Below are 144,179 nucleotides of genomic sequence, written 5' to 3' on the forward strand. Positions count from 1 at the left end.
GAGTCTCTGTTGTGCCCGTGAGTGCAGCCATAAACTTGCGGAGGGGAGGGGAGGGGAAAGGAGGGGCGACACAGAATTGCTAGACTTCTTCTGCCCTGAGTTTAAGATCTCATCAGATAGCCCGCATCGTATGGGAGCACCCTGAGAACTTCTGCTCCCACTTCAACGTGTTAGAGTCACCTGGCTATAAATTATCGCGGAGAGGTTCACGTGGCCATGCAGCACCGCCTGATTCTGAGTGAAATTTACTACTCCTCGCTCATGACCTTGGATAGATCTCGCTGATATCCTGCTACCACCGTCCCTCCCCGGCAGTAAATATTTTACTGTCCTGGCTTGTATCTGGCTGTCAATCATTACAACCTCGATTTGAAACAATCGTCTATGCAGGGGTTCCCTTTTTTTTTTTCTTTTTTTTTTTCTTTTTGGCCAGTTTCCTCAGTTCCTCCTCTTGTCTCCTTTGTCCTCTCTGTCTACAGAGACGGTGAAAATGGTGACGTCTTTAACATTCGATTAAGCAGATCGGCTCTAAGTGTTCGTTGAGAAGCTGGACAGCTGACAAAGCAGCATCTCACCCTGAGATCCAGAACCAGAGGTCATTTCAGTCTGCTAAGACGGCTGAGCCTCATATGGTGGCCATCATTTTCCTTAAAAATCATCAAGAAAGTGTTGAAGAAATGTTTCTTCAAGAATCTTTTTCTGTACTTATTAAGATCTCTTGTGAGACACATATTAAAAGGACCTTATTGTTGTCCACTTTGTGTTGAGATTTTCTTGTAGGCGAACATTGTTCTTGATTTTACAGAATTACATTGTTTTTGAGTATTTTAGTCTTTAAATGATGAAACAATTAAGAACCATGCCTATCATATAAAGAAGAAAATATTTATTTTATTTTTTATTTTATAGAAAACAATTATTTATAATCACCTTAATCGTCAGTTTAGTACTTAAGTTAATCGACTGCAAGTTTCATCACCGCAACCCAGGTGTTCACCTATTTATACCTATTAAAAAAACTACAGGTGGATCTAGCCTGTGAGGTTTTACATGTCACTCATGGTACACTTTACAACATTACAAATTAGACTCGCAAATACTGATGAAACATAACAACAATAAATCACAGCGCTTGAATGACAGAGCACAGCAAAGAGGATGAACTGGCTTGGTCACCAGTTTTATTCCGGCTTTACTTGGAAAGAACTACTCAGAGTGCTGCCTCTTCTTGTGAAGCACGGAGTATGTATTCAAGTTGCATAAGACACACTTGTCGTGACAGCATTTTGAACTAGAGCATGTATTGATCAGCAAACAAAGACTGACAGGAAAAAAAAAGGAGCATGAATGGACATACGGGTAAAGTGATTGGCATCGCCTCCTCCTCCATGAACCTGTTGTGTGATGATGTATCTATATATTATAGCTGTTTTTAAGGTTTTCTTCAGTGTCACAAGTGACGGGGACACATGAGTAATCCTTCATGTCAACATATAACTGACACATGTATAAAGTCATTCTGACATATTTAATGCTTATAATATCTTATCGGATTAGTTGTAACTGAGGGACTGGTATGTTAGAAAACCTTGAGACTAGAATCCCCTTTGATGACATGTCTGAGTTTCACCCTTGACAGTTTTGAATGTGAGGACATTTTGTCCTGTTCTCACTTCCTGTTGAGTCCTCACATGTGTACAGACCGCTGTGTGTGAGTGTGTGTGTGTGATGGTAGCAGAACTAGCACAGCATCTGTTCAAAACGAAATAAATCACTGACTGTATCACTCGAGATATTGATCAGCTTTTTCTCTCGGCCTGACGTCCAGTAGCAGATTCCTCCATCATGGTTGTTGGTGTGTTACCTCATGCGCTGATGTGTGTGTGTGTGTGTGTGTGTGTGTGTGTGTGCAGTCCCCCCCCCCAACCCCGCCACCCACCCATGCGCAAGCGTGGACATTCGTATTGCTCTCACTTACATACATCCAATTACTGAGACCGAGATATGGTTGGCATAACATAATGAGCAGCCATTTTTCACCTGCCTAACTGGTGCCGCACTGTTCACACTGTCTCAGCCCACATCCTCATTCATCCTCATGTGGAGACAGTGGAGGATACGCGTTTTTTTTTATCTTTAACCTTTACCTGTAGAATGAACAGTTTTTACGAAAATGATAACCGATAAGGGATATTTGACGAACGCTTCAGCCTCTCTTTAAAGTTAATGCTCACAATTCTTTTCTATGACAGATTAACAATAGATGGGGAAGAAGAAGAATAAACTTTGATTTGCAGCAAAGATTAAAGTGAACTTGATAAAAAAAAGTATAATATATTAAAAATATGCAGTTTTTCTTTCTTCCTGTCCTGTCAATCATCTTTTGGCCCCTTAGAAATATCTCAGGACATTCAAAAGGGTGGAAAACACGGTTCCAAAGGGAAGAGCATTTTGTAATCTGGGTGAACTGATTCATTCATTAAAATGAAGCAGTAAAAGATTTATTGATAATCATATATGCGACGCCAGCGGTGACCAGAGAGGTGAGAAAGAGGCGGACTCAGTTCTTGAAGAGTCAGAGTTGTGTCTGATGTACAGGATATCCCGATGGATTCCTGAGCTCACTGTCACCTCTCATTTGAACCAGCCAGTCATAAGAAACTAGACCTGTCCTCTCTGTCACTAAAGACATTTTCACATCCAATTCTCATTCCGAATACTCTGAGTTGTAGACTATTCCATAATTTTTCACGGATGAATTCCTCCCTATGTGTTGAGCCCCCAGTGCTGACAGCTTCTTGACACTTTGTAATGAGGAAACATATTTCCGATAAACAGCTGCTTCTGCAAGTTATTACATTTTTGCGGCTGATGGCTGAGGTGACTTTCCGGCATTCTTTCAAGTATTTCTCCCCTTAACTCACATCACTTTTATGAAGCCTTTAATTCTGTGCAAAGTTTTGTCCTTCATTCTAAATGTCAGTGAATGACACCTGACTCATTCCTATAATCTCGCACGGAAGTGAGCCTCAACTTTATCAATTCACGTCCTATTCTTGTGCCTTTAAAAAGAAACTGCTCTGTATTCACTGAGCCAGAAGTGCCATAACCAATCCCTCAGTAATTACAGGAGCCCCTCATTTTCTCGCGTCCCGAAAAGTCACTCTTCGGTGGCAGTCCAATTTCCCTTGCAGCGGCAACAGCGGTATCTCAGGTCCGGCGGGCAGGTATCAAAGCCCCTCTCAGCTGCGTGAACTGTTTACAATGACGCATCGATCCACTCGGCTTGGCGAGTTAAAGCAACAGTTACAGCCACCACACGCACCTACAACAGGCACAAAAGCCAAGCACAGCGTGCTGTCTGATCCCCCCCTGACAAGGATTCTGTCGAGTCCTGCTTTTGATCTGATCCTCTGCGCTCTGATAATTCCTCTATTGGCACATAGAAGAGTGGAGGGGGAAGAGGAAGGGGACACTACTTAAAAAACTACAACACACCTCCAAACAGAGTAAGAAAAAAGCATTTTTTACACTTAACCAGACTCAGCTTTAAAGTATGGATTTGAGAGGGTACCATAAACAGGCAGATAAATGAAGTGATGAATGACACATGTCAGTGCAGTGTGAAGTGGTAGGTGAAGGTGATCTTTTACCTGTGTTGGCAATCCACATCCAGCCCTGGCTCGTCACCACTCATCCCGTGTCTGCAGCTTCAGCTGTCCTGTTCCCGTTTTTTTCTTTTTTCTTTTTTCCCCCCTCCTCTCCTTTCTCTTCCTTCTTTCTCTCCCCTTTGGCCCTCTTCTTCTCTTCCTCTCCCTCCTTCGTCCTCTCCCTCCCCCCTTTCCTCTTCCTCTCCCTGCACTTGTTTGAGTCTATTTCAGTAGCAGCAACAGAGGAGCCCGCTGCGACGGTGGCATGGTTTCCAGCACTTTGGCAGAAGGTCACATTATCACTCGCTGGTAAAAAAAAAAAAAAAAAAAAGAGGGGAGGGAAGAAGAGGAGCAGGAAGAGGAGGAGGAGGATGATGGCGTGATGGAGGGATATCGAGGTGAGCAGGTGCCAGAGGAGTTGGAGGAAAAGGGAAAACAAAGCAAATTAGCAAATCGCGTCTGCCCACAGTTGTGCTCGTGGCTAAAGGTTCCAGGTTAGAGTTAAAGTTAAGACTTCCTCTTTGGAAGAGGGCTTTCAGGTAAGATGTCCAGCAACGCCGCGAGGAGAAACTTGCGAGCGTGCATATTTTTGCGCGAGGCGGTTTTCTTTTTAATGTCTTCACCAGCTGCTCACCTCTGGGGAAATGATAATTCCTGTCTTGGCTGGAGAACGGGACTTGAGAAAAACTCAGAAAGCTGCCAGAAACTTACACCCTGTTATGCATATCCTCAACACTCAGCTCTTGTCGTGTCCTTGTTCCTCACTGCCCAGTTCATTGAGACACAGATGTACTCCATCTTTGGCTGAGACACCTGTCCGCATGTCGTGTCCCATCTATCACGGATTCTGCAGGGTGACCCTTGTCTCTGATTCCCAGCCTCCCTCCTTCGCTCTCCTCTTGTGCGAGCAGCACTCTTTCGACCACTCCATCAAAATAAGACTCTGATAAATGATCCAGCAGCCCGGCACGAGGCTGTCAGCGGCCGGCGACAGATGGCCTGAGCGGGGCTGCAGATGTGAGTAAGCTGCTGGAGTTTGGGAAATCTTGGATCTTCCTCTGGCCTCCTTTGTAACACACCTTGTTTGCTTGCTCTAGTCGTCAGTTAGCTACACCTTTTTTTTTTTTTTTTTCTCTTTTCCTACCTGTGCCCCTCCTTCCTCCATCAGCAGAGCTTTCACTCTGGCTTCACTGGCCGGCTGTAATCCTGACTCCTACACTCCATGTCACAGGAAGGGCTTGTGAGCTCTAATCATTATGTAGTAAGGATTTATCCTCCGCTCTCCCTCCCTCCTCCCTGCCACCCTCCCTTCACCGCTCCTGTTTATTTCCCTCCCTCTGCTGTTGGAGAGCCGGCCGCCCAACAACTATCAACATACTACAGCCCCTTTTTCAACCATGCATTATCTCTCCTCACTCTTCACTGAGACCTATTAATTTGTCAACTCGTTTGGTTGTTGTTTTTCTCTCCGTGGCTTCTTCTCTGTCTTGTCTGTCTCGCTGCAGCTCACATCAACAGGTTCGTCCTTGAAATATTCGCTGGGACAGACGGTCAGTGCTCAGCTTCCCATCCTCCATCCTGTCTTGCTTCTAGTGTTTCTAGTGTTTCCATCCCATCCTTGAGCTGTGTCTTTTTTACATACCATGAAAACGAATGCATGCATGTTCAGTATTCCATTCTGTATGTGTGTATTACACATACAGAGTGGCCCATTTTAGTTTGTCTGAAATGCAATTTATGCCTAAATGTCCACAGTGTCATACAGACATTTTCATTAGTTTGAAGTCATTTAGAAACAGTGTTGCCTTAACACAGTTTATCCACCAGAGAGCAGTCACACATTTGTCCTAATCAGCATAATTAATACTGCTGAATGTATGCGAACACCCCGACACGAATGGGAATCCTAGGAAATGATTGGCAGCTTATGCTTTGGTACCTGGCTGCAGGGATTTGCCTCCATTCCAGGTCCAATATTAATGTTGTGTGATTTGCATTCAAGTTCACCCTAGAGATGTTAGACGGTGAAGAAAACCCAGACTTTATGGCCACTGGCTTTTTCGTGCAAACAAGAAAGGGTCCTCAGCTAGCTGTCACAAAGCTGGAAGCGCACTATTGTAGTTGTCACTGTACACTATGACCATTAAATCTACTGTTAAGTTTAAATGCCCTATACTTCACCTACATGTCAGTATTTTGAGTATAGAGATCTGGCAGGAAAGCACGCTTTTCGAATTATTATTCGGTTGACAACTGCGAGCAACCAACTAACTAACTTGTCCTCGTACCAGTTCCATCCAAAAATGGACAGCTGTTGTGCCCCAGGATGACAGAATAGTCGGGGACAAGCAAAGGGGAAATCGTTTTATAGGATTCCCAAAGATCCCACAAGACGGCAGATGTGGATTACTGCAATAAAACACGCAACAAGCAGGCACGATAAAACGGAGCGGTGGGATCCCTCAAGAAACGGATTTCGCTTGTGTAGCGATCACTTTATATCAGGTACAGAGTCCAGCATTTTCCAGGTGTAATGTGTTGTTCATTTAGCATGTTTTTATCACGATGTGCAACAGATTTCTTTTCATAAAGGCTAATAAGTTAGACCACTGTTTGTAACATCGATTACAAAGGGGTGTTGCTTAATTCAGCACTAAAACTAATCACAATGAGAAAGAAATTCGGGATTAAACAGTTACTTGTTATTGTAGTTACGGTACTATCATGCTGGGTTCTGCTCAAGGTTTCTTCCTGTTAAAAGGGAGTTTTTCCTTGCCACCGTCGCCTTCAGGCGTGCTCCAGGGGTTTCAGGTTTTGTAAAGCATCTTGAGACGATTTGTATTGTTGTTGACGCTATATAAATAAAATTGAATTGAATTGAACCTCCTCAGAAAACTTCTTCAATGTATGCTTTCAGTGACTCTCCGGAGTAGGATGAAGGAAAGTTAATGAGGTAGTTATACAGATGTGACGCCCGGAGCTCTATACTATCTAAAGCAATTTAAAAAATCTTGATGACTCATCCTGCACTCGGGGGTGTGTACAAATTCCAATGAAACATTTTCTTGAATTTTCACATCTCAAAAGCAACTTGGCCAGCTCAGCTATCGGCTATAACATGAGTAGGGTGGAGCATGCTCAGACCACTGGAGCGGGCCAATCAGAGCATTGTGTCAGGAAAATGTAATGATGCATTTTAGTATAAACTGTTATATACTCTGTACAACAGGGAGCTGTCAGAAGATACTAAAATGTCCCAATCAATATGTACATACCTGTAACTATCTCAGAATTGTTTCACAACTAAAGCTAAGGGAATATTAGCAAGAATGTGTGTTCCAGTTCCATCCGTCTTGAGTCTGCAGGATTACAGATTGGGAAACTTTTCCATTCATATGTGGACTCAAGTGAATTACCCTCTCACCTTAACATTACAGATGGCATAGTGCCACTTTTTAATGAAAACTCTCAAACACTGCCCCAAAAAGATTATTTAAAGATAATCACTAAAGTACACGCTTGTTGCTCTCATGTTTTTAATAAAAATTGAGTCTTAAGAACCCTCACATGCTTTGAAATGTATGACTGCTTGTGTAAAATTGTCACTGCACACTTCATCTTCTGGCTCAAATAAAACTGCAGCTTTGACCTTGGTTGACCTTGCACATCATCCTACCAACGCTCTCTTCCCTGCTTTTTTCAGCTTCCCCTCGCTCGGAGCACAGGACCTCAGTGTTGTTGGATCGAGTGTGCAGGATGTGTAAAGCGGAAATCGTTGAAAGGTCGCGCTGGTATTGAGGGCATGAAACTGCACCTAGACAAACTTGACTTTAACAGACCAGTGCAGGCTGTCTGCAGGTGACTCATGCTCGTCTCAAACTCACCACAAACTCACTGCCTGCAGCTGTTTTAGCTCCACTTCCCTATTTGAGTCAAGACATGATCCCCCCCTGGAGTTCAGAAAAGAGAAATGCAGCCGCTCATTTGCACATCAAATTGTTGCTCAGAAACACCCTTACTTCTAATTTCTGATCCACTTTGCCCTGAATCTCACTATTTTACTAGCACTTCACTTCAGCGCTGACTTTCAATAAGCACAAAGTCCTTTTGGTAGCATTCATTTATTCACCTCCAGGTTAAATTTGCATATATCACATTGCCAAGTTGCAAACAATCTCCCTCACAGAGGCGCCTGCAAACTGTAGCAGCACACACAAGCCATTAATCTTAATTTCTTCCCGTGTGGATGAATCCCTCGAAAAATGAATCCTTTCTCTCAGGCAGGAGGACATCAGCGGGATTTTATGAGCCTGTCAGAGCTGCACTGAGAGATGTGTCAGCGAGGCCATATTTGTTTCTCTGTGTCTGTAGGCGGAGGCTGAGCCTCCTGACCCCGATCGATCTCTGGACCATAATAAATGTCCGCGAATCCTGTGCTTGTGATCAACAGCTTATAGAGTTGGCTTTCTTCAATCCATAGGTGATCGATAAGACAAACAGACAGGACTGTAAAGCAATGGATAATTACTCGTTGGCTTGTGTTGACGTGTTTGGTGTTTGTAGTAGAACATAACAAGAATAGCTGCCTGCAGACTTTCCCTTTTTTTCAACCAGTGCGTTTAAAATTTTGCAGCACAAATATAAATACAGATCATAGATCACATTAACTATTAAAAGGACATATGCATCCCTCGGACCTTTTTAAAATCCACTGTAAAAAGCCACTATAGTAGTATTTTATGTTTAATTTCATTGATTAACACAGTTTTAAGTGATTTGATGCTTAAAAAATCAGCTCAGTGTGTATTAATACCTTCCACAGAGTGTCTTCATTAAATCGCCAATGAGCCGAGCCAAAGTAAAAAACCTCTATGTGCTGCATGCAGTGCCTTGAAATACACCTCAGATTGTTTTATTATTGTGAGACCATTGTGAGGCGTAGACAGACTGTGGAATCAACATAATTTGTACTGCAAAATTACACTGAAGTGCTTAAAAGATCAAATTCACTTGTCCTGTGGTGATAAAGGGTTCTGTGTAACCTGAATTCTAGACACTGAGAAGCTGCTCAGACTGTGAATAATCCACAGTGATCATTGCAGACTGTTTGATGAATGCTTAACATATCTAGACCTTCTATTTGGTGTGAGGCTACTTTCTGCAGTTAGTTGCTCCCATTAGTTGTCACATTAAAATTGAGATCAGTTCAACTTGGTACCGGCCCACTAAAGTTTTTTTTTTTTTTTGCATGTCCTCGCCACAACTTGATGAACTACATTAAACATCCAAGGTTCCTTGTCTCTTTCTGTTCATGCCCCTTTAGAGTCCTTGATACGACTTAATCCCTTCAGATTTACAGATTCTGCACTGTTACTATAGGCTGGCATATTCAGCTCTAAGGCTTTAGCCGAGCAGGTGGCTTGAGCGAGGAGGAAGTAACACACGTCAGGAGCATCAGCAGAGAGAAAGGCCGGCATATGCTCTCTTTCCGTGGCCTGGCCTTCTTGCTTCATCGGACAATATGGCAGAAAAGCACATCTGACCCCAAATAATATCCTCACAGACGGCGAACCAAACGTCATCTCGGCTGCTGCCGTGCCTCAAACTCTTGGCATTTCCAAGCACACTCTCCTATTTTCTATCTGGGATTGCTTTGAGCTATTTTCAGATGAGTCCTTTTGACTGAGGCGGGGGGAAACAGCAAGGCAAAAGGCCAAACTTGGCTGTTGTAGATCCCAAGAGGTGGGGCCAAATTTATCCCAGTCGTCTCCAAGTATTGACCAATGCCATCTCAGCTTACACCCAGAACCCTGGCTTCTCTGTTGTAATGCGAGGCTCTCAGTGGTTTCCATCGCTCTTAATCCAGCACTGCTGCATCTAATAGCAGAGTATAAACAAATATTAATAAATTGTAATCACATATCCAAGTAGGTATCATATGTGTGGATTATACAGGAGGATGTAGTTTAATATCTTCCCAGTAGGTATTGATTTGGCTTTTTTTAGGTTTAAAAGAACCTGTAGTTTTCATGGCTGTTTCGATGTGAAGCAGCAGTAGGAACTTTTGGGTTTCCTTCCACTTTGCAGACGCTAAATAAAATGATTTTCAGATGTATGCAACAATCACTATAGAATGTTTTTGACAAAGTCGCTGAGCCCACTCTGGAGTTGCTTGCTGTCCACATTCATCTTTTCAAACAACTGGTTGTTTTGCTACCTCAATGTTTCTGTCTGCACTGGAAACTCGTCACCTGACGTTTACCCCACGCGGGACAAAAAAATTGATTTATTTCAACCAGAGAGAAACGATCGGATCAAGTGTTTCATTACATGTTGATCCTGTTTCCTGTGTCTGGCAGCGACAAATCTGCTACTTAGTAAAGCCATTACCTTTGAAATATTGAATACTGTAGCTGTTCACATTTGCTGTCAGAAGTAAACTCTAGTTTTGGAGATGAGCTAAAGGAACAAATGCTTTCCATTCTCTGAGTTAAATCTCATAAAGACTTAAATTGTCCAGCTTTAAGAGCCCGAAAAGGATGTGCAGGAATTCATCTGACAAAAGTCATTCCTCTGGATTAAATGTTCAGTCTGCTAGTTGTCAGATAAACATTTCAGATTTATATTCCCAAATATGGTTGCCTGTCTCTTGCCGTGGAGATACTTGAGTACCATGTCATTTTGTGGCTTGCAGTCATCTAGAGGCTGTGCTGTGTGCTGTCACTCAGATCTTCAGATACAGATGAGCACGATGAGCCGCTCCGAATGTCCACTGGGTGTCCTGAGGCTGTTTGCCGTCTCTGTCCAGCAGCTAACGGCATTTCAGACGGGACCTGAGAGCCGGGACACAGCCTGTCAAGCCATTAAGCATCTGTGCTCTCTGGGAACCCGTGCCAAGCCGAGACCTGTTGCCTGATGGATGATGCAGTCACTGTAAACAATTCAACATCACGGCTCAGGCCTCTGGTCCATTTTCTCCATTTGCCGCCATATGTCACCTAAAAACGGCAAAACAGAAACGATGAGATACACGAAAAATGAGTCTGCAGCATTTCTGTTAGGCAGGCAAGTTCATACCCTCACACATCTATCCCCTGCAGCTGAGCTTAGATTGGCTTTAACATTCGCAAATGAGTGTACAGAGGTGGCGTATCAGTGTCTTGCAATCTGTTTCTGGTAAACCTCTGTCTTTGTCAAAGACATGTCCTGGCGGGGGACGCGCGCCGGTGTTCCTATCTAACTCACTGAATTAAAAACCACAGGGGAGAGATGTATGCTGTCCAAAGCCATTAACTGGACTGACGCAGACTGATAGTGAACCACTGTGTCACCACAACTGATATTTGTGTTTGAAAATTTAAAGAAGTTAAATAGCCTCACTGCAGGGAGAGTCTGCTTCCTGTGAAATATCAAAGCAAAAAAAGTTTCAGGTACAGTTTATCAGAATCAGAATCAGAATCAGAATCAGCTTTAATGGCCAAGTATGTACACATACAAGGAATTTGACTCCGGCAACTTTTCTCTCTAGTACAGAAACAAATAAGTGACATAAAATAAAATAAAAATACAATAAATCTCAATCTGTACACATAAAATATAGGATAATATATACACCAAACCAGGGTTTTGTACAGTGAGTATATACAACAGTGCAGAGTTATTGATTATTGTTCATGTGTATGGTCTCACACTCTGTGACTGCTCAGAGTTCATCAGAGCGACAGCCCGGGGGAAGAAACTGTCCTTGTGACGGGTGGTTTTGGCGTACAGTGCTCTGTAACGCCGGCCTATTGATAGAGCGATGGACAGAAGAGACAGTAGAAAAAAAAAATGTGAAGACATGAATAAGAAGATCGTGTCAGACTGATTTCAGACTGAGCAGCCTCTACTGACACACTCAGAAGTCTGACTGAGGACTTTCTCTGCAGGCGAGCTTCACTGGTTAACACCAACCCCGGGACTTCACACACATGCTGCGGCTGAGAAGTGCGTTCTCAGCACCTGTCCAGACCGTGCAGTCTCGGGTCCAGACAGCTGCTCTCATCCCCTGTGCGTCAGCGCCATCCGAAGGTGTCTCACAGCATAAGCCTCACACCATTTAAACAATGTCTGTTTAGATTTTACACCATTTGGCATAAAACTGCGAAAACCAGAAGGATAAAATTTGGTTTTCCACTACTTTCCGTGCTCTACATTCAGGGCATTCACCTGCATGGGGCCTCTTTTGGCTTTGGCGAGATGAGGGCAGCCTTGCCAAGCAGTCATATAATCCACAGGGTGAATAAAAATGGATTTGGCTGGAACAGGCGCCCAGTAAGCTGCCTTACACCAACAGGCAGGATTGTCCACAGATTCTCTCATGTACATCCTCATTTTTCACAGTTTTCACCTGTTCCTGTTGATAGGACTAGCCTGCAACATTTTTATCCCATAAAATGTCATCTGAACTGAGATCATCATGCAAACAAAGCGGCTAGAAATTGTCTTACGAACCAAAATCCTCAGTAGCGCTAAGAGCAAAAGCAACACTGAACTGTTCATTGTACTGATCTTAGTGAGCTCCATGAATCCTTTACCCGTTCTGAACATTTTAGCATCTTAACTGCGCACGTTTGTGGAGAACAGAGCCGGTCAGAGTGAGCGAACGTTTCCTGGCACGACGCCCTCTCCTCCCTCCGTCTCCAGAGGCCTCGGGACAACAGACGGGTCACAGCGAAGCCACATTTTAAATCCGGTGTGCAGATGGACACCAGTGGTGGTTCTAAATCCTGAGCGCCTTGGCAGCGGGCAAACGCTGAGAGAGGAGAGAGAGAGAGCAGGGTTAGACTGATACATCATCAGGTCGATAGTACCTTTAATATGAATCATATGTCGGCGTGGCGCAACTGTTTAGCTCGGATATCTGAGCTTTCAGATGGAGAGAGTTACGAGAGGAGATTAGAAGATCAATCAGGGATGCTCTGATTGGATGTATGTACTTGCTGAAGTTGTTATTTAAAAAAAAAACTGAATTCACTGCTGAAGAAGTTAAACGTTTGGAAGAATAAGAGCATTTGTGGTCAACAGTGATCTAAATGTTGTTTTCAGATGCGTCTTTCCCAACGTCCAGAAAGTTGTGATACCTCAGGCTTGTTCTTCTTGCAGTGCAGTTCTTCTTCTTCTTCTTTTTTCAGCTCCGTAACAGATTGAGTTAAATTTGGCAGAAAAAAATAATCAGAACAGGAGACAAAATTAAGGAAACCCACTTCTCTTTGTAGCCTCCTAATGAAGAGCGCACCAAAGAGAAGAATTGGTTCCACCATGTTGAGAGCTGAAAGTCCTGTTCCTTGTCCTGACTATTGATTCTGTTTTTGGAACGCTTCCCGTGTTCCCTGGCCATGTTATGAGGTATATTTGTCCCTGATAGACAATGAAATACTTTCTGAGACGCAACCAAATATTGTGTTCGGACACATATATCTAAGTCATCCTGTTCCTTTACAGTTTTTTTTTTTTTTTTTAATTACTTTATTTATAGATTTTCAAATAGTAAACAACAGGGACATAAACATAAGTGTAAAAGTACAGAAATAACTCCCAGCCCACCCACCCTAAGAAAAAAAAAGAAAAGAAAAACTAAAATCAAATAGTGTAAGATTAATATTAATAGCAGTAGTAATAATAGACAAAACAAACAAACAAAACACACCTGCTCTTAAAAAATACAAGGTGAAAATGAAAACAGTGCCAGCCACAAAATAAATGTTTCTAGGACATTGTTGACAGATAAAACAGGAAAGGTTGCCACATTTGGTCAAAGGATGATGAGGTTAAGGAGACACTATGTCGTATCCTCTCCAGGTGCAATAAGCTAGTTACTTCAGCCAGCCAGGTCTTAAAAGAAGGTACGTCCTCACTTTTCCAGAGGGATAAAATGTTCCTTTTTGCGATGACCATGCAGTATTGTATTGTCTTTTGTTGGTGATGGGTTAGAAATGAGAGTTGTTGAGACCCGCCCAGTATTGCAGTACATGGGTCTGGAGAGATGTCACAATTGTGTATTGTAGTTAGGCATTTAAAGATATCTGTCCAAAATGAGTGTAGTTTGGGGCAAGACCAAAAAAGGTGCCCTAGGGTGCCTTCGGACAATTTGCATTTTGAGCAGATCGGAGAGACAGAGGGGTAGAGAGAATGCAGTTTGGTACAGGAGTAATGGAGTCTGTGAAGTACTTTGAATTGTATAAGTTGGTGTCTAGAGTTTATAGAGCAGCCATGGATAGCAGTGAGGCAGTTTTCCCAGTCATCATCATTGATTACAACACCAAGATCTACCTCCCAGGCTTCCTTTAAATGTTGCGTAGAAGCAGAGTTGTGGGCTGCAAAAAAATTAACAAAGCAAGAGACTAATTTTCTAGAGCCGGGGGCCCGCTTCATAATGGTGTAAAGGTCAGAGGGGGTATGAAAAGATTCAAAGTTTGGTATGTTAGTACGGATGTAATTTCTAATCTGGAGAAAGCGGAAGAGATGTGAAGGAGGAAGTGTGTACTTTTCCTGTAGCTGTGCGAAGCTGGCAAGAGTGTTGTCAATATACAGGTCTGCAATGGTGACAAGACCTTTAGTTTTCCAGAGCAAAAAGGTATTGTCGGTAAGTGAAGGGGGGAAGTTGTGATTATAGCAGATTGGCGCGTACACTGAGGTGTCTGGAAGGTTAAAATTCTTCTTTATTTGCCGCCAAATTTTCAAAGAACTGGAAACCATGAAGTTGTTACCTATGACAGATTTAGGGGAGATGGTTGGTGTGAGGAGAAGGGCAGGAAGCGAAGTTTTGGGGAGATCCTGTTCGATCGCAAGCCATGCAGGGGTAGAATCTGTGACTGTATATGGGTACGCACCTTGCCAGTACATCAGCGCTCTAGTGTTCGCGGCCCAGTAATAATGTTGGAAATTAGGCAGACTGAGGCCTCCTGCGGATTTAGGCTTGGTCAGATGTTTTTTGGCGATGCGGTGTGTTTTGAAACCCCATACAAAGGCAAGAATGATGGAGTCCAACAGTTTAAAAAATGACATGGGTATAAATATGGGTAAACTTTGGAAGAGGTAAAGAAACCTGGGGAGTGCCATCATTTTTATCGCATTCACACGTCCTATCATAGACAATGGTAACAGTCTCCAGTTTTCAATGTTAGATTTAAGTTTTTCTATCATGCTCAAAAAGTTCAGTTTGAAAATCAGTTTGGGATTTTTGGGGACAGCCACTCCTAGATAATTAATTTTGTCTGTGACGACGCGGAAGGGCAAATTATTAATAAAGTTTGGGTCCAGTACTCCTTTTAGAGGCATAAATTCACTCTTATCCCAATTTATAGTGTAACCAGATAGTTCACCAAATTTATTTATAAGATTTAATACGTGAGGTAGGGATTCTTCGGGGCGGGAAAGAAACAAGACCACGTCATCTGCGTAAAGCGAGATACGATGATCAACTTTACCTAAAATCAATGGAGCAATGGAGGGATGATTTCTTACAGCGATAGCGAAAGGCTCCATTGCAATAGCAAAAAGCAGCGGGCTCAGAGGGCAGCCCTGACGACAGGAGCGCTGTAAAGGAAAAGTGGGCGATTTGTTATAGTTGGTGATGACTGAAGCAGATGGACAAGCGTATAGCATTTCAACCCAGGAAGCAAAGTTGTCGCCCATCTCAAATTCCTTTATTACTGCTAGGATGTACTTCCATTCAACTTGGTCGAAAGCTTTCCTTGCATCAAGGGCTAGAATGGAAATTTTGGAATCTTTGTCGTATCTGGAATACATTACATTCATCAGACGCCTGACATTGAAAAAGGAGAATCTTCCTGGAATAAATCCAGTTTGGTCATGATGGATTATGCTTGTTATGCATTTATTAAGTCTATTGGCAAGTATTTTGGTAAACACCTTGAGGTCACATCCGAGGAGGGCAATGGGACGATATGAGGCTGGGTCAGTCTTGTCTTTGTCTTTTTTCAATAACAGAGAGATGTTGGCTGAATATAGAGAGTCGGGGAGTCTACCGGTAGTAATAGAGTGGTTGAACATCCTTAGCATTAAAGGGGTGATTTTGTCCAGATATGCTTTGTAAAACTCAATGTTGAACCCGTCCGGGCCAGCAGCCTTCCCGTTGGGGAAAGAACGTATTGCTCCCGCCACTTCCTCCGGTGTTATATTTGCATTTAACTCCACTTGGTCAGAGGGGTTCAATTTAGGAAGATGAAGGGCTTGGAGGAATTCAGAAATTAGTGTCGGATCTGCAGTAGTCTTTGATGTATAAAGGTCTTCGTAGAATTTGCGAAAACATTCATTAATTTCTTTAGGGTCAGTGGAGATGGCGCCTGATTTGGTTCTAATTTTATGAATCGCTCTGCTAGCCCGGATGCTCCTGAGCTGACGGGCTAAAAGTTTGTCTGGCTTGTCAGCCAGTTCAAAGTGTTTTTGTCTCACTTTTAATAGCATTGTGCTCACCTGATTGGAAAGAATAGTGTTATATTTAAATTTAAGTTGCATTATTTCATTCAGCTTAGAGGGTGAGAGAGACGCTCTGTAGTCTTTTTCAAGGGTAGACAGCCGTGCTGTGATTTCTAACAGTTCCTTTTGTCTGTCTTTTTTCACTTTGGTCTCATAGGCTATGATGTGGCCACGCATTACAGCTTTAAAAGCTTCCCAAAGGGTAGAGTCAGAGACATCTTGGGTGTCATTGTGGGACAGGTAGTCTGTGATCCAGTTGGCTGCTTGCTGGCGAAAGTGTGAGTCGTTGAGTAATAATGGGTTGAAACGCCAATCGAATATAGGTTTTGCACTGCCAAAGTCTATACTGAGTTCAACTGGGCTGTGATCGGAAATTAGGATATTGTGGTATTTGGTAGAAATTATATCAGTAGTCAATTTGGCATCTGTTAGAAAATAGTCAATTCGTGAGTACGATTTGTGCACATGAGAAAAGAAAGAAAAGTCTCTGTCGGTAGGATGATGTAACCTCCAGATATCGACAAGATTCATAGATCCAATTAGATTGTTTAGAGTGATGGTGGAATTAGAAGCAACAGTTGAGCGAGTGGAAAGCTTATCAGTGAAACAGTCTAATACCGCATTAAAATCTCCCCCAGCGATGAGGTGGGTAGTGGAAAGGTCTGGGATGAGGTTGAAAACTTTCCTGAAAAAAGCCGGATCATCAAAGTTGGGTGCATATATATTTAAAAAAGTCACATGACGTGACAAAATGTGGCCTGTTACAATTAGATAGCGACCATTTGGGTCGGAGATGGTTGAAATATGCTGAAATGGGATGTTCCGACGAAATAAAATTGCCACACCTCTAGCCTTAGAAGAAAATGTAGACTGATAAATTTGTGATATCCAATTGCATTTTAGCCTCCATTGCTCCATATGCTTTATATGCGTTTCTTGCAGAAAGATAATATCACCATGTAGAGACTTCAAATGGGAGAATACCTTGCCTCTCTTTAAATTGGTCCTCAAACCTCTGACATTCCAGCTTAACAATGTTAACCTGCCGCCTGTTGGCGAAATAAGGGAACAACTAGCAGCCATGAAAAAACATAATCAAAATACTGTGGTGTGCTGGCAGTGATAAAAACGCTGGCAATGAGTACAAGAGCAGGTGAAAGAAATAAGGGGGAAGAAAAAAAAAACAAACAAACAAACAAAAAAAAAACAGTAGAAATATACATTAAACCCTCCCCCCATCTACTTCCCCAAACGAAGCAGAACATCAATACCCTCATAAACATTGGGAAGCAGCTTAACACTACAAGGAAATGTCTATATAGACTAACTTTGTAGGTCCGTGAAGCAAACATGTCGTAACGTTACCCCAACGGAGGCCTCGCTGACTAACCCGATCCACCCTCCTATAACAGTGACATTTGCTTATACGGGTAAAGTCGAGCAGAGATCAACACAAAGGTGTGGAAAAATAGGACAGCAAGCGGACGTATACTATCAACAAAGGGTCAACGAGGAGATGCGACTCGCAGCAGGTCAGGCTCATCAGGGAGCCGTGGTTGCAGGTGTAACAAACCTGTCTATGAATGCTTCGGCGTCAGGAGGGTTTTGAAATATTTTCCGTTCAGCGCCGAAGGTGAAGATCAGGCGCGCCGGGAAGAGGAGACCATGTCTGATTCCCGCTTCTCGCAATTTCTTCTTTACTCCATCGTAAGCTCGGCGTTGCTCCGATATCTCCAGAGGGAAGTCAGGATATATGCTGATCCGGGCTCCGTCGAAAGACAGGGGAGACTGCAGGCGTGCAAGTTTGAGGATTTTCTCCTTCTCAGAGAAGTGGTGGATTTTGGCGATCATGGTGCGGGGTCGTACCGATGAGAGTTGTGCGCCTATCCGGTGCGCGCGATCCACCCTGAGGCCGCTGGGGAAACTGTCGGACCCGAGGAGCCGCGGCAGAAACTCGGCCGTAAACTGCGTCGGATTCCCTTTCTCCACATTTTCGGGTAAGCCGGTGATTTTAATGTTTGAGCGTCTTGAGCGGCTCTCGAGGTCAATCAGCTTACGTTTCGTGGCTTTGTTGGCATCCATCAGCTCCTGGCAGCGCTGTTCCAAGGCTGAGATGCGAGCCTCATGATCGGTAGCCGACCCTTCTAGGTCGGCGATACGCGTTGCATGGTCAGCCAGGGAGGTCTGGAGGAGGTGTAACTTTGAGTCAAGGGTGTTGAATCTGGTGGTCATGTCGTCCTTCACCTCTCCGATAGCCGCCAGGATGCTGGCTAGCGTGGGTTGTTGATTTGGGGCCGCGTTGGTCGTGGTGGTAGCACCTGTTGTTAGCTCAGTGCGGATGTTAGCTTCGTCGCCTTCTTCAGCGGTGAAAGTAGCTTCGCTGTCCTTTTTGGTGGGTACTTTTGGGTTAATAGTTTTCCCCCTATGATGAGATCTGCTGGAGTTGCTCATGGTTAAACTAATGTGATGCAAATGTTGATTTTAAATATAATTTTAGCGAGGGTGTTCAGGAGCCTCTCAAGGAAGCGTCTGATCCATGCGGTGCTCACTAGCGCCCCCCCTGTTCCTTTACAGTTTGTACTTGACTAGCTAGCCACATTTCCCTCCAAATAACTGTCCCATAAAAATTAATTTCTTTACTCTCCTTCCTGTCTTTGTCCTTTCCTTTGTTCTCTGCCTCATCTTTCCATTTCCCTCTCCCTGCTGTTGATGAGTGTGCTGGCTCTTGCCAACAAAGTGGGTTTTCTAACTTCCGTCCCTCACGTTCCCCCGGCTGACATTGCATTACCCACAATGCTGCGGGTCACCAACCGCGTGCTCACCTAATCCCACAAATTGTGGCTGGTGCCTGCGTTCTGTCGAGCCCAGCACTTTTGTTTCCATTTATAGCCGGATCCTTATCATTTAAAGAAGGGAAGGTGAGCTACGTCCCGACTGAATCGCTAATGACAGCACCTCCGCAGTGTTGTAATGGGTATTAAAGCACAATCGTATTAAAGCGCCCGGAGTGGAGTGAGTGTCACACAGGCCAGTGTTTCGTCTTGCCTTTGTGCTGCGTGTTGAGAATGGGAGCGCCCTGCGGATGAGGGTGAACACAGCTTATTTAAAGGTGGTCTGCAGCATGAGGCAGCAGGCTAAGGCCCAGTCAAAGGCTACAGGACGTTTGGTTGTTTATATGCAAGCTGCTGGTCAAATGTGATCACTGAACCTCAGAGACGTTTTCCTCTTTTCTAGATTGTTACGCAAGCTTGCTATATTCTATTTTATATTATGTCATTTTTGGCCCTTTTTTGCACAGTTTTGCCATCTTTGAACAACTTTACAACAACAACAGTGCTTACCGTCAGACAAGGACTCAACAAAGACTCTAGAGCAGATACTAATAGCTTGTGTGTATTCTGTATCAGATATTTCTGCAGACTTATAAAGCTAAACAACGAAGATTTCCATCAATGTTAAACTCTGTATAATACACATTTCGAAATTACAATGAGCACAAATCATTGAAGACACTATGTATGCTAATTAATAGAGAAATATGCATCGATCAGCCATTTAACATTAAAACCACCGACAGGAGAAGTGAATACCATTGACCATCTTGTGACAATTCAGTGTTCTGCTGGGAAACTGGCATTCGTGTGGATGTTACTTAGACATGTAGCACCCACCTAGACCAGATCAGGCACCCCCACCCCATAGTAATGACACTCCTTGATGGCAGCAGCCATCCCCAGCAGGATGCAACCTGACACAGGCACACACACAAAAACATGAAGAACATCACAATGTGTGGACCTGGCCTCCAAATTTACTAGATCCCAAATCCCAAATCCATCGAGGCCCCTCCCCTCAGCCCATAGGACCCAAAGGCCCCCACGAACAGGACACCCTCAGAAGGCCCATGCCTATTCTCTGATGAGTCACAACTGTTTTGGAGGAACAAGGGAGACCTACACAATATTAGGAAGGTGGTCATTATGTCTGATCAGTATATTTCAAGATAAAATGTGAGATTGTAAGCAAATTATTAAGGAAAAGCATAAATGTTTAATGGTAAGAGTGTTTTATTTATTGGTGAATTAGCCAAAAGATAAATCTTCTACCCAGAGAACTATGTCTCGATAAATAGGGTGAAAAATAATAGTTTATTGCAGCCATAAGTGGGGCCTGTGGGACCTAAGTTCTACACATGATAAATACTTTATAGCAGTTAAGTTTATAACATGATCCAAACTAATAGCATAGAATTTAATTATTGTCTCCTTCCAAAGTATTATCTTTGAAGTAACCGCTATGAATGACTTTAATGTTGATCATCTAAGTGTGTATACTGCCTCTGCTGAAATCCTCCTAAAATATTCTTGTGTTTTGTCTCACCATCCTGGAGAGTCACATTTTCAGCCACCAGGTGATTCCACATGTACGGAAGCGTATTGCTGCCACACACACACACAAAAAAAGGCTTACTATTACGTAATCACGTGAAAGTTTCTTGTTATAACGATATATTTTTCACGTTTTAACAAGATAAGTATCACGTTATTACATGAAATTATCACGTTATTTATTTCATGATAATATTTTCACGTTATAACGTGAAAATATGTTATTTCAAGATATGATATTTTCACGTTATTACAGGAAATTATCACGTTATTTCATGATAATGTTCACGTTATAACGTGAAAATATCATTATCATGAAATAACGTGATAATTTCATGTAAAAACGTGAAAATATCATATCTTGAAATAACATGATACTTTCACGTTATAACATGAAAATATCATTATCATGAAATAACGTGATAATTTCATGAAATAACGTGATAATTTCATGAAATAACATGATAATTTCATGTAATAACATGATACTTATCTTGTTAAAACGTGAAAAATATATTGTTATAACAAGAAACTTTCACGTAATTACATAATATTGAGCCTTTTTTTTCCTAAAGTGTGGCAGCAATACGCTTCTGTACACATGTTTGAATCAGTCCAGAATAAAAGTTTGCTTTGTTTACACTTTGCCCTCCCTGGATGTGATTTTAAGGCATTTGTCTCCCTCATCTGGGCGGAAATTATAATTACAGCCAAGTCACATCACTATGAATTGGAGACAAATGCACAAATTAAGTTCTTAATATTTTACACAAGAGGATATAATTGATCGTCTTATGTAAAAAAAACAAAAAAAAAAACATGATTAATGCTGCAGAAGGAGAATGTAATATGCAGCTTTTATTTATTTTGCAGCAGTTTTCTTCTTAATTGACAAATCCGATCACCGCTGCCTAATGAAGTAACCCCAGCATCACTCAGCACTTGTGAGTCCAAAGTAGAACTTCTCAGAGCGATGTGAGCGAAGCTGGCCGCAGATGGCTCTTAGCTGGGCCGAGCGCTGCAGTGTTAGCAGCAGATGGTGGAGCGCTGCGCTGATGGATGCTCTGTCGAAAACTCCAGACAAGGAACCTGCTGCTCTGAGAAACTCACAGAGGCTGAGGAGGACGAGCTTCTGTAGCCCTGCAACACCCTGACAACAGGCACATGCAGGAGATCGGTGATAAATGCTGCGTTGGTTGATTTATTAGAGCCATATTGTGGTTTGTATTCTACCCCGTTGATACTTGTTGTGTGTGATTGGGAGCAGTCTTCGGAGGACTGCAAATGGTTACTGCTTTTGGACTGGATAGAAATGCATAGACTTTTTTGTATTATTAGTTTGTCGATAAAAACTATTAATTAAAAACTTTAAGTATTATTTTACTACCACAGTTGGTTCCTCAAAGGGAGGCGTTGTATAGTCTTATGGCCTGGGCTACAAACGACCTCCTCAACCTGTCCTGAGCAGGACAGAGACAGCAGCCTGTCACTGAACCAGGTTCTCTTCCTGACTATGGTGTCCTGTAGAGGGTGGTGGACATTGTTCATGATGGACCAGGTTGTGTTCAAGGTCCTTGCCTCTGCCACCGATGTCAGGGACTCCAGCTCTGCCCCTACCACAGAGCTTGTCCAGCCACGAGGTGCCTTTCTTCTTAGTGCTGCATCCCCAGCACACCACAGCGTAGAAGAGGGCCCTAGCAGCGATAGTCTGGTAGAACATAATATTAAACAACTGTGTCCTCCTGAGGAAAATGGTTGCACAACAACCAATTGGTATAATTCTAAAGATCATGTGCAGAACTTTTCAAATTCCAAAAGAAATCAAATATGTTATGACTTTAGGAACAAATATGCATTTTATGACACGTTTGTTGCGTAAAAACTGTAGTTTTAAGTTTTAAGTTTCACACTCAATAAACAACTGGAACAAAATAATACAGAATATACTCTGATCAGCCACAGTCACAACTGTTTTGGAGGCACGAGGCACATACATATAATGTATATACACCCAGGTCATGGTGTACTTATCCAGCTAAAATCAAAAAATAAAAACATATTCATGTACCAGATTTGATAGTACAATTATGAATATAGACATTAAAGCAAAGCTAATGGAAAGATAATTAAGGGTGTTGTGCACAGTCTTTGTTGAGACTGTTTTCATAATGTACATTTTTACACCGTGTTCCTAAAATGTGGCCTAACGCCACTGATACAGAGGGAGCAGGCAAGGTTATAAGATTATAATCTTAACTAAGATGCACCATATGACAGTGTATGTAAGGGCATGATCTATATGCATAGAAACAGTATGAGTTAAACCCAACCTGTTCTGTCGTCTGAGATGAGTAAGTGTGATATAAAGTCTCAAACAGATGGAAGACCAAATTGCGTTACAAGCTGGTATGGCTCATGAATCATCTTTGTTTAATTGTATTCTATAATTACATGAGGAAATCCTGCATCTTTAAAACCGATGTCACCTACAAATGCGCGAGACGTGTTTTTCGTTTTTTTTTCCGACACCAGCAGATTCACCGTTTTGTCAGCCGCTCCGCGCTCCCCTCTGCTAGATGTGCCGTGACGTGATATATTGGCTCTTTTAGCCCCTTCTTTGGCTCAAATCCAAAGCCCATTTGTACAGATGGGGTTTTACGTGGGCCATTTTAGCAAAGCACCCTCCCCATAAAGCCAAAGTGTCTCATCGCTTCATAATTGTGTGATTATGGTCAATTGCTGTGGTTGGGGTGACAGATTCTATTTGAGCCCAACAGATGCTTTTATCATATTTTAGATCCCCATTTGACCTTAATCAAGCGTTGCATGTATGAATAAAACGAGGAGATGATATTTCACTGATGAGCGGGATCAGGTGTCTGAGCGGAGACGGTGAAGCTGCAAGGAAAGATGAAACACTCCACCGCTGGCAAAGCTGAAAACTGGGGAATCGTGCAGAAACTGAGGCCTCCAGTAGAAATGAAGTAAACAGATGGATGGTGCCACCAAGTGGGACTTAGATGACATTACAGTTACTACATGACAACTGGAATTGTCATGTAAAGCATGAGCAAAAACAAAACAATAGTAGTAGAATATAAATATTCAGTATATTGGATATTGAACATGAAACACATACACCGATCTGGCATAACATTATGACCACCTTCCTAATATTGTGTAGGTCTCCCTTGTGCCTCCAAAACAGTTGTGACGCATCAGAGAATGGACATGGGCCTTCTGAGGGTGTCTTGTGTTAGTGGGGGCCTTTGAGTCCTATGGGCTGAGGGGAGGGGCCTCTATGGATTTGGGATTTGGGATCTAGTAAATTTAGAGGCCAGGTCAACACCTTGTGCTGTTTTTCATGTTTTTTGAGTTGTTCCTAAACCGTTGTGGTGTGTGTGCCTGTGTCAGGCTGCATCCTGCTGCCATCAAGGAGTGTCATTGCTATGGGGTGAGGGTGCCTGGTCTGGTCCAGGTGGGTGCTACATGTCTAAGTAACATCCACATGAATGAATGCCAGGTTCAAAAGATTCCCAGCAGAACATTGTATTGTATTGCCACACGATGGTCAATGTTATTTACTTTACCTGTCAGTGGTTTTAATATTGTGGCTAATCGCTGCAAGAGAACCCAGCTCCAGTGTCTCCTTTAGAATATGCAACTACTTAGGCAAACACTAGCTGTAATGTTCACGCCGTGTTCAAGTGCAACTTTCTGGTCCAGACACAGGTGACCTGAGGCAACGTTCTTTGAAGACGGATTGGTGCGTCCGGGCCTTTAAGCATAGCTCTGGGGGACTTTGGCTGCTAGCATCGTTAGCATGTAACCTTTCTAAGTTCTTGGAGAGATTTGTTGTTTCCATCAGCGGATAATTGTTTCTGACCTCTGCAGTGTTTGCACTTCACTGTCACATTCTTTAAAGCGATACGCCCTCTGCCAATGTTGTCCTTTCTTGTCCGTGCACTAGGGTCAGCTGATTGTCGTACAAGCATGTATTAAAAGTTGTGTTTGGTCTACCAGTTATGCTGATAATTCATAATTAAAAAACATATGTAGCACAAGCATCAGTTTCCTTGCATTAGTAATCATGTGACTACTGAATGTAGGTACGGTGGCATGGTCCGTCATGGAATTAGACTAATGTACAGTGATTTCAGCATTAGGCTAATAGAATTATTTTTTTTTTTTTTGAAGGAATCGTATTCACCTACTGAAAGACAGCACTAAGGCTACACTGCACATTCTGATGAGGCATAGCAGTGACACAAATAACAGTGTTTTCTGAATTTTCAATTTCTTTCTTGTTGTGACACACACACACACAAAAAAAAATCCCATCTCCCATTGTTTGTAGAGGCTCAAAGGATTACATAAAGTCAACATTGATGGAGAGGCACTGATCTTTTGAAGTATTTACATTTGTGTTTTTTGCTTCTCCTTCTTCCCCCTGAAGGCGTGCGTCTATATTTTTCTACTCGTCTCAGAGTTTGTCTTTCTCGTGTTGGGTAAATGGCGGCCTCTGCGACAGACAGGTGCTCTCCATCTTGCAGCCCCAGAGGGGCTTTGGCATAAGACAAATGGGTCTGCGAAGGTGGCTCCACCCCCTTCCACCTGGCTCGCCGCACGCGCCGTCGCAGTGGTGTTGTATCGTGGGATTTGTAGTGCTACCACCGGTCCCAGTCCACCCTGAGAACTCATCACTCACCACAAAGCAGCACAGAGACTCCGGAGCTGAAGTAGACAAGTTTATTAATGATAATAATGAGGATGATGAGGATGATGATAATATTAATAATTAGTCATAATTATAATAACGTTAATGTCATAATAAATAGAACTCTTCATCTGAAGCACGTAAAGAGAAGCATACAGAAAGAGAAAAAACAAAAACACAAAGTTCAGAGTACAGAGCCAGAGGAAGGGGGCGGGGACTTCTAGAGACATTTTTTAACTTTTCAATATATCCATTTAATTTTTTAACATTTTTAAACTTTATTTAACTGGAACATTTACAAAAAGGAGAAAGAGATAGATTTTAAAAAATCCTTATAAATAAATTTTGTCATTATTAGAACAAAATACAAGATTTCGGGGAGTCAGAGGATGTGTTTTTTTTCTTCGTTTTTTTTTTTCTTTTTTCTTTTTCCCCCTGAAAGGACTGCTGGGGGAGGAAGGGAAGGGCAAGGGAGGGGTGAGGCTTATTATGTACAGAACACCAGGAATACAAAAGGGGCCAGTCGACTCACATACTAGAAGGCTAAAGGGGAGTTGGGGAAAGTATTAAGGAGGTGTTTAATGGGGCGGGTATGTTGGAGTTGGGGGGGGAAGCGGGGGACTCTCAGAGGGGACATCCTGCTAGTGTCACAGCTCAAGCAGTTGTGCTCAGGAAGATCAGGACCAGTTCATTATACTGAAGGCATCTGAAGGAAGGGAGGAAGGAAGGGTGACTTTAACCCCGTCCCCCCCGCTCCATCCCACTGCTACGGTGCAGGCTGGAGTTTCAGACTGAGCGGTGTTTCCTTTTCAGAGGCAGAGCTCGCCTGGATGCAGCCACAGACTCAGCGCACCAGCGAAGAGAGACAAACAACCACAGCGGAGGGGAAAATAAATAAATAAATAAAACCACAAAAACAATTATCTTAATCCATTCTGGAACACCTAACTATTTAGAGCGCGTCAATTAAAATGTAATCAATATTAGAGGACGCTGAAAAGACTGATGAACCTGAAGAAAATTCTAATGCGTTTTTTTTCGGTACTCAACTACAACTCCCATGAGGCTTAGTGAGTGAACTATCAAAGGGAGCTGTGTTCACAGGAGCTGTAGTTCCATGAAAATATGTGACTACATGCAATGGAAGCTACTAGAACTGAAGCTAACCTGTTAGCATGATAACACAAAGGATGCTAATTACCGCAGCTTTAATGTGGCTAGACTTATTTTTAGTATTTTCATTTTTTATCAAAACACCTACATACTGTAAAGGTAGCTATATATAAGAAGAGGAAGTGATGTACTTAGTAATATGTGTCTTTTCTTGCATTTTTAGTGTTGTATTTTTACATTGTGAACTGCAGGTAAACATTAGCTCCAAGCTCCCTTACAACTACTCCTACAACTAATAAAACCGCTAATAACAACAGTAATACCTTTTCCTGAACCGCCGTGCCACGGATGTTGCAGCTGTATCCCAATTAGCAGTTTCAAAAAATTTCTAAAACTGTGGTAGCCTAAAACCCTACACGCGATCCTGGATCACCGTCCCATAAGAAAAGCTACCGTTGACATCAAACACAATAAAACGACGCAGCTCAAATCCCACAAGCAGACCAAAAACAAAGCTATTGTTATTGTGCATCATTGTGCCATAGAGCTCTATTGTTGTCCAAAAACTGTTAACCCGCCGCTGAGAATAGCTCCTAAACCTATAGCGGTCTGCTGTATTTAAAGCCTTCGATGTGAGCCAGAGTCAGGTTAAAGAACTTGTTTTTTTTGCCTTTTCATGAGATTTGTTGACTTAATTAAAATATATAATAACACCAGTCTTTTACTAGCTGATACTAGAATAACTAAGAAGAGTGCTTTCTTCCCAAAATGTGCCTATCACACATGACATCAAGTGTTTTAGTTGCTAAATGCATAGATATTTCAGTGGACGAAATCCGACCTTAATGTTCATCAAACAAAAAAATAAATAAAAAAAACTGTGGCTGTTTATCTCTGCCCATGAAGGAAGTCCAAACTAAAACTCCAACCTGCCCCTGAGTAGTTTGTGACCCAGCACAAGTCTGTCGTACTGTTAAGTAGGCCAGAGGAATCATGTGACTCTCAGAAACGAACCTACAGGTATGAAGATGCTTAGCCTGCATATGATCGCTGCATGGGAGAACAAATGACCGACTTTACCCCAATTAGACGTCACAACAGTTAGTTGCCATGATATAGATACTCTTTGTAATATATGAGAAGCTGTCTACAGATGAACAGAGGTCGCGTGGGTAGGAGCCCTGATTCAGAACAAGTATGTTTTTTTTTTTTTAGAACCTGAAATAAGATGAAGTTAGTAAAGAAGTGTGAGGTGAGATTTACTGTACAGGATATTAACAGTACACACTGTAGTTTTGTACAGGAAGTCCGGAGCTTAACCAAGTCGTACCCTTTTGGAATAATTCACACAAAACCACTACCAAGTAAGTGGTGTACCCTGAACTCTCAAACAAAGTTGTGCTTCACCCGAACCTGCTCGCCTCTGATTAAAAAAAGAAAAGAAAAAAAGTTTCTCCTCAGGGCCAGCAGGTTGTTTCCAATATGCAATAAAACCGCCCGCCCACCAGGGTCAGCATGAGAACAGCGGTTCATAAACCAAGGCTGCTGCAGGAAGCCGCGAGCCGGGGCTCGTTACAGTAGCAGAAGAGCGAGCTCTTCCTCAGCAGTGATGAGTGAATAAAATCTGGGTCACGTCAATACACATCCGGGCTCCGCCATCATCACCGAGTCCCGCTGTCTCCTGATCAAAGAGCACTGAGACTGTGTGTTCAAATCATACTTTGGTTCAAGTAAGACAAGAAAAATCAATATTCATAAACTTTTTATCTGACACCCACAACACCTTGCGCTAATTAGCTCCAACGAAGGACCTGAATTACTGCAGTTGTCTGACGTGTCTGCCGGGTGAATGTAGGATGTGATGCTTTGCTCTGAACGGGGCAGAAATGTTGCGTGTGTGTGTGTGTTATCCTGCGTGTGTTGTTAATGTGTGAGTATCTGCACAGTGTGTGTTTGTTTGTGTGGTAAAAGTGGGTTTCGGGGGGAGATCAGTTCACACTATCACCATCACACTTTCAATCATATAACACATGATCACATGTTACAGTAAATATCAGGGACATATTTAGTTGGAGGGGGTCTGATATCTATGTTCGGGGGCCAGAGGCTTTTGCTGCCCACCCCCTCTATTCCCTGACATCACCACAGCCCATATAATAGATATGTATATATATTTATATACAGAAAAAGAATACATACTTATTGGACACCCTAGACATTAAAGTACATTCAAAAACTGAACCAACATTCTTGATTAAACACGTTTACAGTGACTCTCCTGATATAAAGAATTAAGGTTTCGCTTCCACCAAATTAAAACTTTTTTTTCCTGTTTAAAATTTTCAGTGCTGCAAAAAAATAAAAATAAAAAAACAACGAAAAAAACACACAAATAAATATTCTCGGAATACATTGACAAAGAAAATTGACATATTTCAGCCCTCGTTCCTTGATACCATTGGATGGGCACTACTGTATTTCTATAATGTTTTGTCTAGCGACATAGTCTATATGCCTCAGGCTTGTGTTTTGGTTATGCACCTGCTGATGTAGTACAATGGGATTATTCGATTATAATTCAATTTGTTACATGGACGTTGATGAGTTATTCTCGTCAGGTGGAAACGTGCATCCTTGGTAGTTGTACGCACCTTATCATCGCGTTGGTCTGATAGTTTGTCCGTCGGTGCGGCGTGACACAAAGGCTTGGGCTCGGAGTCTGGCAGGTGAGTAAAGTCGGCGACTTCTGCGCCATTTTCTCGAACTAGTTCTTAGTCAGTGACCTCTGCTGGGGCGTGGAGAGGGGCAGACGGGGAGGCCCGGCTTAGTACCGTCTCACCGTCCCGCCGTGGCTCAACCCCCCCACTCCCCAACGCTGTAAACCAGTGATGCTGCCCATTGGGGAGGGCGGGGATGCCCAATGGTGCTGCCAGAAGGAAGTGACATCACGACAGTATCCACGGGGGACGCTGCTAACAGTAGGCGCTGCAGGCCAGTGACACCACAAAGGAGAAAAGAGCGTCATCACCGGCCCGAAAAGGAAGGAAGGAAGTGAGGAAGGAGGTCAGGGAGGTTGGAAGGAAGAAGGCGGAGCAGTGAGACCAGGAGGCTGACCTTTGACTCCACCAACAGGAAGTACAGCGTAGAAAGTGCTTCTGCCTGGATGCCGAGCTCCCTGCCACCTTTCTGTTATGTTTTTTTTTCATTTTTTTTTTTTTACATGACCTCGGCGACAGAGCAGTGTGCCATAGAGAGAGGAGGGGGGGCTCCTCCCTCCTCCCTCCTGCATACCACAGAATCAGCATCAAGGGCCAACTGTTCATCTCCCTTACCAAAAAACATAAAAACAGATTTGTACATATATACTGCTTTATACACACTTTTTTTTTACCATTGTAAATCACAAAAGTATAGAAAAATAAAACGTTTTATAATGACGGGACACTTTTCATTCTCTCTCTGTCTTTTTCTACCCGGCAAAAAAAGGTGGTCCCTGGTGGAAACTGGCTCACTCCGTCTGTCAAGTTTGTGGCTGGTTTGACACCGCTGCCGCGGCGCCACTTTGTTCGCCTCCCGTCTTCCCTCGCCAGCCTCAGTAGAGGGACTCCTTCTCGTCTTCTTCTTCTTGTGTTATTTTCTTAAAGCTAGTTCTCCTCTCTTCGTTGTTTTCATCTGTGATGTCCATCAATACTGAGTACAGCTCTTCATTTTGTATTTACTGGAAACAGGGAGAGAAGTGGGGAGACTGGTAAATATGCAGAATGTGATGTTTCTGATACACAATGAGAGGTGCTGTAGAAAAGTGAGTGTGGAGCAGCTGATTGCAAGTTTCTTTCTGAATAAGTTTCTAGGGGTGAGGACCATGTCACAGAAAGTATAGTGTTTTAGAGAGACAAATACAAGTAAACATATGGGGTAATCTATGGAATAAACAACACACTTTCTTTGAAGGCCTCCCGCCCCAACCTTTCCCCCCGTATCTATAGAGTGTACACTGTTACAAGAGGAAAAGTTCACAATGTAAGCCTGAGACACAGAGACAGAGTCAAAACAACCTACAGAAGAACTGCGAAAAGTTTGAAAGCTGAGAGACAACGGCTTCATTGAGTTTCCATCCCGCTCTTGTAGTGTGGCATAAAAGAAGCGAGAGCAGAGGCCTTCCGCCTGCCAAAACTAGTGCTACTGCTCTCCCCAGAATAAAGATCAGAGTGAGCTGTAATCATACAAGGGGAGATCGGCGGTTTGGCAGCGCAACGTGATCGACGTCTCAGTGCAAAGGGGCTGGATGGAGGCGGAGGACGGGGGGGTGGAGGGGAGCGGGTGTCAGGGGCAAGCAAGGCAAAGCGAATGTCCCAGGTCCCTCGTCATGACAGATGCTCGCTAATTCGGGGTGATCTTCAGTAGCTCCGTGGAGCTTCTGATGAAAAAATAAATAAGTGGGGGGAAAAAGAAAAGAGGAGGCTTTAATTTCAAAACGGCTTTGTAGTGCGTTACCCCGCCTCCCTGCATTCCAGCCCAGAGAGACAAACAGTCAAACAAGTGGCGCGCTCAATCAGCATCCGCCCTGCCTTCCCCCCCGCTGTCTTCCTCTTCTCATAGAAGAGCTGGCCCAAGCTTTTCCACAGCCTCTATCTGTTCTGTACGTCAGATTCACTGAGCTTCCGCTAGGGACTTGCCATACAAAAATATCCGCATGCAGTCTTAGAGCTCAGCAGGGAGGGAGCACAATAGCGCTGTAGCTACATATAGTCCTCACTGACAGGCAGCCTAGAACTGGAAGGACTGCAGACACAAATATATTAATCACCCACAGATGTAGAGGACTCAGAGCAGGGTTAGCTCAGGTATTACGGCCTGCACTGCTTTCAGTCACAGTTTGTGTGCTTGTACCTGGCAGCAGAGAGCCATGCAGACATTTGCTCAGGATTTAAGACAGGGATATCGATACACTGGTGGTGAAATATTTCCATTTTGTTGTCACTTCACTTTCGACATTGTGCTCATGTCGGCTAATCCAGATAATTTTCCCATTACTGATTGGTGCTGAGTAATTAGTTTGTTCTGTTGATGTCATTTCCGTAGGCAAGAAGCTACAGTAGTGCAATCAACTGGATTTATAACCAATAGCATGTTTTTTTTCTTCCAGCACTAACTCATGCACAGTTGCATCATACTTATCCATGCTTATTTACATATTTGCAGCCATTTTTATGTCACAGTCTTCTGAGGCTGCAGCTACTCGATCGGCACAAATCCACCGATCCGACCGGCGACAGAGCCATACATGAGCACAACGCAAGCCTGGAACAATTGGGAGATGCATGCAGAGAAAGAAAATATCTAAGGGCAAAAACAATTATGTAAAAGGCTCAATTTACAGAGCTTTCCAATTAGATAGTAATATGGAACTATCTGCATGACCAGGCACTAAAAAAAAAACAAAAAAAAAAAACACTAATCAAGCACATATTAAAAAGAAATCTAATGTAAAATCGACACCATCAACAGCCACGTGTAAAGGCAGACATTCTGTTCTTATAACTGCTTTATTCTGACACTCAGAAAACAATCAGAGATTACTTATATGTCACATGTCGACAGCAAAAATAATTCATAAATAAAGAAAAGGGTCATAAGAGTATACTTTTACCTATGAAATGAACCCAAACAGAAAAGTACTTCACACCTTTCAGACAATATATTCTCATTATAGAAATTACATAGAATTCAAGAACAAGTTCAGCTGAATTGAAAATACACAGATAACCCCACTTCATATAGGAATACATATAAAACAGTTACTCAGAGAATCGTGATATAGCGCGTGTGTGTGTGTGTGTGTATATATACATTTAAATGTATTTACAAGTACTTTTTTGCTCGGTTTTCTTTTGTACAAATACTCTAGGTGGATAAATAAATTCACCTGCCAGCTTATCAGGGCTTAGCGAACACTATAAATGATGGATGAGGAGGTTTTTCTATTTTTTTTTTATTTCTGCTGATATGTATCTCAACACTACTATCAATAAGTACGAACAAATGTTTGGATCAGATAGAGGTCTGGTTGCATATTAAGCTGGTTGTGGAATACAACGAAAGCAAACGAAAACCAAAAAGGAGTGTTATAAATTCACATTTAAATTGCTTTTGACTGACGGTAAGCATAATAAAAACGGCTCAGACCTCTACAATAGTGACCGCCAGGTATGTGTGTGTACATCTTTAACATTTAAGCCTTGATAAGCTGACACTGGGACAGTTAAACAACGCTAATTTAATGTTTTTTTTTTCTGTAAACTGTAGACAGACCCGTGCAGGCTGATAGATGACGACACTCGCCCCAGTAATAACATCACAGTTAAAGAAAGTGCCTCAGTCATGTCGTAAAAGGTAAGAAGGCATGAGCTTCTACAATGTGCTGTCACAAACCTATCTCAATTTGTCTTAATTGCATATTCTAATACATTAATCTTATAATTACCCAACACTAATTAGAGCATTACCACTCAGACGATAATAAAGAATTAAAAAACAAGACTATTTATGCGGTTAAAATATCATTCAGTCCAACAAATTAACTGCTGCGTCCTAAATCACTTTTAATACGTACCACCGCTGCCATCACAAAGTCACATCACATGAGGGAGGCGTGCAATTTGGACACATCCCGTCAAATAACTGCACCTTTAGTTTTAACCCCGCTGCTCTCACACACGTCACAGTCAGTATTGTTGCCAATGTGGTTGCCGCTTCATCTCTCAACTTGGAGATGAATAACGACATTCGCCAAGCTTGCCAGGGACGTGCGCGGTGTCAGAGGTCAACCCAGAAACCTGCTGTTATTTTGTAAAGTTGTATTGTTGATGCTCTCTCTGCAACTCGCTCATGTATGTTCTGCCCTGCTGAGAGCTGGGGTCAGAATAGTCAGGAACTGACTTGCATAATGCCAGTAGTAGTTCGGGATGTAGTAAGTAGAGGATTGTGGTACTTTTTTTTTTTTTATTGGAAATAGTGTTGCCTGTAAATGGGGTTGTGTTTACAGTGTTCACAATGAATATCCATATGAACGGCGCCCACTTGTGGCGTTCACAACCTTGTAAATGGCAATTTTTAGATCTGAGAGCTTGAGGTGAATGGAAAATAAATATATTAAAATCTCATATATATTATATTCTTTGTAATTTTATAATATACAGCCTCATCCTGTTGTTACGCCTTTACATTTCCAACATTAAGCTGTTAGCTTGCTCAACTCTAGGCGCCAGCAGTTGCCTAGCAGCGGCGTTCTCACGCCTCATGGCTGATGTTAGCACTTGAACTTGTCCTAATGCACGAGTTCCATTTGAAGGCAGCATATGTTTTCACATGTTTTGATTATAATTTGATTAATAGCATCGGTATTAATGCGCTCACTATCTGAAAGATTCACTTTGAATTTTTCCTTTTGAAAAATTATATGTTTCTAATTTAAAGTTACATGCTCCTAATTTTTGAGAGATTCTAAATTTAAGAGAACAAATTAATATTTAATATTGGTTTTGTAACATGTGATGTTAAAATATGTATTCAGATACGGGCTATGTTCATGAATGCTTGATGGACGATGTAAATGATTTATAGTCAGTCCTGCCATAAATTCAACCATCATGTTTGAGTTCACAGATTGCGGTGATGTCGGTTCGGACCGAATGATGCTTTAAGATGTATTGTATTATTTTGACCCGTCTGCTTAACGTCAATAGGCGGACAAAAACAGCAACACCATTTTTTTGGTCTCGATTGCAACTTGGTCAGCTTTGTATTAATTAGAATGATGCTGACATTGCATCTTTTGGACAATGGGCCTCAAAAAACATCAGCCTGTGCAAGTTTTCTGCTCGGGGGAGTGGTTAAGTAGAAAGGTTTTTCTTTAACTTGCTAAAAGCTGAAACATTATCACTTAACACGAAGAAATGCTTAGTTTTAGAACATGTTGAGGTTAGTTTTTCATTGCCACTGATGTCTCTACATGAGATACGCCTGGATGCTGTGATGTTATTACAGGGACTTTGAGTGAAGTCATGCAAAGCTTACTGCGAACTACAGTACGTTAGCAAACTGCATTCACGCCCTCCCCTCACTCTCTCTCCTCCCTCACACACTCAAACATTCTAATGCATATATATGTATATATAGCACGGAGGCACACACACATTCAAAAAAAATAAAATAAATAAATCTATTTCATTCCAGTCTAGCTTACTAATAGTGGCCACTAACTGAACACCCACACATGTACTCTGCTGCAGAGCTTTTATGAGAATCTGAAAATGGTAGAAATAATATTAAAGTTAGTTTTGACTCTTATAAAAACCCCAAACGGTGCGCTGCGTACGTACTAGCATATAAAAGGAAGAACAATGTTTGTTTACCCACATAAAGATTTTCTCATGAGATAATGGGTTCATTTTCTTTTCTTTCTGTTTTTTTTTTTTGATATACAACATTACTCTATATCATTTTAACATCTCGACTAAACATAACTAGCTGTATATGATACTTTTTTATAAATATGTTACATCTCAGAAAGGATTGAAAAAAAAAAAGAAAAAACAAATAAAATGCAACAAACATTTCTTTTGAGACCACAAACACTTCTGTGAGTACATATAAATTAAATATTATTGGCGATAGCTTTTGAGTCGCATTTCCATAGCTGCGCTGGGGTCTTGACAGCCTACGGGAGCTACTCACAGATTTTCTTTTTAAACCCACCTCACGTAGCACAACGCTTTAATAGAAGCCAATGCAGCGGCTGTATGTCGACAAAGAGGCGAGCACGCCTGCACTCTACACACATTTACATTGTGTCTCCTAACTCCTGGGTGCTTTTAGATAATATCTTCCTGTACTTGTGTGTGTATACAGTGTAAAATGTGTTATACAGTATATGTCTACATACATATATATATAATACAGAAGTTTTAATAAAGGACAACAGTACAGTCTTGTGTTATCATCCTCTCTCGGGGTCTCTGCTTAAACAAAGCTCTTTGTAGAAAGCTGTGTTGCAAAGACGACAAACCTGCTGGTTGTGTGTTTGGAAACGAAACTGTCCTGCCTGCTGAGAAGTGAATAGCACTGTATCCTAGTTTGTGAGTTTCAGTTAGCATATCCTGAGGTAAACCATTTTGTGCAATGCTTAAAAAAGAGACTGGTGACTCGGAGAAGAACAGCCCTCTATCAGGTTCACCCACCTCAGTGCTGTGTCATTACTGTGTGTGTGAGTTACAGTACACGTTGTGTACACGTTTATCTGTGATGTGTTAGTGAGGATGTGCAACCGTGCCTTCTGCAAATTCAGTTCATGTGCAACTATTTTGTTTCGGGGATCTCTGTACACTGCAATGCAACTTTTGGGGTTGGTGAAGTTCAATGGAAAATGTTAAACTAAAGAGAGACATTAACAAATCTGCTTGTCTGTTAATCCACCTATCAGTTATTGAAGTGCACTAATCCATTACATCGTTCACAAATGTCACCTACAAAACTGACCATAGAACTACGTCTAAGCCAATAATACTGACAGATAGAAAATACAGAACACAGACAGAATGATAATCCTACAAGTGCCAACTTTTAGAACCAATTATTTTCCAATGAAGATAGCAACTTTCAAGTTTTTGCTGCCAAATTGTATGTAATCAAGAGAACTACTTAGCCAGTTCAAATGTTGTTTAAGGTTTTCTGTGGTTATGGAGGAGCCGTTAGGAGCGTACACCCTGGAACAAACTAGCAGTGATGTTGCGTTAAAAGACAATGGAATATTAATGAAATTCTGTGAGTTTTCATGATGATGTGAGGTGGGAAAGTACCAAGCTGAACTACAACACTGAAGCAAAAACCAGTGGGAGTGAAACTCATCATGCTGATAGAGCGTTTGGAACGCTGGGTGAACCCAGAATAAGCGTCGGCGTCATTGATGGTATTTTCTTTTCAAAAACAGAGCAGTGACGGCGAGAAGAGCTAGCCCCGTCTATACGATAGCAATTTCTTTATGTTCTGCTTGGAACGTCTTCTAGAGACCAGCTGTCAGCTACAAAGAAATGGGCGACGAGCAAAATGCTTGATATGTGAAAGAATAAGAATAATTGAATTCTTTGTGGTTATCTCAGCTTAGAAAAAAAAAGACCAAGCAGGATCTAATAAAAGACGAGTAACCGGTAGAGTGATTTTAGGCAGCTTGAAACATTTGTTCCGTTTGGTCTGTATTCACTTTCACTTTGTCCTAGAAAATATTTTTGCATATATATATATATATATATAACACCACCAAAACATAACAGTGGCACATGAACGTAGAGTGATTTGCAGGAGCCTGGGCTGGCATATGAGTAGTGTGAGAGACAAATCTGGCCTTTATGACCCTTTTACTCTGCATGCTGTCATAGCACATAGTACAGCTTGTAAGGCTCCACTGCAGGTGCACAACAGTAGGACACTCCAACGTTTAAATAAAAACAAAAAACCAAAAGCAATCAGAGCAGTGCTGTCTTTGAACTAAGAATTACCGAGGCATGTTAGTCAGCGTTCTTTCTCTCAGCGTGTTAAAAGTTAGAAAAGTAATTAAATGGGATGCATCAGCAATCAGCATCAACCTGATTCCTGTTTGTTGTGAATATAATGATAGAAATGCCCCAGTATATTCTTAGCCAGATGACAGCGGCTGCATACACACACCTCTGAGCATGCACCATGCGTGCTGCAGTAGGCTCACATTGGTTATGGTGACACAGCACCCATATACAGCAATCGAGATAATGCACATGTGCATAAAACTTTCCAAAGGAAAACCAAAAGCACAAAATGAATACAAAACAAGAGCAGACCAATGATGACATCAAAAAGGGTTGTTGTAGAAATATCTGGTAGAGAGGGTGTCAGGGGAGGGGCTTGGCATGTGGACCTGGAAGCTTTTAGTTTGATTTAGTCTCCACCAAGGACCGGGTGTTCGCTTGTTTTGTGTGTTTTTTTTCTTTTTCTTTTCTTAAAGATAGTTTTTTTTTTTTTGTTTTTGTTTGTTGGGGTAATGTCTCTGTCTTTTCTCGCTTTTTTTCTTTCTTTTAGTAGGGAGTGAAGCGACTGTACCCTCCTCTGTAAAGGCTAGCCTGCAACATCAAAGATGAAAAAGTACCAATCAGTATTCAGGTGACAGCTTTAGTCGGTTTCTCTTTCTCCACAAATTTCCTTCCTTTGACGTTATCGGGTCTTCAGATTACAAGGGCTGATCGTGGATCAGATTGAGAGTTAGCCAATAATTGCATACACTCTGAGTGTGTGTTAGGAACAGGGTCATCAGGAGTTAAAGAGGATTTTATTTTCAACAGCTGAGAATCAGAGAGGAAATAATTTTTATTTAAGCAGTAGCACAGCAAAAAAATAAAAAATAAAAATCTGAGAAACCCTGGACATGGGCTTACTTCTTTTCAGTAATTACATTTTAAAATAAATTAAATTATATATTTTTCCTTTTTTTTTTAGTTAAAGAAAACTTCCTTTTAGTGTCCTTACAGAATCAACCAAAGTAGAAAAGTTCAGAGAGGTTTAATCACAGCTCCTTTTCAAGTCGAGCCGAGGTGTCTGCACCTTTCTAGAGGGGCTAACCACCACAGGATATTAGCCCTCAGATTTAGCACCATGCTCAACATATCTAGGGCAGACGCACACATAGCATGCAAGTGGGCCTACGCATGCACACCTGCACATGCACACACAGCCCCTACTCTCATCTTTTGGTGGCTCTGCTGCAATTAGGAACTCCAAAGGCTACTGCATGTCTTCAAAGGCTAATTTTGCCTAATTTCGGGGAGCCCTCTTGCTTCTACAAAACTTTCATCCATATGAGATGCTTCTGCAAGCTGGAAATGAGTAAAGAATATTCCCAACCTCAACCTCAGAGGAACTAATTATTGTATAGCTTTTAAATGCAAAAATGTCTCCTCTCTGCCGGAGAACCATTAATCAAATATGATTAAAGAATTAGCAACCGAACTGGTCTTTTCTCTTTAGCTCAGGAGTTTATTAGATGTTGGCCTCAGCACAGCCTGTCTCCCAGCAGCCTTGCCATTTGTTCAGCACCACACAAACCCACACGCACACACCCTCTCGAGTCTTTGTTAGCTCCCTGAGCTCCCAACACACACAACATTAGCCCTGTTATTTTTAGGGGCCAGATCCTGTCTTCTATTTTCATTGAAAGGACGATTAAAGTGTCAGAGAAATGGAAGGAAATTTGGAGGGAAAAGAAGAAAGAATAAAAAACATTCAAGCACATTTTTTAATTAAGTAAATGAAGAGGGAAAAGAAATGTCTTAATTAATGAAAGCTTTTAGCTAGCAGCTGCACCGGGGAACTGTACGCTTTTTTTCTAAAATGTTGTTGAAAAATTGCATGCATGCCGGAATGGTAAATTTGAGTCATTTCTCAAGCAGAGAGCACGCCTCCGATCAAGCTTGTGGGCGGGAGAGGGGGCCGAGACAACTCCCTCCCTCTGTCTTGCTCTCTCTTTTATGTCCCACGGCACGCTGCTGCATGCATTTGATGGTCCTTAATCTCTAGGTTTGGTCTGTGAGCCCGGTCCCATCCCCTCGTCATCGTAAAACCAAAAAACCAAAGAAAAGAAAAGAAAAAAAAGATGCTCTTTTATTTATCGTCGCTTTTCATCTTTGATGTTACAGTAGCTGCAAAAGCTAGCTAAAAACAGACATTAAGAATTCAACTTCATCCCTTCAAGTTTGGTTTGGCTGAATGGGAAAGAAAAACAGAAAGATGATCCGACTCACTCTGTAGAGAGTTGAGCGGTGCAGAATGAAAAGAAAGCTTGAAGATGTACTTGTTATGTAGGATGCAAAGTTTTTGTGAAACAGAAAAAAAAAGAAACACTGCACTGATCACTCATTCTCATGTCAGGAAGAACTGGTGTCAAATCATTATAGCATGAGGTGATAATAAACATATGTTTATAGCACTAAATGTCTGAGCCAGTCTCCGCATGCCGGGGTTTCATAGTACTGCTCAGCTCCACTAGAGTGTGCCAGATAGCATGACAAAAACTAAATCAGTTCATGAAAAATACATGAATAAAAACCAGTGACCACTACAGTCTCTGGTCTTTATTTTGGAGTGTGAGTCCTGTGTGTGTATGTGTGTGTCTGTGCCAGCTCGTGTCATGATGTTTGAGACAGGGTTCAGACTGAAACGGGCAGAGTCTCATTGACTTACCATGGTCCCCACACTGTATGTGGCGGCAGGGCCAATCGTGTGGTGGTAGGGGTCTGCTGTTGCATAGACTCTGCCATAGCTGCACAACGGGAGGCACAGAGAACACAGTCATTGATCTATCATTGACGAGGAGAGCAGAACATTTATGCATGCTTGTTTAATGCTCAACCCCTCAAGTCAACTCTTTCAAGTCTCTAACACAATCAATTATTCCCCTCCTCGGCCTCCTGGGCTTCCTACATTATACAAGGTGGTTCAAAAAGGGGAGTTCAAAGGTTGGTGAATTATACTTGTCTTTTCATTGTCATCTTGATTAGGTGGACGGAATAGGTAATGAGCAGAGAGACACAGAAGGAGAAAGATGAAGAGAAGGAAACCCAGTTGGAGCTGGAGGGCTTGGTCTCTCACCCTGTTCTTGTTTACCCAGGCTGCACACTGGGCTCACGCCCCTGTCTTTTCATTGTTGCTGGTTTGGAACTAATCCCTCCAATTTCCTTCTGAGACAGGACAAGATGTGTCTGCCTTATTTATTTATTTATTCTACTTCACATATTCCTCTATTTACTTTGCTTTTTTTTTTTTCCAGCGCTTGCTTGCAAATGAGGGTCTGCACGGAGCAGATAAGGCACACCCAGCCAAGGACTGAGGGCACCAAATCAACCAGGAATAAAAAAGTGGAGAGAGGAGGAAATTCTCCTAAAGGAGACAACAAGACATACAGCATTCATGCCTCTCGCATGAGCTACATTGACTTATATAAGATCTAAATATGGCTCGGCCCATTTAAGTCCGGCAGCACCCAAGGTCAGTGAGCAGGACGTGAAATCTGAAGGGCTTTCTCAGCTCCTTGGGGAGGAGGCCGGTGCCATGAGATGGTCAGGGGAAGTCTCCGTGGTCCTCTTATCTTCAGTGAGCACCGAACCCCACAGGCCCTCTAAGGCTAATATATCTACAAAATGACTCTCACCAGAGTGGCACTGCTGACGACCGGCAGGTCAAACCACCCCGTACAATGTCACAGAGCTGATTGGAAGCCAGCAGGGTCTCTACAATGTGACTGGCTCCTCACAAGGCCTCTTTGATACATCAGACTCTCTGGTATGAACTCTGTTTAGTTACTTATAGGGCTTTGGTAATGCAGCCTGTGAGCACTGTAGGCTTTTCGGATAATAAATGTTTCATATTTTACAGGGGTTTCACACGCCTTCCACAATCCTGGTGACCTCTTTTTTATGATTGGCTGACTGCTGCGGGTAAGTCTGATAAGGCATTGCTGAGACAATACCGACAAACCCCTATTGATCCAATGGGCATGACCGCTTATTCAAAAGGAAACAAACAGACAAAGCAAAACAAACAACTTGGGGGCGAATTATATTAAATCTCAGAGAAAAGTATAGGCAAGAGAAACAGGAATTAAATCACTCCTGGAGAAAAAAAAGCCGCTGTCCAATTTCTGCTCTCGCCGAGCACGGCTGCTCATAATTCGAGCCGCGCCGAGGCCTGATAAATCTTACATTATCGATATGATCTTCAGGCTCTCAGGCAGGGTGTACGTTATCACAAGTGACATGCTCAATCCTTCCCAGATTAGATTCCCAAACCAGCCCACATCCCGGCTGACAACGGCTTTCAGGGGCCGAAATGAATCAGCGACGCCTCCTCAAACGGAGCACACCTGAACCAGAGTGACATCACTCAGAAGTGATAGAGTTCCTGCCGGTCCATCTCCCCCTCTCTCTGTCTCCCTGCCTCCCTTCCACAGACCTGAGGCCATTCATAAATACGGCAGTGATATACCCACTCTCCCATCACAAGCACAGAGTCACGACATATATCACTGCTTTTCTCATCGAGTCCAACAAGGTTAGTCTTTTTTTTTTTGGTGTTCTTTAGCTCCCAGCTATAAAGAATATGGAGGTTTGCCTAATAGATAAGATAACGTGAGAGAAAGAAAACCTCGGGAAAGCCAAAATAACCTGCGTAGAATATTATAAAATACCGCCGCCATTCATCATATACTATCACCATGTCTATATTTGGCCTGTAGATGTTACTTTTTGGAAGGGAAACTCTAATTATTTAAAGAAAGAAAAAAAACATTTGGCGACAAGATGTATTGAGACTAATATTTCCTCTTATTTGACAGCCTGCAGGATCAACTTGATGCTTTAAATCACACGGGCAAAGACAGCTTGTCGAACCCAGGATAGATGTGCTTCATGTATTTTACTGTAGATGCGTTTTATCAGTATTACATCCAATTTCCGCTGTCTGCTTCCTTTAGAACAAATCTGTAGCATAAGAAGCTGCTGGTAAAGATATTTCCATTTCTTAAAATTGGTCTATGAAATTGCATAGACGGAATTGTCTCCAGAAATAATAAAAAAAAAATCTAAAAGTAGCAAGATGGACCCAGGATTTTAAGATATATCAGACGTATTTATTAAACAACAGTTCATATATTCATACTTTAAGTTTCTTAATTAAAACTCAATGAAGAGGTTCTCACCTGTCACTGTAAGCAGCGGTGGTGGTGGGCTGGGCAAATCTGTACGCTGCATAGCCACCCTGCAAAAATACCACAGCATTAATCAATGATTAAGCACAACCTGCGCAGAGAAAGGTTAGATCTCAGAGAACACACGAGAAAATACAACAATACAGTCAGGGAGCTCCAAATTGACTTAATAGTTAAATGTCACCGCGCAGTGTTTTGGTCACCGGACCTCGTTCACCTAGTGCAGGTTCCCTTTGAGACAGCAGAGGGTGCTGTTTGATATATGGTGTGTTAGGCAGGTGGTGGCAACTAGGGGGAATGAATGATGTTCTGAGAAGTGGTGCGTTTGGGGGAGCGAGCTATTGTCAGACTAGAGGCTCATCCGAGTAGCAGCAGCAGCAGCAGCACAACAGAGGCCACGTGAGCCAACTCCCCAAATTCAGCCCATTTTTAGATTGAGGAGGCTTTGCTGCTACATTATTGAAGATCCCCTTTTTCCTTTACACGACCCCCCTGGCTCACAAATGAAGTAAGAAGGCAGAAGACGGTCGGACCATTGGGGAGTCAGGACTGCTGTATTCATTTGCCAGAGTGGGGAAGGAATTAAAGACCTCATTGTTGAGTGCTGCTATTACTCTCTTTGAAAAATGAAGCTGTTCCCCCACTGTTTTTCTATTAGTGCCAGTGGAGTGTGTGCCCATCTGTGTCCATACGGTGGATAGGTGGCTTTTAATAATGCATGTTTTCATTCATTTTTAAACTCAAGGGGGAAGACGTCCGATGAAGAGCAGTGCCGAGAGGCAACCGTGCGATGGTCGCGGCCACGGCTGCACGCGAAATCAGAGCAGGGGCCAGGGCGTTTGGATCCCGCTTCCCCCGCTCTCCTTAGAGTTTTCCGTGGGGACAGGAAGTCACAGCACTTGAGGCAGATGACTTCCTGTGGGACGGGCATGCCTTGGGACTGGCTGATTACGGCAACAGCCTGAACAAACACGGACCAATAAATCACTCTCACACATTGTCAAATCCTGCACACAGCAGTGCAGCACATTTGTTATTTTGTCGTGGAGGGTGTGTGTTTGTGCATTCGCGTATGTGTGCGCTCATGTGTTTCTACATGGAGGTGCATGCATGCATATGTATTAGCACATGCAATGTATGTAGTGTATATTTATAGCCATACAGTCTCCCTTTCTGCTAATGTATTAGCAGGTCATCTATTTTAAAAAAGGGAAGCTATGACTGGTTTTGACAGCAAGCCAGTGTCCACTGAATGATTGTATAGGACACTGAGGGCTAAGGGACAGCTCCCTGTTGGTCATTCGAGACCTTCACGCACACTCAGCCAGTCTGAAGCAGTGCAGTGGTCATTGCCAAAACTAATGGCAGTGAAGCACGAGGGGCTGGCCTGACGGGATGATTGATGGTGCAACCTGGCCAGGCCTTGGTCAAGGGACATCTGTGTGCAGGACTTAGCTGGAGGTGGCTGAACGAATGTGAGAGACAAACAACATCACTCAGAGCACAGCCCGGGCCTCTTCTCTGGTGGTGGGTGTCGCTACAATAAAAGCCAGTGAAATACAGTCCTATCATGTAGGCTGGTGTGTAAGTCATATATCACTTGGGTTTAGCATTTCATTCGCAGACACCGGTCTTCGTCGGGGTGAAAGTGAGAAGCAACTGTCATTGCTGCCGTGCCCACTGTCATCACGCTATCACGGCAGACGGCGGCAGAGAAAAAAAAAAGACCCCAGCAGAATCAAAGGGACAAATTACATCCCCCGCAAACGTTTGGACTGATGTCAAAGTGGGGCAGCGTGGTAATTTCGGCATTATCTCCACAGAGTCCACGGTTTTCTCTGTCAAGGGCGACGCGCAGCAGGGCCAGCCCCTGATGTGACCCTGCCTGCACGGACAGCTCCAGAGGGACGGCTAATCCCTTTATCTGGTGCTCCTCTTATCTCCCACATGGTGATGGCTGGGAGGAACTGGCTCCACTCAGGCCTGCACGGACCCCTTGGGGCAGGCAGGGATATCCCAGCCAAACCCCTCTGAGTGAACACAAACAGGAAACAGGAGAGAGGGGCGAAGAGAAGGAGGGGGGCACCTCAAAAACCCAGACAAATCTAACGGAAGGAATGACCTAACTTGACATGGGACACTGAGTCAGGATCTGCCTCTTGCCAAAGTCTGAGATCATAGGAAGAGAGGAGAGAGAGAGGAGGGAGGAGCTGAGGGGGTTTTAAATTTTGTTGTTGGGTTTCTTGGCACAGTAGACAGAGGCCTAATCGACGCCGGCTTGGCAGCAAGGCTGGGTGAAAGCTGGGGGCTGAGCAGATCACGTTTTTGTCTCCAGGGTTGCTTTACTTTTGTTTCATCTTAGCAGGCAAGAAGAAAAGCCAACTGTACTTACATAGATCTCTGCACCATAGAAGCCATCTTGGTACACCACCCTGTGAAATTATAGAACAGGAAAAGACAGTCAGTTGATTAAATCTACGTAGGTCTATCATACTCAATCGCAGCCATTCTTCCTATTTTGACCATTTGTGAGTCTATGAGGGTCAGCTCTCTTTAGTGCACTGTACCACAAATAATGACTGACACATTAAACTGAAAAGGTGCAGGCCTCTCACATCCTTGTCCAATTTTCTGCTCTGGTAAAATTGTTTGTCTTTGCAGTTGCTGCAGTTGTTGTCAGGAGGGCTGGCTGGCGGTGGAGAGAGGAGGGGCGGGCAAAAGAAAGCAGTGAAGGAGCCCCGTCACATGACTTCGCTATATAAATCAACCAGCTGCCATCGGTAGCAAAGGGCCCAGAGTGGGAGGGAGGGGAATGGGGACATGGGATTTCCAGTGCGGGCTTCAGCGGCAAGTCCCTCAGCAGTAAGACGGATCCTGATCTAATCACAGATAGACGGCTATACCGGGCCCTCGGCCGGCCTCCGTCAGACCTCTCCCACGGCCACACAGAACACTGCTGATAAGAGACGAGTGTGAGGCAGGGCTGCACAAAGCCAGGAGATCAGCATAGGCCCTGGTCACACTCCAGTGAGATCTGCCCAGTAATACGCTATCTTGGCTTTTTACAGCTTTCATTGTGGCTTTGTTAGTTCCTCCTTTGTTAATACATAATGTACAAATATAAGGATGAGCAGACTTCAGGTACATAAACATATATATAACCCCCACACCCATACCATAGATTTCTTCATTGGAATTGTTAAATTATTACCACCACACCAAAATATAATTCTAATATCGTGTAGGGCTCCATCATGTTAATAGTAACACATAATTGGAGCAGCCTTGTATAAAAATTCATGTACACTAGTTGGGCATAATCTTCTTCACTGGGGATGGTTGCTGCCATCAAGGAGTGTCATTGCTATGGGGTTGGCGTGCCTGGCTTGGTCTAGGTGGGTGGTGCATGTCTAAGTAACATCTACACGAATGCCAGGTCCATAAGTTTCCCAGTAGAACACTGTATTGTCACAAGATGGCAAATGTTATCCACTTCTCCTGACAATGGTTTTAATGTTGTGGCACAAGATCCCCAGTGTTTTTCCTTAGGCTAGAGATTGAGTACTCACGCTCCGTAAGCTGGGATTGGTGGTGGCGGCGGAGCTGTGCGGAATGTGTTGTACACAGCCCGTCCCCGTCCCCGCAAGTGGGCACCCCTATAGGCCACCGTGGCGCCTGTGGCAGGGTAGGGAAACCCTGTTACTATGAAAAAACAACAGCACACACACACACAAGAGAAGAGGAAATGACTTTCAGAGAACATCCTCGACTTGGCATTGCTTACCTTATGACAGAATACATTAGAGAGAGACATGTGGCACTGCTTTCCCTATGACAGAATGCATTATGGGGAAGACAAGGAAACAATAGATTTAATCTTTTCTAGGTGCGCCTCATCGAGCACTCTCCCCTTTCCCAGCTCGCTGCTTTGTGCCGTACTCAGCAAGGATCCACATTTGCTGTACGCATCCTTTCCTGATGCCTGGTGAGGGGCAGCCTTGAAGCCTAGGCAGGTAATGGATGCAATACCACTAGTTTCGCACCACAGCTTTTGCATAGTTTAGACACAAAAGGCCTAGCAGCAAAGAGAGCAGTGGGAGGGTGGACGGGGTAGAGGTAGAGGGCGTTTCTAGGTGTTGGCTAGAGACAAATGGGAGGTGAAGGTTGTTGAACAACCTGACTAGATGTTCAGAACTTCCCCAAGGGGAAGTGGAGCAGATGGGCTGGACAGCCGAAGCCCAAACCTCAGCATGACCCCCATCTCCAAACCCATCTGGGACCATCTTTAGCCAATCACACAGCCACATATGTCCTCTGCTGATGGCTAACAGCGAATGAGAAAAGGGTCTGTTGGGGTGAAAGGCTTAAGGGTGAGTAGAAGGGGTTGGTGTGATGGTGCAAAAAAAAAATAAAAAATGGCCGCGGTCACAGATTAGAGGACAGCCCATGTGATCGTCAGCTCTCTACTTAACCTTCAATCAGTCCAGTGGCTGTGTGATTACAGGCTGTGGAGGTGCATACAAACACACTGATCTCTAGACGTGATTATGTTGGCCTCCACTTTTCCAGCGATTGTAATTCCCTCACAGCCCCTTTCCCTCTGATCTTCAGCCACTCTCCCTCCCCCTACGCCTAGTCCATCACAACACAGCCAGCCCCATTATTCTTCATCTCCAGCAACGCCCCTTTGTCACCCTCCCCTCACCTTATTCTTCTTTATTCATTTCTATGACATGTTTTGGGTGAATTCATCACGGACCACTTCACTTTCTCCAATCAGGCATCGCTCCGTGATGGGTAGCGGTAGAGCTCATGTCTGATCTTGTCGGGAGGGGTGAGACCGTGCCTCGGTTGGGGTGAATAACGCAGGTTAATAACATGTATCCAATGAGTTTCAGATGAACCCACTGTGGAGATGGCAGACGGTCCTTCGCAATCTCCAATAAACTAGATGGCAATGAAGATCCATGGTAGCTCACATGCATTAGGTGGTGTAAAGGTTTGTGCCTGGGGAATGATGGCCTGGTGTTGCTGTGCCGTGTGCAGCGTTAACCCTGCAGTTGGCTGAGACCAGTGAGCACCCTAATGAACGATGCACACCCTGGCCCCGCTGCTTCAATAAAGCTGACAGGGAGACAGATTAGTGGTGCTTTTAAAAACACAGAGAGCCAGGTTTAATGTCTTCCGCCATTAACATCACGCTCCATTAGTGGGTCCGCGCACATATTCAAACTTTGCGTCTCATTTGGCCAGGTGACGCCCACGTACCCCCCCCCCCCCCCCCCCCCCCACCTCTCTTCACCCACCCACCAACACACAGGACACTTTGTTTGTTGCCAACGCACCAATAGACTGCCTGGACTCGCACGGTGCCCACTTTTCCCCCCAAGTGATTTATAATGCTGACCTTGACATTTAAATTAGTCTCTCTTTTTGGAGCACTGGACATCTGAGCGCAGTTGCTAAAGGGCAAAAACAATCCTCTTTGATAGTCTCTGAGGTGTTTTTTTTTTTTTTTTAAACAAATCGCTACTGTTTCTGGGGCCCCAGAAAGTCCAATTGCTTCTTTCCGTCTTCTCTTTTTTCTTCTTTAAATTTGTATGCAATATGCATGCAGTGATGTATGTGAATGTAAACTCATAATGAGTTGGCGATAGGCTACACTGCTTCAATAATAACCCATAAATCAAAGGCACTGTCACACCTTGGTAAGCCTGTGAAAAGCAACAACAGCCACGGTGTATGAGAGCACAAACCTGGTCTAGCCACCAAAGTCAAACATCTTTTCCGGGAGGGGGGCTGGAGAAAATATGAGTTATGTGCTCGAGGGCGGCAGGGTCACGCTGCACCTCATATGTCATATGTGTCAACTTGAGAGAAGCTCAATACCTGCAGAGCCAGTTGGACCTGAGGTAATCCAGCTCTGTGCCAATGATGGGGTCATAACCAGCTCCCATAAAGAAAGATCTGATTTTCCACAAGGTTGATCTCTCTAATACTTCCTGCTCAAATACATCGGGCAATGAGCACTTAATCCACGCACTGGGGACCAAAAACAGCTTAATCTAATCAAGAGTCTGGAGCTTAATTATCTCCCTAAAGTACACTCCAACAATGAGAGGATCTGTCTACATATATTAAGATGGCAATTAGCCTTTCTTTTCTGTCATTTACACAGCTGGTGGCTTTTCACGAGTCCTCAAGAAAACTTCACCTTAGTAGCAGAAAATATGGACTGCTGAATGAAAAGCCACTCCTGCCTCCCTAGGAATTAGCTGCAGAGAAGAGTCTCTCTCCGCCTCTCTCTCTCTGTTAGCCTGAGGGGGGATTGCCATATGAAGGGATTTCTAAGTGACAGCTGTCCATGGTGCTGAAAACATTCAACACGAGGAACCAAGAAAGGCTTGCCAATTATTGTAGCGTGAGCTTAACTGTGTACTGCATACAAATCTGCCTCTGAATGGTTGTCTCCATTTTTGCCATGAATGCAATATTTCAACATTTTTATTTATTTATTTTGGAATTTAGATGATAAAAATGTATGCGTGTGATTACAGCAATCCACAATTGTTCTTATATTAATAATAACATGAATCTTATCTACACTTCCACATTTGTACTACTTAGCTACACCCCCACTCACTACATACAGCCCAATCAAACAAACTCTAGAAAGACAGCCAGATTTTAATCATATTATCTCCGAATAGATCAGTATGGATGAGGCAGCGGAGCACATATTCTGGGGTCTGTTCTACAAAAGATTTCATGTAAACCACATAATTGCACATTGAACAGGACGTGGTTAGCACAGGCACTGGATGCCTACCAGCTACTGCACTCCATGACTTGTGCCACGTCCAATTTGACTAGGGTCTCAAATCACCAAATCTGCCTCTTTCTTGGACCAAGAGTCCGTCCGGTGCGACCCCACCGTCTCCCGTCAGTTGTGCTCTGCGGGGGGTTTTCTGTGTTAGGTGGCAATAGAGGACACAGACCCGTGGCTGGCGCCGACTGCCAGCATCCTACCAAGTATCCCCCCCCCACCCCTCTCCACCCCCATCAGGAGGAGGAGCCAATCTACCCTGGAAGAGGTTAAGAGCGGGGAGCCGGCATGAGGCTCTCATCCGTCATTCTCTTGAATGGGTTTTGAGGACAATAAACCTGTAGCGCCAGGACGAATGGAGACGAAGTGTGCTGTCACCGAGCCAGGATTTATGGCTCCCAATTTCACTGATCTCCTGCACAGAAACGAGGACTGATAAACAGTGATTAATCGCCTTTATATCCCATTTTACTCCCACCAAAAGTATATTAACTGTAGCTATGATGATTTTGGAATTTGTTCTGAATGCTGCAGTATTTTTCTTTTTTTTTTTTTCTTTTTCTTAAGGTAACCGAGGAACGTAACAGTTAAAGGCGTGTTCAGGTGTTTCTGCTGGAGTTAAAGCTGCCTTTTTCTGCTCATTAGGGAGGTTTTGTTTCAAAAATGTATCTCTTATTTATGTTTCTCATCTCCCCAGCTGGCAAGCATATGTTGTCGTTTAGGCTTGGCAAACTCCAGCGCCATGTCAAGACGACTTGAAAAATTAGCAGCCAATAAATCACCCAACCCCTCCTGCTTCCCCTGCCTGGAGTGGTGGACCACACTCCCTCTGATTTATGAGATGATTTGGGAAGAGTGTGTGTGTGAGTGTAAAAGGGAGAAAGTGTGCATGGAAGAAGGGACATGTATTAGTGTCTGTGTTCTACATAGGTTATCTATTTCTGTATGCTGGAATGCTTTGGTCTAAGTTAAAAAAAAAAAAAAACGGGCCAGGTGAAAGTGTTGTGTTGTGTATATAGGGCAGTAAAACAATTCTTAATGCAAGTTAAGACTTAGTTAATGTTCAGATTTTTAATTTAATGAAGATTCCACCTCACCGTGTCTTGATGCGTATGTTTGAGCGGCTACACGGGGATGTGTGTATGTTTGTGTGCGTGAATAATTATCAGGGGAAGATGTCGAAACCAAAGGAGTGCTGGGGGGAGGAGGAGGAGGTGAGTGGGAGGCAGGGGAGGAAGCTTGGAGGGGGCGAGGGGTTGGGGATGAAATAAAAATGATAGATGACTGCTTTCTGTCATGGACAGTTATTTAGAGGTTCGCCGTAAAGCTGTCCGGGGAATGAACAGATTTTAGTCTAATGAGCAGAAAGGAAAGCCGTTAAAGTGGCGCGATGTGCTCAGCACTTCTTCCAAATGAAATAGTACCATTTCCCCCTCATTAAAATGCAAAGGGTTCATATAACATACAGCAATAAAGCTGGCATGTCGAGGCAGGGAGAGATAGGGAAAACCCCACTGAGCTCATCTCATTCCTCCATTACTGAGACCAGAAGGAATAGCGGCCTTCGACAGGGTAGGTGCCAACAATATCGCTCACTCAATCTCCCTTATTCGGTTAGCTCTGTAAAAGTCAATCTGGCGCACTTGGCAAATCCATCCACAGCAGCAGCCTCCACAATCTGATAACAGTTGCAGGGGCGCTTGCTCTTGAAATCATTTTTTTCAGCTTTACAGTTGCACACCGCGCAAACAATGGCTCAGGCTCCCTCAGCCACTCAGAGAAGCTTGGATCATCCACTGCTTATCTGAGCCGCTCTCAGATTCACTTTGATTCGAGGGGAATTTCATGTTCAGTCGGTTCAGGATGAACCCGATTGTAGAAATTCTGGGGTCAGATTGGGATTGGCTGCGGCTGATAGTGCGCTCAGGTAGGCTGGCATGCATGTGGTGGAGGGCAGAGAGGAAAAACACTGACAACACTCTGTTAGCTCTTACCGGCATACAGTTCAGGACCATAGACAGCTCCTACTACTGGATTCAGCTTCCAGCCTGGGGAACAAAGAAAGTCAACTCACGGTGGGAACTATACGGAAACTGTACGATTGTTTAGGCGTCCTGAGACAGCTCGGAACTTACCATTCGTGTAGGGGTTGGCCACTTTTTTGTTTGTCATCACTCGTGCTGTTGCATTATTCACCTGTTAAAGCCAGCAAACACATTGTAATTACTGACCTTCATTTTCACTATGCACACATCCAGGGTGGGCCATAAGCAAGCAGCAAACCAAGGTGAAAAAAGGCAAATTCACAAAGTAATCAATAAATAAATGATTATGTAAATATGTCTGAAACTTGGTTCGCCCAATTTCCCAACAGATTATTATATTACGGTAAAGAGGAGGAAAGCATGCACCAATTACCCACAGGTATGAATAAAAATGAACATCCTCCAAATTCAGTAATTGGTCGGATAAACAAATGGATTCCAAAAGAAAAACACAGACGGGGCTTTGATTTCCTTCTATTGACCTGATGAGAATGACTGAGTGGGGGCCCGGGCCGTCGTAAACAAAAGCAGAATTAGAGCAGGCAACACTAAACGATGGTGATAGGGGAATGCAGGTCTTCTCAGATCTGACTGGAGCCCAGAGGATGATGGCATGCATTCATTCTGCGTTGTCAGGTAATGACGGACAGCTGGCGTGTCCAGGTTGACATGTATGGATTCGGCATTCTACTGAGGGCAAGTTATACGCACCATTATGCATGCATGCAACCAGGCACACATACACTTAGAGATGCACACACACACACAGCAGCCATATGCTTATGCATGGCTTTATTGGTAAGTTGAGAAGGCAGCAGGCAAGAAGGAGAAAAAACATGAAAGCACCTCTATTTTGCGTCCCTCTACGATTGTACCGTTTAGTTTCTCCCGTGCACGATCGGCATCTGTGCTTGTTTCAAAAGTTACAAACCCAAAGCCCTGAAAGCGCCGCGTTAGCCACCGGTAGAGAAAAAGGAGAAGGGAAAAGATGGACACACACACATTAACACACACACACATACACACAGAGGGAAAAGAAAGGGGAAGGGAGGAGAAAAGGGAGAGAGAGAGGTGAGAAGACAGGAGTAGGTGAGCAGCAGTGGCGGCAGAGTCTAGTTGTAAGCAGCCAGATTAATTAGAGGCAGTTAGTGAGGCGTCAGGAAACAGCAAACAGAGAGATCCGAGGAGAAGAGGATAACGGTGACATGACCTCACACAACAACACCAACAAACCTGCCTGCTTTACCCAATTAAACAGCACAGCGTCGGTGCCATGGGTGAATGTCAGGAAGCAGCAGATGCAAAACACTGTGTTAGCTGCCATAATGGTCGTATAATTATCTACACAGCTTCAGAAGCGCGGCCGCACTCCCTTTGAAGGCGTGGGCAACGGGAGAAGGAGTGAGGATGAATTTTCTCAAGATAGACGTTAACTTGATCTCTGACTATCTCTAATTCACTGCACTAATAGGTGGGATATTTTCACGGAGGCAAAATTGCGCCGGCTCATTGATGCAAAAAACTGAATGGCGTCATTGCAAGCGCGCTCCTCTTGTAATAGAGAAGATATTGACTATAAACCCTGACCAAAATATACCCAACCTCTCATTTCCATCCCCCTACCCCTTCAACTCTCTCTGCCTCGCTCCCCTGGGGGGTTTGTCACTTCCTTGAGTTATGTGGACTGGGATACTGGACCTGGGCTCTATAGCTGGAGCATTAAGATATTCTGGCCAAACAAGTCCCATTCCTTTGGTTTCTATATATACGTATAGAGGTATGGGCAGGGGAAGAGGGAGCATGGCCGGCGCTGCCTGATAATTGCTTGAGGATGTAATACATGTGAGAGATGGCGAGCAGCGTGATCGTGTATGCATACACAGGATCTCCGGGCCGCTATTTCTAGCATAAATAACACGGGACCTGTCCTTGGGGAAAGAGAGATAAAGAAATAAATTCAAAAACGGAATTGAGGGCAAAATTAATCCTTTGGACATTCACCCGACTGTGGTTAGCCCCTCTATCTTTTTTTTTTATCATGCACAAATAATTAGCTTACAAGAGGAGAGAGTGGAGCCACCATTTTTCAAAGGAGACAAACATATTGAATGCAAATTGCCAAAGCTTCATAGGAAATAGATTGTTTATTAATGGCCTGGTAGGTTCATTATATAGCACACTGTGTGTGTGAGAGGGAGAGAGAGAGAGAGAGCGCGAGAGGCATCATGGGTAATGGCTTTGCAGGGCACAAACAATAAATGCTTGTTACGGCGGAGGAGGCAGGTTTATCCGGTGCTCAATCTTGTCTGGCAGAAGGGGCTGAGTGCAGCAGTGTCGCCTGGTTCCAGGGCTCCCTGCATGCCGCTATATGAGCCCAAAGTACTCCTAGGTATGAATGGGAATCAATAGTATTCATGCCTCAACACCCAGCCAGGGAGCCTGTCGCCTTTATGAATGGAAAGCTGTGGAGCTTAGTACACTCTATTAAATGAACAGCTGGATGAGTAGCACTCGGCTGTTCACACCTCTGCAGGCTTCACCTGTCCTGCTACGTGGTCGGGAGACTGATACTGCAGTCACGCACCGACGCTGCGGCCATTTGTCTGAGGGCTGGTTGGTATTCTTGGTTTAGAAGTTCAAATTATCTTTGAGATAAACGATTCAAGGTGTGTAAATATTATACAGACTTGAAGAGATGAGAATTACATCCAGTACTTCTAGTTTTCTGTACAGCTGACCTTTAAGCTAAATTTCCTTTATGTCAAAAAAAATAAATAAAAAAATCCCTCTGCACAAGCCACCACACCAAATGTGTATTAATCTGCTGCTGAAAATAGTTCCCAGCAGTGGTACTATTTTTCCAAGTGTCTGCTTGCTTTTTGGTCATTTCATTGGATTTGTTCACAAAAAGAAGAAATATCACCTGCCTCCTTGAAATTAATGTCTGTAAGCGTCCACATGGCCAACAGATGAAGCCACGCTTGTCCCAAAGTAGTATGAGCCTTTAGATTCATTTGAACTAAACCACGTTTATTTGCAATTTATCACAAAGAACATAATCTGATTTAGGATAAAAAAGATAAACCTGAATAATGTAGGGCCTTTTCAATCAATGCTCAGGCTTCAAAGAGGACTAGGTCCCTAAACAAGCAGTTTCAAGTCCATATGCTTGAGGACCTGCAACCTGTTGGTGGATTAAGTGAAATGTGAAACAGCTCAATAATGAATTGATTGACAGGGCTAATGATTCACAACTTGGGTGAGAGCTGCAGCAAACAACAAAAACAATAGGGAGGGAGGGAGAAGGAGAAAAGAGAGGCATGGCGGATGCAGCTCTCCAGGACCAGGCTTAGAGACCACTACTCTCCGCCAATGTACACACCACACTAATGCCATCATTAGGAAACAGAAGAAGTACATGGTAATGAAGCAGCTGGCGTTCTAGTTCACTTACCTTGGATCCTCGCTCATTAAAGATAATCTCCACATCTAAAATCTTTCCAAATTGCTGCGGAGAGAAAAGAGAAAGAGAAGAGAGGAGATGGAGTTAGAAAGCCTCACTGACTGTGAATTCATGAGAAGGAAGACCGGAGAAAGAAAAACCATTAAGGCAATATGGAAATGTTACTTTTGTAAGGAGATGGTGGTCAATTTGCATTTGTTAGCCGGGCAAACAGCTCTCGTGTCTCGCTGGCACGGCTGGAAAAAGAGAAGTTGTAGCCGCTGCTTTAATGCCTCTCTGTATTTCTATCAATACTATAAAAAATGAGATCACAGTTTTTTAAAAAAAAACAAAAAAAACTTTATCTGTGATTACATTACGGCACTTCTGACGTTCTTTTGTTTTAACTCAAAGAGAATAGAAGAAGCTTCAAATGATAGTTTGATGTTGTCTTGAGACATGGACCCCCCTCCTCCACTCCCTTCCACCTCCACGATCACCTGGGGAAAACTCACTTCTTCAAGTCTCCCGAGCAGATAGCTGAGCTCTGACTTGTGGAGAGTCTGCAGGATCACTCCTGACTCCTCTATCCTTTTATACACCTCTCCTACTCTCTCTTTCTTTTATATTCTTTATCCGCTCTTCCTCTCTTTGTTTGTGCGCTCTCACCGTCAACAGGACCTAAGGGCCGGTCCCTGGGGGTTAACATGCTCCAGCCTTTCGATTTAACAGGCCTGCCTTTGGATCATTAGAAAACAGAGGAATGAAAGTAAACTGTAAGTTCCTCTAATGAGTGGAGTGAGAGCGACTTTTAATTGCTGTCTACAATGGCCGTATTATTTCATTAAAAGTAATTACCCTGTCAAGCGGTCCGCGTCGCCTTCATTTCAGCACAACAGGGAAGAAATGGGCCTTCCATGTGGTCGACGCTCAATGGGAATGGATGGATCGTTTGACTGAGCCACTAATAGGGGTTAGGAGGAGCTGGCTATTATCTGGCTGGAGTGAGTGGAGTGGGCTTGAGGAGCCGAGGGTTTATGGGTTAGCGGAAAAACATATGTCTCCTCCCACCTCAAAGGCTATGCTGAGACTTCACCGCCGCTTGGTTATTTAACAGCCCCTCTGTTTCAGCAGGGTGCATCTTCGCCCCTATACTATCTGTTCTCCTTCAAAATAGATTCCATAGATCCTCTCCTCACATCTGCCTCATATGGCGCTCAGCTCCATTGATTCGAATGGGGAACGTTGGCTCGATCACACACCCAGGCATTTATATCCCAGCGTGATGCCCCCTTCTCGCCTGAGAAGACAATGCTTCCCCCGCGCAACGTGCAGATGCTAATTGTTTTAACCGAGCGTAATGGGCTTGTGGCGTCGATTAATTAGTTTCAGAGGAAGTCATCTTTGTGGATTTCCACATGGCGCTGGGGACTGCTCGCTGCTCACCAGTGATCTCATGCACTGCTATCTCCACCCAGCCACTCACACACACACACACACACACACACACAGAAACAGCTGCATCAGCAGAACCGATAAACAATAGCTTCAATGGGAGGAGTCTCCTGAGGGAACAGGCTGACGTCAACTAACAGGCTGCGGATCCATCCTTAGACTTTAAGGACTCGATATCAACATAAGGATAGAAACATCCACAGCAGCATCTGTACGTTAAATATCCATTCCATCGGTTTTGCATGTTTTATCTCATTTATCCCACAAGACGCACATTCTTCAAAGCACGCTGCTACATTTGAGAATCTCTTTCTTTGGTTTCCATTTCCATATGGCTATTTGAGTAATGCTGTGTAGACTCCCCAAATAATTTTTAATCTGCACTTAAAATACATTATGGAGAAATAGAAAATGGATTACGCAGCGCATGCATGTTTTAAGAGGGAAGTATCTTCACAGAAATGTCCGGAACGGAAAAAAGTAAACATCTGAAACTGAACAGCACGCATATAAAAATGGTCAGCGAAAAAGTAATGTAGACATGATTTGCAATTTAAGGGCTGAACATTGTAAGCACACTGATATTTTGGCCTTTTTTAAACGATGTGGACTTGCAGCCCATTTCCTGAATAAAATTAAGATAGGCTGCATTTCCTTGGCCTCAAGTTTTCAAGTGTGGAGGCAACAAACAAGATTGAGGCCCTTGTGCCTCCACCTTTGATTAGCCCGAATATCTTTAAGCTCTTCAGAAGCCTGTAATTACGCTACAGTGCCCTGTGTATTCAAACAGAGTGCCAGTGTGGAGCATGCTCCGGCGCGGCAGTCAGTGTGACAGTAGGGTGGGGGGTGGAGGGCAGAGGTCCTGATTGCTCTGGGGGATTCTGTGAGAGCCCTTACATGCACTCAGAGAAGCACTGCTGAAGAAGCCAGCCGCACAAACGAGGGCACCCTCGAGCAGCGCAGCATGGGCGCCGCGCAGGGTTCGCTCGCGCTTGGAGTGTCTTCATTTCCCCCACACTTACTAGCTCTCAGAGATCACAGTTTCTAATTACTGATTAACGTCCGCTGTGGTTGCCCTAATGAGGCCTTCATTCAGCACCTCGTTAAAAGCTCTCCACACCCTTAACCCTGTGGTGTGCAGCGAGTCTCGGGTCCCTCCCTTCTTGTTTTAGGGTTCCAGCTTTCTGCTGTTGTCGGGAAACCTTTGCCGCAGACAGTTTTTTGGGTGGCGTGTGGGAGCAGATGGAGCTCCTGGCGGGGCTTTGCTTTGCTGTGGAGGCCTTCTCTAGTGAGCCGTGCAGCACCTCCACTCTATTTCAGCTCTGTCTTCCCGCCTGCATGTCTGTGGGTTTCACTCATGCGTAACAGTAATGGCGTATCGAGCCGGTGGCGCTCCAGAAGCCATTAGAGCTAGAGGGATGAGGCTTTGCACACGCTGATCATACAAAGGCTCATTGTGGAGGCCATGTCAGAGGGTGGAGCGGATTTGCTATCTCCTTGCCAAGCTCTGCCCAAGACAATCAATCCGACAATCCTCTGCGATGCCAACCACCAACAGCGAAAGGTGGGTGCACTTAACAGGAGGCAGCGGGCAACATGTGGGTGAGGAGGGTGATTGAGAGGGACTGGGTGGGCTGCGATCAATTTAGCATCATATATCTGCACGCGCCGGCCAGGCACACAAAGCCTCCGAGCTAATTACTGAGGTGATTTGGATTCCACACGACCTGCACCAGAGCTGGGAACAATAAAGCTAACAATCAGAGAGAGAAAGAACGAAAGAGAAAGAGAGAGAGGGAGAGAGAGAGAGAGAGAGCAGCCATGTTGTCTGCAATTTATAAAGCCACAGCTAGGGCTCTCGAGTAATTAATATCATCAGCTGGATGTTGTCTTCATAACGATGAGAATTAACGCCTCTGGCTTCTAATGGTCCAATTAGTGCGTAACATTTAAAGTACATTTTTGGCAATCGTCTCCATTCAGATCCATTATCGTTATTGAATCGTGGATGTTTGGTTCAATTTTTATTGAGGCTTTTGTGAGACATGAGGGTGAGCTGCTGAACTATACACTATATTGCCTCATTAATTGGCCAAGACACACAGAGAGAGAGAGAGAGAGAGACAGAGAGAGAGCGGAAGAATTTCTGTTGTGGACCTCTGCTGATAAGTAATCTCATTGCATTTGTCTGACCACTGTGTAAATGCAATCTCTAAAAAAATAATTTTCTTAGTCCCGATTTTAGCTGACAGTTTAATGTTCTGTGAAAGCTACTTAAGAGGTTTTTCCCCACATTGAGAACAAAACAATCCTCCGCGTATATGCCCTGACATATGAGCACTGTCTGCTTGTGAACAAAACAGAACAAATTAAAGTTAATTCTGCTTTTTTGGCCCCTATTGTAACAAATAGCATTGTTCTCATTATGTTAATTGTTCTGGGGTTCTGTCTACTTTGCTAAAAAGAAGTCTGACAGAGAGAGAAGATTACTGCACCAGGCTCCACGGCTCCGACCAGCTTCTCTCCAGTGTCTGACCTGCAGTGCAGCAGTGAGTTAAGAGCCTGATTGTGACTGATTGAGCTGTTTATAGCTAGGAAAAAAACCTTCCCAGACAATTTAGTAATCCATGGATTTACTAGATGACGGTTTAAAACCTGGTTTCAGTCATTAAATACAAATTTTGCTTAGTTTTTTCTTGAAGCTTGGTACGCCAAATATTCCGCTTTATAAAGATGTGATCATTTCTTCTGACATTCGTGAAGGTTCAAATTTAGGAGAAGTTGTATTTCTGGTGCAACTTCACCACTACCAAGGTGTGTGGAGGAGGAAAAGGAATATGAAAAGGTCAAGACTCCAGAAACACTTGTAGTTTATGAAACAACTTTATTAGACTGACACTTTTCAGCTCGTGGCCAGGGATGACCCTGATAACTCCACGAACCGAAACGCATCGCTCTGATAAAGTTATTTATCTGGAGTCTTGAACTTTTCAAGGTTCAAAGTTGGGGGGGGGGGGGCGCTCCACTATTATACAATGCGAATTATTACATTCTGCATAGGTTGACTTCCTTTTTAACATCTAATTAGGTGCTCTTTGTCTTTAGATAAACAGTTCTGTTCACTACTTTTCTGGTTGTGCTTTACATGTAGAACTGTTCAATGTAGCATCAAGGCTCACTGACAAACCCACAAAACGAACATTTGATCAACTAGAATTTTCCCTCAAGGTACTCACCCCAAACATTTGCCTTAGGTCGGGGTCCCGGAAGCGGAAGGGAATGTTGGAGACATGTAACCTTTTGGGCTGCTGCTTCTCTGAAGAGTCTGAGTGCTGGAGCTGGAGCTGCTGAGAGCCCTCTGTTTGCGTCACATCATCTGTCTGCCAGAGGGAAACAAACACAGAGAAGGCACAAGCTGCTCATTAGCTGCTACAGTATACTGTACCTCCTGGTCCTGAAGCACGGGGAGGGGGTGGTGAAATAGGGGGGTGGCTGGGTGCAGGGTGGGGTGGGAGGCTTGGCTGACTAACTTACTCAGCGTCTGCCATTTTTCAATCTGGCGAGAAAGCCGAAGCGATAAACAGCCGATGACTTATGGTGTCAAACCTGAGGTTGTGCATTACAAATCTACTTATTAATCTCTTGCACTTAGCTCTTGAGCAACAGGGAAGATTGAAGGCGCTGACAAAAAGGCGTGGATATAGATCCCACAGAGCCCTGACACGTCTAGACTAAAGACACATTATTGGTGACGTTTGCACACAGCCATCAGAGTGCGAGGCCCAAAGCCCTCAGTGTTGTTGTTTCCATCATTATGCGAATGCTATGCTGACATTTCTATATAAATGACGTGTCTGATGTCAGTGACAAATTCCACTTGGTTCTCTCTGTGACACCGGTGATGGATTTCACTGTGGTGCTGCTGCCTTGTCTGTTTAGATGGACCTTGTTTCTGAGGAAGTTTTATTTTTTATGGACAAACCCACATTGGTCAAACAACACAGTCAATCTCTTTTATACACTGTTGTTACAAAAATCTATTTTGTTATCTGGCATAACTGGTTGCTTGTGAGTGTTTTAAAAAACAGATTTTACACAAATTGTTCACGTCTGTTTAAGCCACTACTTGATTAAATGAATAGTTGGCAATTGTTTTCTCCCAGAGGTTATTATTACAAAAAATATATATATTTTAAAATATAAGCATGAAGTAGAGCTCGGAGTCATTTACCTTACCTTAGTTTAAATATTAAAAGCAGAGAGAAACACCTAGCCTGGCGCTGCCTTAAGGTTCAAAATAATGTGCCCATGAACATATCACTATTTAAAGGACCACCATGTAAAACCTAGTGCCATCTAGTGGCGTGGTTGCAGATTACAACCACAATTAGCCCTCCCTTTCCAAGTTAGTTGGAGATTCTACGATAACCACTTCACATGTATCTCCTTAAGATGTATCAGATTTAACTGTACACTGGATATAAAAACTGTTTTCCAGTGCGCTGGATGCAGTGAATTCCTGCAGTGTTGTTATAGTGATGTCTCCAGGGATATTATATATGCGCACCAAAAGCTACAATTTTAACATGTATTATTGTATACAGATTGAAAAAAAAAACCAACTAAGACACACGCTTTATATTGTAGGCCTTAATATACTTGAAGTATGGAGAGAGCCTGTCATGGTTGAAAGAGATCAGTGCTCACTGTTGGTGGGTGACAGGAAATGAACCATCCACTGGATTTCCTAAGAGGTTTTTCCAAATCTGTGTAATAGCATTGCACAGCTTCCACATCTAAATCTGAGACAGCAAAGTAATTACACTCATGACCACAAGAGGTCACTCATCAGGAAAATATAAAGTTTGATCGGGGGCTTTGGAACGGAGAACAAGTGCTGTGGTGTTTCTGATAGGGGCCGTTTCCATTTCACAACAGCAAGCAAATGAATTAAACGACAGAAAATGAGCCCTGATTTAGTGCCGCCGACTCCGGAAGGGGACGACATAAAGAAACGGGGAGAATGGGAAATGAGAGAGTGGAAGTGGCAGATATTGAGCACAGAAGCTGTTTGAATGTGATATGTAAACTGTAAGGTCTCCTGGGAAGTGCTCTTTGAGCATGGCAAACACACACACACACAGACACAATCATGCAGTGATATAGACGTGAAAAGAGAGTAGGTTGTTGCCAGAGTACAAGCGGTTCAAATGACACGCACGCTCACACACTGATAACCCTCATCCTGCTCCGAGGCTGTCAGATGGCTGCAGGCCTCTCTTAGTGATACATTTCCCACCATTTAGGAAATGGGGTAGGGATTTATTCATTATAATTCATCATCACAGTATTATCATTATCATCATGATCGTAATGATGATCGCCTTTATTATTCTCATTATCATAATCACAATCTCCACTGTAATGGCCGTCATTTATTTGGTTTTTATGGCCCATTCCGAGACGGTGACATACATTGTTAACAGTGACAGTTGTTTGATTCAAGGTCCCACTCTGTCTCCCCTGGAGCCATCCAGGTAGGTTGGTGGCAGCTTCCTAAGTCGCGCCAGGTCCTGACGGCGTCCGGACCGGAGGTTAACAAGTGCTAAAGGACACGGGAGCTGGAATGCAGCGAGCTGGCCGGCCAACCAGACGGCTAGTAAGGAGTGGATTTGTGACAGAGAGAGACGGGCGGAGGGGTCTTAACTCTGCTGTGTCCTCGCGCGCTGGAGGTTAATAGCCTGAGTAGCCATGTTGGGCCCTGGGGGTGACACATTGCAGACAGATGCTGGGACCGTGGAGGGTGACAAGGTACCAGGGCCCCGCGGGTCAATCTGTTTCATCGGTCACACATGACACTATCGACCTTTAGCGTATGTTGCCAGACTACTGAGCACCGCTGTCCTCCAGCTCTGTCTGTCTGGCTTTTTATCACGGCAGGCGCAGTCGCGTGTTTGCAGACATCCAGATTAACTTTCACTCGGCGCTCAGACAGGCCAGCAGCACGCTGACATCAGGGGCAAATACACATACGGAGAACACAAATACCGAATTGCTGACTCTGAAGCACCCCAGACTGCATCCTACTAACTCAATAACTCTGAGTGTCACCGAGATCCGGGATGCCTGCCTCTGCGCAATGCTCCCGAGGCTCCAACCTGCCTGCCTGGTTGTGAAATGGTGGTGTAGCAGTGGAAAATAATTACCTCCGTATTACCATAGGAGGCCACCTTCAGTGGCACTTTACTGTCCCGACAGCTGCTGTCATGGGGAGGAGGAGGTGGGATGCAAAACACGCCATCACCGCCAAAGCCAGCAAACCTAAGAGTGAGAGAGCTGTCAACTCCAGCAACTCTCCAGCTTCCTGTTCAGTCATTTCTCTAAAAGACTCCCTTGCTGTTATTTGCAAATCGCCTGCAAAGTGCTCTGCTCAGCACTTTCCCCCTCCTCACAGAGTGGCATTACAAGAGCATAATTGAAACTATCTGATTGGAATGCTGCCAAGCAGGTAGATTACATCCGATTAAATAGGAGTTGGGGTGGGGGTTCTGAGTCTTCGCTCACAAGAATTATAATGCCTAAGCTTTAATTCATTATTTTCCTCTTCCAGCCCTCCGCTGTTTGTTTTCTTTTTCTAAAGAAGCTGCAAAAATAACCTCTCCATCACCTGAGAGAGATCGCCCCCCCCCCCCCTTCCACCCTCCTCTCCCTGATTCATATAAAGCAGACATAGCCAGAGGAGTTATTTTGAGCATTCCATTAATTGTTTGCGTGGACAGTGTTACGGGATAGGCAGTTGGACCAGTAAAACTTACATGGGCTTGAAACTCTCCTCTCTGAATGATCAATACCAGACTTGGCTAACTATTAGAAAGTACGTGGTTCTTTGAGTTAAACAGTCAAAGGTACAAGGCTGGATACACAAAAACTAAAGAGAAGGCTGCTGCAACTATTGGACGAACTGAGCAACTATGCTGCAATGTTTTGGATGCAAGTGCAACTCTGAATGATGAACCCATTGAAGGCCATATTAATATATAAGTATGATGCTACTCTAGTTTTATTTTGTGGTCAACAAATCCCATCAAAGCACCACTCAAACAACTAATCCTAACAAGTATTGAATCCAAAGCCGATGTATCTTCTCCATCATTGTCAACACTGTAGCACTGACTATGTGTTACTGCGCAGCTGAAAATAGTCCCTAACAAGTGCATTACTTTCTCCTGATTGCTGATGTCACGTATTTGTGAGTTTGGTATTTTCATATTTCCATGGGTTTCAGCCATTTGTTGACACGAGTAAAGTCTTTACCGTTTAAACGATCGAGGTGAGTTTTTAACGTCAAGGATCACTGTGGATATCTTTGAAATGGGAATTTATAGTCGGTGGGGGGAAAATCAGCGACCCCTCCCACTCACAGATAACACAGTCATCCCCTTTTAATGGTGGCCTACATGCTGCCATCAGCAGCGTCTCTGAAAGCTACACCCTGGTGGTGTCTCGATCCTTTAAACACAGCTCACGAGAGATGAGAGAGTGTGCGCGCGTGTATGTACGGGTGTTTGCATGTGTTGGCCCATGTTTGCCGCATGCCCTTGTGTGTTCGTGTGTGCGCGACTGTTATCACAGTCCCCCAGAATACCCTTTGGAAAGTCTTCATGCCGCTGACACGGGCTGTGAAAAATCTGGAATTGAGTGCTGCCCTAACGCCACTGCCTTAATTTGTTATCTGAAAAGAGAATGATTACTCATGAAATTCAACCAAACCTCAGACTATTTGAACTGAGCCAGATAACGAGCTCAGTTTTTTATTTTTTTTTTTCTGTAGCAGAGCTCCCTGGCAGCCCTCTGCTACCCTCATCTCTAAGGATTTGGAGAAAAGTTGGAGGCTGCCTCTCTTCCTCAAGTCGCTTGCTTTCAAGTCATCTTGTTTGAACATGGCACAGAGCGAGGTCCCAGAGGTCTGGCTCTGGACAACGCCACCTTCCCAGTATAGACGGTGGACTGGTAGGCACAGACAGACAAAGGGAAGAGAAGTGAAGAGAGTGCCAGCGCCTCATTAAAACATACACACTCTTCGTTCTCTGCAGGGAATTCACACAGTATCCATACGTTTCACTGAATTTTCACTCTCTTGACTCTTTTTAAGTCTTTAAGTCGAGAAGATGTGCAGAGTAAAGTGTCGTCGCGGGGTAGGGGAGCTGAGCGCAGCAGAGTCGAGCCAAGAGAGGAGGGTGAGGGGGAGATCCGCAGCGAGTAGCTGATCTGCTCCCTCAATCTGTGTTTCTGCAGGGTGCCCTAATCAAAGGCGCCCGGGCCCGTCTGTGGCACCCAGAGCAAACAGGCTGGGCCTGTCATTAAAGCTGGGGAACACAGCGGTGGGCGACACTACACCAGTGGCCCCCGAGGATTAGACTCTCTGTTTACACCCCACTAATCTCATCCCTCTGTCCTCCCTGAGAAAAGACGGGTGGAAGCGGGGAGAGTGCGGATTGCAGTTCGCGAAGATGGAGGAAAAGTGGGGACCGAGCGAGAGAAGAAGAGCATGAAGGAAAAGCAAGGCGAGCTCTCATCTCTCCATGGCCACCATCTCTGGGCTTTCTTCACAGCGGGGGAACAGATGAAATGAAATCAAATGCGAAATGGAGAGCGAGGGGAGACAGTGAGCGACAGAGACCGGAGGAGTGGTGTACAGTGTGGGAGGAGGAGAGTGAACCTCCTGCCAAGTCTCTCCTCACTTTAAACTCTTTTGTGTGTCAGCCATTGCTGTAAACGCAGCACATAACCACGGAGCAGTTGGAGAGCGTCACACAAATCTTCAAATCAAACATTGCTACATTACAAGGCGATGATAATGCGCTGCGCGATGCTATTGCTCCAATTGTGCCGTATAAGCACTTTTCTGCTGCCAAATATTCATGGCTGTGCTGTAATTGTAAGGCGGGGAAAATGGAGGTATTAAGAGCGTTCTTTATGAGTGACTCTATCCCTCTGAGGAGGCTGTGGCCTCCCCGTGACCTCCCACAGCAGGTGTTCTCATGCTAAAGGAGAAAAGAAGGTCTGAAGGTCTTATTCCTTCATCTCAGCCAGTATTATCCATCTTCCTAGACGCATCTCTAAAGTTTGGAGATAAGTCGTTCTTCCTTTTATCTACATCTGCCTCCTGTGAAGGTAAATCCCAGGTCAAGGCATTTTATGTAAGAGTATCAGTACACAAGAATGAATATAATATATAATTTAGAATTTAACTCACTCACAGGCTGTTGCCAGAGGTGTATTTTCTACTCAGTGCACTATAATGTTGAGTTAAAGAAGGAAAAAACAGCGGCGCTTTCACGTCTCACGTTTAAAGGTAAATCTCTATCTCTCAGGTGTAAACAGTAAATGGTTTTTTGCAGGTGGAAAAGATGACATAAGTCTTTTGCTCCATAAACTGAGACCAAAACGGATAAGAGGTGATGGCGTGACTTCCCCATACCCTGAATCATTCATGTCAAATCTCTTCCGTGCAAATAAATAAATAAAACAGCTTGAGCACGCATGTTTTTTTTTTGTTTTTTTTTTGGAGAAGGTTTGTCATTTTTTTACGGGGCACATGCTCAGTCAAACTCAGCTGCTGCTCATGAATGTGCAGCGCTGCGACTCTCGCTCTGATTGACTCTCACTCTTAACCCTCGCCCTTTATTAGGAAAGGTCGCGTTGGTGACGCACAAAACATCCAGATTACCAACTAAAGAAGACGACGGTGGGCAGGAATAAGAATAACCTGAAAACGAATAGGAGGGTTTGGGACTTAAATGTTCACAACATTGCAACAAAAGTTACGTAACTTTCCAAATTAAACTTATGTAAACATAATGGAGCGACAAAATGCTCATTAGGGAGATAATTAAAAATGTAAATGGATAACATTTATATGTTAAATTATGCATAAAATTATTTACTAAAGTTTCTTGAAATAATCTGTTTATATACCTTGTTGAAAATTGTGTATAATATATAATAGGGTTATTGAAACTACATACTTTCAATATTACATACAAATTTTGGATTTGGAAACGTGTAAATCTTCTCTATTGATGGCTGAATGCAAGAAGACGGTATTAAGGCATCTAGGCTTAAGGGGAGTGGTAGAGAATTACTATTACAAGGTAAAGCTAACTGCAAGTAGAAAGAAACTAGACGCTAAAGGTAGAAGCCAACATGAGGACAACAACAACACAGTTATCAAGTCATACAGTCATGTTAAAAAGATGATAATATGAATATATTTTACTTGTTGACAGCCTGTTGAGAACACTGTTTGCAGATGATGAAGGGCACTGACCGGTGCGGTCGTGGTGGCGGTGATGGCGGGCGTGCTGTTGTCAGTGCCGGCCGGCTCGCTGTGCGTCTGTGTGGGCGTGTAGAGGGTCATGGCGTGCTCGGGAACCCGGCTCTGCCCGGTGTAGTCCTGTGTCGGGAGCGGGTGCGGTGCCGCAAACTCTGCGGGGATGCCATTCTGTGGGGGAGGTGGGTACTGGGCTGGGGTGTACGGCTGGGCCATCGCTTCTGGGGGGTTGGTGGCCTCTTGGTTACCCTGCGAGAAACACACAGCAGGAGGAGAGTTTTAGAACTACGGCTGAAGAGAAAAGTTAAACTACATTGTTTGACTCGTGCAGCCGGCATGAAAGAAGCGCCGGCTCCCTGGTGCGATCGGGAAGGCAACCGGGGAGAGTTGTCCTGCAAACCAACTAAGTCGGGGGAAACAGCCATCATATCACATCTCAGCTCAGATTAGAGAAATCCTTGATCTTGGCTAATGAACACAGTTTATGTTGTAGAGCATGGCTTGCTGTTGGAGGGGCAAGAGTCAGGGGGAATCTCAATTGCACTTGTGGCAAAGCACAAGAGGAAAGATCAATTAATTGATAAAATTTTGATTAGGGCCTTTGATTTCAATGACAGGTCTGTTAAACTAGCAGCTGCTCCCTTTCCGAGCTCCACTTTCATACTTTAAACAGCAACCTGCCTCACTCTGAGCTTTCGCCTCGCTCAGGACACCCGCCTGTGTTTCCTTTGGTTCTTTCTCAGGTTGTAATTTAGCATTTAGAAACAGTACTTGTGTATCTTTTTGAAATACCTTTTTTGAAATCTGACATCCACCCAGTTAAGTAGAACTTTAGCTACATATACCACCAAACTGTAGTCTAATCCAGGAGCGAGTGGAGAAAGCAGGTGGTAAAACAACCAGAAAAACTTGTCAGAGTCTGATTCGTCCGTATGCCTCCAGAACACCCAGTATTTGGTATCTGCTCCACATTTGCTTTTTAGTCTCTGCTCCTGACTTAAGTGATAGATGGCCCTTTGCAATGAAGCAGTTTCACACACCCTTTGTCTCGTGTGGATGCTTGAGATGATGAGCTGCAGAAATAATGGACTTTTCTGCCTGGTGCACATTGTTAAACTGGGTAATGGCTGGACTACAGAAGTGCATGTCTTATTGTTGCGAAGCACTAGGCTCCGTGAATCCAGACTAATGAGCAGAACAGCGAGATCAGTGCTGCCGGAGCGGATATCCATCCCAACATTAAAAACACGGAGGGAAAAGGTGAGACAATAACCGCGAAATCCAATAACACCCCCTGCAAATACCCTCAATCAAATTTAAAGATACAGATCATGCGAGCCCAACGCATAACTCTTTCGATAAGAGAGGAGGAGGAAACGGCAGCCAGAAGTGAGGGTTTATGATTGGAGAAAAAACAATAACAGTAAACACATAGAGAAGTTTCTGTCTCTTCCTTTACAAGGCGGCTGGGGACGGTGAGATAGTAGATAAATGTGTTTTATTCCGGCTATTTTTTTCTTTCTTCGCTGCTGTGGTGTTTGGCCTCCTTCTGCGGATTTCCAAAGCTATCTGGGCAGGAGGAGGCTGTGGTTTTAATGAGAGAGCTGAGCAACACTATGCTGTAAATGTAGTGGAAATAATTCTACTCTGACGTGTTGGCAAACAAACCTCGGCCGAAACTGCGCCCTGCCAATTAAGGAAATGCTCCATTATCTAAATGAAAAAAGCCTTGAGAGAGGGGAAGGATTGACCAGCCTCCTGCAGCCTGACAGGCCTCAGGGCTGCTCCTGCTGGAACAGTGGACCCCTCAACTCCTGCCTGACCTAATCCCCCCTTCTCTTTTCCATTATACTATATTTCTATCTCCTCTGTCTCTCCCTCAATCCCCCGCCCCCATTCCCTTTCATGCTCATCTCTTCCCCCCCTCCTCTCTTCTTATGCAGAAAGTTTTTTAATCTCTACCCCTGTGCTCTACTTTTCCTCTCCCTCCAGTCACGGCATTATATAACACACTTGCATTGCAGGGCATCCTAATTCAAGGAAGCTCTTGATGTTGGCAATTTTCAACTTCTAAGCGCCCATTTTTTAAAAAGGAGAATGGGGTTGGTTGCCTAAAAAAAGATGCACCTCCTGGTATGACAGCTGAAACCACCCGATCCCGTGTCCTCCTTTTAACCAGCCTCGTGCAAAAGCCGTCAACACATCAGCGCTCAGCGGTCCGGCGGAGACGCGGAGCTCAGCGGCCCGGAAACAAGAAGGTGTTGCGTTTGTACATCAAACGCTGCTCGTGTCATTAAAGAGATCAAAGCCGCGGTTATGTCTTTTATTTAGTCATTGTCAAGCCCGTGAACCCGAGCAGTGTTTGCACTGAGGGGTGTGTTTACAAGTCCGCAAAACATCTTCACATAAAGATCGGATCAGCGTAAGCCCTCATCCCCACTGCTAGCTGGGTTACTCTGATTTAGTGAAGGAAACGGTGGCACCTTCGGGTGTCAAATTAACAGCGTCCTCATTAGCTTTTTTAGGAAGATCACTGCAGGATCGTGAGACGGAAAGATTTTGCCTGAATGCACTGGAGCGCCGTCCTTCCATGCACTGCTTTGGTCAATCAAATGCATGCACACTGGTAGTAGTTACAAAACCTGGACTTCCTGGATCATATTCACTAGTGCTTGGGTCTGCCAAACTATTTGGTTATTGATGAAACAAGAAAAATTGTGATCTACGTGCGGAAAAGACAGATCCTCTCAGTTTCTGGACGCCCTAGGCAAAGAGGTACGTGCCAGTTTCGTTAAGAAGTGTCCAAAGAAAACATACTGAACACACCTACTCCAAACAGAAGACAAGAGTAGGCAACAGATGGTAGGGTGTCCCTAGAAGAGGTCGTGGCGTATTGGTGATACACTGTAGGGCTTTTATAGATTTAACTGCGTTTATGGTGGTCATTGCAAAATAAAGGTAGCCATCTGGAGGCCTTTATTTATTTTTTCACGGGCCCCCACACAATTGCCTGGCTAGCCTGTCCCTGAAAATATATTGTTGCGCTTGTCTCTCATTAATAACAATTAGATGCCAATCAGGCGGAGTGGTACAAGACGAAGCCACTAACCAAATTAAGTTCTCTTAAACTGTTTAGGCGTAAACTGCTTCTGCGTTTGAGCTAAAATGACAGAGTGCCTGAGAATGGGAGGTTGATCGACGCAGACAGTCAAAAGGACTGTGAAATAATGGGATCGCGTTCACACAGAACTGCATGAAAAGGATTTTTGTTTTTTGGTGTGTGTTAGAAATGTGATCAAATCATGAGACTTAAAAGACTTTAAAGAAAAGACTGAAGACTTAATCAGCAGGTGGTGTTGACTGCATTCTGAGCTCATTTTTCTGTGGATCCCTCAGAAAATGAAACCCTTAATTCCTAAAGAACTTGACATTTTTGAGTGCTTTATTCAGTCTAGTCGTTCTGTTCAGCACTCTGTAGAGGAGCTTCTGGTTTTTGCTTCTTGTTTGCCACAGTATATCCTTTGCTATTTATCTGACAGCTCCTAAGTTTAGGGAAATCTATGATGTAGTTTACGCTTCCTCGTGCCTCAGTTCTGCATTAGTCATGACACGTTCTACTAAACTTGTTAAACCGTCTTCTGCCTTCGAGTGTATGTGTACTCGGGTCAAAATCTGAATCATTACAAGTCACACAGGCCATTGTATCTGTGTCAGGTCTGTTGCTACTGGAGCTTTAAACAAGTGCAAAGGACTGAGACCGAGCCAAGTGACACACAAACAGGATAACAGCCTGGAGCTTGGTGTCGGAGAAAGAAAACTACTAATGTTGTAGCACCATGTCGCTGCTGTTTCAAAGGGCAGCAAGGCAAAAGCAAGGAGGCGGAGAGTACAGGCCTCATTAGGGGAACACAAAGTAACTCTGGCTCTCGTATGATCTTCGCCTTCCTCTGATGTATGTGACAAACGAGTTATTCAACTGGAAATGAACTGGGAGAAGAAAAAAGGCCCATGCAAATCAGAGGAGTTGTGCTTGTCCCAGTGCAACCACACGCCCCTCCTCGCTGGGGCGAGCTGGACGCGGCAAACATCCACTGTGCCTAATGAAAAGTCCTCCAAGACAAACCAGTCAGGTACACAGCACATTTCATTCCACCGAAAGAGATTGCTGTTCATTATGGCTGCGAACGAGCGCTACGACTCGTCGTAATATTGGGATCCTGGTGAGTGTTTCTCTACCTGCAGGTCTGTTTATGAGAAAAGAGCAGGTCCCTTTGCGACACTTTAATGCCCTCTTACATGGCCTGCAGCCATGAGCTGCCTAAACCTCATCTCCACGGGCACGGCGACAAAGAATAAAGGCAACCAGAGAGAGCAGCCTTTATCGATCTCCCGTCCTTCCCATTCCTCTTTCCCTCTTTCCCTCCATCTCTCCTTTCACCCCTTCTACTCCTATTACTGAAGAGCACAATAAAAAACACTATCTCTAATCTTAAGCACTCTCGTTGTGTAAAATTGGATTGGAAACCCTTACTTAAGGAGATCACTTCTGGAGTGGAGTTTTTGTTTTTACAGTCAGCATCAGGAGCCAAAGAGGTCAGGAAGGCCTTGTGGCGATGCCCAATGCTGAGGCTGCCAGTCTCTGAGAAACTCCCAGTGTACAGTACTCAGACACAGACTGTCTGTTAACCCCAGTGTAGACGGTCAAGGCTATATTCCATCTCAGCAGGTACAACGCCTTGGCCGCTCGCCAGCAAACCGTGATCCTCTTTAGTAGTGCTGGGAGGGACGGTGTTGAGAGGCCAAGAGGAGATGGGCTGTGCAAATACAAGAGCTGTTAGGAGGAACTCATAACAGCAGAGTGCTGCACTGACTCATACGTGCGATGGAGGGTCAAAGAGCAACGCAAAGGCAAAATACGGCTGGCGACTAATTGCGTTGCGTCGAATCCGGAGGGAAATCACTCAAATGGGAGCGGGCTGCTCAATCTCAGCGATAGGAGTCATGATGGAGTGGGCAGCTTTATGGCTTCAGCTCAGTCACAGGCAGCTTGGATCATTTTTCAGCCGAGGCCGTTCCACTTTACACGGTTCCCACTGTACGACACTAACAGTCTAAGGAGGCAGGAAGTGTTCCTCCAGACTATACATTAAGCAATGCAGATAGATTCATGAACAGCTCTGCGGTGTCTTTGCATAAACCAAACAGCGTGAATACTTAACAAACAGCACCGCTATCTCATTCCTCCATGGTAGACGTACACAAGCGACTTGCTTTGTCAGATCAGAGATGACATAACATTTTTTTTAAAGTGAACCTTAAGCTTTTCAGTGCCTGAAAACGGTTCTGGTCTCATCCATAGTCTCATGCGTGAACATTCCTCTGTAGAACAACGCTCATTTGGTTTTAATGACCGGCTGACGGTGACAGTAGCAAACTTGTGACAAATCCCGCAGGCCCTCACAAACCCGAACAGAGTTTACGGCGAAGAGTGTAATGCGACTCGGCACAGGCTAACGTGCGGCAATCAGTTGATGCAACACAAACGAAACACTGAGTGGTTGTCAGCCAGCTGCATGAAAGCCTCTTGTTGTACCCAACTCGGCGGCTGATGCTCGGTTAATTGTAGCCCCGCACGCAGACAGTCAGGCGTAGAGACGGCCCGAGATGATTTCCACAGGCAACTGGCATTCATTTTGTCTTGAAGGCGCATAAATAAAGGCTGTCTAGTCGGGTCCATTTTAATTAGGCGAGCCACATGATCATACTCCGAGTCTCTCTGTTAACACTCACCAGAGGCTGCAGCATGTGTTAATTACAACCACATGCCACACAGCGAGTCCAAGGTGAGAAACTAAGAAGAGGTAAACAACAACAACAAAATACAAAACACCTTCAGCAGAGTTCCTCATGATGAGGCACATATTTGGTGCATTGGCTATTCCCCTCCCCCAAGTCAACCAATTACAGCGTGCGAGCGAGGGAAAGAGCGGGGAGATGTGGAGAAGCAGCCCAATTTAATGCAGATTCACAACACACTCCCACCAGCGCCCCAAATCCCGGTCTTCCTCTCCACTACAGCCGGTTTATGATTTCAAATAGACTGGGGAGTGGGTTATTGTTTTGTCTCACATTTCCTCCCTCGCAAACTCCCATCTTTCCATTTTTCCATCTCATTTGTGGAAAAATCAATTCAGGAAAATAAACACTCGGTGTCTTCGCCCTGCGTCCGACTCAATTTAGATGTGGCGCATGTTCCTGCCGCTCTTTTCCGAGGGGCTTAATCGCTTTCACGTGTCACATATGTTTCATCCCCTCTAACGTGATTTTTCCTCGTTATTGGGAGCACTTATTTGCTCCACGGCCTCGGATGAAGGTATTAGAAAGAGAGTTCATTTTCCTCAATCCCTTGCTGATTTCTTCATTACATTGCAGCGGAGGCGCCGCACGCGGAGCCTTGTACCGAGATGGGACCGCTCTTAGCGGCGCGACTGCTAGTGTTACTATACCTCAGAGACGCTGGAGCGCCACTTAATAAACAGAGTAGACGGAGGATCACTTTGAACTCCTGTGACATGTAATGAACCTGTCTGTCTCAGGCACGGTGCTGTCTGGGCTCAGGCGCTGCATGGTAAAAAATGCAGATAAATAAATAAACAAAAGCGCAACCAAATAAGCCTGCAGGCCCTGTGAAAAAGCCATCAGTTACACATGATTAGACTCGGAGCATTTCACCAACACCGTAAGATGAGATAATTGTCTGTTTCGGTGCCATTGTCTCTTTTGTTGCATAACAGATATTTACATCTGGGACTAATTACTCCACACTGGGTGTCAGAATTTGGATTAACTTGTGGGATGCATCCGGTTTGGTGTTCAGACTAATTTACTAGAGAGAACAAGCGCTGTGCTCCTTTGACCTTATCAAAAACACACCCAAGAACTTTTGAGACTTCTCTGATTCACGTTCTTCTGGAGTTGTCAGAACAAAGTGATATTGACGCATACCCTATTAAAAATCCTCCCAAACTGAACGACTTCTTTGAGATTGCTATTGATCACTAAGATAAAGACCCGAATAAAATGAAAACTGATAACCGAACAGAGGGGTGTTCTGACATTCTGGTCATATAAACCCGAGAGTCAATTCCACGGCGGCGTCATGCCAGCGCCCTGCTCCTCAGACTGCAGATGAGCCTTCTGAGATTCTGCAGGGGATAAAACTGCCAACATTTGTTTTAGAATCAGCTGATTGTCATGTTAATTCAGTCCCTTTTTTTTCCCCACATGCGGGGGTTATGATACCGGGGCCAGAGTTCCTCGTGGGGACAAAATGCCATTACTTAAGCATGCAGGAATCTCGACATGACATTCCTTGACCGCTGTGACAATGGCAAACATATGCAAATGAAGGAGAGTGCCACTCTCATTATGACCCTGTCACGGAGACTGACACCTCCCACTGGACCCCGAGCATGTTAGAAAAAGAGGAAAAACTGAAAGGGAGAGATAAACGGAAAAGAAGGCACGATAATGGCGGAATCCTGGGAGGAGAACAGGTGTAGCGCTGTCGCTTGCGTTATCTCTCTATACGCTTTGTATTTGCATCCATCGCTCTGGTTTCCACTGGCCCGTGTTGAAATCTTTTGTCTTTGCTTTGCACTGGAAGGAGGGACAGGTTTACATGGGCGGGATTCTTTGAAGTGAAAATGCAGACTACTCCCTGCTGTAGCCAAAGCTCATCTAATCAGGGGCTAATTCCAGTTATTAAGATTTGAGAGATAACTTTGATTCATCACAGTCCATCTACCCCGATCGGTTAATCACTGTCGCGCTAAGCTCTTTTTTAGTCATCCTTTTGTTTCCACTCCCTCTGGCATGCAGAGAGGGGGAATAAGAGAGATAGAAGAGAAGGAAAGGGAGAAGATATTAACAATATTAATGACCCGTGATTCTCGTCTCCTTAATGAGAAGGGTTATTAACTGTGATTATCCGTGATGAAATGGTGGTAATTCTTGAAAGCTTGAGAAAACTTGTACATTCGCTTGTCTGCCGATTTGCTCCTGTGATGTTTAAGAAAGAAAAAGGTGAGCGCGGCGAGGAAGAGAGAAAGGGAGCCTGGAGGATGAAAGAGGCGAGGGCAACCTGGGGAAACGGCGGCGCTCGCAGCAGGAAGCTGGGAAGGAGGCTAAAGCAAGTGCCTCCAGTGCCGGAGCTGCTGCATTTCAGAGAGTTCAAATCTGTCTTCTACACAGCGATGAATCTAAACTCTGAAGTGTCTCTCCCGCTTAGAAACCCTTGCCGCTGCGTCGCCTCTCTCCTGATTCCTCCACTGGTGGCTAACGAGTGGGCCAACGCGCGCACCCAGTCGCCCATCTGCTGGTTGACACTGCTGAATGGCTGTTTGAACACTTTTGCCGCACTCGCCAGATCCCTGATACAGCATTTCCCCCACTCACCCTTTTTCATTCCAATTATAGGAAGTTGCATGCTTGTGGAGTCCCTGTCGGCTCCATATGATTCCCTCAACGGAGGGGAAGGGGAGCGGCGGAGAGGGGGGGGGGTTGCTGTCTGGTGAATCATTGATGTGCAGTCAGACTGTTTCATTGCAGATCTGTGTGTGTGTGTGTGTGTGTGTATGGGGGAAGAAGGGGGTTAGCAGCAGACAGATAACAATCCTGAATTATGCATGTCTGTCCCTTGTGAGGAGTCGAGGTAGGGGCGGGCGGGGGTGGGTGGGGTGTTGGCGACGGGAATGAGCCACACTCTCTTATCCCCGGGGACAAATTTGGATAGAAAAGAGGTAGGTGTAGAAAAGTCGGGACCACCATGAGCGCTACCTGACCGCTCTCAGACGCCTCTCTTTAGCTCCGCGAACTCCTCAAGCTGTCATGGCTGCCGTCTCGCGCAGACGACTGCGGGTGATGCACAGGGAAGTGGGGGGAAAACAGGCCTGCTCTGTGGTGGTAACACTAACAGGCCGCAGTTGCCAACTTATTTGTTAGATTTTCTTTTAAAAGCATCTCTGGGAATTTAAGCCCGGGCCACGGCGAACACTATCACCCTCCTAAAATTACACTGTATCACGGAAACACCTGCTGGGCCCATTTTAGATAATAATCCCATTTCTACATGCCAGTACAGCTCTCAGACTGGAGAAATTGGATTGTTTGCATTACTGACCTGTGGAGCACGGCAGTCTGGGAAAAGCAACAGCCTTGAGGCTTTATTAGATTCAATCGCTCTTTCATAAACAAAACCTTACTTTTCAAAAAATCTACTAAATGTGGGTAAGCCAGCACTTTGCGGACACACTCCATTTATTTTCTCCAATTAAATCCCTTTAATTGGATTGAGGGCTGGCACCTGGTTTACACTCTGTCAACCACGCAATCCACAATAATTGATGCCAGAGCCGGGGAGTGTGCGCGCGTGGGATGTGTTTTGCGGTGGGGGAGGGATTTAGAGCATGTCTCACTACTCCACAATTTCGCCCTGATCAATTTATCAATGGCCCGCCTCGCTGTCCGCCAGCGTCCGCTGCGCCGTGATGGGAAATGCCTTCACACTGGGGGCTGTGAGCCGACGTGCGGCCCCACACACAGGCAGGGGTGGAGGAAACATTCGCACCCTTCGGAGAGGTAAAGGGTGAAACACAGTGGCAATACTGCAGTGCAAAAACCACAAAAAAAAAAAAAAATGACTTTTTTGTTTTGTATTCAGTTGCTGTTACTGAGTGCGATTTAATGCTCGAGCTGTCTGAGGTGGAGCTGATTTAACTGCTTTATCTACGGCCGGGTGATTAAATCTATAACAACACATTATATTTCATAATCTGATATTTGTTTGTGGCTAATACCTTAGTTTTCCATTAGTCTAATTTTTCCCCAAATAAAAAAGTATTTTCAAAACCTTTTGTTGATAATCACCAAGACTGAAAACCCACCTTTATAAATAGATCAGAATACCACACAAATATAATACTTCTTACTGTGTAGTCCTCTACATAGTATTCTGGCTGATTTGAGCCTCAGTCTGCACAGTGACTAGTACCTGCAGCTGATTAGATACAGGAAGCAGCATAAAATAGACTCTACTTGCCTAAATGTACTCAGTTACTTCCCACCACTGCACACAGCCATAAAGAAAAACACACTTTGTCACATAAATGAACACTTTAAAGTTCAAACGCATGCTAATGCGGCACATTAACGTGCATAGTTGCGAGCTCTGGTACATATGTGTATGTGCACACCTACGGAACTCGGATCCGCTCCTGAATGCATAAGCCGGCGCAGAATACAAATGGTGTGCGCCCACATGTGGAAACACGCAGAGATACAAATCCAAGAGATGCATCACGGCGTTCTGACAGCACCTTTAAGACACTGTGAGAAACACCCGGCCCCTGAATGCCGAGCTCCGGTGCCGTACAAATGGAGAGAGGCAGAGACAGAGCGAGAGGGAGGCCAGGGGAGACCCGACACAGTAAATAAAAATACAATTTCCTCCAGTGACATGCCCATTCTGTTGGAAGCCTGACTCTAATTATTCTAAGCACTTTGAGGGATGGCTTTCCACTGCATTAATCTACACATCCCACTAGCCCATCCACAGTCGATGCACTTTTAACTACCTAAGGACGCCCTGAAACTCTTCCTAAAACCTCGGGAGGAGGAGATTGACTTTGTACAGTGATCGGGCGAAGTGCTCCGCCTGAGTGAATCTTTCTCTAAATCTCACAGCATAACACCATGCAACAATTTTCATTTTCAATCTCAAACTGCACAGCTCTGCCTCTCCCCGCCCTCCAAAAGAAAGATCAGATTCGAGGGGGGAATGTACGTCGCCCAGCTCTAAATAAGTCGGTGAATTCTCATTACGGGGCTTATGCGGTTGTGTGGTTGTTTTCCTCTAGGCAGGAAAGCACTCGTAGCTCATTTGGAACCGAGATGAATCGATAAATCACCGGGGACCATCAATCAATCAATGGGCTTATCAATACTTGCTGGATGAGACCCCTCCCACCGAGAGGCCATCTTTGGTAAGAATATGTCGGGCAAATGGGCTTTTAACATAATAGCTCTGTCAAATTGCGCTGAGTGCAAGATTGATGCCGTGCAATGTTTACATGTTGACACAAGCTGTAACCGTGATACACAGCCGCTCCCATGTTTACATGTAAAACACTCAGCGCACGCACATTCTATAATATGAAAGACGTTCATGTTTATCAAAATCTAAACAAGATCAAACCATCTTTGAAAGCCTCTCTGATCGGTGCTGCATGTTTGGCTTTGCTGCACTGCAATATCTGCTCTTCATAAACATCTGCCCCCTTAGAGAGATAGAGGGGGGAAAACAGAGAGGCGGAAGGAGAGATCTCGCTTTCCTAATTAATCACCCCTCGTTTTTAAGTCAAAAGTTGGTAGTAACGGGGATTCCTGCTGCTCCCTTTTCCCCACCGAACCGACTCAGAGGCCAAACTGCAGAGCACATTAAGGAAAAGAGTGATATTTTGATGCGAACGGTACGGCAGCTCCTTTCTACATTCAGGACAAAACGCAGAGCAAGAGGGAGGCTGTAAGAAGAACAGAGCTGTAAATGTTAAAGACAAGTCTGCTGATCTTCTATCACTGCTCTTACTGTTAGCAAATCCCACAAACAGACAGAAAAATTCATTGTACTAACAAGCATCGTGTGTATTAATCCACCGCTGAAAACAGTCCTAGACAAATGCACAGTTTTCCTCATTTATATCTTAAAAATACTTTTTAAAATAAATATAAAGTAACACACGCTTAATTCTTTAAGAGCTACGAGACAAAAAAATAAATAAAAAAGATTTAATTCTATATGCTTCCTATGGGACCCTCTTCAGATACCTTTCATTAACAGCGTGACACTCGTATTCACTAAGAGGGATACATTTGTTATCGGCCGTAGCAGAAATTGAGAGGAATTTCTTCTGCCGGATATAATTCCTCACGCTGGCTGCGAGCGTAAAGTGTTGGCAGGTAAATTAACTTTCCTCCAAGTTACCATCTCCAACCCACGTGCCCTTCAGCAAAGCACTTATCCCCTAACTGAGCCGCTCGGCCGCCATCAGCGGAAAAGCGAGACTGCGCTGAGAGTTAACGAGTGCGCACAAGTGTGTGTGTGTGTGTGAGGGAGAGAAGCACTGCAGGGCGATGCCTGAAAAAAGAGGCTGCACACTCAGCAAACACGCGTTGAATAAAAAAAAAAGCAAAAAAAAAAAAAAAAAAAGGAATGAATGAATAAACAAGCAGCCAAACAAATAAATAAATAAGGCTGTCATGTTTTTATTCAGAAGGAAATTACTACAGTTGAGGACAGAGTGTGAGGAGTTTGTTGCTAACAAACGCTGATTTGCATGATGGAAAAAGAGGCAGCTGCAGCAGTCTTTTTTTTTTTATTCGGCCACCTTAATCGACGATTTGAGACTTTTAAGAATTGGAGAGGAGGGCCGGTTGTGAAATAATGCTGTCAGACGGACAGAAAAAGGAGCAGCACAAAATGAATCCGAAACAGTGAAGCGGCATGACGTGCAGCTGAGGGGAAATGAAGTGAAAGTGTCCAGACAGACACTTTGTTCAGGAACTGTTGTAATTCACCACCTTTATATACGTGTACATTATTTTCTGTGAGCCACAACTGTCGTAATTCCGTTGCTATCACGCCACACTGACTGTCCTGCTACAGACATGTTGATGGGCAATGCAATAAAGGTTCGGCCGTGTGTATACGTGCATGTTTTAGTGCGGAATACTGATGGACAGACACAGAGGTGGTGTGGGAGAACAGAAAGGGCTTACAGCGAAGTGACTAGTACCCTTAAATCAATCTAAAGAAATAGTACATTGTTTTAGCAAAGAGGCTGCCACGCTTAAAAAAAAAAAAAAAAAAAAAAAGAAAGAAAAGAAAACAATATGCAGGCCAGGCGGTTACCAGATGGTAAAGACAGAAAAAATACGGTGGTACATATAACTTTTGCTCTCACCAGGTAATAAGAAAGAAATCTTAACATCTGGATCAAAATAAACACGGCAACAATCAAGGTAAGAAATCCCGGATCAACACCAAAAGCTAATCACTAAAGTTTTTTAGCCCATGTCCCAACTTTTTCCAAATTTCTGCCAGGACAAGCACCAAAATGGACCAAACCCCGTCCTTGCCAGAGATAATGGTCCTTATTTATTTAATTGATACAAAAGTTTTGCTCCATCGTGGCTGCACCGTATCAGAAGAGCCTGCCTGGTGACACACAGAATCAGCTGGATATATTGGTGTAACCCGAGTACACAGACGTGCGTGTGTGTGTGTGTGTGCGTGCCGAAGCTCTGAATGCTACTATGTGGCAGCTGACACAATGGAAACAGATTGCCACGGTTGCTCTGCAGCTCTCCATCACATCTCAGCAGAACGAGGCAACGTGAGGCCTAAGGGTCAGCGCTGTGGCTGCCTGCAGATACAAGGCACCGGCCCCAGCCATTACTGTTAGCTAATTGGAGTTTTCCTCGGGGTCAGGCTAGCCATCTGCGGCGCCTTTACCAGCGCGGGCCCCCACTCAAACCGCCCCTGCATCGTTTTTTACCACTATGTCACCGTTTGACGTGCCTCGCTTTCTCTCTTTCCACCTTTAAGGACACGGAGATGTGGGGTGGTGGGGGGACGGGGAGGGGGGGCTAAGGAAAGAGTGTGATCCTCCTCCACCGCAGCTGGTTAATAGGAAAAGTCTCTGTCTCCTCTGTGCACCATTCATCATGTCAAATGTTAATATCTTTAAAGGTCAGGCTGAGTCATAAAGAAAAAAGAGCCTTGGCTAAACTTTCCCTGGGATTTCCAGAGGTCTAATCACCAATCACCAAATCTGAAGTGTCTCTTTTGATTGGCTTTTGATGGCCTCGCTTCAAAGTGAATCATTACACAAAGAGGGACATTAAGAAGACAACAGCCACCTAATTTCTACATAGTAACATGGAGGAAATTCTCTGTGTGGAACTAAGCACCTCGGAGGAGAAGGGGAAAAAAGGAAAAAAAAAAAAAAAAGGAAAAAGAAAAGCTGGAAGAAACATGACGAAAAAAAATTGCAGTGGCATGATTTATCCAGCTGACTTCAAGCAGAAACACAGCAGGGTGCAGACAAAAAAAAAGGAGTGTAAAAAGCTAGATAAAATAGAAGAAGAAAAGGTTGCAGGAAATAAAAGAGAGGCAGAGGAGCTAAAGACTGCTACTGTCTGACAAGTGTCACACTTGCGCTTCGATCCAGCCTTCCTCCTGCGCTAATGACTGTCAACACGACAAGCAGGGCCGTCTGAAGGGGGAGAAAATTACTCGCTGAAAAGCAATTGACTGACCCCCATCATTTCTCAGGGAACCAGTGACCTGTGAATATTTCATTATGGGGAAAGTCGTGAGGCCCATATAAATGGGGGGCTGGTGGGGGTGTTGATCCGCCGAGCTGCGCCGTCCCGAGCCAAAGAGGGAAGCCGGGGGCAGACCTGCCTGTCTTGTAGCCTTTTCACTACCCTACATCTACAATGCATATTTTAGCCAGAGAAAAAGAAGCAGGGAAAAGGCTGTTTGGATATCTTTTAACAGAGCGCGGAGAGAGTTAATCTAGACAGAGAAAGAGAGCATCGGGATGACCGAGACGCTTCTTTAACCAACGTCTGAAGAAAGAATATATAATAAAAAAATAAAAAAAAAAAATAAAAAATGCTTGGTCGGTGTGGGTCAAAGCACACCATTCTTTTACCCTCTGTGCGACATTCGTCTTACATTGAGAAACATCAGAGGCCTCGGAATCGAGAGGGGCAGGAAGAGAAAGAGAAGACGCGAAAGATGAAAGAAAATCAATCCCCCGGCAAGCCTGATTGATCGGTGGAGTTTTGGACAATTTCATCAGGAGACTCCACTAACCAGAGATGACACGACCCATATTGGAGGGAGAACGCATTGTGGAGATTGATACCCGCATTAGAGGCATCAGGTCGGATAAACGCGGGCTCTGGCAGTAAATACACTGGGCCCGCGTGCCCCCTCAATGACGACTTAATGCCAGAAAAATCCTTGCAACCCACACTTTACTTTTCAAACTTTGACTGGACGGGATAATTGAGTCAATTAGGAGCACCTTAATCCGTGGAAGGGATCTTCAAAAGAAAAATATACAGTCAAGGTTTGGGTTTGGTCTTAGGGATATAAATAAAGAGAGCTTGGAGATTGTCTCTGTTTATCCAACGACGGAGGAAAGAGCAGAAGGATTATATCTGATCTCATTCAGGAACCTCATGTTACATATTAAGTTCTACTCTTTAAAACTTTAATTCAAGACTTTTTTTGGTGAATAACACCATTTTATAATTACTTTCCGACAGTTAAGCATTCGTCAACACTGAACGAATTGTTATGTTCCCTCTGTGCCGCGACAGGCGCCGTGATAAAATCAGGAATTCATTTAATTAGATAAGAATCAAGTATAATATCACTTTCTGGTCATTCTGACATTTCTCTTTATTCCCCATTACTCTAAGACAAGCTTCAAAGATGGGAGGGGAAGGAAAGTCAATAAGCGCATCATGATCCAAACTTCCAGTGAATCCACCTCTTGCGAAAAAAGCAAGTTCTCCGCTCTTTGCCGTGTATGTCAAACCAATGGAGGGAGGAAATGGACAGGGTGAATGAGGGGGAGGTGCGCGGGGACAGGGGGAATACTGCTGATCGGGCAGATCGGGCGAGAAAGCATGAAATACTACATTAAAGTGGGAAAAGGACAAAAGCAGCCACCAGGGCCTGATCATGTCGGCCTGACAGGGAGGCAGGGGGTGGAAGTAATCGAGGGTCACGCGGGCCAGATGACTGATCGGGGTACAGTGGGCAAAGTGACAATTTTTGCGGATGGTAAATATTTCAACAGTGCTCGGTCGTGCAGTGGAGGTCAAGCAAGCTCCATTTTAAAACACAATAGACAGACACCTTTAATAAAACATCCCACATAAACACACACACACAACGCCCTTTTCCCACACACACACACACACACACAGAAAACTCAAGGCTCTTTCTTTCGGTTAATAGACTAATTTCCTTGTTGCAGCTGGGGGAAGTTGCCTTAAGCAAAGGGATGAAATTCAAGCCCGTGCTCATAAGCAGGTGGAGGACGTGACCACGGCAGTCTGTGACATTTCGCAATGATCCACATTTCACACATGTTAATGCAACAAAAAGGCCTCCTCAGTCTCCGTCTCATCTCTGGTTTAAAAGCAAAGCCTTAAAGAGCACGTTGAATTCTGCTTCTCTTTGAGCACTGCTGATGAGAGGAGAGGGTGGAAAAAAAAGTAAAGTTTAAAAAAAATAAAAATCTGCCTAGCTCCCAGCTCGTCAGACTGGCACCCCTCCAGATGAGAAGTGGAGTGTCTCACTGATATACAACACCAGCGCCGGTGTGACAGTGCACATGGATCTCATCCACGTATCGCTGGCTGAACATCACTTGCGGCAGCTCCTGCAGACGCATCCAACTCAAACCCTTTGTTGACTACCCAGAGAGCCGCTGTTCGCTTTGTCCGTCAGCGCAGGTAACTAGTCAAAGAACAGAGACACAAAGCTCGAGTCTGGTCCAGAGGCTTTCTGCTGGGCCCCTCCCCCAGATCCTATGCGTTTGGCAGCTGATGTCAGTAGCTGCTGAGTGGGGTTGGAAAAGTGATGTTCCCCTCTTTTGCTCCCCATTCTCACTTAGTCTGTAATAAAGCAGCTGAAGGGGTAGTGGTGGTGGTGGTGGTGGTGGTGCAGAGGGGGGAAACAGGGCTTGTTATAGTCTCAGAAACGGGATCGGCCTCTCATTCTCTGCTTTACATTACTGCATGTCTGCAGGAAAGTTGATTAAAGCCTGAGCGGAGATGTGAACTCCTCACCTGCTCTGCCTTTCATCACTGTTAGGATGGGGAGGTTAGGGTGGCGCCTCCTGGCCCACTCCGCCGTGCCGTGCATGCGCCAAGATTATGGCCATGAAGGCTGCATTACAGTGCCCTTAAAGGGTAATCAGAAGCTCGGGGTGGGTGGGGATAGGGTGGCCTGGATGTGGGTGGCGGCAAAGAGCTGGATGGTGGGTGCTCATTTATCAAACAGCTCGAGGATAATCTCCCTCCTCTTTCTTTCTCCTCCATCAAAAATGTGCCGTGCATGAAAAAGCCTCTCGACCGGCTTTGCTTTGAGCTTGAACCTGTTCTGTCTGCTGCACTGTCCTAGTGGCAAATTAGCAGTTATAATGAGCTGGAATCCAGTCCTCTATGCTGCCATTAAAAAGAGCCCTTGGGCCCTAGGACTCTGTGACAAGCCCATTGGTATGTTAAAGCAGCCAAATGCATACCCTGGACCTCAAGCATGTACTAGCTGAACTCTTGACCCCTCCTCCCTCCTCACATCGGTCTCCTCTGACACGGCTCCTCAGAGCTGTGTTTCCTGATCCCAGAACCCATTCACCCATTTACCCATTTTGAAACAATAAAATGGTCACAATGACTTCTTGGACCGGATTCAATAGGTACTTCAAGAAAAGGCAAAGAAAAGGGAAACCTGCTGGGATTGGCTTAAATGATGAAAACTATTGTGCTCAGAAAGAATCAATTGGTGCTTTTCAGCGTAATTCGATTCTATTCACAAAGGGGCTCGGAAGGCAATCTTAAAATGGAAATGCCACTTTGCTTGGAGTGGGTGGGAAAGAGATGAAGAGGAGGAGGGATAGTTTGCATGGAAAAACACCATCTCCTAAGGACAGCGCACCTTTCAATCATGTCGGCGCGTGTCTCAGGATTTGTGCTGAGCGCGACAAAACCCGACCAAAGTGGGTTATCGTTTTCAGCCAAATAATTACGGCGAATGTGGGTGGGATGCACCACACCTCTTCCCTTACATCCACCGCAAAGCAGCCTCATGGAAATTTTAAATTGGTCTCTGTTTACATTTTCACAAACCGCAGTCCTTTAAATGCGCAATATTGGAGTAATTTAAAGCACTTGCAAATTCAACTGGGACTGCAGATCAGTTTCTGAAGGCAGGAAAAAAAACAAACCAAAAAAAAAAAAAACGCTGCTTTATCTGTTTTCCAAGGAACATGAATGCTGCAAGTTCAAGTAGCAGCCAGAGAGCCTTACAGGTATTCACTGTTGGGGACTGGGTTTCATATGGTTGCATAAGATAAAAAAAAAGACATCCTCAGAATAACAGCATGTTGTTATCTAATAAAGGCAGAGCTACAAATTGGTACATTTAGCCGCTTTGATAAAAGAAGGCCTGAGGGCAATGATGGCACAAAATACAAGGAACTTTTTTTCTTCTTTTTAACCAAATTTGGCACCTTTGTCTGCACCTTGTCTCAAGCTAGTGGACATACTGCAGTAGGTGGAAATAACTACACATGAATACGTTGATCCTGCAGAAGTGGAGCTGCGGTGCATGGGATACGACAAAAGGAAGGAAGGAAGAGCCAGCAGCCGACTCCCCTCTCGAGCGCCAATCCTGCAGGATGTCGCTTATCTCTCTGGCTGGCAAAGTGCGGTTGAGGCTCCGGTCAGCATCCTTAACCGCTATCTGTCACTCTACCTCTTTCCCTTTCACTCTCACCTGCCTCCCCTTTTGCTGCGCTGGGGCCGGCTCAGTTTCAACCTGGCTGTGGTCGGAAACGAACAGGATGAGGTAGACGGGGAGTTGGACTGAGTCTGCAGGCGGGCAGGGAGTGTTGGGCATGCAGGGGTTGGGGGGGGGGGTGTAGGGTTGTTAGAGTCTAACCCATGGGGCTGTTCAGTTCAGGGGCCCTTCTCTCCCTCTGTCTGTCTTGGCAAGAGAAGAGGTAGTGTCTGCTGCATCATTAATGAAGGCGGTTGACGCCCCGTACAGCAGTGCCCAGCAGCCAAAGTCTCTGCAGCCTGCCACCAGCCTGGAAGTTTGAAAGAGAGCTGATGTAGTGTATATCCACACTATGGTAATGACAGAGGTAAAGCCAGGCCTCACTCTACTTTGGCAGCTCATGCTGTATAATCAGCCATGACGAATAGAACACCTCGGGAGATGGAGAGGTCTGCTAACTTTGGGCTGGCACACGGTGGACTCCATTGTGAAGTTTATGAGTAATAAAGAAGGCATATTCAAAAAGAACCCATCGCATGAAACTTCAGGAACATGAAAGCTGCTGCCTGTCTATGAAATTTAATCTCCACTGTGCAGTCAAGAACAATGAACTAATTAAAAGATACCATTTCTTTTTTCAAAAATCCAAGTTTGATTGAATCCTGGATAACTTGCATCTCAAAGACAGATGGAGGCTCTGTCAGAGACTGTTTACTGTAAAATGCATGATGGAGACAGACAGGGAGGAAAAAAAAAACTACCTCTACTCTCCTTTCATCTACACTGAAGACAACCATGTCACAATTGTTGCCTCCTCAGATTTCCTGATCAAAGTGCCTTAGTACGGTTCCAAGCCTTCAAATCACATCCATACTTCATTTTGGGAGTTGAACTCTCCGCCAGTGCAATCGATACGGCTTTTTGATTTCAGCTGAAAATTGCCACTTCTCAGAAGTCCCAGCAAGCAGATGACAACAACATATAAACTGTATTTAGAGGCCCAACCTGTAATTCAGATATAAACACAGGGTAGCCCCACTAAAGCATCCGAAGCAAGGGACAAGGAACTATAATTCTGAGGAAGAATATGAAACATGCCGGTGACAAAAAGCATCACTGCAAGGTCTGACGGTAAGTTACAGTTTGTCAACATTGACTAAATCCACTTTTGTTGGCAACCAAGCCCGAAGGCCAAGAATACTTAGAGTCATAACTAACTGCATCTCCATGGTTCAGGAGCGTGCATGCAAATGGAGGCATACACAATGAGCTAGAAAACTGTATAATGCACAATCTGTTGTCACTAGGAGAGGTAGATTTGAATTTAACATGTGGAATCGTATTATTAAACTTCCTCAGGATTCAAAATCAGATTTTCTCTTTTAAACAACGAACTGTATTTCATCCATTAATATAAGTTTATTATCACGGGTTCTTGGTGAATACATGAATACATCAAAGACATCAGAAAGATGCCGCTATTAATCGCTAAACTTTCAGTTTAGCTATATAAAAAAACAGACCGAGGCAGGGTGAGGCAGCCAAACAGCAGACAGGAGTTAATCCTGCCCGCAGATTATTCCATTTCTGGTCTTAAACATTAAGCTTATTACACACATTCCTTTTGCATATGAAAGGTAATTAGTAATAAAAGTCGTGAGCTCAGCTTTGCTTTTAAGTCTTCCGTGTTTTTTTTTATGAATTCTTATTTTATTGAAAATAGATTTGTCGGGCAGTAGGTGTACAGCTACGTGAAATTGTGATTTGTTTACGTCTGTGACATATGGACTGCAAGGCGCGGTGTGCTATATGCTCTGTGTAGATTCAGAGAATGCCAATAAATATTTGATTCCACACCACCTGTTTCAGAGCCCAGCGCTTGGGCAGTCAACCTGAGAATGTTGCCCAGAATCTCAGACATTTGCTTGCATTGTCAGCAGGGCCAAATGAAGGGTAAAAGATAAATATAAAAAAAATAAAAAATCTTGAAGCTACAACATGTGAATATAAGAGAAAACAAATTTTGTATGAACATATTTAAAACCTCCATTTCATGCCCCTCACTAAAAACTCACTGAAGTACAGATTGGAAGATGGGCATTTGTGCAGCAAAGTGCCCGTCTGATCCATTCAAATGTGAGATTTTATAGAATGGACTCAATGCTAATCGACATATGAATGAAGCAGCGAGGCGAGTTTATTCAGGAAGTGTACCGCTGCAGCCCTCCACTCCCAGAATAACCTCCAGCTTTACTGGATCTGTGGCTCTTTGTTAGCACTTCGCCTCTAGCCTCAGCCTGCTGCATTTGTGCAGAAGCGACAACAAAACACTTGTTTTTAGAGGGAAGAGCCCGAATCTGATTCAACTTCAGAGGATTAGAGTAACAATGGAGAGCTTGTGCACTCCTACGTGCATCCCTTCACACACACACACACACACACTGTCTGACACACACATGCAGGAGCGGTCCCTGCCCAAGTGGGAATGAACTGCTCCAGAAAGGCCAGGGCCTTGGCAAGGTAATTAACCGAGGGTGCTTGTTTCACATGGCAGAGTCCATTAAGTGCCATGTCACACTGATGTCAGGGTAAAGGTAGCGCGCGCACACGCATACGCACTCGGGAACACACACATTCGGCTTTGAAATGGGGGTGTCCGAGGTGGAGATAGCGAAGTGAGAGCGACTGAGAAAAAGGAACAGGGAGAAGCGGCTGTGGCTCTCTAACCGATCCCTCCCTAATCAGCAACCCCACTCCCCCTCCAGGTCCAGCCATCGATCTGCAGCACTACCCCCCCTCCACCCAGCGTTGTGATGAGGAGCAGGGGGAGAAGTGGATGTGATACCCTCCCATATACCCTCTAATTGCCCTGCCTAGGTTACCACCACCCAGCTTTCCCAGCAAAATGGCCCCTACAGTAACCGATGGAGCAACAATTCTGCTGGCAAAGCTTGAAAACGGGCCTCGATGTAAGCCCATTAGGCACGGATGACCACACCACATGCTCCGAGAGTGGAGGGCAGCGGAATGAACGGGAAGGGCTGCATTAGCCGAGGGAGGAAGTGGGTACGCTCGGCCTCACGACCGCAACGGTGAACAAACCGCGAGGGCACCATACACCTGCATGCAAGCATGAACACACACATTTGCACACATGCCGAAGCATATACCTTTCTGTGCTCTCAGACTACTGCTTCATCTCAGATAACATTGTCCCCACTGAAGAGACTTCCACACAAGCTAACTGAGGTTTATCTCCCACTTAACAGATGAGCCAAAGGAAACAAGAGAGGCACTCAGGGACTGAACGAAGAGAGGCGAAAAGGGGCGAAGAGGGGACAAAGACGAGGTAGAGACATAGAGAGGCAAAGCAACAAAGCACCAAAACAACCGTGTCTGAACTGAAAAAAATAAATAAATAAAAAAGAAGGCAGGAGTTAATTCTAAATGCAACGTGCGTGTGAGCTTGAGGTGAAACGCTCGATGGGAGAATGCAAAGGAAATGAAGATTATCGCAGGCTGCTCTTAAACTGATGATCACACCGAGCACTGCCTTCGACTTGATTGCATGGAGTGTGTATGTGCGAGCAGTGGACCGTGGCACGTTGACGGATAGATGTGCGCCCGCAGCCCTATGAGCTGCCGTTACGCTGCCCAGAGCAGCACTGCAATTAAACGAGTGGAGGCCTGGATGCTAAGACCGGAGGAGCAGGGGCCGGAGAGCTTTGGACGGCGAGTGCTGAACGGAACACTGTGCTGATTTGTGCACTGACTGTCCCCGAGAATAGGGCCATGTATTTTTAATCAATGTCAAAGTGATGAAGTGTGTGTTTGCCACAAAAAATCCCCTGACAAACACAAATAGAGAAAGACAAACTCCCCAAGGGGCCCCTTTGTGCACGCACACAGACATAAAGCGCCACAGTGCAAAGACCGGACAGAACATTCTAGCAACTGACCCGAACAGCCGACTCCGAATTACTTTTACTGTACTACCAGATATAAAAACGTATTTCTTCAGTTGTGTTGCATAACAGAAAAATAAAAAGCAGCCCGATTTAGAATGCAATTAAACATTTCATAACAATAAATACTTTTCAGATAAGTGGTCGGCTGGCCGATAATTAGAAATTGGCGGATCTATGGCCATCCCTCAAGACAGACACATGCTGACGTTACTGCAGGTTATCTGGTATTGGGAATCATTCCTGAAGCATAAACAAGCCAGGGAGATAGGCTGGCTGCCCTCCAACAGCCTGTCTCCTCAATTTTACAGGCCTCTTTTCCCCTTTCAGCCAATTCAGCCCCAAATATCGATCAGCGGAGGGAGAGGGAGGGGCAGAGAGAGGGAGAAATTGAAAGAAAGAGGTGGGTAGTGAAAAAAAAAGGAGAGAAAGGGGGAGAATTGGGGAGATGGGATGGCGAGCAAGAGGGAAAGCGGAAATGGAGGCCAAAGAGGTGAGGTATGTGGGTAAGTTGCAGAAAAGCAGAAAGTTTTTCAGCGGATTCCGCACACACGCGGCCACGTGACGCCAGGAAAAGGAGCTGCGAGGTGGGCGGGGAGCGAGAGGCGTGAAAAGGATGAGCTATCATGTTGTGTCTCAATCCCTCGCAAACAGACGTCTGATACCGAAAGCCGTGGCGCCGTAATCAGATCATTAACCCAAAGACCGTTGACCTAAGAAGAATGCTCTGTGATCCCTGGCTGAAGCGCCGAGCATTAAGGAGGCTTCTGGATGATTGCTTCAGAATTATGGGACCACAGAACGTGGGCAGGCAGGCTTGTGGGCATATATGAAGCCACAACCACAACTCTGTGATACATTATTCTCATAAGTTCTCTCGGCTTTTATTGGACTCTTTTACAGTCCTGCCCCCCATTTGGACTCCACTGTACTGTATGTAATTTGACAAGGGGCTTGGAGGGCTTGATGTGATTACATGAAATGAAATTACAACACATTCAATGCGCCAAAGCACTCTGCCTTATCAAAAGAACCAATTGGAATGCTACTTAAAGAAGCGCCAGATGTTATGTGGCGGAAGATGTGGGATGATCTTTGACCCTGTAGGAGTGCCAATCAGTATCATCGGCCTCCGGTAGCAGGAAGGGGCGGAGGGACGGAAAAGGGGCCAGTCAAAAGGCAGGCTGTACATAGTTTTACACACTATAAAATATTCATTTGCTAAGTGGTACAGCATTTTGCCCTTTGAGAGGTTCATGCATTGTTTAGGCAGCGGAGCAGGGATGGAGGAGGCCGGATGGTGGCGAAGGAAGTGCTCGGTAATGGGGCCAAACAGAAGTGCTGATTTATGTGCACAGTCACATAGGTAAAAGCGGAAGAAAGGGACAGGAGAAAAAAAAAAAAAGGGGGGGAAGAAGATGTGTTTCACCGATGCTCTACCTTAAAAAGCAGTTCACCTCCTCTGCACTGCACCGTGTTTGGCCCAGCTATCATCGCACCAGAAAAGAAACTGTCCGTGACATGCCGGGAAGTGCAACGATGCTGTGGTTAAACTCATCCGAAACTGTATTCACAATTTTTCTTTAGTCGGTTGAGTCAAATGTTAAAAGCTGCTGCTCTTCATTTATTTATTTTTTATTTTTTTGCAGAAAGTGGTGGCTGCAGAGCACCACCCAGCAGCACTGACTGATCTGTGGCATGTGCTGCTGACACAACACAATGCAAACCCTGTGATACTGTCATGAGGGTATTATAAAATAAATGGCCTACGCTCTCTTTTATACCCTTCTGGATCATTTACACAAATATTATAGCGGGCATCAAGTAACATAAAACCAAAAGCGCAGACTAGACACGGACCACAACAGGCTAAAAACCAATCTGAAAATACTGTTGAGGTACCTTCAACAGGGTTACCTCTAACTGTCTGTATACCAGCACCCCCGGGCCTCCAGTCCTGTAATGCAGCCACCCCTTCCTGAATTCCACACTCGCAACAATAGCATACGCTAATGCTAGGGCCAGAACTGGTCACCACATTCCCGGCAAACACAACCCAATCTTTAACCTCTTTACAGTGTGCATGATATACTTTGCAAGCAGGGGCCAAGGGTTTATCCATTATGAATGAGACCCATATTACTCCAGGCATTAGCAATGTATGAGCTGGGCTTTAGAAACACAAGGTCTGGGTTTTTTTCTGCCTGCCTCCCTGCCACTCCTTCCTCACTGTTTTTTGCCTTCCTAGCCACGTGCTGCTGCTCTCACACAGCCTCCCATGGATGCCCTGACTTCTGCCTGACAGCTCATCTGGCTGAGCCCCGCCTGTCCGATCGGGAGCTCCGCGAATGCAGGGAGTTTGAAGAGGCAGGGCCGCGCCCGCGGCTAAAGCCCTCCACTGATCTTAGCTTTGCATGCTCTCCAGCTCACCACTCCTAACCTGGCCGGCACTTGACTCAGCGCCGTCGCTCGCACTTCCCTGTCTTCCTCGGTCTGATCTCAGTGTATCTACTGCCTCTGTGATGGTATCTGATTTCCCAAAGCCAGCCAGCTGAAACTTTAATGAAATGCAAGCATGAAGAAAGGAGAACATCATCAAGGCAGAATATGCTGTTGTGCTACCCTTACCACTGGCACGGCTTACAGCTTTCAATCTTTTTCATATTTCTGTAAATTTCACAGGCTTACTATGGACTGTTTTGTTTGTTGGCATGCAAGTGTTAACCTTGTAGTTGCTGAGTTTGTTCTGTAGCTGTGGAAATGCCAAAGAGACCACAACGTAGCATAGTGGAAACTTATTCATCAGTACATATAAGAAAGTATGGAATTTGTCAAGAACAGTTCCTTCCATGTTGGATCTAACACACAAATTGGTGAATTTGCGAAGGAGGCTGAGGCAGGAAGATGGCGGAAGTGTTTCCAGCGGGGGGCCTGGGACTCCTTAGGTCTACAGCCCTCATCTCCACCACCTCTCTGCATTCCCTACTGCGGGACAACGAGATTAGTAAAGCCCCCAGGGAGAAGCATGCTCCTGGCAGGCGCCACAGCTCCCTGCTGCTTGCCTGAGAAAGACAGCACACTTCAAAATCCTGCTCTGGTTCTACTGCAGGTCAGCCTGATATGGATTACGTCTCATTTTTAAATGAACAAAACAACGTGCTCAAGCCATTAACCTCTAGTATAGTCTTGCATCGCATTACAAGACAACTGGGATGTAATTACTGGCCAACAGAGCTTGGACAATGTGGATATATGTGGTTTCAAAGCCCATTAATGACTCGAAATGCACAGAATGTTATTAGCTACAAGGTAAAATATGAGCACCTGTCCCATGTTGTCCCCGTGTAAAAAGGAAATTAACATAGTTTCAGCTGGGTTTCAGCCACAACAAATAGCGGACGACAGGAAGGAGTGTGGTGAGCAGCCGAGCGGCAAGAGGCCTGGACAAGGCCTATTATGACAGGAAGCTCGACTCATCAGCCATTCAGGGCGCTGTAAGAGGAGACATAAATCAATGGTGTGCCAATTATGACACCACACTGAGCTGTGTGAGTGCAGGGAATTAGCCGCACAAATCTCAGTATCAGGTTCAGTTAGATGGGCTGCTCTGGGCCGGAGAGGGAATGCCAAAGAAACACCACAGGGACGATAGAAAAGGAGGCAGGGAGAGGGAAAGAGGGAAGAACAGAAGTAAACAGTGAAATGTGAGGAAACTTGATAAGGAAATCAGCTAAATGCATTTATCTCGTCTGTTCTTTTTCAGCCCATAAAAACAGAGCATACATGGATGGGAGGAAGACGCTCTGCAGACGCCTCCGTCAAGTGTTCACTGAGCCAGACAAAAGCATCTGAGGTGAGTACTGTAAGGCAGTAGTCGCCCCACATCAAGCACAGTTCTCATATTTCATTGTCTCACACTGTGATTTCTCTCTTACAAACATTAAACTTCACCTGACACCTCCCCCACTATGCACACTCTCACGGAGTGCAATCAGCGGGCCGGTCTCTGGGATGCTGCGAGCGCAGGTTTGAAGCAGGCAACCGCGGCTTTTTTTTTTTTTGCCGGGCCTGAACACGATGCCCTGACACCACTGAGCACACAGCTGTATCCCAGAACTTAGATTCTGATTAAATGGAAACAGAACAGCCCATTAAAGTCATTAACATACATCTCGAGTATGCAACGGGGGGATGTGCACCAAAGGGTGTGCATGCACAGTAATGTAGCGCATATATTAAGAAAAGATCCGCAGATAGGACTTGAAAGAGCATATCTTGCAAAAGCTTATATATATTATTTATCACTCAGACATCAAAAAGGAGACTCCGTAATGACCTTTTTAATTCATATGCAAAGGTAATGCAGATTCGGAAAATGGAAATCCACCAAAAAGCGCAAGCACAAGAGGCTGCAGCATGACTGTACTGGCCTGGCACGGCGCGGTTTTCCATTTCACAGCTGCCAGTATCTTTAATTTAATGTCACACTGGATATTGTACTGCTTTATCTCACGGGCTATCATGAAAAACATATGCTTCTTTTAATTTCTGAGATTAAGACGCTGTAGTTATCTAGCTTGTGTGGGGAAAAAAAGGGGGAGGGGGGATTAACGTTGAGTAAAATTTAGGCAATAAACGAACTGACGAGATCCTTTAAAAATTACTTCTGCTGTTTAGATAATTTGAAAGAAATTTAACAAATGCGTGTGAAGTCGGGGAGTAATTTTGCAGCGGGAACTAATATTTTGTCTCACGGCGCTGATGTAGCACAAACATATCATACAGTGAAATCTAGACGAGGGGCCGTCAAAGACGCGAGAGAGAGATGTATCTTTTCCGTCCGATAACTCATCACCTCCACACGCTCGGGAGCAGCAGGGGCGTTCGATATCCCCAGCGAGCCGCTCAGGTCACACTCAGCGCCGCGGGTACATATTCAAGTCATCAAACATCAAGGTTTGTTGCCTGCAATCCCAGCTGATTTTGGTTTCCGTTCACCGGTTGATAAATCACAAAAGTTTTAATTGTACGCTGACCTTGATGAAATGAATGGACGTCATTTATCAATTAGGGGTGCAATGGGGTGATGTAGGGAGAAAGTGTCTGCTGACAGAATTATTTTTCATCTCGTCTTTGGCTCACTCAGCTCTGCACGTCTTTAAAGGGGTTCTCAGGTTGGAACAATTTTCATCTTGCGGTTGTTTCATTTTTTTTTTTATTATCATTACATTGTTTTTTTTTCCTTGCTCATAAAATCGCTCCCCTTGGTACAATCCTCAGCTGTTTACCAAGTATAATTCAAAGGGAAAAAATAAAAAATAAAGAAAGAAATGTAAAAATCGAGAGAGAGAGAGCTGGTATGACCGGCCTAATCTGTGCGTGGGTGCTTCAGTGTGCTTGCACACTATGGCTTTTCATGACATGAACATCAAATCCCCAGAGAATACAGCTGCCATGATGAGATGTGTTTTTATGGGGATTTAGTCTCTGGAAGAGAGATTTGAGTATTACCTATTGTCAAAAATGTGCAATGTTAGGAGAGCTGCAGCAACGGAGGATGGGGATATTAAACAGGCCTGTTAATGTTTTACACAGTGTTGTTGATGCTCCTGTAGACCTGTAAAGTCTTGACAATAACTCTTGCTGCTGAGTGGTATAGGACACTTATTGAAAGGTGGCGAGTGGGAGGTGCATAAAAGAAGATAATTCTGCTCCTCGGCGGGTTCGGAGGAGATGCAACCCTGCCGCCCCGCCCCCCCCACAGCCCATCAGCCATTTCTTACTGAGAGCAGTGTAGCATGCAAAGGGACATCGTTTTTCATCCCTCACAAAAGGCTCAGTGAGCCCTGTCTTTAACCAGCTAACAACAGACCAGCCTACCCTTTAGTTCTTTAGACATCTAAATGCTGGCGGCGTTCATTTTAGTCAGGCACTGCAGAATCAGCTCGGGCCAGTTCTCTAACCTGGAGTCTAGTCCAGCGTCGTACCCAGATAGATGTGTGACCACGAGCCAGAGAGGGCCAGTGCCGACCTTTTGAATGGTGGGCTGCCATTCTCAAACACCGGGCCCCAGATTGACTTCGCCCTCAGCCAGATGAGAGAGCCTGCTCATGTGTGAACAGCCCTGACTGCTTGCACGGGCTCGCCAGATCCAAATGCCCCGCAGGTCTGAGGGAGCATTTTACAGCCTGTTTAACAGTAACTTCAAAAATCCCCCTGTCCCATTTTTTTTTTTCACAAAGAGATTTCTCAGGCATCAGGCCTTGGTTGCTGATTGCCTCTGAACGTGGTGTTGATTAAAAAGTCAGCACTGTTCAGGCTTTCTTGTTTTCTCTTTCTTGTGGATCCTGGGAGTACAAACAGCTCGATAGGCTGCGTGTGAAAGTCTTCGGGCCTTGTGTCTGACGAGGGGCCCGTGGTGAGAGAGAAAGGGGCCCGCTTGCCCAGCTTTTGGAATCCAATAAAGTGCTTTATTCCAGGGCTGGGGCCGACGTGAGGCTAATCTTTGATCTGAACTGGAAGCTGAGGGCTCCGGAGTGGGCCACGCTGCCCGATTATTTATGGGAACTTCAAAGGTTCCGCTGATCACACTTGTGTCTCTTATCTAGCGAGCGAGAAACAGCCACAACAACAAAAAGTGACTTTGCGAGGAGAGTGGAAATTCAGAGCACGGAGGGGAAGGTAGGGATAAAGGCGTGAGCGTTTGAAATAGAAAGGGGGAGAGTTTTCTGGGGCTCTGTAGGGAGATCTCCAGATTAGAATGATCAGACCGATGTATATGGGCCATCTGCATGGGAATGTACCTCAGACTGTCCAAGAGGCAGTCGGACCTGACAAGGATAAGTGCTCCTCCTCCTCCTTCCCTCTCTGTTCTCATGGAGGACAGGAAAATCCACCAATGCGAGGGAACCCTGCTCTCCTTTCCCTCCCGTCTCCTTCGCCTCCTCCCGAGCTCTCCCCTCCGTCCCTCCTTCCACTATCACCACCGCCACCTCCACATCACATCAGAAATGTGACTGGCCTCAAACTGCTGACTTGCTCACAGTCCATTGAGTTTCCTCTCCTTATCAAATTACAGCCACCTCAATAACCCACTCGCTGCAGCACGCCGGAAGAAATGAGGTTTTCTCCACCGCCCGCCCCTGGCACTGCACTCTTTCCCTTCCCTTTTCTTTTTTTTTTTTTTTTTCCTTCTCTCACATTTTTCTTTCAAAAACAGCAGACAGGGCGGAAGGGAGGGGGGTGCGGTAGGACGGGGGAGGCTGATGTGAGCGCTGGCGTATATTTTCGAGGGGGCGTACGGTTGTAATGTTTCGTACGATGTGTGAGAGGGGTAGAGATGGCTGCACATTGCTGATTTGCAGACATGGGCCAGCGTCCAGATGGCAGCCGCCTTCCGGGAGCGCAGATTTTTTTACTTCCACCCCAACAACTGCTCAGTCACACCAAGACCCCTTCCACCTCCTAACATCAGCTATCCTGGGTCAGTTTTCCTTTTCCAGCCACGGGTCACCACAAACGGGCTGCCTCGCATCTCTACGCAACTCGTCGTGTTCCTTCCTTACCCCTTCACCTAGAGAGCTACCGCGGTTGTCTCAGTGGGAAAAAAAAAAAATTGACACAGTCTCATCAACTGTTATATACCTGCAATGAGAGAGCTTTGGGGAGCCTACCAAACCGACCAAGCAAGGTCATCTGTCTCATTTTGTGAGCGAAGCTGCTGTTATTACAAAGTCAAAATGAAAAGCCTCATCCCCAGGTCAGCTGTCTGACACTTGATGGATGTCATTTAACCTTCCCAGCTGCTGGTTACTGGTTTAGACACCAAAGCGAATAAGACTGAGGGAGGAAAGTTGAAAACGCGTCTCCAGACCCGCATCCATTTTCTCCCGATATGACATAGTTGCCGTCGAAGAGTAATTGATTTATTTTTAACATCAGCAGCATTGACGCTTTCTGAGGTCGTAATTGCTCCTGCGTTAATGCATGCAAATGAGGGCTCGGGATAAATTTACGGGAACTTGTACACCCCTCACCCCCCCTACACACACACGCGCTATTCCTCCAATGTGAATTAACATCAATATTTATCTTAGTTCTATTATCCAATTCTTACCTCATTCACATGCTAATTGCTACAATTACCATTAAATAAGGGCCCCGGTTCAGAGGAAATAACCTGCTGCTGAGCACTTGAATCACTGACTTGTCACCTGTGTGCACAAAATGCACACACACACACACACCTACACTGAGAGAAGAAAGAAGGTATGTTAACATCTGCCTCGTGGTGGATTTTTAAATCTCGAAAAAACCTGACAAAACTACGGAGCAACCATGAGCTGCTACATATTTTGGGAAGCCTATCTTGTCAGTGGCATCACGGACGGTTCCCTGAAACAACTAGACAGCAAAAATAACTGATTGGAAAGTAGCCCAAATTGAGAATGAACGCTCATGTATAATGATTGGATGGAACCCGGGGAGGGTTAACATGAAAGCCCAGCGGCGTGCCAGCAGCAGTTACCTGCAGAGCCGCAGACGACGTGCTCTGCCTTCACCTGTTTTATTGGAGACGACGCCGGCATGTCAGTGACAGCGAATGTCCAAGTTGAGTGCGAGTAGATTAGATTAACTCCCCTGTGAAAGAGCCTTGTCTGCTTCCATTGTGCATCCTGTCTAGTTAAAACGACACAGGTATGCCATGGCAATAAGCAGGTGCGCTGACATCAGAGCTGCGTTGGGAATACCGGCGCTGATTGGAAAACCTATAGAGTATTCTTCAAACACAAACACACGGTCGACGTACACCGACTCTCCCTCCCGAGCGGCCGTATACGACTCTGTGATTCTTCAGTGTTGCTGAGGTACAGACTGTACTGCACTACGCCCACCGGACTCTAAACTCGGCCCCTTCTGGGGTGTTTCTTCCTGAGAAGACATTCATTTTGTAGATCGACATGGCGGGAGACAGTGCAGAAGGTGTTATTGAAAAAAGGCCTTGTGTGGACTAAAGACCAGAGGCACTGCTGCAACCAAAATAAAGGCTTAAAACCTAACTGGATAGAGACACAGAGCCCAGTACTAACTGAGTTGTAAACTTCTATTGCCCCAGGGCTGCAGTCATAGTCTGCTCATCAGATCAGCCTGTAACACAGGAGAGGGAATTCAGATCTTGTCAAGAAAACAAAAAAAAAAGAGAGAGAGAGAGAGAGAGTGCATACTGAAAGAACGCCTGAATAATGGAAACTAAAACAGAAAATATGCTTTTGCATATTATCAATAGCAAAGTTTTAGTGAAAAGTTTTAATGCGCATTAAAAAGTGACTTGAGCATCTGATCTAAAATGCATTCTTTACTTCTTAGCAGAAAAAAATAAGTTTCCTGGTTTAGTTCCTACCTCCTAAAACAGAAATATGCATGAAGAATGATTACCATTGCCTTTCGGCCTGGCCTTACACACATACCGCACAATCAGGGGAGCTGATGACCTTTGCTGATGGCAGAATACCTCACAGTGAAGGCCTCTCCGTCGTAAAGTAGTAGACACGCCGCGCAAGATCTATTAGTTTGCTCTTTTATCTGTAATAATCCTGACAGAACAAATAATACCCGGGCATATTCTGAGCAAAAAATAAAGGGTGGAAAAAAAAGCGATCATAATCATTAAGTGATGCTTTGGGAACGAAAGGAACGAATGCGGGAATAAATTCAGTCTCGATAAATCGACTGCACTTGCGGGGCTGAAGTGAATGGAGGCCGTGGAGTGGATGGATACCATGGAGCAGTGTCTGTCTTACGCACACAAACCTCCCTCATAAATTATCTTGAGCTATGTAGAATTTATGAGGCAGAGATATCTCACTGCCGGCCTATCATTTCCACGGCTCTGTCACCGTAATTCTCTCCAAAACTGCCCAAACCCATAGATAAAACCGGCCACTGCAGCAGCAGATGAAAAAGTGCAAACAGGCGAAAAGGGACAATAAGCAGCGAGTCAGGAAGGGGAGGCTGTGGTCTTTTTTTTCCTGACTATAGTGCCCACTGCGTGTGCGTAAAAGCGACCAGGAAACATGCAAAAAAAAAAAAAAAAAGAGTAAAGGAGAGAACAAGTGTGACAATCAGAATTTGCTCTGTTTACATTGCGTGAAATCAAGTGTCGGGGGAATTTGGTGAATTGGAAGATGAGTCAAATTGCCAGGCATATGCTGCTCACATCTTTACCTCGGCTGGTGCGGCTGCTGCGGCTCCTCGCCTCGACAATAGCTTTTACCTCTTGAAATATGTGTTTGTGTTCCTCCGCGTCAGTGGGAGTGTGTGCGTGAAGTGCGTGTGAAGAGATTTGGGGGGGAGCTTTTAGAGCGCTATCATACAGTAGGTGGAGGACGGTGGAGTGTATCAGAGAGGGCAGTCCGCACATGCTGCCCTGCGAGATTGGATTCTCACCCATGAAATGTAAGCACACAGAAAAACGCTCTGCAGCAACAACCTCCAATTTACACAGCAATTTTCCACTCGCTCGCGACAGAACTAAATCGCATTTGTCTCCCCGCCGTTGATACCATGCTGCTCTAGAATTTCATTCATATCCAGTTAATTAGCACTTTCTCGCCCGGCACCAGAAAGAGCAATCATTGGACAAAATGTGCAGAGTAATTTATTACCGTTTATTACAGTTCATTGAGGAAGCCAGAATGTGTTGGATATTAGAATGATTACTTGTGTTTACGCTGATAGCAGTCTGTGTGACGGGAAGAAGGAGAGGAAGAAAAAAGTTATTTACCAAAAACAGCTGGACGGATAAATTAGGTCCTTTCTCTACATGACAGTATCTCCCCCGACTGCGCTGTTTCAACATTTCTGGGTGAAAAGCGACGTCTCTCAAGCTTTACTCCCTCCTTTGAAAACGTTAATTGCTATTCATTACTCGCTATTGCTGAATGATAACAATGTTGGAGTTACAATTCTGAGTCATTAAATTAGAAGGAAGGGGATGAAAGGGAGGGGTGGGCGATGGAAAATCCTCATCCCCGTCGAGCCTCGGATGTGTGTAGTGCCTTAAATGGTCGCTACAGCCAAACTGAAGGAAATAAAAAACCTAATCTTTAGTAGTATCTAAGCGTACACATGCTCGTGCTTTGATTTGTGTACATTTTAGATTTCAGCATCAATATAATGGCGGCGAATGGGCTTTTATTTATGCTGCTAAATAAAAAATACATTTTGAGAGACATTCAAAAATGTCTTCGCAGAAACGACAGCCATGATTCCATAAATGTATTTTGATGCACATTCATTTGTGATCAACATTTGAAAAAAACAACAACAATCTTCCTCAGTTTGTGGTTTTTACGCACGCTTTGGATTATTTTAGCCATTTAAAAAACGAAACAAAAAAGAGAGATGTTAACAGCAACAACAGAAGAAGAAGAGGAAGAAGCAGCGCAGATATGCATCGCACCTTGTTGCTGTGATACGGTTTTTGTTGAGTGCATTTTAGTAAGGGCATTTATTTTTCTTTATTTGAGGCACAAATAGCTTACATGAAAGAATAATTACAACTTGGCCAATTAAAAAAATAAATAAAAATCCTGAAGCACTCTCTCCATCTCTTATGTATGACCGACAAGACTGGTTGTGTTTCTCCTTCTTCAAGGTTTTGTGTTCAGTTCCTGACATCTACCACTTATACCGCTACCTCCTGACGAAAGTTTACTCGCTCCAAACCGTCTTAAGGAATTTCTTTTCTGTGACATTTCAAAGGTTTGCCTCGTATTTGCTTGACATTTGTGTGGACACATGGCTACTGTCACACCAGACACCGACCGTCCAGTCTGGCATGGTTGTACACTCCATTTGCAAGCGAGCCACCACCTATGAAATTTACCTTCCTTGTGCGGATTTAGGGGTGAAAATCTCAAACCAGGATTTTCTTTCCTTTTTTTTTTTTTTTTTAAACAGTATTGCATAGTTTTGCTGGATATTGTTTTAAGGGAAACATCTCTGCATGGATCATGTTCCTCAGCAGATAAAGCCAAAGATTAGCTGTTTGTGTACCTGTTTTCACACCAATTTAGTTGCCAGGACTGGAAACTGAAAGCAAATGTGTCATGATCTAGTTTAAAATATTTCTTTTTCTTGATTTTAAAAATGTCCAGACAACACAACCTTTCTTTTACAATGTATTTATTGTTGTGTAGAGCAATAATATCATTTATAGGAGATGGCATACTAGAGGTAAGTGAAGAAAAAATGTGAAATATTTTTGGTTCAGCTGACCCATTAAGAGTAAATATCACCAACCTGACAACTGATGCCGCCTCCTGGACCCCAGCTATCATCACTAATGCAACAGTCGCCCAGCAGCTGCAGCAGCACAGACACGTTCACGTAGGGCTTCGCCTGAGCCGCATCCCTCCGACACACTCAAACTCGTTCCTTCATTAACTGGCCACGCGTCTGTTTACAGCACACACTCCAAGGTGGATGCACAAGCCTGCGGAGGCTGTAATCTGTAATTTGTAAGTTCCATTTGTTTTTAACACACACCAAAGCAGTGGTCCTGTGGGACCTCATAAAACCTCATAAGCGCACGGAGAGAAAGCCCGAGGCACTGCTCTTTCCCACAGATCTCACCTTGATAGATGATTTTAGAAAAACACAGAGGCGTGCTCCACTAACAAAGTGCTGCGAGAAAAAAGCAGTGATATTTAGACTCTCCATCTGAGGAGAGGGAAAGCGAGGAGGAGGAGGAGGAGGATGAGGAGGAGGTGGGGGATGGCTCTGATTTGAGCTAAATTACACAAGCTTCTCTCCTTTCTTACCGATTACCCAAAGAGAAGCGGAGTAATCAGAGGGATACCTGTTTGGTTTTCCCACGAGGAAAACACAGTCTGAACCCCCCCCACCCCATCTCCTTCATTCAATACCGAGCTGAGATTAACAAAAATGAAGGTCCCGTTTTTTATTTTGAAGCCCATCTCATGGTCATTTGTTTCACGGTGTTAAAGGGGGTAACCAGTGGAGATGTGCTGGGAATGGCAGCCATAACTTTAAATTACTTTAGGTCTCTAAAAACGAACGTGCCATATCCAGCAAATTCGGCCCCCCTAACTCAATATGGAAATAATAATAATAATAATAATAATAATATTGATGATGACGACAATAAAAGGGCTCATTTAATTTGGAGAAACAAAAACAATTATGAATGTGCCTGGGTGGAGGTCATCTCCTCTCTGCGGCACTTCTCCTCCTGGTTTCATTTATGAATACCTGTAGACTTTTTCAAGGAGAACTTGAAATCAATTTCAAGCCCCATTTAATTTTATACACCCGTACATGCTGACCCACAACGGCATAGTTCAAATATTGATCTTCTTTTGCAGGTGACCCAGGGTGCCTCTTGGTCGTCAAACACACAGTATAGCTGCATCCCTTAAAAAATAAATAAATAAATAAAAAAAAAAAAGACGAGAGGGAGAGGAAAAGGAACTTCCCAGGCCGGTTTGATACGAGGAACCGCTTCCTCAAACTTGGTTCCCATGCAACGCGCCTGCTGCTCCGATGAAGACAGATAATGACCTTTTGAAAAACAAAACTTCACTGTTTGTCTGGAGATCTATTTGTCAGCAGCAGCGTGCCTTCTGGCGGTGGAGAAAACAGGCTTGCAGGAGCACAAGGAGAACTGTAATAATGCTTTGCTGTTCACCGCTGCCATTAAGCTGCTGGTGATAAAAAGGTGCAGTGCTTTTAATGGCTTGTGATGGCTTCTCTCTCTTTTTATTTATTTATTTATTTTTTTTGCTTTCACTTGTACGGCCACTCTGTTAACTCAGCACACAGGGTAATACGTCTCATTTGAGAGGATCCCGCCGCGAGGAGAATGCTTGAAGGACAGTATGAGAGTGACACTACATTATAAACATAATAATCACAGCTGGCTAAGATACTGCAGTAAAGAAATAATTGGACTCAAGCTGGTCTGGCTGCTTAAGCAATTTAGCGTGCCATTTGTAGAAATAGAAAACCTCAGGTCAGATTATATTCTCAGGGAAGAGAGAGAGGCTGCAAAGAGTCTCTACTGCGAGGTTATCCTCCCGTCTTTATTCCGCTGTATGCGTTATGTGTGTGTGTGTATAAGCGTGAGTGATGTAGTGAGAGCTCCTGCAGTGTAAAGACAGGGAGGTGTCGTGTCGTGCGTCGTGTCCTAACCCTCTCGCCAGTCCCTCCACTTGCTCGCGAATCTCTGTTTGGCCCGAAGGAGCTCTCGGGAGAACTGAGATTTCAAAACCAAGCCGACATTCCTGAGCTGTATTAAACGGCCTGAGTGGGAAATAAGGCCACTGCAATACAGAACTGACAGTGTCTTTATCTGAATCATATCACAGAAGAGGAAGGATAGCCAACCTCAAGTAAAGATCTTGTATGACTGAGTTGAATTTATAGAAAACCTTGTGATGTGTGATGAATTAAAATAATCATACGGGCCACTGTGGCTTTTAATGCCACGAGTCCTAGCCCTGCACATGAGCAGGTAACTCGGAAAAAATCCTGTGCCAGGATTTATTTCCTCCTTTATGTGCAATGCACGAGAGTAAATGATGTTAATTAAAAGCTTCATTAGACATTTGCCACCTTCTTAAAAAAAAAAAAAAAAAAAAAGGTTGGTAATTATTGCAAGGTGAGGGCATCTGCAACTGCAGCTTTGTTTTCCAGAAGTGGAGTTTATTAGCATCAGCAGCACTGTGAATGCTAATTCATAGTCACTATAGGTGCAGAATATAGACAGGAGCATGCAGAGCTAACGCTCACCACTAATGACTGGGGGATATTTAGCATTATTGGCAAAATGTAAATACACATTTATTGATGCACTGCGCAGCACCCTGCATGCAGAACCCTGCAAGCATCCACCTACAGATGACAAAGATTTCTCACAGGGAGACAAATAAATAGAGATATGTCAGCTCAAATATGTACGCTCACATTAAGAGCACAGTCAGACCCCCAGTGGAAAAACCTTTGTTGGTGAGTAAACCTATTGCACCGTTTGTGCCATTCTTCTATACAGGGAACAAATTTAATTTTGTTCCATTTACAAAGGTCTAGTGGAGTAAGACGGTGGGTAGCCTTAAGAAAAAAAAAAAGCGCACACACACAAGTCAGGCTGACTGTGAAGTCTCTGTGAAGAACAAGGCAGCACTCGCTCACACACCAAATGAAATTTCAAAATAAACGACTGAGCTGTGATTTACAATTCTCCTCCGGGGCAGAGAAAAGTGAGAAAACATTTCAATCAGTCCCTCCGCCTTTGTTATGCCGCTATGAATCAGCTGTTTAAGGGACAAAAACAGCTGAACAGCGGCGAGAGAACGACTCTGAATGATTTCACACCAAAACATAGAACATATTGAGAGGTATATTCCAGGGCCCATGAAATTGGGTTTAAAGTTTTTTTGATTTGTGCCTGATTGAATCGGAGTGAATTGTGCTCGACTGAAAAACAACAAAGCTGGCGTTGCCTCGCGATATAATGGAAATATTTCGAACACAGCAGTTATCTGCAACACGACAAAGAGAGAATCAGACAGCTTGTGGAAACGGATGTAAGGAACACCTAATCTTAAATCTGGGTTTGATTTGAGAGTGGCTGCTGTTGTTCTTATCATTAACAATTCTCCTAAAAAATAAAAAATCTACAGATTTCCTGAACTGAGGCACTCTGAACTGAGCCCATTGTTTCCTACTGGAGATCTTTAAAAGTGACCCACAAACACAGTTTAATATGATGGAAACAGGATGAAATTTCAGTGGGACTATTTTTAGTGGCGGATTCTTTTTTGGGTTGGTTATTATTTCAAGCAGCAGGGCGGAGCTTATAGGACTGACTGAAAGTAGTATTTTAATCATTTTTAAGGTACACGGTTTAGATGAATAAGATCAGGCTTTACATTCTGCTTGTTGATGGGATCAATGGTTAGTTTTTTTTCATGTTAACATGTAATAGGAACACATGAAGAATAGGAGTGACAATAGACTGAAACAGAGCCCCAACTATTGTGTGTTAACCCTTTTCCCAAGAGGTCAGGTGGGAGGTAGTGCGGTGGGGGTTGTGGTCTCTCAGAGTCCCATTTGAAACCCAGTGAGGCATATTTCTCAAACTCATCTCCGATGCACCCACATGAGCCTAACGAGAGCCCATGTAGGGACAGAAACCTATTAGGCCTCCCCCAGTTACAGACACCATCTCCATTTACAGCTGTCAATAGTACAGCTTGGCCTACAATAATTATCCCCCAGGAAGGAGCCGTCTCCGCGCGGCTCGCATTAGTCCGGCCCCGGGAGACCGCCAACCTGAATCCTTCGATATCTAAAGTCCCCCTGAATAGCGCCGCTTTGGGAGGCAGGATCAAGGCCTGAACCGAGGGGGAAGTGTGTCACGAGTATTCCCTGTACTCTCCTCTCCGCATTGCTCGCCTTTAACCAGATGTATCAGTGTGCGCGCGAGACGGGAGGGAGTCAGCGCCAGTGGAGTCGTAGAAAAGAGATCAGCATGAGTAGAAAGAGGAGGAGGAGGGAGAAGTGGAGGAGAAGAAGGAGGAGGAGGAGGAGGAGGAGGAGGCCGCTGAAACCAGAGAGCCCGGGCAATTCCTCCCAGGATCCACCGACATGAAAGGGTGACCTAACCATTTAGAACGATACCGAAGCCGTGTACAGTTAAAGGGGGAAATTCAAAACAGCCCGACCAAAGAAGCCACAAAAAAGAAATCAATAGATGCAACAATAACAATAGACATCGGCGCAGTGGAATGCCATAATAGAAAATCCAATTACAAATCAAAGGAAGGCAATTTTAGAAAAGCCCGAGATCTGGAGATAAGTCTGAGGCAAAGACAGAGAGAGAGAGAGATGTGACATCAAGACAACTGCTGCTTTTTCCTCTTTAGACATAAGTAACGCGGTGCTTCCCACCCAACAGCATCGTCTTAGATAATAGAGTTACATTTACGAGCGTTGCCATATGCCCACCCAGTGCCTGGTAAATAGAAAATCCATGAGATGCCATGTTTTTATGACTCTGAAGACAGCTACTAACTACCATGAGCAAACCTGAGCTACCCCGTCAGCTTCAGCTTGTACCATAAATATATTTATACTTTAATACGGGCCTACAGCGCTGAGCATTGCATCCCGTAAAAGCCTCACCACACTGTAATTCATAACTCCCTCAATATCCGGCTCCATAACTCAAGAAATGAGCCCCTACAATACAAATTGAGGGTAGAAGAAAAGTGACATCATCCTGCGGAAGGATGAAGCCGGCACCCCATGTGGTGGAGCAACTCTCCCCCTGTCGAGAAGAGGAACGGCCCTTCAGCGGCGGCGTGATACTGCCACTTTTTTTTTTTTGTAATCAGAAGCCCACAGTTCTCCCACCACACCGCAGGGAGTCTCTCCTTGTGTTAATGAAAACAAACATTTAGCCGGGATTTATACGCGCCGCAGACGACTACAAAGAGCATCAAAGCAAACTGCCTGGGAACACACACCCAAACACTGCTGCACACAAATAAAGGCAAGGTATGCTTTGCTAATCTTTTATGTAATAAACTCCTGTCTTCCTGTGATATCATGCGGCGCCATGTTCACAGATAATAAGCAAAGCTGTTCCGAGCCCAACTTAATACAGTGTCTTATTTGAAATGCAAACAAACTGCGAGGCAGAGGCTATCACCTCAATCTATTCCCCTTCTGTTCGCTGGCTGTCATCTAACACGAGCCGATGCTGCAGCCCTGCACTGTGGCGAGGGGAGGAAGCAGGAGAGCGGCGGTGGCTTGAGGAGGAGGAGGAGGGGGGAGACGGTGGGGGGAACACGGGCAGCATGCTATGAAGGATGGGTGATGTGGGAGGAAAGGGATGGCGGAGGGGGGTAGAGAGAGAGAGAGGCTGGCCACGGTGTGATTCAGAGGGTTGTTTCCCCTCGCAGCGCTGCAGGGTGAGGATTTACCGCAAAGAACGGGCCAAAAAAAAAAAAAAAAACTGAAGAAGGAAAAGAACAAAAGCTGCTGATACATTAAAGGGAATTCAAACAAAAAGGGGTGTCTCATGAAAATAGCACGCAGGAAGTTTCAATTTCAGCTCTGTGTTGGACTTTTAAAGGAATCGACTGTGAGCACACATAGGCAGGTACACACGCACACACTCAAGAGGCTTGCAGCTCATCCTGAGGATTTGGAAGTTACAGGGATGTAGAGGGAGGTAAACCCACCTGAACTCTTTCAGTTTACTGACATTTAAACTTGTGGAAGAAGCTCAGAAAGATTTCCGCAGTTTGACGGGAAAGTTTATCGCAAAAAAAAAAATCTGAGGAGGGACAATCTTTGAATGTTTTCAGATTAAATTAGAATCACGATTATTGTTCGTATCTGCACAAAAATAACAAACCCTCAAGAATTATTTTTAGTGAGTCGGTGGAGGTGGCTTTGGCTCTTCTACAGTTGGTGGCACCTGGTTGTCGACATGCCCCCCACCCACCCCGTCACCTCCTCCACACACACACACACACACACACACACATGTCTCCGCCTGGCTGGTGGGGTGTGCCCGCTATGGACAGATGGGTGGGAGGGGGTGAGCGCCATTACCGCGATGATGGGGGAGAAGGGGGGGGGAGTACGGTTCGAAATGAGAAAGCAGGAGTTTCCAGCCTCGCCGCTGTTTCCCCTCAATCACGGCAGTAACACACACTGTTTACTGCAACACATGCTGCCGGCAGTAAAAACAGAATTGGATGCTCGACCCCCACCCGGGCCCCCATCATCCCACCACTAACAGCCCTCCCATCGCCCTCAACTCGCCGAATTAAAACATGTGAATTATTCAGCAGATAGACAGGCACACGGGCTCTTAAGAGTCACCTTGTTGTTGATTTTTTCACCTCCCTCCAGAAAATTGCAGTCTTCGGGTTTCACAAAACAAGGGGATCAGTGACAGGATCAATTTCCAAAGAAGCAGGACAAAAACACACCAAAAAAAAAAAAAATCAATGTTCATTTGCAGAGATGTGTAATTATTCAAGACGTTGTCACTTGGTGGTGATCACCATTTGAAAAATGTAGGGCTTAAGAGGGGATGAGACGAATAAAAAGTTTCAGTTTAAAATTACAACTCTATATGTGGTTGTTTTATATGTTCTCATCAAATATATATATATATATATATATATATATATATATATATATATATATATATATATATATAAAAAAATCTTTTGACTTTAACATTATATTTTAAAGGGATTCAATGGCACAGATTAGTGACAAATACAATAAACAAAATCTGATTTAAACTGAACTAAAATCCAAGCAATTTAACCTTGTGTGTGACTATTTCTCACATGAACCGCGCAGGCCTCACAGGTCTAACTTTAGCGATTGACATCAATATTTGTGATTTAAAAATCCAGCTGGATCTTAGTGTGTAAATGTCGAGCAGGCTGGGGTCAGATTAGGTAACGTGTCAGGATTTAGGCACCACACTGGAACCACATGCGTGTTTTCTTTTTCACAAACGGATAAAGAAAAAGTTCCATTCATAAAAACAAAAACAAATAATGATAATAAAATAAAACAAAGGATCATTTTTAAGGGATTTTTCTTCTTCTCTTTTTTTTTTTTTTGTTTTTTAAACTGCTTCATCTTTGTAGCAGAGAAGTGACAGAGCACAACAGACTGACTGAGAAAACACTTCCAAGCACAATGAGTCATGAAGAGACTGATGTACACAAACACTGCGTGCTCCCACGTCACACTAATCTCTAATTCACTGCTTTCATTTTACTCGAGAAATGGAAGGGAAGGAGAGGGGAAGAAATGACGAGCGGGATGGCTTGGGAGGATGAAATCAAAGAGCCCCGCTCCCCTCCACCTCCTGCCCTCGCTGTTTTCTCGCACAAAGGCAGGGTGAGGGTCAAGGGTTAGAGGGGTGAAAGTACTCAGGGTAACAACACAAAGCCAGCGCGATGCTATCACGTGCCGCCGAGGAGCGCACACAGAGAAATGAAAGGATGGAGAGTGAGTGAGAGTAGAGGGAGAGGGAGAGTGAGAGAGAGAGGGAGTGGGGGGGGAAGGAGAGGAGAGCGACAAAGCGAGCTTCGTTCAGTCTTACCTCGGGCAGGTAGAGGAAGGCAGGGGGACACTGGAGCGAGTGAGGTAGCATCCCGGAGCCGGAGAGCAGCAGACAGCCGGAGTTGGCCATGGAGCTCAGCGTGGGGTGACGGGACGCTTTGCGCATTTAGCAGGGAGATCCTTTCGCTCTACTCTCTTTCTTCCTCTCTCTCTTTCTCTGGCTCGCTCGCTCCCACTCACTTACACACACACACACACACACACACACACACACACTCTCTCTCTCTCTCTCTCTCTCTCTCTTCGGATCACTTCCTTTCCTCTGCCTCCTTGCCTTTCAAATTTCCCTTTTGCTGGCTTTTGTGTCTCTATTGAAGATGTAGCAGGGAGGCGAGCGGCGCGCAGACAATGTGCATGTTCCACCTTTATCACTATTGCTCTCTCTCTCTCTCTCGCTCCCTCTCTAGGTCTCTCTGCCTCTCTCGCTCGCTCGCTTGCTCCCTCTCTCTCTCTCTCTCTCTCTTTCTCTCTCTCTCTCTCTCACTATCCCTGGCGCGACTCTGTTTACTTTGTGTGCGATAAAAGCCAACATAAGCATTCAGACACAGAAGGGGAGGTTCTGTGCAAGCTGAGGAGGAGGAGGGGTTGTAGAGCCGACAGGGGGTTGGGTAGGTTAGGGTGGGGGTGTAAAAGAGGTGGTGGGAGCGCTCGGGCTGGGGTTGGGTGGGTGGGGGTACTGATGAAGTCCCCGGTGGATTCATACATCAAACGGGCCAGCTGAATAGCAGAGGGGATGTGAATGACATTAGAACAGCTGATCCTGGGCATTAGCACCTCGTGGGACGCTGCATGCTGCCTTTTAATTGCGGCCCCCCCACCCCGCAAACACACACATAAACACACGCACACCGTCAGTGGCCGGCACCACCTCCCTCTCCTCCGCCTGTGTTTGCGTGTGCGCTCAAGGACACATACTGTACAGCGCAGATATGTCTGAGAAGCCAGGGCGGAAACGCATTACAACAAAAAGGGGGCTGTTATTAGGCCCAGTCGTGACATCCCTCTTCGTCGGCTCTTGCATCTACTGAGCTGTAAACACGCATTCAGCCAGGCATGTACTGCAGAGCACGCTAAACTGTACAAGAAGAAAAAAAAACTCGGAGCTTCCTTTTAATGTATCTTTCTGATTAATTCTGTTTGATACCGCTTTAAAAGGAGCAAAGAGAATGCACAAGATGTATTCATTACATCAGTTGGGTGTGCCGACCCGAGTCAGAGGAGAAACCCAAGAAATCTATCTTAAATCTCAACCATCAAAGTTTGAGAATGTTGATGTCTCAGCAGAGATCGGTGGAACAACACGAGGAGACGACAAGGTGCGGCTCCTCTCGTAATTCTTGTTAACGCAATCAAGTCACGACGGATCAAACTCAGGCCTCGAACGATGATTTCTACATTTTTGGTGTTTTCATGCCTGTTCCAGACCTCTGAATCACTGTCCACGTCTTTTTCGGTGATTCAAACAGCTCTGGCGTTCTGTGATCATTCACGGCTGTTTCCCCAAAGACAATCTGAGCTCCGTAGGCAGGATTAAGAACAGGGATGTTATCTACCCGCGCCAGAGCCGGAATAATGGCGTCGCAAAAAATACCACAAACAAGGCGGGCAAGTAGGGATGAGGCTGATGCGGCTGTACAGGCTGTCATGAGTCAACTTGAACATGCTTCTGCGTATGTGGGTCTGTCGGGTGCATTTGCGCGGCTGGTTGTAAACCAATCAGCTTCCTTTAAGCTCAGATCTACAACTTTTCATCTTCAGTCAAGCCTGATCCCAGCCATCCCTGTCTTTATGCAGGTGCACTACCTGGAGCCTCGCTTTCTACGCTCGGTTTTCCGGCCACAATAACGATAATGATGAGGTCTTGCTGTGGGAGACGCAACACGACCGCAGAGAATTAACTCGCACTGGGACACACTCCCTCTGCAGATTAAATAATTCCAAGCAGGCAGCAGGGGAGTGGTTGACCTGTAATTACACATTCTTGTATTTCATGAACTGCAAAGCAAGAAGCTGAATAATAAAACATCATTAACTCAAATAATCGCTCACCTCCACCGAGCAGCCATCTTGACTGAAGGTATACCTTCTGAATAATTGGCCTGACTGTTTGATGCAAAGATCAGTCACCACATGTATCTGGCGTGCTTTAGGCTGAGCTGTTCGCCATTGCCTGCTAAAGACGGGGATCCATCTCCCTGTCTCTCCTCTATGTGTTTTTCCGTCTCTCGCTCTTTTGCTCTCTTTTTTTTTTCCCCCGCTACGTCTGTCTGTCTCACCCAGTTAATAATTCAAATGAGCACTGCCAGATCACTCCCTTCAAAGGGAGTTGCTGGAATCTTCTCAACGGTGCCTTTTCTTTTTGTCATGTGAAATCAAAGCCCTCAAACTGCAGCAGAGATATCCTCAGTTAACTCCCCACACTGCTGCTCTGCCAATTAAAGAAAGATCAACAACTACTGCGAACAGCTCACAGTTGATCACCAAAAGAGAGGGAGGAAAAAAAAAAAGTGATCTTAATCATCATCATCATCGTTTTTGTCACTGTCGCCCTTTGTCTTCCTCTATTTCTTCCTTGCAGCGCAATCACCACATCGCTGTGGCAGGCCTGTAATAATCAGCATAATCATTATTACCACAATCACCATCATCATCACTGTCACTGTCGACTCTGTCACGTCTGTCTTCTGAGCCTGTGTTTCCGGCCTGCCACAGAAACGGGATTTACCCTCCGAGGCAGGACGCGCGCGTGTGTGTGTCTTTGATTGTCACGAAGCCTCCGTGTGTTTGTGCGCGGGGTTTGCGCAGGTACATTTGCGCCTCAGCTGATTTGAGGCATTACAAGCTTTAAATCTGGGTTTAATCTCCTCTCAAAAACATCCGTCTTTGTGTATGACACACGGCTTTGGTGAGATACAGAGTGGTTTGCCTTCTTAGCCGGTGTTATTTTAATGTGCTACACATACACACACTCACGCTCACACACACATACAAAAAAGGTTGAAAGCAGCAGTTCTAGCAGTAAAAAGCCATCACATGCACTGGGAGCTCAGTCAGCAATAATCAAAGGCAATACAAGCGGAGACTAATGGGGCCCCAACGATTGGCGGCGCATTCCAGTTCTCCACTGTTTATCGCATGACCACTGATCAATACGGCACACTCGCACTAATCATCATAAGAGATGACTGTTTATTTCCCTTAACTCCCATCACTCTGACAGCAGAGGAAGTATTCAGATCCTTCACTTTAGTTCACTTAATGGTATCACTAAGTGTAAAATGATCCTTTAAAGCAAAAATGTTTTCATGTCAACATGCACCGTCAGCAACATGTTTTAAAGGCTACGTATGTATATATGTTAATGGTTTGTATTATTATGACCATACGATGAAGGCATTTTAATGTTGTGGCTGGCTGAGGTGGAGTTAACTGCATTATAGGCTGTCAGATTCTAGTAGGATAACAATACCTCTGGACCTGGGACACTTTCATTGAGACGACTCTTTAAAATTGTACTGCTGCTCTTTGTAACACTTTTTGTCATGTTTTATTCATTCTACTTAGTCACAGTTCTTTCATTTCTTAGCTGATATACAGGTTTTTGTTATGAATCTGCAGCCATAACAATGAAACCTTTGCCAACTCACAGAAAACTATAAAAAAAATATCTTGTCACCCCCAGTTTTTCTGGTCGTACTTTATGTTAGCCAGCTTTCAGATAAATGTAGAGCGGAGAAGTGAACTGTTTTCTCCTGAAATGTAATACAGCAGCAGCAGGAAGTGGCACAAACTGACAAGTGCATCAAGATTGTACAGTAGTTGAGCAAAATGTTCACTATGGACACAGCTCCCCCATCAGGACGACCACCAGAGTCTGAACAACACAAACATGTCAGAATGAGGATTATGCAATAGTGTACACAGAGCCAAACTGAAAGTAAAGAGCTGTCCCTCTCTCCATTAGTCGCAGAGTACAGAATACGTAATTAGCCCATTCGAGCTGCTGATGTGATGAGTGCAGTTGGAACAAGAGATTGTTGAGTCCGAAGGGGAGCTCTCCATGCTGCCGGACGCAGAGCCAAGACCTCTGGAGAAGCACTCAGAAGGAAACAAAGCAGTAGTGTTTGGTGCTGGTAGGTTTTTGCGAAGAAACAGTGAGGCCTTTGGAGGGGCACCCTTGAAGTGCCCCTCTGACAGGCTGCCTCATTATCTGGCATCTCCAGAGTGCCAGCCAAGCCTGCTGTAGAAGAGGGGGCATGAGGATGCCTCGATCAGTCTGCCCCGAGGGTACCCGGAGAGGGGAGGGTGGTGCTCTCACTAAAGGTCCGCTGATTATATCTCGGGCCCAGAGCTTCAGGGATCCCCACTAATTAAAGGTTGTGTCATATCTGTTAGAGATAACAAACCTATGTAGCTCGTCTTTTTCTTTTTTCTTTTTTAATCCTCCCCTCCCGTATCTGCACTTTACGGCATCATGTCAGGTTTCAGGCCTGGTCTGCATTCAAGGCTGACCAGCTTTCTGTACCCAGAGGAAAGGGTTCCTGTTTAACCTGCCCTCACCCATCTCAGCGTGCCAGCGGTGTTGTGGAGGCATCAGGGATCCTTTGTCTGGAGGCATAATTAAAGCTCTCGTTCATTATTTCTTCACTTTGAGCGCAGATCTGAGTAATTAGGAGGCAGTGCCATGGGGGGGCTGGAGCTTTCAAGCTAGCACACACACCCACACACACAAAGACAAACACACACAGTCACACATGTCTCATAAAATGCAGAAGAAAGTGAGCTTGTACATACAGACGAAAAAAGCTCCTGTTCAGTCTCAGCACCAAATGAGCTGCATTCATCTCCCACCCATCTTTGGATGCCAATATCTGGCACCGAGTGAAGTATGCTTTTTCTCTCCTCAAAGCTGTCATGTACTAATGCATTGATTAAAAATTTTGATTAAATGGACGGTTAAGGGAGGAAGTGCAAGAGTGATCTGCGATCCACGCTTCAATTGGATGCTGGGATGGGATGTAGGGTCCTGGCTTTTGCTGCGTTTGGAGCTCAGGCACTTGCCTCTCTAATGGATTTTGAAACAGAGCTTGGCTTTTATATGGTGTCATTCATCCTCATATGTTTTCGCCTGCCGCGTCTCACGATCACTGCTTCTTTATGGCAAACTAATGCACCCGGTGCTAAGATCAGCAGGTTGGCTGTGGCCATCGCTCACCGAGCTCGGGCCAGATATTAGGACATTTCGAAAGCTTCTATCGGAGGAGGCAGGGCAGAAGCCGAGGGGTACTGACTCTGCCTCCCACACTGTCATATATCAACCCATGCCACACCGTCTACACCCGAAACACACACACACGCACACACCGAGCCACTGCTGCTCCAGCTGCCTCGACAAGGAAGGAGAGGAGGAGCGGTGATGGAGCTTTATGGCGGTGGACAGTCAACGTCAATACATTGAGCGTTTTACCACCCTCTTATCCAAAGGTCTGGCTTGCTCGCGGCTACAAAGCACTGAGGCCAGGGGGTGTGTGATAGTCGTAGATGGTGGGTGGAAGACACGGTTTTGTCGAGGCATGGTGGGAGACAACAAATAGCGGCGACGGCTCACGCCCCGTTGGCCCTCCAGGCCGACAGAGGCTATGACAGAGTGAGAGCTGACTGGGCAGAGGGACGGTCAAGCATGGAAATCACATCAGATCAATGATGAAAAATTCAGTGGCGGCACGAGTCGCTCGTGGGGACGATGTCACATGGTGCATGTAAGCGTGTGACTGCTGGGTGTACACGGAGAGGCTAATGCGTCCAACAAATATGCATCTGCCCATTTTTAACTTAAAAGGCTGGAGCAGTTGCTTGGAAATGAACTTAATGGCAGAAAGGAAATGAATACAAGAGGGGAAAAAAGCATGTTTATATCGCTATGCTTATATATGTATAGTTCTGTTGGCATTTAAAATTACGAGACTGTCTCTGAGGTTTTAGAGCCTGTATATAATATCATGATCTATCCTTAAACCTGCAGTTAAGCCCCTACAATTCTAATTTTGCTATCAAACACTTAATATACTACCAGGACTATTTTCTGCATTTTAGTCGCCACAATATTCCGTAACTTTTCCATTTGTGTGTGCCTCTGTGATTTGTTTTAATCCTAGCATCTGTTCGAGGTAGGCAGCTCAGTGTAAGAAGTGAAGCACAAGATGATGCAGAGGTTGTTTTCCCTTCAGTATCGCTGCATTGCAAGATGATTTAACTAAATTATGGTTTACAAATGCACGTAAAATGCACGTTCACTAAAAAGGCACTCAAAGATAGTAAAGAACCACAGCCATTACAAACCAACCACAGGCTGTAAACCACAAAGCATCTAGAAAGCCCTATGCTGAATTTACAAGATTTTTGCTTCAATATAAGAAATACCTCCATCTTTTCTGGTATTTTTATGAAATACCCAGTACTATATCATAAAGAATATTTGATTTGTGTTGCCCAGATTCTGACCATGTGCTGCTGCAGAATCTACCTTCTTCTAGCCTTCAATCTATACTCCAGACCGTCAAGTATCTGCTTATAGGAGTGAATCTTGCCATGCAAGTTCATTCTGGAGCATTTTTTTAACCCAGGAGTGCAAGGCCACACACCAACCAAGCAGTACTGTAATCATGCCATTGCTAAGTTTAGTACCAATCAATAAGTCAGGCCAATGTTCTCAAATCCAATTCTCCGGGCCCAGAGTACTGCTGCTTCTCTCTTCTGCCACCTAGTTAATTGCATTCACCTGTTGTCCCGGGCCTAAATCACTCCTCAATTCGACGAGAGAATACTCCTGGGCAGCCGTGCAAACCAGCAGCGCACTGGAGCCCGAGGACTGAACGTGAAGACACCAGACAGAACGCTCTGTTTGACAAGCACATTACACATATCAGGTGTTCTCTACGGCCAAAATGTCCCACAATTCAAATCTATCCAAAGCAATCATTCTCAGAATCTACCATCCTTGTGCATTTCCGATTTCATTGATTTCTTTGAGAAAAAAAAAAGAAAAGGTACCCTTAACCATAATGGTTTCAGCCCAACGCAAAGTCAATTACATAGATTGGTGCAGTGACATAAAGTGTATTCCATTTGGGAGCAGATTGGTCATGCCCAGTAATGTTCCCTTCCAGCAGGCATACCTTTGACCATTACTCTAAACAGGCATTTGGGGAACCAGAGACCTATTCCCCACCACCGTGAATGCCGCTGTGTCTCCCAGAGGGGTCAGGGGTTCACGCTGCAGCTACCATGCTCTCATATTTAGCAGCGGCAGGTGAGAAATGGTACATCAATACTGTCAGACGCGCTGGGCCACAGCGGCCTCCTCCACACACATATCATATTAGAATGGAGCGCAAGAAACCGCAGCCAGGCCAGGAGGTGTCAGGAAATGTGTGAATGTAGCTGTTCAGCGATCAGCGCCTGAAACGGCCCGACTGCTTGCATTAAACGCGGATTCTAAAACATTATCTACCTCATTTATTGATGTGTTTACCCCTAACCTGGATGCTTTTAAAAACCATCGAACGGGATCGTTGTGGAGATGACTCCTTGCATCAAATCTGAGCTGCTGGTGTCTCCCCAGCATAAGAAATTAAACACACTACCATAAAGATATAACATTTACCCTTCCCTAATGCATGTGTGAGGTGACTGTCACGTCATGTTTACTTATATTTATTTCACCTAAAGAGAAATGATTGGATCTGAAGGATTAGTCCTTCTCATTGGGTCGGTCTGTTCTGACTATTTGTTCTGATTATTAGTAGAATACTGGTGTTCACGGAAATGTCATAAGTTAAAGCTGTATTTGTTAAAGAAGTCACAGGAGAATGAATGAAATAAAATGTGTCAGAGCTACCTCAAGGCAACTTCAGGTGATCTGAGGTAACAGATGACTGTTTCTTCTGCAGTCTGATCTGAAGAGTCAATCAGTGAAATGGCTGACGAAAAAACTGGTAACTACTTTTCTTGTTTTTTCCCCAAACAGAGACGACAAGCAGTTTCTAATTTTGATTTAAATGTTTGATCATCTTGTCTTTGGAAATCTTGACAATGGACAAACACTGTGAGGCGTCTTTTTGTGAAGGGATAAATGTTTTGCAGCGAAAACTGACATATTGAATATTTTACTCTGGGATGCAACAGAAGGCTGCTGAATTGTGTTTTCGACGTGTCTTCCGCACTCCTTCAAACCCCACTGTGGTCATTTCACATGCGTTCGCGTTCTGCCAAAAAAGGAGAAGAACACTAGAATTTTGGATGTGGATGCGACAGAATGTACTAGCACATACTCTTAGAGAAGTGGAGCGGAGAGAGTGGACGTGTTGTAGCCAAAATGCAGCGCAGGTGCCTCCAGGGTGAAGGCGCTGGTAACTTCGGTATTTTGTCACATTTTACAAATAGAAGATAGCTCCATTACTCAAAAACAAATCTTCAGATTAATGAACCGGTGCCTCTGCGTTGATTAATGAGTCATATTTAACAGGTCCCGCTAATTTTTCAACATATCCGTAGCACAAGGTGACAGTTTAAGACGCCGTAAAATAATAATCACCGTCTTTAACCAGTAAGACAACTGGTACATTTTGATCGTACAAGGAGTCAGATTCATAGCCTTCTGCAGACATTTATGAGGTGAATATTAGATTGAAACAGATTGTCAATGTTTATGGAAAATTTAAGGGTTCAATAAGGTCTCGATCCTTTTAACCTCAATGAATATTTTCAAGCAATACGGTCAAAGTGCAGGCCAAAGTCTACAGAAGCCAGCCTTGCTTCCATCGGGGCTGAAGACTGTGAACCACGCAGTGTTTAAATCAATGTCCTCGCCTCTCAAACAGTATTCGTACCAAAAGGCTTCAGTTTTCACTGTTGAATGTTTTATGCACCCTTTTTTTTTTCTGCCCGTGTTTTTTTTTTCTTTTCTTTTTTTAAATGTTACGTTTGGTAAGCGCCTGTGTTTTGAGAAGGGCTACTTAAATAGAATCTCTAAATATAAAGTTGGTGTGGGTGTGTGTTTGTATCTCTGTTGGTGATTCTCCGGCTGTAGATGTGTTTTGCGTGTAGACACCTGCCAGGCTCTAAAACCCTCCCGTGTAGAAATGAAGCGCCTGGAGCATCCGCTGTTGTTACCTAAGATCCAACCCTGCCCTCTGACCACATCACGAGCGGCGCGCACAAAAAAAAAAAAAAAAACGACCCCGCCACCCCCTGCATTCCTTCCATTCCGCCGCCATCAAAACGTAGCTGTGGGGACTCTCACATTGATACCGATTTTCCACGGACATCTGCCCCGGAACGACAGCGGCTCAGAGAGAAAGGGTTTCGGAAAATCCGCCCAAAGGAGATGGAAGAAATGTGAGCGTAATATCTCTGAGTGGGAGTCATGAATGTAATATCATACCGAACCAAAATGCTGCGATCACTGCTTAATATTTCAAAAGACGTCTGGTTTTAATGCTGCCCTGTTGAGGCCACGGTATTGATGATTCAGTGGTAAATGTTAAAGTGTCGAACACTGCATGGCGCATATGTGGGGGAAAGAAGATTACACACATACATATATACACGTGAAGGTGTCACATAGGTAAATGTTAAAGCGCAGCACCCTTGGTGAGAGGGATTGTTTTTCCTGGTCAAGCATGTCCGCTGCGATCAGTCATGCTCATGTTGCTGTATTACTTCCTGTGACGCTCACTCGCTCTTTCCCTAATGCTTCTTTTTCTCCAGCCTTCCAAATGCTATCTGTCAGTAGGTGTTGCAGGACTGATCGAGGCTTGTCTGTTGCCTTTCTCATTACAGCGGGGGAGACAAAACCCGGCGAGCGCTGTAACCTTTCATGGAGACAGAGGGAGGGAGGCATCCACACAGAGCCAGCACCTCCGTCTACTTGACATAACCCTATTATGGCTTCTTTAATTTGTCCCGCCGTGACAACTCGCGGCCACAGAAACGGTTAAAAGAATGAGTGAACAAAAGCTGCATTGCATTATGGGGAGTGGAGGAAGGAGGGAGGGAGTTGTTGAGCGGGGGAGACGACGGGGAGGCTGAGCTGATGCATCAGCCATATTGGATCATTTCTAAACCGCCACATATTATCCGGAGGTGGGCCCCGATATACTCCACTTAGCTGAGAGCTCTCTGATTCAACCCTGAGGGTTATGTTCAAAATCTTGTTGTTCATTATTTAACTTTTCCTTTTTTCATCTTAGGTGTGCGAGCTTGAAAGACGCCACCGGGGTGATTAACTCAATCACAGAAGTTCATGAGCAAAATTTCAAACAGCTCAGAATAATGTTTTATTCTTTTTGCCCTCGTTTCCCTTCAAGAAACACTTTCTAAAACGTAATAATGTTGCTTCCCTCATTTAATATTTACAGACACAGAGGCTCCACAGAAACCTTCAGTGCTTCCTCTTTGTTTCCTAAATCTGTTTGTACAAAATATGATCAAAGCCTCACGCAGACAGAGTGTACCTCAACATGAAAATGACAATGCCTCGGAAATAACTAAATGACTGGCAAAATGAGTAACAGCTTCAAAATGGCTGATAATAAGAGCGGCTGAAGTAGGAGCTCAGTGAAAGTGCCAGACACTCAGACAAATGTGACACTAAATCCCACATTTGGCACTTCCTAAGTAAACAAAAGTGTTGATAAAAGGGAGCCAAAGCAATCTTCTTTTGTGTGCAAAAATTAGCAAAAAAAAAAAAAAAAAAAGCCTTTCTTTTTTTCGTGGCAGCCCCTCCTCGTTCAAGGAGTCTCGACTTGAAGACAGAAACTATAATCACACAAAACTGGTTTCAACTAACAAGCTGTACCCTTTCAAACAAATGTCCACGACCGAATTAACCTAAATTCAGCTCCAGAAATAGCTCTTTTATACACCAAGTTTAATACTTTGAGCACTGGTGGGTTTTTGAAATGCATACATACATGTTTGATACTACTACTACTACCATGTTGTCTTAAGACCCTGACTGGCTCGCAGCCCGAGCCCATTTGCTCTTAGTGAATATGTACGTCTCCATGGAGATACTCCGATTTTCACGCCTCCACATCCATCTGTTTGTTCATTCATTTATTTATTTGAGGCGCGATGTAAATGCGCCAGGTAACTCAACTAAAGCAAGCAAAGCGATCAAATAACACGATCAAATAACGAGAACACAATACGCTATCTTAAATAACCTCTGTAGTAGAGCTGTTGCCGTTCATTCATCAGCGCAAGGCTGTAGCTGCAAAAAAAAAAAGATGCATGCAAAGAAAGAAGAATTAGCTTCCCGCGGCTTTAATGGCGGCGTGTGGACTTAAATGCATCGGGAAAACAATCCACATATGGCCGTATAATTCTGTTAGATTAATAGTTTTGCATTTAAAGCTTCATGGATGAGGTCGGCGGCGTTCTTTATTTTCAGATTATTTACAAGTCTTGTGAAAGGGCCAAAAGCAAACAATACTTTAAGTCTTAAGATGTGAATCCTTACTGAATTCGCCCATCCTTGAAAGCCCTCCACAAATATGTAGTTTCATTTCATAAAACAGCGGGTTGTTGTAGTTTTTAGGGAACAATGTTAAAGAGGAGGAAATGGTGCATTCACTGTGGACTATTTTTAGCGGCGAATTAATACACACTGGGAGTAGCAGTATGTGAGACTGACTTCAGTGTGTGCGCGTGTGTGGTATGGAAGAACCATCGAACCCAGATACAACAGTGTGGCGTATGTACAACAATGGAGTTCTATATGCCATAGAGGAGGAGCTTTTGATGCACTCTCAACGCTTAGGTCATGGTGATCTTTTCATGGGATCCGCTGACCATAAGAAACTGATGAAAGGAGCATAGTACATGTTACTGATAATAATGTCAATGCAGGACATTATGTTCATTATTCAGTAAAAGAATAATAACTATGTGCTTTGTGGCAGCAGCAGAAGCTCTGACATACTGGAGAACAGAACAAACAGAAAAACATGGAGGCAGAATAAGTTATAATGGCCTCTAACAGACAGAAAACAAGACTTCTTCACACCAGAGAGATTTATTTTTCTTCAAGCCTCGACTCCACCTGTTCTGCAAGCAGCCTTTAATGTTTGGGAGAAGCGTTTAACAGGGACACACTCTACATATGAGTGTTGTTTAGTGGATGCTCACAGTTTGCGTCTTCCACACTCAAACATCCCCGGCCCTGGGGCCCGAGACCCCCTCGTGGGCTCGTGCTGATGGCTCTCTCTTTCTCTCTCTCTCCCCCTCTTTCCCTGGCCTATGATCCCGGCTGCAGCGGTGGCAGCCACGGGTGTGGGTTCAACGCCTGAGCGCGGGAGCTGTCTATGTAGAGAGATTAAAGGGCCTGTATCGATCCACAAGCGCTCATGCATTTTGCATGAGGGAGACATTGTCAAAGAGGCGTCTCAGATTAAAAAAAAAAAAAAAAGGAACGAGTAGAGGGAGAGTTCTAGAAAATATGCTGAACTCTGTGAAAAATCTTAATGTTGAAGTGTTATGCATGTAAACTCGCTTTTATATATTGGATTGTCCATGAACTCTCATCGACCTGAGATATTACTCGTTTTTCATTTTTTCCCCCCCTCCTCGCGCCTCGACGCGCCGTCTTCTTCTCCACCATGGTGCGGCTGCGATGCTGAAGCCTGAATGTGAAAAACAAGCCCTCCGAAAAAGAAAAGAAAAACTGGCAGCCAGAGAGTGTCTAATGGCGGCAGTGAGTCCGTTGGAGAATTCTCAAGTAGAGTGTGAATTATTTAGGATGTGTGGCTAGTGTGCAGAGCATGAAGCCACCCCGCCCGGCAACCGCCAAGCAGAATGGCCGAGAAAATTCAGCGTGCAACAAACATTTGCCCGTCTGAGGTCTTTATTTCTCTTCTCTGCATCAGTTCGGTGGAGTGCAAGGCTGAGGTTTGGCTTCCACCTTGCAAGCCGAGGAGCTGATTTAGAGGCGTTTGAAAAGAATTTATTTCCCTCTTTCGCACGGAAATGCCAAAACAAAGTGAGACTCTTTGACCTATTTACAACCCCCATGATGCAGCTGATTATTCATCATCAACATTTCATGCAGGTCATCATGCATGTTTAAAGGCACGCCACCATACTGTACTCTGCATGCCCCCCCAACCTCACCCCCTCCAACACACACACACACACACACACACAGTCTGAGAGCCCCTCAGAGCCTCCTTATCCTGTGAGCATGTGTCAATCTCACCTAAACGACCCCGATAACAAGACAAAAGCAATCAATCTCTGATATTGGCGGGGTGGGAGAGTCGGGGATAACGCCGACGCTATCAGCCAACGCCAACAAAGACGGAGATTTTCTGCGCGAGGATGATTAGAAACACGGCGGCTGTGACACGCTGATCTGCCGCGGTTAAACAGAGGCGGCTGTCATCGCTGGCAAATGATGACGCCGAGCGCCGATAGAGGAGATGGGATCTAGGTGTGTGTTTGTGTGTGTGAGGATCAGAGGGGGGCCGCGCTGATGCAAAAACGCGCCGAGGCAGGTTCACGCATGGAAACATCCGGAATAAGGCGGAAACATGCACCGTACCTATACAGGCTTGGATTTAAAGTTGTGGTTTATGTAAGATAGTCAAACACACTCAGCCTTGATAAACAAGAATTTAAGATACGCGTTAAAGTTATTGGGTGTCAGTAAAATTTCTCCGCTATCGATGCTCCCACACATTCAGCACTAAGGATGCTTTATGCCTTCAAACAAAGGCTTAATTTACTTTTAGAAGATATCAAACACTTAACTGAAACATCATAAAATTGATTGCTAATTTTTCAGACTGCTTTATTGCCACTGTGGTCAGCAAGCTAACACTCCTCATGCTGACACAGGACAATGCCGGCTGTCTGACGTCCAAGTACAGGGCCGCATCTAATGATTGTTTATATAATTTTCCTGATTAATCAATAAATAGTTGAGTCTTGACGGTGTCAGAAAGTGGCACACAGCATATATTATGTCTATAGGTGCTACAGCACAGTAGTTGCAGTGTTTGGTATGCAGCAGATCACTTTTGAAAAGCCTTTGTGCAGCAGGCTTTGACCACATGCTCCCTTATGCAACAGAAAAGCTAAGAGAACCGGCCTAATTGTAAAAAGACTCTTTTTTTAATTAAATAAATCTTTTCGTGTCAAACATTTGTTCCTAACTGTGCTTACACTTAATATATTTAACCTGGATTCATGCTAAATATTCTTTACAACAAGCAGCTGTGAAAAATTATTTGAAATTATTATTTTTCATGTGGTCAGACTCAAAGGAACTTCTGAGGCCTTTCATTAAACATTTCCAAGTTGAATTAAATCATTCCCCAAATCTCTGAATCAGGGCCAAACCTTTCATTTAAGTCACCACCTGATGAAAAGAAAGTTTATTGCTGTAGCACCATTCAGACTCAAGGCAATTCTTGACTCAAGTGACTCATAGAGGCTTACCAAATCGTTAAAATAAATTCTAAAAAGGCACCAACAACGCATTTAAAGGACATAAAAAAAAAAGAAACAAAAGGAAAAATATTTTCACTTTATCATGCTAGCACTATGAGAACACACTGGAACTCAAAGACTGGATTCATAATTGACCTGCTCTTAAACTCGAGCCACATTTTGTAGAGGATGCCACCAACTGAAGTCATGGACTAACTGCATTCACAGCTGACTGCACAACAAGAGTGGAAACGGTGACGGCACTGTAGAAGGAAAAAAAACGTCTATAATGCATAAATAAGTATAAATAAAATGATGCCCCGGTGCATGGTGGACGATTTCTGTCCCCACTTAGTTAGTTAACAGAAGTTTATGAAAACGACAAGTTTGTCTTAAAGGAAATTATAAAACATTCCTGTGAAGCTCAGGAAATCTCCTCTATCAGAGAAGCTCGGATCAGAAAAGCTGCTGCATTTTTGCTTCATTTACGATATTGATCAGTCAAAAAATGGCTATCGATTAATACCCCGTGCTTCAATTAATCAACTAATCATTTGAGCAGTAATCCAGAATATAATGAAATAATGATCAAATAATATGAGGGGAAGCCTGACGGCTATAAATGCACGCTCACGTGCACAGCTGCGCTCTCGCTCTATACGTGCGGGGGGAGTTTTCCAACATCAAAAATCAAAGCATTTAAGTAGATTGTACACAAGCACGTCTTGGAAGCTTGATCTTACTAATCTACAAATGGCTTCTTGTTATTAAACTGCTAATTCAGAGGATTAAAGGATCCATGAGAACACAATCCCCTTTACTTCCGTTCCAGGGTATGCTGAAGGTGGCTTAAATATTAATTAAGCACACACACATGTTCGCCCATATGCACACAGCTATATAGCGTACTCGCTTTGCTCAGGACTAAGTTTGGATATCAGGAACTTTCCTTATTTCTTTGTCTCATTTTGTCAAGCAGCTCCCTTTTTTTTCCTGCAGAACTTCCCACTCTCTCAGTCACAAACACACACACAGCAGCTATACACTAACACACACAGGCCTATTTTCATATTGCAGTCAACAATATCTCACTGATTAATTCCTTTCATTCTTTTTTTAGGATGCTCAGTGCTGTCATCCTCCCGCTCCTCTCCTCTCACATCCTCCAGAAATCCTCATTTGAGTTCTTTTTTGCCACAATGGTTCAGGATGAGGAAATAAAATCAGCGCTGCGTGTCTGGAGATTCCAACCGAGCAAGAGCACACCTGTATGTTTTGGGCAGTGCGTCATTTACTTTGTGGCTTGTTCCGCTTGTATTTTCCACTTGTTCCAAAATGCTGCATTCAGATTACAGCTCATTGTGAATTCATGAAAGCTTGTGGAGAATCTAAAGTGTAGCCACAAGGTTTGTATTTTTTTTTCTCAAAAAACACAATATTTCCATTTTAGAAAGAAAAAACAATCTGAATCATTTTTATTGCACCATATCTCTGACATAAAAACTGCTTAGGTTAAAAAAAAAACCTGCTCATTTTTCCTGCCCAGGGCACGCTAGCTCCTTTAAAAAGTACTATAAACTGTATATTTTTCCTGATTAATATCTTGTTTCCACATTTTTCAAGGAGCAAAGATCAGATTTTTGATTGAATCCGTTATATATAGCACATTATGCATTATATATAGTACATTAAGACCGACACTAATAATACATTTTGACATGCTTGCCTTGCTGAAGCTGCACAAACTGCTGATAATGTGGATTTATAAGGTATCGCCGCCGCCGCATTAAATGAAAAGTTAAATTATGAACCAATCTATTTCTGATTTTAACAACATCCTCCAACGACACATTAGTTTAAGTGTTCCTGTAAAAAAAGCCATTATGAATATAAAACGCCTCAAATTATTGTAATATCTTGATGAAAAGGAAAAGTTCACCTCGTTCCAATCCCTCCTGGTCTTAAAAAGAGACAGTAAATTGACATCAAGTGTCAAGCGTGTAAAAGTCAAAGAGTCAAATCTGCGCCATAAGCCAAGAGAATGTACTGGGGCCAGCATGAAAAACTACTCACAGCAGATCGCATTACCCGCCTTTTTCACTGAAATAAGCAGTGTAATTTATCCTGACCTTTTTAGATTACTATGAATGTGCTGTCTGTGTAATTTTAACTGAAGTCCTCAGCAGCTTTGCTGGTCTGGAAACACTGGCTATGAAATCCGAGGAGGCGGCCGCTGATGGGATCAGTGGTCTGATGCCACCAATACAGCAGTGATACAATACCAAACAAATACTGAGGGACTGCTATTAACACGCATCAAGGAAAATCACTTCATCTCATCATCATCATCACCATCCTCCTCATCATCATGATGATGAGAAGAGCTTCAGACTCCAGTTGATTCCTCAGCGCCCGGACTGACGGCTAATAACAAAAGTAGAAGCCTATTTTAGCTGTGACAAGTGTTTCAGGATTAGAATTTCATTCCTAATGGGTTCTCTGGTAACGGTTTAATTCACTACCTATGCGATATCAGTTCCATTATAATCTCATTAAGCTATTGCACACTGAGGTGATTTTCGAATGAATGTGAAACAGCCAACCGTACGCTCCCCTCTAATTGAGCAATACTTTTTATTCATTATTATTGCCCATTATTAAATTAATGAACTTAATGGACTTATTTTCCAAATTGCAAAGACCCCTGGCAACATGTTTTTAATTCCATTAGCAGACATATTGAGCTTAAGAAAAAAAAATAGAAGGAGAGAGATACACAGAGGTGTGTGGGCAATTAGCCTACTGCTGCGACAGATCATCAGTGGCACAGTTTCCCTTCTCTCACTAGCAGGAGTTTGTCCATCTTGTCCTGAATCTCTGGTGACAGCGCTCACCTTCACACAGGCTTCACCAGCTCACAAGCTAAATGCTTCCTTTTCCTCTTCTTTCTCTGCCTCACTCAGACTTTAACCTCTAATCCGTCACCCTTTGACATTAAGACACACTGCGCATGACGAGACATATTTGAATATTGTATTGTAAGCCGAACTAAACATAACCTGAATAATATATGAAATAGATTTTCTGAAACGAGATCTTTTCAGCAACCAGAAGCCGCCACGCAAAACTGCCCAGAAGATGAAAGCGGCTGATCTGCATAACTGAACGGATGATCGATACTCCTCAAACTAAAATGGCAAGTCTCGATAAGGTTATTGAATTTTCCTTTTAATTAAAAAGCATACTACTGCGCTCCCTGTCAAGTAGCCGAGCGTGACGATGAGAAGAGGAGAGGGCTGTCCTTGTTTGTATGTTCATCACTGTATGAAAAACACCGGCACGACTGCTGGCACATCATCAATCAGTGCAGCAGAGAAATTTATTTTCTGTTTGTCGTTGGTTGTTTCTCGGGATTAAGCTGTCAGGGAAGCCCTCCAATCCCAAACGACGACATTCATGTAGATATTAATTCTTATTACATGTCATTCATCTGCTCTGAAACCATCAGTGTTATTTATTCTGTGCTCATGCAGTGTCATTTTCCATTTAATGTTTTCTTCTTGCATCAAAGAACAACTTCCATTCTGACATTTTCCAATTCTTTTATTTTTTTTGGAAAAATGATGCAACAGAGGCAACCCTAATGCACCCCCCCGTCCACGGTTTATGTAACATGCAAGACGCTGAATCCGTTTTGTTTAATGTAAACGTCCAAAAGTGGCGCACTCTCTTCCCATATTCTAGTCATGAAAATGCATAATTTAAGAGAACTGAGACCAAGCTGTTCCTCAGCGGTGCAGAGCGAGAGCTGCATCGTATCAGTGCGAACATCATTGGATAGAAAACTCTGCTCCCCGGAGAGAGTGCCATTACATTCAATCGTCAACCGCTGGATAAAACTCATTTCACTCTGCACAGTGTCTGAATGGCTCTATACATTCTGCAGAGGCCACGATGTGATAGCACAGCATGTCAGAACCACACTAAAGGGCTTTTAAAGCAGGTTAGAGTGCTGCACAAAAGCCACCGCACAAAGACACGGAGCGCTGGGGCAGAACGGCGGAGGCCGTGTCGCCACAGCTGACCGTCCTCACACAGCCTGAAGGACCCCAAGTAAACACACAGCACGGAGTCAGCGCGCGTTGGGAGGTCCAGGCCAAGTTGTTAACAACAAGATAATGTCAGCTTCTATTTTTAGACGAATGAAAGCGTCTTCGGGTGAACAGAGCCCTTTTTTAAGCATTAATTCCTTCCCTGTATTTAGCCCGCTCTATGCACCTGAACAAAAGACTCAAGGAAGCAGTCAGGATTCTGTTATCTTCAGCTGTGAACGCGTTTTTGTTCTGTTTATATTCACTTTAGTTACACACTAACAGCACACGTCTGAGCCAGGCATGTCAGATATTATCAGCATGAGCTAAACTAGTTAGAAATTGTGGCATTTAACATTTGAGTGCTCTTACTTATGGGGTTTTTGCTTTTTTTTTTTTTCTTGTCTTCAGGACTAGAATTTTTACAAATCCTCCTTTTAAATGAAGTGAACTAACTGTATTAGCTTTTATTCAGATGCCAGTGATGGATGGTGGCTCTGCAGTCGTCCTGCAAGCACTACACAGACATTTGCGCAGCTCTTTTGACAAAATGGGAGCTATCGTAGCTGTCAGACGTCCTCAATATCTACGGCTCAAAATTGCAACTAACAAGGCTGACATGACGTTTTTCTTTTTTCTTTTTTTTTTTTTCACCTCAAATGCATCTCATATGTCGTGAGAGCAGTGTATGAATCATGCTGATTGGGCACTGCGTATCAAAAGCTGCACTGGGCTTAAAAATATAAAAAAGAAAATGTATTCCTCCAGCCTGTTTCTCTTTCAGGTGAGCTACACCTGAGAACTGTTTATACTGGAGTGTGTTTGCTACAGCAAGTTCATGTCTGCTCTGGAGGATTTCGAAGCAGGAAGTGTCTTTGAAAGTCTTTTATATCCATACGTATGTACCGCATAGACAACTACAAAGAAATGGCAAGTGTGTTGAGTTCATTACAGCGGTATATGCTGATCGTGTCTGCGCTTTGGTCTGGTTCGACAGATTTATGGCACTAACAAGTGAGTTAGTGCGCACAAACCATCCACCGGCTGGTAGGGGTTAAAAATCTACAAAAAAATAAAGACAAGCAGTGTTTGGATTCTTTGGCAACAATTGTGTTATCATTCCACCTGTATTTATTTGTATATATATATTTAAAAAATAAAAAAATCAAATGACAGCCGTGTCACATTATACAGCATTTTTACTGAGAATTATTTATCAGCAAGAGTTCAGTCATCTTTATGGGCTGGCCGTTTGCACGCTGCTGAATATTTCTGTTTCTAGTGGGAGCTTAAACAGAAGCTTTGACCAGCTCTCACAGGCATGGAAAAAGATACCGGTAGCTACAGATATACAGCGGGTTATATAATGATCATGAAAACTACATGAGAAGGAACACATCCCCCCTCCCAAACAAACACACTCACAAATTACACTGACAGGAGCCTCCACACACACACACACGCGCGCGCGCTCGCGCACAGATGCATGTAAACACACATGGAGCGGCCGACGACGGGAGAGGCCAGGCCTGACATGGGGTGAGATGAAGTAGCGTTTCTCATCATCTGCTGAGCCTGCCTGTGTCTGACCTGGAGGATGGAGGTAGGCCGGGGGCATGGCCTCAGGACCCGGGCAGGCGGAGCGAAAGGGGCCTCCGCCGAGACTTATAAAGTCCCCGCCACAATTTACTGGGAAGGCTCCAATTGTGGTGACCAGTGGCCACAGCGCGGCCCTGCTGTCAGCGCCACTCTTATTTGCTTCATTCCTTTTGACACCGGCTCTCGATTAGGGTCATAAATTCCATGAAATCGGTCAATAACCTATAACACTAATGTCACTCTCCTGCCATTAATTTTACAGCCTGCGAGCCACACTGTTTCTTAACCCCCTTTTTTTTTTATCGTGACAGGGAGGGTTATATAGGCTGGGATTGATTGAGAAGAGTATATAATAAGCTTTGAATAGAGCCTTTGCACCCATAAACATAAACACATATATGTGGGGGGAAAAATTAGTATAAATGTAACTGAGATGATGGCTGGGTGATACGATATCACTACGTATTATATTCAGTTAGCCACCTGGAGAATTTCCACTGTACGGATTTCAAACAAACTGAACATGCGTCAGTTCTGAATCCAATATCTCTCCACACAGCTTCCACTAATATATGTTAATGTGTGTAAATGTGCATGCTTATATGTAGATAGGAGGTAGAGGGACTTGGGGTTACATAATCTGTATATAGAATACTAGGTAAGGTAAGTGAGGTAACTTTGAGGACATGTATCTCAGCCGAGGTGAGCTACTGATACACCTGCCGCAATGAGCTGACTCACGCGCTGTTTAAAATATTGAAGCTAACTGACCACCGACACTGAAGAAAGCACATTGTGCAATTAAGTTTTACGCAGAAGCTGAAGAAATAATTACACTGGAAGATTTTATAGCCACAAAAACTGTCTACTAACAATTTCTGTTTCTGAATTTGCCACAACTTGGAGATTCTGTTTGAATAACTGAGTATAAAATAGTGGAAAGCACACAAATTACATTTGTTGCTGTGAGAGAGAGGGCAGAAGTGGTTTTCTTATCATGCGTGGCAGGTTGCCAGTGGATATGTTGCTGCCATTCTCATAGGGGCCTCTCCTCCAATCTTTTCCTTATGTGAGAGCTGACACTTCAGGGCATATCTACGGCACAGGCGTGTTAGCGATGCACACGCCTTCTGCTGCAACGCGGCCGAGAAGGATGAAGGACTGCCATGAGAGACTCGCCGAGAGTTACTGGCAAGCGCAACAGGCCGACCGCAAAAAAAGTAAAAGAAATAAATAAGGCTGCAAAAAATATAATTACCAGTATGTGACATTTGGCATCGGAAAAGCTCACTTAAAGAGATACTTCTGCTCGAGAACATTTTGAACTGAAAGAGCAGGGGAGAGGGAACTTCTGAAAATGAATCAGTGCTGAGAGAAGCCTTTTCTCTTCTTAGATCAGCTGAATATGGACATTTTTAGGCCATAGCATCTAAATTGCCAAGAAAAATGCTTTTCTCCTCCTCCCAGGCTCAAATGACACATGCTATGATCCTGAAACGCACTTGTTGTCCCGCTGTCAATGCTGAAGTGATGTCTCCGTCTATTTTTAGGATTAGGACTTGAAATTTGGGGCAAAATCTTTGAACTTTTGCTCCAGATTCTTCGGCTCATCATTTGTTGGACAGGGCATAAGCTTAATATTTAATTCTCAGAGTCATTAAGACGTAAAATGCAAGATTATTCTGCATAAGCACGCATCTCTCTGCATGTGATTCACTCATGCGGGATTGCTCACTCAGTCAAGAGAGAAAAACAGACGATACCACCTCATGTTTTGGCAAGTTGGCGTGCATTGGCAACTTTCCATCCTACTACTCCACTGGCTCCTTCCACTCCACATTGTTTTGCTGTTCAGGCTGCACTCATCTCATTCGCCTGAAGACGAGAGAGGCAGGGGGGAGGGGGGCGCTTTAAACAACGCAGCCACCGTTAATCATTAAATCAGATTTTTATTTTTGCCTCCTCTGGAATGGCTGGAGTCGAATTGACACAGAGGCTCCACAGCGGCGAGGCAAAATGGCCGCTCGTAGTAACAGCTCACAAGCCCCTGGACAACCTGAGGCATGGCCATCCAATCCCACATCATTAAGGCTAGAGTCCTTTATTGTGTTGGAGGCATTAAATGGTGCGCTGGCTATAGCCCTGAAGTCACACTCCACTAGGAGAAAACAGCAGAAAAATAACGGCACAGCTGGATAATGACTTTTCCCTGGGAGGCTGACCATGTGTACAAAAGCGCTAATGATAGCAGGTGCAATAAGCGAGCGCGAGGCTTTTACTGCGTCCGGATCTATTTTCCTCTGCTAAACTCACCAGTGATTTCCCCCGTGTAGGTGTCTTTCTGTAGTTTAAGAACACCTTCCCCCCTCCTTCCTCCACTGCTCTCCATCCGCTCTCTCCTCCTGTATCTAATCTCTTTATCAGCTGTGCGGCTCATATCAAAGAGGACTGTGGTGTGAAAATCCTGCAAGTAAAAACCTGCTGTCAGAGCCTAATCACAATTAGCTGGGCTCTAGACCCATTAGCCCCAAGGGGAAGAGACCAAAAGCTGACAGAATTATTGTTAAAGCTACTTATTGCTAATGATCCCACAGAGCTCAAAGGGTGGGGCCCTTGGTTTCCCAAAAAAGAATCAACTGCCCTCGTTTTTTCAGTCCGAATGGACGTTCTATGTAGTCAGCAATCCGCTGGAAAAATATACAACTCACAACTCAGTGAAGCAGCCAGAATCTCATTGGTATTAGTGGTTAAAGAGATAACACGTTTCCTGGATGTACCGACTCCACTCCATCCTTAGCTCGGCTTTGTAGCAGAGCTGTTACATCAGCCCCGCTACAAAGGCATGTGTGCCTTCCAGATTATAAAACATTAAGCTGGAAGTTAATGACTGATTGCAACAGCCGTTACTCAAACTTGCAAGAAAAGGAGAGCAACAACTCGCAGACAACAACTCCACGTGACACCCCCGAGTGAATCACCTGCAGTGTAAGCCTTTCAAAGAAGCGCCTCACATTTGATGTTAAGCCCTCAAACTGTTCTGGCTGTCGGAGGTCTTGCCGGGGAGATAGAAATGTCTAAAGTTATTACAGCAGTCAGGTAAAGTGTGTGGCAACGCGGTCCTGTAATGGGGGTGGAGAGCCGGCCAGCAGCAGCTAATGAAGGCGTCTCGGGGAGTACTAAAGAGTCTACGTGACACTACTCCTGATTCGCCCGTCTGAGGACACAGATCAATTAATACATTAACAAACGATCGCAAGCACTTCATCTTGCAATATGAAACCGGCGGCCTGGACTCGCTGCCCTCCAGCCCAGAATGGCTGATCAGCTCTGCCTCCGTACGCCGTCCGTCATGAATTTCAACATGCTCTCTGTGTGGGTTTGAAACGTCTCACCGGAGGCGGAGACCATATGCATGCATTGTAACCACATATATGCACACATAAACTGCTGGCTTCGAGCTATTCTCCATCTTCTAAGAAAATCTAACCTACTGATACAATTTGCAGTATAATGCACCATAAATGACCAAATCCCAACAGCTTTGATTGAACATCTGCCTAAAGGGAATCCACTCCTGCTAATGACCATAGCTTCCAAGCCTCGAACCAACCGGCGTCTTCTGAAGCTCTGTTTTTTTTTTCCCTGATAAATAAAAACAAAGGATTAATGCAGGCCAAACGCACCACGTGAACAGCCTGCGGCACACTTGAGTGCGTCGGTCGGAGAAGTCTAACGTAAACCATTGCTCCTTGCCATGCCATATATATCCAGTCTCCCCATTACCACCATCTCTACTCGACAGCAAGGGCCCTGCACTGCTAAATTATTCATCACACCGAGGGGAGGACAGAAGCATGCATGGTTTCTCCACTCCATGCCTCTTCCCTTTTTCTCTCTGTCTCTAATGCAAAGGAACAGCCGGGTGGAGAGAATGATATACAGGCCATCTTTCCATCACTGTGTGGCCATTGCAAAAGATGTCGCCTCCACTTCCTCCAATTACCACAGTGCAGCGGAGTTTGGGTTTAGGCTGAGCACTGTGGCAGACTTGGCTTGGCGGTCGCGCATATGGGGGGAAAGGTGGGTGGCACCCAGGGGCCCCATGCATAACCTGGGACGTCTTTGTATACACATTCATCTATATCAGTGGGCAACAGGGAAATGTAAGCCAAAGGTAATTGCCCTGGATAAGAACATCTGCTTGGTGAATAAATATTCTAATGAGGGGAGCTTGCAGGTTCCCCAGACTGATGCACGGCTGACAGGCCTCCGGAGGGACCGCAGGTAATGCTCACCACCTGCAGTTCAAACAGGAGGCAGTCGCACCCTCCTCTTGCAGCTAAACGCTGGCCGACTAACACACATGCACACACACACACAAACACAGAAGTGATGTCAGGTATGGTATAGTAAATCATTCACTGGTTCTGATATCCGTCTTCTCAGAAACTGTAATGCAATACACAGGAAGTTTCAATTTTCATGTAAGCCAGTAAACGTTCTGATCAGAATGATTTTAGTTTTTATCAATATAAGTTAAGAGAAGGTGAGAAGACGTCTATAATTTGGAGTGCTGCATGAAGCTGGATCTCTTCTCTCACTTGACATTTCCTGGTGCAGATGTCAGTTATGTCACAACACACGTTTATTGATTACTTTAGGACACCGGGTAACTTCCATTTTCATGTAACTGTTATTTTTTTCGTCCATCATGACAAAGTGTCTGAGTAGCGTTAAAAAAAAGAAGAAAAAAAGGCGATCCCAAATGTGTAGCGTCATATTTCGCATCTTCATATTACTCGAAGAGCTAAAAAGCCATTGATATGACGTTTAAAATGATTCAAATGGAGCAAATCCTCATATTTGAGAAGCTGGAACGAATAAATTCCTTTAGCTTTTGCTTGATAAATGACTGAATGAATGAATGAATCTATTACCTGATGAAAATTAACTTTCTCTTCAGCGCTTCTAGTAATTAGAGTTTCAGCGTTTTATCACGTTGCTTTTTCAGACTGAAGTTATCTAAAAAACATCCCTTTGTTCCCCGTAGGATTTCTCATTTTAGAAATATTAACTGCTTTTTATGCTCACATCTGGCTTCTGTGATCTTCAGAAACACGAGGCTTTCCCGACTCTTCAAAGCAAAAGAGAATTTGTAGTTGCGGAGGTAAACGATGAAATAACTCATGTATCGAATGAATGCTTGCGGCAAATTAATGTGTGAACAGAAAGGGAAAGTAGTGGCATATTTAAGTTCCATTCAGCGTGACGCTAATAGATCTGTGGATAAACAATCGCAGATGCGCCTTCGCGAATAGGATGAGAACAAACCCATGACAGTATACGGGGCCCACTGTTCCAGTGATGAGCCTGCAGGGCTGTAAACTGTCAGCACTGCTGCTTCGCCGTATTCAGCCTACATCTGTGTGTGGTCATCACTCTGACCGGCTGGAGGGGGAATTCGTGATGAAACTGGAGGTGGAGGAAGGAAAGCCGCATCCTCACTGCTCACCTTCAAAGAGGCCAGGAGACAGTGATGAGCCTCCCTCAATAAGCATCAACACCCAGGAGACACCTCAAGTCGAACGCTTTGAGTATCAAACAGGCCTGCGTTGTGAGTGAGGCCTCAAAAAATAAAAAAGCACACAACGCTACACACTGTATTAGTTTCTTATAGTTATGACATAATCTGGAAATCATACACCTTCCTGTCACTTCCAGTCCACTTGGAAACAAAAAGCAAACTTCGCATGTGGTTCAGATAAGAGCTCACTTCTCCTCTTAGAGTAACTTTGGCTCCAAAACATCCTCCCTCTCCAGAAACGCGAGCTCCAAATCGATAAGCAGGTGCTGTTTCATTCATAGCAAACTTTTGTTATTCATGCATTGTCTTCAGTTCCATGTGGAAAAAAAAGGCGGTTCAAGTATGAAGTCATTTATAATGGAGTCTTCCATGTAAAGTAACTTCTTTCCCTCCCAAAAAAGATGCTCTCTCCCCAGAAATCTGAACTCACGATCAATAGCTACACACACACACACACAGTCTGCAGGAGATACATCTGTAGCGGCATCACAGCCAGGCTGTTTACCGTGGCAACCCTGGAAATTACTTTGTATTTCTGTTAAAGTGCAAAACGCAAGTTAGGATTAAAGTGATCTGCGATGTGCATTAGTGAGAAATTAAAGAAATGCAGAAGCAGCGAGCGATGGGCGGGTATTGTTGTAGTGAGAATACAAACCACAGAGGAGACAAAACCAATCTGACTAATCGCACATGATCTCAAAGAGAATTAATCAGCAGCTCTGGTTAACAATCTGTAATCATCCTCATTCTGCGCTTAATGCCGTTTAATCTATGAATTTCTGGCTGGCTTGGATATATATACGGGCCGCAAAAACAACAACAACAGCACGAAAAAGCGACTGAAACACAGCGTAGACGAGGAAAACATAATGTGTCCCCGAAAGACCCTGCACGAGCATTTCGTTCTCAGACGCCGGCGTTAAATTGGAGGTTTCAAATGGCAGACGTGCTGCATGCTGGGTACTTTGACTGTCAGTGGAAGTTGAATAACGACACTTGTAAAGGTATTAGTGCGCGTAAAAAAAAACAAAAAAAAACTCCAACATTCTCTCTCATTTAAGGGCTGAATAAATCTGACATGTAAACAGAGGCCTCTGTAGCTTCTGGCTGCAGCACACAGCGTCAAAAACAAAACACACGGAAGTGGAAAAACCATCAGCTGTGTTCATGCATGTGGGAGGCGCAGCAACACGCGCGCACACACACGTTCAAACTATATACACCGAAAGGGCTGAAACACACTCCGACGCATACGCCACACACGTCGCACACACACCAATCCTCTGCCAGTGCCGGGGCAGTGTGAGCGGAAAAGATAGCCACACTTTGTGGTCCGGTACTCACCCAAAAGTACATCATCATGGTGGAAGCAGGACAGGTGTGGGCAGGCGGGCGGAGGAGATTCGGGCCGAGCACTGGGACCAGTCCAGCCAGTGTGTGGGTGTCAAGAGGAGTCCGAGCGTTTGGACCGAGGGCTTTACTGCTCCCTGTTCCACTGAGGCAGCCCTCCCTCTCAACTGTTCAATGGGGCTTGACTTGAGGTTTCCCCCTTTCTCCTTCTTCTTCTTCGTTCGCTTCTTTCCCTACAAGCAGCTTGTTCTTCAGTTAATTTTTAAAAGCCCCCTTTTCTTTCTCTTCTTCCTCTTCTGAGCCAACACAAGAAAGAGGGGGGGAAAGCAGACGGGAGAAAGGAAAGAGAGCTGGGGAGGTGTTGTAACCTCTTTTTTCTTTTGACACTCTTCCACTCCACTTGCCTCTCCACACCACTCACTTCGAGACTCTCCCTCCTCTCTGTCTCTCTCTCTCTCTCTCTCTCGCTCTCTCTCCCTCCTGTGCCGTCTCTTATTGGTGAATGTGAAATCAGTCGGTACGGCGCCGGGGCTCAACTAGAGCAGCAGGAGCAGCAGCCTGCGCTTGACAGCTGCCTCCAGCGTTCCTCCACCGGAGCCGTGTTGCTCTGCATAGAGGAGTGCGCCGAACAAACCGGGATCCTGCAGACGGTACTGTAAAATTCAGCGTCCCAGGGAGGGGGTGGGTGGTAAGGCGAGTAAGTGAGGAAGGGGGGGGAGAGGCAGGAAGCTGGGAGTTGTGGTGGAGAGCTCTGCGGGGAGGGGATGGGAGGGGAGGGGGGGTGACTTGTGTTGAGGATGATGCTGGTGATAGTGGAGGACTAACAGATCGCTCCTCTTTTTTCTTTTCACTGTCTGTGACTGAGATGAGTTGCATTGAAGTTGTGGCAGTTTTAGTTCATTGAAGAGAAGAAGAAGGCAACGCTGAAGGAAAAAAAAAAACAAAAAAAAAAAAACTGGGGGATCTCAGAGAAAAACCTTAAAGTGTGCCACAGGCAATTGGGAGGCACAGCCTATTTTCCACTTGTTTTCTACTTTTAGCTGCCGAGGGTTCAGTCTTCACGCGTGTGCCTGCACATTTTTCCTCTCTCCCGGTGCAAGCGTCCGGGCTGGTCACCCGGAGTGCTCTGCGGCGAAACACCTTTTTTCCAGGTGACGCGTGGCGGGAGATCAGAGGCCAGATGAAGTTGGTGTGAAATATCTTTCCGTGCCAAGCTGTATTACATTACATGCTTTAGTGTGTTTTCCATCTGGCGGCTATAAAGGGGGAGGGGAAAACCGGAGAGGGGAGGGAGGGGGGTGGAATGCTTGGCCATCTTCTAGACAGCACTGTAACAATGAGCCTGCCTCAGCAATTTTCAAAACATATCATCAATACACGACCGGGAGCTCACGCTTTTAAATATTAACCCTGTGGCAACCGGGGCAGGCTGCGGAGAGCTCGAGTGGTTTTGCGGCATCCTCCAGTGCTGGATCATCCAATAAAAGACGTCCTGGGGGATGAGCTAATTTGCTGTAGGATCCTAAAGAACATTTGCCAGCTATAGAGAACATTGGCGTAATGAACAGAGCAGATATATTCAGGTTGTGTTACCCATCAGTAATTGCCACATAAGGAGGCCGAGCTAGATTTGCAGCTGGCTTTGAACGAATTGATACACGAGGGGCCTCATTCATATGGCGTAACTGTCAACTTAAATTTATCACCCATTTTATTTTCCCTCCTCCTTCAGAAAAGCTTGTTGAAATATGAAATGGCACACAGGCAGAAAAAGAATGGCAATTAGTAATTTTGCAAATATTGCCATGTTTTCGAGCGCTTTTAATAAATTAAGGCATGCATCATATAATTCTCTTCTGTCTCTCCATCACACCGCAATCCAGGCTTTCTATTGCTCTTTGCACGCACACACACACACACACACGTGCGCAATCTCTTGTTGCCGGCACTGCATGCACATACAAAGCCCTCCACATCTTTATACATGTCCACCAGAACCCAATGGATTTACATTAGCAATCACAGAGTGGATAACCGCCCTACTCCCTCCATCAATCTCTGATGGGAAATAAAAATGAAATGCACTTCTCAGGCAACTCAGATTAAGGATCACGCTTTTATCAAATACTGAAGTCTATTTCAAGTCCTGCTCATAAATAACTGAGGGGAGAGAGGGAGGAAAGGAGCGAGGGTGGAGGCAAAAAAAGCAGAGGGAGAGACCCGAGGCAAGCGGGGGTGGCGTGGATGTAGACAGAGAGCATCGTGGTCTGGAGCTAAGGACACTCGAGGTTGGAGGGATTAGGGAAAAAAGGTAGAATGCACAAATCCGAGGGCGTTTTAGCATCATATAATCCCCACATCTTCTTTCTGGGAATCTCCTTCAATTACAGATGAAAATGGAATCCGGGTGTTTGGGGGGCAAACCTGGTCTTCCTCTCTGAGCATTTCTCCCATGCTCCACACTACTTACCAAGGATGCGAGTGGCTTTCCCAACCATTTAGATTTCCCACCATAGTCTAGACACTCCCCAGAGACTCAGCCATCCATTATAAAGATGGAGCTTTCAAAGAGTAGAGGAAGCGAAGGCCTCACGCAGAGCGTGTTCTGCCTAAAATGTACGTCTGTCTCCGACCCTCACTGACTCCAGATCTGTTGTCTTAATATTTTATGATGATCTCACCTCTCCTCTGTAGCGTGCTGCAACTTATAGAGTATCTCCAGTCAAACAACACTCAGAACTTGTCGTTAGAGAGACTCCAGAGGAGACAATGAGCAGCACTTCCCTTGAGTTCTCACTCTCACCCCCTCAAACTCCCCGTGGAGTTCTGGGCTATAGTTATGGCTAGTTCGGCCTTTTGTCCTCATTCATCAAACACTCTGCCCTGCTCCGCCTGGTCTCAGCTGGCGTGAGCCCCGCTTGGATGCCTGACTCCATCCTCAGCCTCCCAGGTTGGTTTTCTCTAATCACACACTTCACTTTATGGAGTGACCCGTTTTATAACTTGGTGACAAGGATCCGCAGCTAAGCTCGTTTGATCTGTTTATGTGTCTTCATCCGCTCCACAGGTAGGTATTGACATTTCTATTACACATCACTTCAAGGATGCACATTGTGAAAGGCTGCACGGAGCGATACTCTTTTGAAATGTTACACAGAAACAGCAGGAAAAAAAATCAGTCCTTTCTATGTTTTTTTTTTCCCGCTTCCAGGTTGTGGTTTATTAAGATTTTCTTTGTGGCAAAGAAGTTTCATATTGCATTTTTATTTGCTTATTATCCTTGTAGGGAATTGTACTAGTTGCAGCTGCTAAATGCTAAATTTTTCACATAAGGATTGGCGATAGGTAAGCTTTATGTGCCTTACTGACAAAAGAGAAATTGTGTAATGCCGTCACCCTGACAGCCAATAAATATGCATAAAATAACAAGAAAAATACACCGCGTTACTTAATTCTGCAGCTTTCTGACAGAGCCCGCATATTTAGCCTTGAAAATGTTAATGTTTTGCTTCCTACCCCTGGAAGATATCATTAAACATCATTTGTAAGCATACATTACACTATACGCTGCAAATCGCCCATCTGGTGATTTTGGAACTCACTGTCTGGGAGACAATAAATCCATTGTACGGTTCCACATAAAGAATCCCACTAAAGTAACGCCTCTGTGCAGACATACGTAGAGTACATTAAACATAGCCGCGTGCACAGACTGTATGTAGTGTTAATAATGCAGTGTTTACATCTTGGCATTGAGCAGTCTGTACTGGCCTAGGGGTACAAACTGGCAGGGCTGTGCAGTAATTAGGGGCTGTGTGTTGGGGATGTGAAGGCTTGCCGCGTGTCGTGCTGATACCACTGCTGGGCAGACCTGGTGTGTCAGCAGCAGGCACGGCGAGCGCTACACGAGGCCACACCTTTTTGTCACAGCAGGAAGTCGCACCTTCCGGTGCAACAAGCGCTCCTGCAGGCTGGGGGCTCGGTGGTTACACCGCGGCCCAAGAAGGGACGCAGAGGATGTTAACGGCATGACAGCGGGCAATGTCTGTCCTTACATCGTGAGTGACGCGCGTGGTCTCTGTTTAACCCTTTCTGTTTGGTCACATTGGGGCATCAAGGTGCAGCAGAAATATCCAAAACAATAGTCTTAATGTTTTTGTTCGGTTTCAAGCTTAAACTTCTGCGTCTAACACCCTGTATGTGTTTAATGCTGATTAACAGGTGCCTCACTGTATCGATCTTTTTGTTTGTTTTTGCACGTCTGTGTTGCATTCATTTATTTATCGAAGGACTCATCATTCCAAGTCAGTTTATCCCTGCTGCTCTAAAACATAGCAAAACATGATGTCAGAGGGATCAGTAGTTATGATTTTAGTTTTCAGTTATGGACATGTACCTGCGTTGAACATCAGCGATACTCACATAGAAAAAAATGCAGTAGTTAAATAACGGCTTCTTTGAGTTCTGGTTTTATAACTATGTGACTGAGAATAAAGGTTGTGATTTTGATGCAAATTGCGTAATTCAGCTACCAGAAAGTGGACGGATTTGAAACAGACAGATTAACCAAAGAGTTTGAAATTATAGACACACACACACACACTGAGTTTTACTCCCTAGTGTGGGTCATACTCCAAAAATGTTGCATCCCACGTTCCTTATAAAGCCACCCAGCAGCAGTGCCTTTTTTATTCTATCACCCACCACACAGTTTGAAATGGAGGCTTCATGTTTGCAAGCATGCAGGGTTATTTTCTCAGACTTGACTAAATTCTCAAAGAGCCACGTAAGATTATGTTTTTTCATCGACTGAGTGGTACTAAACATCAGGACTGCGGTCTCCCGGGGCGAACTGGTAGGACGATAAGCTCTGATCTGACCAAATTATCAATGGATGGACAATCTGCTGTGCTGCATTCACAGGACAAAATGTGCTACATTGATAGCCTTCCAGGATTAAACCATTATTTTCGGCAGCGGGAAGGATAATACAAAAACGCTCAACCTAATGGAGACCGCTGGGTCTAACTTATTTAAAACTTACCGAACATTTACTCGGAGTTGGCTCCAAACTAATTGCCAAAGAGATGTCATTGTGCCTGCATTTTGTCAGCTGTAAACTTCCTGCCTTACGATGGTGTGTCAACTTTAGGGTTTTAAACTCAATGCTTTGAATGTGAGCTTACCAGAGGAGGCATAACTCAGTGTGTTTAGTCTAATAAATGTTTCATATCTGCAGGCCCATCCAGCCACAGCTGTGAAAGCTCCATCATCAGTTACACCTAGACCAAGTTAGATGTGACCTGCTTTTTATTTCTACTTCATTTAGGTTAATACAGCTACTAGGTGGAGTTGTGTGCTATGGCCAGTTTAGCTAGAGATACCGTGGTTTACTACAGCTGTATCAAGCACGACGACTAATATGATAGCAATGAAAGTATAAGATCAGTGAAGGAAGAATAAGAGGAATTTACTTGCTAGCAATTAACCATAATCCATTAAACTCTTTGCTTTGAAAAAGAGGCCATGAAGTGACTTCTGAACCGTGCAACGTTTCAATTATTTACCTCCTTCATCCTCTTTATGACCAAGAACAACAGGCGCATTTTTCTCAAATAATAATTTCTGTTTAATTAGAAGACGGATCTCTGATGTCTTTATCATTCGCTGCAATTTTTCAAAGACTGGTTTATTGGCTACTGGAGAGTGTGCACTGCATGTGCATGCTTCATTAGTGCATATATTGTATTAAATATACATCCCACTGTACACTCATATACAGTGTGAGTGGAGAAATTCGGGAGCTTTGCCACATGCAACCCAAGCAAGCCCAACTGGAATCCTAACAGCCTCTTGCATCTCCGTTTGACATTAATTGATAATCAAACAAGCCTTCACATTAGACATTTATGAGATCAGCTGAATTATCTATTTAATGTAACCCAATTATATGCAACCCTTGTGCACCAATCAACTCTAATTCCTGACTCATAAATGACAGCTACAACGACAGATTTAATCAATAATAAACATTGATAAAAACTCGCGACCCGCTCAGAGAGAGGGTAATTAACAGGGAGGAAAGGGGGCCGCGCTGAAATTCTCTTTTCTTTGGGGAAACTGCTCTGTAATCCTGTTCACAAGGATCTCTTTGGTATCGCAGCTCACATTCCACCACCAGCTTGGAGCAAAGCAAACATTCAATTTCCCTTTGACAATTAGCGATAGACATTTATCATTAATTCTTAACGCAAGCTTCAACCGCTCCAGTTCTTAATTAAAACCTTGTAATTTTTTAAAACTGTTGCCATCAAACTAAATTCAATGAATAATTTAGTCAGCCTTTTACAGTACTAACAAAACACCACGCTGACTTCATCTAGGGGAAATAATGACTCCATATTCACCTTTGCTTTACAGGTAAAGAAGACCTACCTTTGAGAAAAGTCTGATAGGAAATAAGATGCTAAGATGTGGCAACGTTCCCTTATCTCTTACCTCCACAGCAGAGGATTGTCACATCCTGTTCGCAGAGTCTAAGTTAAACTAACACATGTCAACAGAGCAAGCATCAAAAGCAGCCCATTAGAGGCTTTGGGGAATTCCACACCTGACGCCTGTTGGGTTCAAGAGAACCGCATAAAACTCTTCCGACAAAATGGAGGTAAGTGTGCACAGAGGGGCCTGCTGCTCTTACCAGTCTTGTAAAGAGGGGCACTCCCAAATGCCAGAGGTGATCGTTCAGCAGTCCGCTGTACACCACGTTCCCGAAGACAGCAATGCTTCCTGACTTACACAACGTGTTTCCTGCAGGGACACAAAGAAACACAGGCGGGTGTCATTGAAACGGACAAGAAGCAGCAAGGGGCAACTGGATGCACTCCAGCAGCAAAACACTCTGCTCTGAGAAAAAAAAAAAGGAAATAAAAGCAAATTAAATCAAAGGAAGTCATTGCACAGGAAGAGAAATAATAGAGAATGCACCATCGATTGTTATAAATATTGATTTCAGAGGTTTATTGACCTTAAATGTAATGACGGATACAGATAGATAGCTCGTATAGAATCAATAAAGTTGCACAGCTGAGTCTACCGACCCAGCGGAGAAAGAAAATAACCAAATGAGGTGCAGTACGAACATGGCAACGGTGGGGAAACACACTTATTAAAAAGTGGCGAGGAGTTCCTCCACATTAAAAGCGCATCATGTGATCTGTAAACACTTAACCGCCCTCCCTTCTTGGGGCCCGGCGCAAAAAAATCACACGGCCAGAATAAAACGGTTACAGCTCTTAAACCTTTTTGATTATAGTCTTGATTCGGGTCTCCTGTGAGAGCGAACACTTCAGAGCTTACCATCAAAATGTCAGCACTAGTCTCAGGGATAGTAAACACATTTTACAGAGGCACAAACATTGTTATAAAAATGTTTTTATAATACATATCTCCACGCGGAGGGAGGCTGAACCGAGCCTAGCTGGATGTGCTTTCCTGGATCACCCAGAGCATGGATAAAACCTTCCCAGCGTTTAAGCTGCACTCTCTGGAAATACCTCTGTCTTAAAGGAGGTTATAGCCGCTCGGCCCTCACTGTTAATTTGCATAGCTTTCCACCTGACTGACCTCAGTGTATCAAGCATCTCGGCTTGGTGCTAAAATCAGACATTTTAAATAAATAGTCACACGCTGTACGTTAGATTTTGATAGTTTAATTAAATTTGCTAATATGAAACTAATCTAAATAATCGGGCTGTTAAGGTGCTCGGCGGCGTAGTGGCTCCTTTTAGGGTTTCTGGTTCATTAACACATCGCATGTCCACCGGGGGTGGTGAGGCACTATTTGGGCAGAGAGAAGTTTTTGTTGAGGGCATCAACACAAACGCACAAAATGGTCATTTTAAACTCAAAGTGAGGATTTAAAGAGGGAAGGAATGAATGATGTGCAGATTGCTGTTTTATGTGTTCTTGTTGATTGAGGAAGATTGAGTTTGGAGTGTTTAGTAGTTTCTTTATGCATTTTATGTTCCA

The 144,179-nt window shown here is 44.4% G+C and overlaps 1 protein-coding gene across 2 annotated transcripts; it reads right to left on the reverse strand.

Annotated features, from left to right (window-relative positions):
• Nucleotides 1–37,453: 37,453 nt before the first annotated feature.
• LOC311506349 (RNA binding protein fox-1 homolog 3-like) lies at nucleotides 37,454–109,140 on the reverse strand (the record flags this gene model as incomplete). Of its 2 annotated transcripts, none has more annotated exons than XM_084570269.1 (12): nucleotides 37,454–37,498; nucleotides 39,612–39,690; nucleotides 42,124–42,182; nucleotides 44,525–44,564; nucleotides 45,702–45,834; nucleotides 50,953–51,006; nucleotides 51,094–51,154; nucleotides 51,850–51,942; nucleotides 54,458–54,511; nucleotides 59,137–59,280; nucleotides 66,231–66,482; nucleotides 109,015–109,140. In XM_084570269.1, the coding sequence occupies 12 exons, from the start codon at nucleotides 109,138–109,140 to the stop codon at nucleotides 37,454–37,456; spliced, it is 1,140 nt and encodes a 379-aa protein (XP_084426395.1). The 2 variants fall into 2 exon arrangements, with proteins under 2 accessions (XP_084426395.1, XP_084426394.1); XM_084570268.1 differs by having other exon boundaries at nucleotides 59,137–59,276; nucleotides 66,227–66,482.
• Nucleotides 109,141–144,179: the final 35,039 nt, after the last annotated feature.

Source organism: Chelon labrosus (assembly GCF_963514085.1).
Source record: "Chelon labrosus genome assembly, chromosome: 21".
NCBI lineage: Eukaryota > Metazoa > Chordata > Actinopteri > Mugiliformes > Mugilidae > Chelon > Chelon labrosus.